Here is a 113,835-nt window from a genome sequence, read left to right as displayed (position 1 = left end):
ACCTGGAATGAAGTTACGCCACTGATATTGTGTGTAATAATCCCAGCATATACAGGACCAGCAATTACAATAAGTCATTAGCTGCGGCAGGAGGTCCATCTTGCCTGAGCTGAATGTATTTATTTTAGATGTGGGCACCATTCCAGGGCATGGGAGCAAGTCCGGGAGTCTGGGAGCAGCAGAATAACCCAGCACTGCCCTGGACATATATGTACATATTGAGCTCTATAGCAGTGCATCTCTAACAGTGCATGTTTTCCACATCTCCTAGTTGGTGCACAGGTTATTTATTACTGGCTGACACATGTTAAAAGATCCACAGGTGGCGCTAATTATTTCATTTGTGATACTGAGAAGAACATGCAGCACTAGTAACATTCTATTATATTACTATTTTTATTGTGGTCATGGTGTGGGCTGGGGAGGGGGGATTCCAGGCAGACGGAAACCCCCCCTGCGTTTGCCTATGAACTGGGGTATAGAATAAAATATAATGATTTAATGCATAGCAGCCGCACATTTCCTATACTTTTGTAGTGAAAGGATTTTGATTGGTTACAGGGAGGTAGAATCAGGAGGTCACGTGATCCTCCCTGCAAAGTGTCCTGGTTTTACACCAGTATCTGATGGTCTGTCCAGTGGCATTCACGCAGATGCCTACTTACCGACGGTCACCACTGCCGCTGACACTAGTAAGAAGTGCATCTCTGTGGCGTGGAAGTGACCTCAAACACCTTTATCTCATTTCAATCATTTTCCTCTGCAAACTGAAAGCTCGTCTCTGCACAGCGCAGCAAAATGAGGCGCACTGCGCTGCACCTGCTCCGTACTACGCTAGGAGTACCTCCATTCCTCCTGCTGTGCAACGCACATCACCACATTAGGAAATTAAAGAGCATGGCGGGTTGAAAGCTTGTTTTGCGCAGATGTTTCCCAACAGCAGAAATTACCCGTCATGGGTTTCAGCCCTTTTACCTGTGCAGCATAATTAAGAAATATTAAGAATAATAAATGTCCCTGTCAGAAATACCTGGACAAACAGGATGTAGTCGAAAGGTCATGGGAGGAGGTTAGGGTTAGGCTGTGTGAGGAGGTTAGGGTTAGGCTGTGTGAGGAGGTTAGGGTTAGGCTGTGTGAGGAGGTTAAGGTTAGGATGTGTGAGGAGGTTAGGGTTAGGCTGCAGGGTGGAGATTAAGGTTAGGCTGTGTGAGGAGGTTAGGGTTAGGCTGTGTGAGGAGGTTAGGGTTAGTCTGTGTGAGGAGGTTAGGGTTAGGCTGCATGGTGGAGATTAGGGTTAGGCTGTGTGAGGAGATTAGGGTTAGGCTGCATGGGGGAGATTAGGGTTAGGATGCAGGGGGGAGATTAGGGTTAGGATGTGTGAGGAGGTTAGGGTTAGGCTGCAGGGGAAGATTAGAGTTAGTCTGTGTGAGGAGGTTAGGGTTAGGCTGTGTGAGGAGATTAGGGTTTGGCTGCAGGGGGGAGATTAGGGTTAGGCTGCAGGGGGAGGTTAGGGTTAGGCTGTGTGAGGAGGTTAGGGTTAGGCTTCCGAGTGGAGATTAGGGTTAGGCTGTGTGAGGAGTTTAGGGTTAGGCTGTGTTAGGAGGTTAGGGTTAGGTTGTGTGAGGAGGTTAGGGTTAGGCTACAGGGGGGAGATTAGGGTTAGGCTGTGTGAGGAGGTTAGGGTTAGGCTACAGGGGGGAGATTAGGGTTAGGCTGTGTGAGGAGATTAGGGTTAGGCTACAGGGGGGAGATTAGGGTTAGGCTGTGTGAGGAGATTAGGGTTAGGCTGTGTGAGGAGGTTAGGGTTAGGCTACAGGGGGGAGATTAGGTTTAGGCTGTGTGAGGAGGTTAGGGTTAGGCTACAGGGGGGAAATTAAGGTTAGGATGTGTGAGGAGGTTAGGGTTAGGCTGCAGGGTGGAGATTAGGGTTAGGCTGTGTGAGGAGGTTAGGGTTAGGCTGTGTAAGGAGGTTAGGGTAGGCTGTGTGAGGAGGTTAGGGTTAGTCTGTGTGAGGAGGTTAAGGTTAGGGTGCAGGGTGGAGATTAGGGATAGGCTGTGTGAGGAGATTAGGGTTAGGCTACAGGGGGGATATTAGGTTTAGGTTGTCTGAGGAGGTTAGGGTTAGGCTGTGTGAGGAGGTTTGGGTTAGGCTGCAGGGGGGAGATTAGGGTTAGGCTGTGTGAGGAGGTTAGGGTTAGGCTGTGGGGGGAGATTAGGTTTAGGCTGCAGGGGGGAGATTAAGGTTAGGCTGTGTGAGGAGGTTAGGGTTAGGCTGTGTAAGGAGGTTAGGGTTAGGCTGTGTGAGGAGGTTAGGGTTAGGCTATGTGAGGAGGTTAGGGTTAGGCTGTGGGGGGAGATTAGGTTTAGGTTGTCTGAGGAGGTTAGGGTTAGGCTGTGTGAGGAGGTTAGGGGTAGGCTGCAGGGGGGAGATTAGGGTTAGGCTGTGTGAGGAGGTTAGGGTTAGGATGTGTGAGGAGGTTAGGTTTAGGCTGTAGGGTGGAGATTAAGGTTAGGCTGTGTGAGGAGGTTAGGGTTAGGCTGTGTGAGGAGGTTAGGGTTAGGCTGTGTGAGGAGATTAGGGTTAGGCTGTGTGAGGATGTTAGGGTTAGGCTGCAGGGTGGAGATTAAGGTTAGGCTGTGTGAGGAGGTTAGGGTTAGGCTGTGTGAGGAGATTATGGTTAGGCTGCAGGGGGGAGATTAGTGTTAGGCTGCAGGGGGAGATTAGGGTTAGACTGTGTGAGAAGGTTAGGGTTAGGCTGTCAGGGATATTAGGGTTAGTCTGTGTGAGGAGGTTAGGGTTAGTCTGTGTGAGGAGGTTACGGTTAGGCTGCAGGGTGGAGATTAGGGTTAGGCTGTGTGAGGAGATTAGGGTTAGGCTACAGGGGGGAGATTAGGGTTAGGCTGTGTGAGGAGGTTAGGGTTAGGCTGTCGGGGGATTTTAGGGTTAGTCTGTGTGAGGAGGTTAGGGTTAGTCTGTGTGAGGAGGTTAGGGTTAGGCTGCAGGGTGGAGATTAGGGTTAGACTGTGTGAGGAGATTAAGGTTAGGCTGCATGGGGGAGATTAGGGTTAGGATGCAGGGGGGAGATTAGGGTTAGGATGTGTGAGGAGGTTAGGGTTAGGCTGCAGGGGGAGATTAGAGTTAGTCTGTGTGAGGAGGTTAGGGTTAGGCTGTGTGAGGAGATTAGAGTTAGGCTGCAGGGGGGAGATTAGGGTTAGGCTGCAGGGGGAGATTAGGGTTAGACTGTGTGAGGAGGTTAGGGTTAGGCTGTCGGGGAGATTAAGGTTAGTCTGTGTGAGGAGGTTAGGGTTAGGCTGTGTGAGGAGGTTACGGTTAGGCTGCAGGGGGAGGTTAGGGTTAGGCTGTGTGAGGAGGTTAGGGTTAGGCTGCCGGGTGGAGATTAGGGTTAGGCTTTGTGAGGAGTTTAGGGTTAGGCTGTGTTAGGAGGTTAGGGTTAGTCTGTGTGAGGAGGTTAGGGTTAGGCTGCAGGGTGGAGATTAGGGTTAGGCTGTGTGAGGAGATTAAGGCTTGGCTGCATGGGGGAGATTAGGTTTAGGATGCAGGGGGAGATTAGGGTTAGGATGTGTGAGGAGGTTAGGGTTAGGCTGTGTGAGGAGGTTAAGGTTAGGATGTGTGAGGAGGTTAGGGTTAGGCTGCAGGGTGGAGATTAAGGTTAGGCTGTGTGAGGAGGTTAGGGTTAGGCTGTGTGAGGAGGTTAGGGTTAGTCTGTGTGAGGAGGTTAGGGTTAGGCTGCATGGTGGAGATTAGGGTTAGGCTGTGTGAGGAGATTAGGGTTAGGCTGCATGGGGGAGATTAGGGTTAGGATGCAGGGGGGAGATTAGGGTTAGGATGTGTGAGGAGGTTAGGGTTAGGCTGCAGGGGAAGATTAGAGTTAGTCTGTGTGAGGAGGTTAGGGTTAGGCTGTGTGAGGAGATTAGGGTTTGGCTGCAGGGGGGAGATTAGGGTTAGGCTGCAGGGGGAGGTTAGGGTTAGGCTGTGTGAGGAGGTTAGGGTTAGGCTGCCGAGTGGAGATTAGGGTTAGGCTGTGTGAGGAGTTTAGGGTTAGGCTGTGTTAGGAGGTTAGGGTTAGGTTGTGTGAGGAGGTTAGGGTTAGGCTACAGGGGGGAGATTAGGGTTAGGCTGTGTGAGGAGGTTAGGGTTAGGCTGCAGGGGGAGATTAGAGTTAGTCTGTGTGAGGAGGTTAGGGTTAGGCTGTGTGAGGAGATTAGAGTTAGGCTGCAGGGGGGAGATTAGGGTTAGGCTGCAGGGGGAGATTAGGGTTAGACTGTGTGAGGAGGTTAGGGTTAGGCTGTCGGGGAGATTAGGGTTAGTCTGTGTGAGGAGGTTAGGGTTAGGCTGTGTGAGGAGGTTACGGTTAGGCTGCAGGGGGAGGTTAGGGTTTGGCTGTGTGAGGAGGTTAGGGTTAGGCTGCCGGGTGGAGATTAGGGTTAGGCTGTGTGAGGAGTTTAGGGTTAGGCTGTGTTAGGAGGTTAGGGTTAGGCTGTGTGAGGAGGTTAGGGTTAGGCTACTTCGGGGAGATTAGGGTTAGGCTGTGTGAGGAGGTTGGGGTTAGGCTACAGGGGGGAGATTAGGGTTAGGCTTTGTGAGGAGATTAGGGTTAGGCTACAGGGGGGAGATTAGGGTTAGGCTGTGTGAGGAGATTAGGGTTAGGCTGTGTGAGGAGGTTAGGGTTAGGCTACAGGGGGGAGATTAGGTTTAGGCTGTGTGAGGAGGTTAGGGTTAGGCTACAGGGGGGAGATTAAGGTTAGGATGTGTGAGGAGGTTAGGGTTAGGCTGCAGGGTGGAGATTAGGGTTAGGCTGTGTGAGGAGGTTAGGGTTAGGCTGTGTAAGGAGGTTAGGGTAGGCTGTGTGAGGAGGTTAGGGTTAGTCTGTGTGAGGAGGTTAGGGTTAGGGTGCAGGGTGGAGATTAGGGATAGGCTGTGTGAGGAGATTAGGGTTAGGCTACAGGGGGGAGATTAGGTTTTGGTTGTCTGAGGAGGTTAGGGTTAGGCTGTGTGAGGAGGTTAGGGTTAGGCTGCAGGGGGGAGATTAGGGTGAGACTGTGTGAGGAGGTTAGGGTTAGGCTGTGGGGGGAGATTAGGTTTAGGCTGCATGGGGGAGATTAGGGTTAAACTGTGTGAGGAGGTTAGGGTTAGGCTGTGGGGGGAGATTAGGTTTATGCTGCAAGGGGGAGATTAGGGTTAACTGCAGGGGGAGATTAGGGTTAGACTATGTGAGGAGGTTAAGGTTAGCCTGCAGGGGGGAGATTAGGGTTAGGCTGTGTGAGGAGGTTAGGGTTAGGCTGTGTGAGGAGGTTAGGGTTAGGCTGTGTGAGGACATTAGGGTTAGACTGCAGGGGGGAGATTAGGGTTAGGATGCAGGGGAGGAGGTTAGATTTAAGTTGTGGGTGGGGGTTAGGGTTAGGCTGCAGGGGGGAAGTTAGGGTCGCGGCGGAGGTTAGTCACATGACCGTGGGACTCGGAAGACGCATCTGGAGTCACTGTATCTGCCAGCAGAAGATAAGGCATCGTGGGGCTACCAGGACGTAATGACGACATTCTATCATGTCAACATTTCATCACTATCTACATGGTCAATGTTGACATTATGACCATGTAACTTTATTTATTATGGACTTTGTGACTGTCAACATTTTGTACCCAACCCTGGACAAACATATAGTGGCGACCGATTTACATCATTAAGTGGTATAAACATTACAGAGGTATAAAAGATCGAACGTTAAAAGGTCGGCAATTCATAGGTCGACACCAAATGGTCGACATGCAATAGGTCAACAGAGGAAAAGGTCGAAAGAGACAAAAGGTTGACTGAAAAAAATGTCGGCAATTCATAGGTCGACACCAAATGGTCGACATGCAAAAGGTCCACATGTACAAAAAGGTCGACAGGGACAAATGGTCGACAGGGACAAATTGTTGACACATATTTGGTCGACACAAAAATGGTTGACACTTTTTTTTGTATTTTAACTCTAATACTAACCCTAAGACCTCCCCTTTGTGCCTAAACCTAACCACAGCTTAACCCTAACTCAAGACAGGACGGACAGGAAACAGAACGACAACTTACAATGCCGTAACAGCTACATAAACCTGCGCTGTAAGCACACGCCGGCAAGGTGCAGAGAGACAACATTTTATATATTATTGTATTTATTTCTTATCACTCTTTATGTACATGATCTGTTAATAATACATACAGTATGTTGATTATTTCTGTCGTCATTGGATACTATTGTTATATTTAATAAACCTACCTTTCATTTAAAATATAATCTGCGCCCAGGTTCATGCTCACAATATATTACATGCACCTTATAGTAAATAGCTATCCTCATTCACCCATCCGTTTTGTGATATATGGCGCAATTTAGATGCTCCGCCTTGGGTAACGATTCTCGGATTTTCCTACTCTTAATTCAGTGTGTGTTTCGCATTGTAGCTGCATCCAAAGTCGCTTATAGTGTACTGGGCGCTGCGGATGAGTATTTTTGGCGCAATTGATTTGGTATAATGTTGCAGATTAAGCACAACGCTGCGTGGCGCGACTCACTCATATCGGTCCACAGTCTTATGTCTTTTTTCCCAGTTTAGGGTCACAGCGGCTGTTTGAATCCCAGCGTCAGAGTCCATCGTACTCATGCATTCTCCTCTTGTCTCAGTAGTGATGCGACTAAGGGCCTGATTCAGAGGCGCTCGCTATTTGCGAGCGCCGCTCGCATAGCTGTGACCACCCACAGCTTTTGCGAGCGCCGCTCGCACAGCTGTGGATGACAACCCACAGCTTTTGCGAGCGGCCTGGCAATGGTCGCGATTATCGCGACCATTGGGCTTGCGACGACACCCAAGTGGTAGGGTCTTGGTTCCCGCAAGCCCGAGTGAACTTCTTGCTCTAATAGAGCAGGAAGTTCACTACTGACATCACGAATGATGTCAGTAGGGCCGCCCACAAACGGCAGGCGTTCCTTCGGGGACGCCTCCATTTGTCCAGCCACCACCCCCGCCTACAAACCGGGGCGAGCTGTCGATCAACATTAACAGCCGCCCCGTTTTGTAGCGAGCCCCAGAGCAAGTAAAGTTCTCACTCGCTCCGGGGCACGCGCAAGTGCATTGCTCACGCCACGTGTGCACACTGGCTGACCATCGACCCGCTTGCAAGCCCTATGCGCTTGCTAGCAGGTCTGAATCAGGCCCTAAGACCCATATTCAAAACTGCGTGGTGGAACGCATGGCAAGGCTCAGGGCAAAGTCTGTGCTAAAAGGGAATATTTGGTGCAGTTTGGAAATAGGCGCATGTATGTGGACACATCTGTACACGCTGGTAGCCTCTCTTTTTAGACTTTGCGCCTAGTTGGAGAAAAGCAGCATCTTCACTGTCTACCTATAGCAGCTCATCTGCAAAAAATAGCTGTCACTTCCTGAGGTCACCCAATCATTAGGAGCTTCAGCCTCGTTGAGACACCCAATGGCTACTGTGACTGTCTTTATCCCCGCAGACGCAGGTTCTTTAATGGTTGTTTTGTACCAAGTGTTCCAGGGACAGGAACTAACACAACTCATCCCCTGAACTGTAAGTCGCACCGTATCATTTTACCATAAACCCATAAAGAACGGTTTAAATTTTGTGCTGATCTAACTCTCATATTACTGTTTACAATCTGAAGACAGGAATTCTAACAGAGCACATATAAAGGCGTATTACAGAGCACATATAAAGGCGTATTACAGAGCACATATAAAGGCGTATTACAGAGTACATATAACAGCGTATTACAGAGCACATATAAAGGCGTATTACAAAGCACATATAACAGCGTATTACAGAGCACATATAAAGACGTATTACAGAGCACATATAAAGGCGTACTACAGAGCACATATAAAGGCGTATTACAGAGCAAATATAACAGCGTATTACAGAGCACATATAAAGACGTATTACAGAGCACATATAAAGACGTATTACAGAGCACATATAAAGGCGTATTACAGAGCACATATACAGGCGTATTACAGAGCACATATAAAGGCGTATTACAGAGCACATACAACAGCGTATTACAGAGCACATATAAAGGAGTATTACAGAGCACATATAACAGCGTATTACAGAGCACATATAAAGGCGTATTACAGAGCACATATAACAGCGTATTACAGAGCACATATAAAGGCGTATTACAGAGCACATATAAAGGCGTATTACAGAGCACATACAACAGCGTATTACAGAGCACATATAAAGGCGTATTACAGAGCACATATAACAGCGTATTACAGAGCACATATAAAGACGTATTACAGAGCACATATAAAGGCGTACTACAGAGCACATATAAAGGCGTATTACAGAGCACATATAACAGCGTATTACAGAGCACATATAAAGACGTATTACAGAGCACATATAAAGACGTATTACAGAGCACATATAAAGGCGTATTACAGAGCACATATACAGGCATATTACAGAGCACATATAAAGGCATATTACAGAGCACATACAACAGCGTATTACAGAGCACATATAACAGCGTATTACAGAGCACATATAACAGCGTATTACAGAGCACATATAACAGCGTATTACAGAGCACATATAAAGGCGAATTACAGAGCACATATAAAGGAGTATTACAGAGCACATATAACAGCGTATTACAGAGCACATATAACAGCGTATTACAGAGCACATATAACAGCGTATTACAGAGCACATATAAAGGCGAATTACAGAGGACATATAAAGGCGTATTACAGAGCACATACAACAGCGTATTACAGAGCACATATAAAGGCGTATTACAGAGCAAATATAACAGCGTATTACAGAGCACATATAAAGGCGTATTACAGAGGACATATAAAGGCGTATTACAGAGCACATACAACAGCGTATTACAAATCACATATAAAGGAGTATTACAGAGCACATATAACAGCGTATTACAGAGCACATATAAAGGCGTATTACAGAGGACATATAAAGGCTTATTACAGAGCACATATAAAGGCTTATTACAGAGCACATAGAACGGCGTATTACAGAGCACATATAAAGGCTTATTACAGAGGACATATAAAGGCGTATTACAGAGCACATATAAAGGCGTATTACAGAGCACATATAACAGCGTATTACAGAGCACATATAACAGCGTATTACAGAGCACATATAAAGGCGTAATACAGAGCACATATAACAGCGTATTACAGAGCACATATAAAGGCGTGTTACAGAGGACATATAAAGGCATATTACCGAGCACATATAAAGGCGTATTACAGAGCACATATAACAGCATATTACAGAGCACATATAACAGCGTATTACAGAGCACATATAACAGCGTATTACAAAGCACATATAAAGGCGTATTACAGAGCACATATAGCAGCATATTACAGAGCACATATAAAGGCGTGATACAGAGGACATATAAAGGCGTATTATAGAGCACATATAACAGCGTATTACAGAGCACATATAAAGGCGTATTACAGAGCACATATAGCAGCATATTACAGAGCACATATAAAGGCGTATTACAGAGCACATATAACAGCGTATTACAGAGCACATATAAAGGAGTATTACAGAGCACAAATAACAGCGTATTACAGAGCACATATAAAGGCGTATTACAGAGCACATATAAAGGCGTGTTACAGAGGACATATAACAGCGTATTACAGAGCACATATAACAGCGTATTACAGAGCACATATAACAGCGTATTACAGAGCACATATAAAGGAGTATTACAGAGCACACATAACAGCGTATTACAGAGCACATATAAAGGCGTATTACAGAGCACATATAAAGGCATGTTACAGAGGACATATAAAGGCGTATTACAGAGCACATATAACGGCGTATTACAGAGCACATAAAACGGCGTATTACAGAGCACATATAAAGGTGTATTACAGAGCACATATAACGGCATATTACAGAGCACATATAAAGGCGTATTACAGAGCACACATAAAGGCGTATTACAGAGCACATATAACGGCGTATTACAGAGCACATATACAGCCGTATTACAGAGCACATAAAAAGGCGTATTACAGAGCACATATAACGGCGTATTACAGAGCACATATAATGGTGTACTACAGAACACATATAAAGGCGTATTACAGAGCACATATAAAGGCGTATTACAGAGCACGTAAAAAGGCGTACTACAGAGCACATATAACGTTGTATTACAGAGCACATATAAAGGCGTACTACAGAGCACATACAACGGCGTATTACAGAGCACATATAAAGGCGTACTACAGAGCACATATAACGTTGTATTACAGAGCACATATAAAGGCGTATTACAGAGCACATATAAAGGCTTATTACAGAGCACGTATAAAGGCGTATTACAGAGCACATATAAAGGCGGACTACAGAGCACATATAAAGGCGTATTACAGAGCACATATAAATGCGTATTACAGAGCACATATAAAGGCGTATTACAGAGCACGTATAAAGTCGTATTACAGAGCACGTATCAAGGCGTATTACAGAGCACGTATAAAGGCTTATTACAGAGCTCGTAGAAAGGCGTATTACAGAGCACGTATAAAGGCGTATTAAAAAGCACGTATAAAGGCGTATTACAGAGCACGTATAAAGGCGTATTACAGAGCACGTATAAAGGCTTATTACAGAGCACGTATAACTATAAAGTCGTATTACAGAGCACGTATAAAGGCGTATTACAGAGCACGTATAAAGGCTTATTACAGAGCTCGTATAAAGGCGTATTACAGAGCACGTATAAAGGCGTATTACAGAGCACGTATATAGGCTTATTACAGAGCACGTATAAAGTCGTATTACAGAGCACGTATAAAGTCGTATTACAGAGCACGTATAAAGGCGTATTACAGAGCACGTATAAAGGCTTATTACAGAGCACGTATAAAGTCGTATTACAGAACACGTATAAAGTCGTACTACAGAGCACGTATAAAGGCGTATTACAGAGCACGTATAAAGGCTTATTACAGAGGACGTATAAAGGCGTATTACAGAGCACGTATAAAGGCGTATTACAGAGCACGTATATAGGCTTATTACAGAGCACGTATAAAGGCTTGTTACAGAGCACATATAAAGGCGTGTTACAGAGCACATATAAAGGCGTGTTACAGAGCACATATAAAGGCATATTGCAGAGCACATATAAAGGCGTATTACAGAGCACATATAAAGGCGTATTAGAGAGCACATATAAAGGCGTGTTACAGAGCACATATAAAGGCGTGTTACAGACCACATATAAAGGCGTGTTACAGAGCACATATAAAGGCGTATTACAGAGCACATATAAAGGCGTATTACAGAGCACATATAACGGCGTATTACAGAGCACATATAAAGGCGTATTACAGAGCACATGTAAAGACGTATTACAGAGCACATATAAAGGCCTATTACAGAGCACATATAACGGCGTATTACAGAGCACATATAAAGGCGTATTACAGAGCACATATAACGGCGTATTACAGAGCACATATAAAGGCGTATTACAGAGCACATATAAAGACGTATTACAGAGCACATATAAAGGCGTATTACAGAGCACATATAACGGCGTATTACAGAGCACATATAAAGGCGTATTACAGAGCACATGTAAAGGCTTATTACAGAGCACATGTAAAGGCTTATTACAGAGCATATATAAAGGCCTATTACAGAGCACATATAGGGGTAGATGTATTATAGCAACACTTTACCGAAGCAAGGCAGGAAGCACTACCGATGAGATGTATAAACATCTAATCGGCCGGAGAGGGGAAGCATTAACTCCCCCCTCCGGCGCACCCGCTAGAGACAGCAGCGCATCAGCCTAGTGCTGATGCGCTGTGTCTCTTTCCCGGCCGGCTCAACTAAGCATGTGCGGGATGACGCAAGTATTGCGATATCCCCGCGTGGAGCCCTGGAGCCGGCATATTACAGAGCACATATAAAGGCGTATTTCAGAGCACATATAAAGGCGTACTACAGAGCACATATAAAGGCGTATTACAGAGCACATATAAAGCAGAGCACATATAAAGGCGTATTAGAGAGCACATATAAAGGCTTATACAGAGCACATATAATGCAGAGAACATATAAAGGCGTATTACAGAGCACATATAAAGGCGCATTACAGAGCACATATAAAGGAGTATTACAGAGCACATATAAAGGCGTATTAGAGAGCACATATAAAGGCGTATTACAGAGCACATATAAAGGCGTATTACAGAGCACATACAACAGCGTATTACAGATCACATATAACATCGTATTACAGAGCACATATAAAGGCGTATTACAGAGCACATATAAAGGAGTATTACAGAGCACATATAAAGGCGTATTAGAGAGCACATATAAAGGCGTACTACCGAGCACATATAAAGGCGTACTACAGAGCACATATAAAGGCGTACTACAGAGCACATATAAAGGCGTATTACAGAGCACATATAAAGCAGAGCACATATAAAGGCGTATTAGAGAGCACATATAAAGGCTTATACAGAGCACATATAATGCAGAGCACATATAAAGGCGTATTACAGAGCACATATAAAGGCGTATTACAGAGCACATATAAATGTGTATTACAGAGCACATATAAAGGCTTATTACAGAGCACGTATAAAGGCATATTACAGAGCACGTATAAAGGCTTATTACAGAGCACGTATAAAGGCGTATTACAGAGCACGTATAAAGGCTTATTACAGAGCACGTATAAAGGCGTATTACAGAGCACGTATAAAGTCGTATTACAGAGCACGTATAAAGGCGTATTACAGATCACGTATAAAGGCTTATTACAGAGCTCGTATAAAGGCGTATTACAGAGCACGTATAAAGGCGTATTACAGAGTACGTATATAGGCTTATTACAGAGCACGTATAAAGTCGTATTACAGAGCACGTATAAAGTCGTATTACAGAGCACGTATAAAGGCGTATTACAGAGCACGTATAAAGGCTTATTACAGAGCACGTATAAAGTCGTATTACAGAGCACGTATAAAGGCGTATTACAGAGCACGTATAAAGGCTTATTACAGAGGACGTATAAAGGCGTATTACAGAGCACGTATAAAGGCGTATTACAGAGCACGTATATAGGCTTATTACAGAGCACGTATAAAGGCTTGTTACAGAGCACATATAAAGGCGTGTTACAGAGCACATATAAAGGCGTGTTACAGAGCACATATAAAGGCATATTGCAGAGCACATATAAAGGCGTATTACAGAGCACATATAAAGGCGTATTAGAGAGCACATATAAAGGCGTGTTACAGAGCACATATAAAGGCGTGTTACAGACCACATATAAAGGCGTGTTACAGAGCACATATAAAGGCGTATTACAGAGCACATATAAAGGCGTATTACAGAGCACATATAACGGCGTATTACAGAGCACATATAAAGGCGTATTACAGAGCACATGTAAAGACGTATTACAGAGCACATATAAAGGCCTATTACAGAGCACATATAACGGCGTATTACAGAGCACATATAAAGGCGTATTACAGAGCACATATAACGGCGTATTACAGAGCACATATAAAGGCGTATTACAGAGCACATATAAAGACGTATTACAGAGCACATATAAAGGCGTATTACAGAGCACATATAACGGCGTATTACAGAGCACATATAACGGCGTATTACAGAGCACATGTAAAGGCTTATTACAGAGCACATGTAAAGGCTTATTACAGAGCATATATAAAGGCCTATTACAGAGCACATATAGGGGTAGATGTATTATAGCAACACTTTACCGAAGCAAGGCAGGAAGCACTACCGATGAGATGTATAAACATCTAATCGGCCGGAGAGGGGAAGCATTAACTCCCCCCTCTGGCGCACCCGCTAGAGACAGCAGCGCATCAGCCTAGTGCTGATGCGCTGTGTCTCTTTCCCGGCCGGCTCAACTAAGCATGTGCGGGATGACGCAAGTATTGCGATATCCCCGCGTGGAGCCCTGGAGCCGGCATATTACAGAGCACATATAAAGGCGTATTTCAGAGCACATATAAAGGCGTACTACAGAGCACATATAAAGCAGAGCACATATAAAGGCGTATTAGAGAGCACATATAAAGGCTTATACAGAGCACATATAATGCAGAGCACATATAAAGGCGTATTACAGAGCACATATAAAGGCGTACTACAGAGCACATATAAAGGCGTATTACAGAGCACATATAAAGGCTTGTTACAGAGCACATATAAAGGCGTATTACAGAGCACATATAAAGGCGTATTACAGAGCACATATAACAGTGTATTACAGAGCACGTATAAAGGCTTGTAACAGAGCACATATAAAGGCGTATTACAGAGCACATATAAAGGCTTGTAACAGAGCACATATAAAGTAGTATTACAGAGCACATATAAAGCAGAGCACATATATGTGCTCTGTAATACGCTGTTATATGTGCTCTGCTTTATATGTGCTCTGTAATACGCTGTTATAACAGCGTATTACAGAGCACATGTAAAGGCGTATTTCAGAGCACATATAAACTAAAGGCGTATTACAGAGCACATATAAAGGCGTATTACAGAGCACATATAAAGGCGTATTACAGAGCACATATAAAGGCGTATTACAGAGCACATATAAAGGCGTATTAGAGAGCACATATAAAGGCTTATTACAGAGCACATATAAATATAACGGAGGTTAGGAATAGAGCCGACGGCACATAAACTTCTAGTCAGGGATAGAGGGGTTAATAAAGTTAAAAATGTTTGTTTACAGTTATAGGCAGATGCGATAGGACGTTGGGTTAGGGGCGGAGTTAGTGAGAGGGTGTAGTGATAGGACGTTGGGTTAGGGGCGGAGTTAGTGAGAGGGTGTAGTGATAGGACGTTAGGTTAGGGGCGGAGTTAGTGAGAGGGTGTAGTGATAGGACGTTAGGTTAGGGGCGGAGTTAGTGAGAGGGTGTAGTGATAGGACGTTAGGTTAGGGGCGGTGTTAGTGAGAGGGTGTAGTGATAGGACGTTAGGTTAGGGGCGGTGTTAGTGAGAGGGTGTAGTGATAGGACGTTGGGTTAGGGGCGGTGTTAGTGAGAGGGTGTAGAGAATCTACTGTGGTAAAATCTGCCTCTTTTGAATTGATCTGCGACCAGGGAAGTGCAGTTCCTTTATTAGCAGATCTGTCTGTTGGGATAATCGTTTTTATTCATCCCTACTTTCTCTTTCCCTACTCTATTCTCTATACTTTCCCTATATATACACTCTTTTTTCTTATCTAACTTTTCTTTCTCTTTCTCTACCTACCTATCTTGCTTCCCTGCACTATGAGCCGCCCCCAGCGCGTGCGCTCGGTACCCGCCCGTCTGTCAGACGGTGGCGGGCCCGGCGCACTTTATTTCCCTCAGGTACTGCCCTCCCGGCGTTCGGGAGGGTCAGGTACAGCGGGCCCCTTAGCGGACAACACTGCGGTCACGTGCACGCGGCCGCGGCGGTCCCGCGAGACGCCACAGGTGCTGCCTCCGCCTGCACCTGGTTCCCCGCGGGTCGCCAGTACTAGTGCGACTGGGGACCAGGGCGGGCGGGGATCGGGGGCGGCCAGGCATACTATAGTGCCTGCGCGAGTCGCGGGTGCGCGCTCCGGCCGCTCTCGCGGCCAGCAGCGGGCAGTCACATTGCCCGTCCCTTCTTCCCCGGTGGCCGCTCAGAGGGAGCCGGCTGAAGTCCGGGGGGAAGGGCGGCGGAAGCGGCCACATAAGCGTGCAGGCCGGATGCCTGTCATGGCGCCGGCTTGCACGCAGGCCCACATTAATACAGGCGGGGGGCGGAGACGAAGGGGGCGGAGCCAACGCCTGCATAGTGACAGGCAGGTTAATCCGCCCCCTCTTCTGCTGCCCTCTGTTCATAATGATGCAGACATGGGGTCCCCCATGTCTGCAGTAGCCAGCTCCTCCAGGCCTGCGGGGGTGGCAGCTGCTCCGGCGTCTGCTATGCCTGCAGGGCCTGCGGCACCAGGGAGTGCTCCGTTGCTGGATGCTGGTGCCATAGCCGGACCGCTGGTGTCTGTGGTGGGTGCACTGACACCGCTTTTGACCCAGCAGCCTGGAAACGCTGACACTGGAGGCCCTTCTGCGTCAGTGGCGTCCGCCGTGCAGACGCAGCTTGGCCCTCTGGTGCAGCAATTAGGCAGGATTTGCGGTCTTTCCCTCGCTCCCATGCCCGCAGCTCCTTCCGTTTCTTTCTCTCCCTCTGCCATCTCCCTTCCTCAGCCCAATCAGGCTACGGACACAGACAATGCGCACAATGCCGCCTCAGTCTCTTCTTTTACAGACGACAGTCTGGAGGAGTTAACAGTGGTCGCAGCCCCGACCAGAAGTGCGACGGTGGAAGTCGGAGCTAACGCGGGCGCTGGAGTTTCCAATGCCCTCGCCAGTGCTTCTGGTGAGTGTGACAGTACGTCTGACTGCGGGTCTACTTCCATTTCCTCTTCCTCTTCAAGCGATAGTTCGCGGAAGGCTAGGCGTAAAAGGGCAAGGAGGTCTCGCAGACGTCGCTCACGTCGTCACAGGCATTCTAGCGAACGGTCCTCTGGCAGTAGTACCAGTGTAGATCGCGGAGTGGGTCCGGAGGATGTTGTACACTGCGCTAATACAGCTGTCACTCGAGGTATGCGTACCAGGGTTAAGCAGCGGATCAAAAAAGGGCGCTACGTAGATATGTTCACCCTTACAGCTACGGCGAAGAAAGCTGCTGCGACCGCAAAGGCAAAAGGGGGTATTGGTCTGGAGGCCTTTAAGTCTTACACGAATTGGATATCTGGGTTCTGCGTGTTTTCAACTTGCTATCTCAAAACCAGGCCTTCCGAGTACCTTAACGTAATACGATACTTACACCTGATACATGGCCTATTCAAGGCCTCACGCAGTACGGCTTGGCGTCAATACGACGAAGAGTTTCGTCGAAAACAAGATCGGGTTAAGGTCATGGAATTGGGTTGTAAAGATGTTGAAGTGTGGATGGAGGTGACCCAGCCTACACGCGTCCTTGTCGATCAGTCCCCTGGGTGGCCAGTTCAACCCTCGTCCCCCTCGGCACCAAGGACAGCCAATGGAGGGCAAAACAAGCGGAAGTGTTACGCATACAACAATGGGAATTGTACCCTTGGTAACAGGTGTCGCTTTCGACACCAGTGCCTTCGCTGCGGCGCGGCACACCCCAGTAAGGACTGCTCCCGCGGTCCAGGAGGAGCTCAGGCCTCCTCTGCAGTACCCTCTGCCAAACGGTCAGGGGCCGGAACTTCAAAGTAAAGCGTTGACCCCCATTCATCTGGATGCCATGGCAAAATGGTTAGACGGGTATCCTGTGCGGGACGCCGCCGCCTTTTTGCGTAAGGGTTTTGCAGAAGGATTTTCGCTTCCAATAATACGGCCTGTCAGTTCCGGGTCCCCTAGGAATTTACGCTCGGCCTGCGATTTACCTCACGTACTAAAGGATAAGGTTATGAAGGAGGTAGGGCTGGGTCGCATGATTGGACCTTTCCCGCAGCCTCCGATACCCGATCTGGTCCTTTCCCCTGTGGGTGTTGTCCCCAAGAAGGCCCCCGGGAGTTACCGTTTAATTCAGCACCTGTCACATCCGTCAGGCACGTCGGTTAACGACGCCATAGATGTTGAGGTCTGCCGCGTACAGTACCAGTCATTCGAATCTGCGTTAGCCTTGGTTCGCGCAGCGGGTCCGGGTTCTTTCATGGCAAAAGTGGACATTGAGTCCGCCTTCAGATTGTTGCCCCTGCATCCTGAATCATTTCGTTTCATGGGGTTTCGGTTGACGGATGGCTATTACCTGGACAAATGTCTTCCGATGGGTTGTTCTATTTCCTGCGCGTTCTTCGAGCGTTTCAGTTCCTTTCTCCATTGGTGTGTCGCGGTGGGGTCTGGGGAGACGAGCATAGCCCATTACTTGGATGACTTCTTGTGCGTAGGTCCAGCTGGCTCGCGTCGCTGCAATCGTCTCCTTTTTTCATTGCAAGCACTCTTCTCGGAATTTGGAGTACCTATTGCGCAAGATAAAACTGAGGGCCCAGCCACTAAGCTGGTTTTCTTGGGTATTGAAATTGATACCTTGGAGGGTCTTTGCCGGCTGCCGCCGGACAAGATTCGTCGCTTGCAGGATACTATCCTCCTAGCGTTGGCAGGAGGAAAGGTAACTCTTCGTCAAGGTCAATCCCTGCTCGGGCTGTTTAACTTCGCGTGTCGAGTTATCCCGATGGGGAAGATTTTCTGTCGGAAGCTACAGAGGGCTTTGGTAGGGCTGCGTCACCCGCACCATTTTCTGCGACTGTCGTCTGAGCTAAAGCTGGACCTGGCGGTTTGGGACGTTTTTTTTTTTTTTTTTGGTCGATTTTAATGGAGTGCGCGTCTGGCCTGCGGATCCTCAGCCTAATGCTTGCCTGCAGCTCTTCACGGATGCTGCTGGATCATCAGGTTTCGGATCTTTTTTGGGAGGAGATTGGTGTTTTTCAGTTTGGCCGGCGGAATGGGTGCAGGCAGGATTGACCAAGAACTTGCTCCTACTGGAGCTGTTTCCCATAGTGGTGGCATTAGAGCTATGGTGTCAGCGGTTGCGCGACCGTTCCATAGTTTTTTGGTGCGATAACCTGGGGGTAGTACATGCGATCAATAACCAAAGATCGTCGTCGCTGCCAGTGTTGCGGCTTCTTGCTTGGCTGGTTCTGCGCGCTTTGCAGTTTAACATATTGTTCACAGCTCGTCATGTGCCGGGTACTGATAATTCCATTGCTGATGCGCTCTCCAGACAGGATTGGCGACGGTTCCGCGAATTGGCCCCGTACGCGGCATTAAAAGGTGAGCTTTGTCCATTTCATTGTTGGCAGATCATCAAACCAGAATGGAAGATCTCGCACGTCGGTCCGTGGCCCCACGGACGTTGACGGCCTACCAGACATCTTGGCAACAGTGGGAGAAGTTTTTGCAAGGGCGGAGTTCGTCAGGTAAATCTCGTGATACTAATATGGTTGCTTTTGTTTGTTTCTTGTTCGATTCCGGCAGGTCGCGGGCTTATGTTGCCCAGAGGCTTGCTGGGATTTCGTTCTTTTTGCGCCTAGCGGGGCGGAGGGACATAACTAAGGGTTTTTTAATACAAAGGGCCCTTAGGGGTTGGTCTCGCGTCAGGCCTGCCGCGGATGACCGACGTCGTCCTATTGGTCCTGATTTGTTAGCGCGTCTAGGTGAAAGTTTGACGGGCATTTGTTCTTCGCAATTCGAGGTTCTGTTATTCCGACTCGCTTTTGCGATGGCCTTTCATGGGGCGTTTCGCATCAGCGAGCTGGTAGCGTCTTCGCGCCGCGCTCAGCCCCCTCTGCTTCGTTGTCACATTTTGCTGCGTGATACGCTGCTGTGCCATATTCGGCGTTCCAAGACCGATCAGATGGGTAGAGGTCGCTGGGTGTCCCTGAAGTCCTGTCCTGATGACGGGATTTGTCCGGTTCACTTAGCCTCCCAATATACTCTTTGCAGGCCAATGCGGCCGGGGGCTTGGCTTATGCACGAGGACGGAAGTCCTTTGACTAAATTCCAATTTAGATCGGTCTTCCATCGCTGCATACGGCACCTCGGGCTTTCCCCTTCGGATTACGGCACCCATTCTTTTAGAATAGGTGCCGCCACTTTTGCGGCCTCCTCGGGTCTTTCTTCACAGGAGATCCAGGCTCTCGGAAGATGGAAGTCCAATGCTTACAGAAGTTATGTTCGTCTGGAATCATAAATTGTTATACTTTATTCGTTTGGACTTGAGTGCCTTGGCCAACTCGCTGCCTTTCCGGTGGGGGTCCCGAGAGATTTTGCCCTGTTTTTTTCCCTGCTTTGGACATTGATCGTTTAGCTTAAAATAATATTAATGTGAACGAATGAAATATAGAAAAGATCCAGCAGGTTTTTTGTAGGTTTTCACCTCGGGTCAAGTCTTCCTCCCCCCCTCCCACCCTCCCACTCCTCCTTCGTGATTTACATGTTGCATATATACTTATCTATTATATTTCTGTATATTTGCAGGTTTCCAGGACGCTAGGCCCATTTGGTTGATTGGTCACTCTTTTATTTTTTGGGCCGGGCAGTCGCGCTTTGCTGAAGATGCCTCCGTGTTCCCACGTTGGGAGAGCGTTAGGTGGTTGGGGCAGAGGGGCATGCTGTGGGAAGCTTTGTTGCGCAACTTGCACAGGGCAGTAGCTGAATTTGGTCCCCCTTTAGTGTTAATTATCCATCTCGGGGGCAACGATTTGGGTCAGCAAACGTCCTTAGAGTTGCGCCATGCGATTGTTCGTGACTTGAGAGAGGTGGTTCGGTTATTGCCTAACTGCCTTTTGGTGTGGTCCCCTATCATCGCCAGGCTTTCCTGGCGCTATTGCTATAATAGTGTGGCTTTGGACAGGTCCAGGAGGAAGGTTAACAAATGGGTGGCTAGGCACGTGCTGGAAATGGGAGGGCTAGTGGTGCACCATCCTTTAATTCGGATTCAGGATGCCCACCTTTTCCGCAGGGATGGAGTTCATCTTACTGAGGAGGGTAATTTTTTGTTTCTAGAAGATATTTTTGCAGTTTTTAAGGGTTTGGTTGGTTAGCATGGTGGCGGGCTGCTTCTCTCCTGAGAGCCGCTGTGGCGGGAAAGACCGGCAATATTGAAGTGTCCATCTTGCAGCAGTAATAGCGGTGCGCACCCCTTCAATGCACTGATAGGCTGATTTCACCCTATTGGGGTCAGCGGCACCTCTCGACCGAGCAGGATGAATGGTGCATTGGCATGGGTGTTGGGGCCGCATCACTTGCTCTGAAAGGGATAGTTGGCCCTTTGCAAGTTTTTATGATCACCCTACCCTTGTCTGGGATAGTTGGCCCTCACAAGTTGTGATTTACTTCCGGCCTAAGACAAGCGGACGCGGGTTAGTTGCCGTTCTTTCTCCTGCCACCATGTCTACCTTTGTAACCAAATAAAGCTGACCAATTAATTTAAACGGCATAACTTGGTCTCCTGTGTTTATTTTAGTTAAGTTTAGTTTAAGTTTATGGGTCACATCTATCATCTGACGATAGAAAGTTTAATATAACGGAGGTTAGGAATAGAGCCGACGGCACATAAACTTCTAGTCAGGGATAGAGGGGTTAATAAAGTTAAAAATGTTTGTTTACAGTTATAGGCAGATGCGATAGGACGTTGGGTTAGGGGCGGAGTTAGTGAGAGGGTGTAGAGAATCTACTGTGGTAAAATCTGCCTCTTTTGAATTGATCTCCCACCCTCCCTACCCTCTTGTGTCTTGTGTCGGCTTTATTTCATTGGCAGGGAAAGACCGGCAATATTGAAGTGTCCATCTTGCAGCAGTAATAGCGGTGCGCACCCCTTCAATGCACTGATAGGCTGATTTCACCCTATTGGGGTCAGCGGCACCTCTCGACCGAGCAGGATGAATGGTGCATTGGCATGGGTGTTGGGGCCGCATCACTTGCTCTGAAAGGGATAGTTGGCCCTTTGCAAGTTTTTAAGATCACCCTACCCTTGTCTGGGATAGTTGGCCCTCACAAGTTGTGATCTACTTCCGGCCTAAGACAAGCGGACGCGGGTTAGTTGCCGTTCTTTCTCCTGCCACCATGTCTACCTTTGTAACCAAATAAAGCTGACCAATTAATTTAAACGGCATAACTTGGTCTCCTGTGTTTATTTTAGTTAAGTTTAGTTTAAGTTTATGGGTCACATCTATCATCTGACGATAGAAAGTTTAAAGCTGTGTCAGTTATCACAAGAACACTTTCCGCAGTCGTGCTATTTGCATACAGTATATGACTGCGAATGTTTTATTTCTACTAGTCTGACAAGAGGTAACTACAGCCCTATAGAGGTAATTACAGCCCTATAGCATTATACAGAGGTAATTACAACCCTATAGCATTATACAGAGGCAATTACAACCCTTTAGCATTATACAGAGGCAATTACAGCCCTAAAGCATTTTACAGAGGTAATTACAGCCCTATAGCATTATACAGAGGCAATTACAGCCCTATAGAGGTAATTACAGCCCTATAGCATTATACAGAGGCAATTACAGCCCTATAGCATTAAACAGAGATAATTACAGTCCTATAGCATTATACAGAGATAATTACAGTCCTATAGCCTTATACAGGGGTAATTGCAGCCCTATTGCATTATACATAAGTAGTGACAGTCCTATAGCTGTATAAACAGGCAATGACAACCCTATAGCCTATAACGTGGTAATTACAGCCCTATATCCTAATACAGAGGTAATTACAGACCTATAGCTTTATGCAGAGGTAATTACAACCCTATATCCTTATACAGAAGCAATCACAGCGCAATACCTGTAATAACAGGCAATGACAGCAGTGTAGCCTATAAAGTGGTAATTACAGCCCTATATCCTAATACAGAGGTAATTAAAGTCCTATATATTTATACAGAGGTAATTGCAGTCCTATATCCTAATACAGAGGTAATTACAGCCCTATATCCTAATACAGAGGTAATTACAGTCCTATAGCTTTATACAGTTGTAATTACAGCCTTTACCTCTGTATAAGATTATAGGTCCTATAGTATTATACAGAGGCAACTACAGCCCTATACCTTTATAAAGAGGCAAATACTGTACAGTGCTATAGGGTGCTATATTCATCAACACTAAAATAACGTTTTTAAGGAAATTTTTCTTAATTAATGTTATTTTAGTATTCATGAACACACTAAGCACAGGATATATCACTGATATCCCCTTGCTAAGTCCCCCTGCGTTAATTTCCACACTCCCCATACATTAGTACATTAGTACATTAGTATGGGGATATTAGTGTAGGTACATTAGTACATTAGTACATTAGTATGGGTACATTAGTACATTAGTGTGGGTACATTAGTACATTAGTATGGGTACATTAGTACATTAGTATGGGTACATTAGTACATTAGTATGGGGATATTAGTGTGGGTACATTAGTACATTAGTATGGGGATATGGAAATTATGCTATTCATCAAATTCCGAAAATTATGTATTTTCGGAAATTGATGGAGTTACTATTCGCCACTGTGAGGTGGTGAATAGCAGGTGACACTTACCTGCTTCCAGCTGGTGAGGTCCCCCGACGTCTTCCTCCGGCGCTCTGGTCTCTCCTCTGGCTCCTGGGGCTGTGCAGACACGTGTTCTCCCAGCAGAACACAATAAAGTTTAGAAAATAAATATATATATATTTTTTTTCCTAAACTGTACTGTGGGCTGCTGGGAGAACACGTGTCTGCACAGCCCCAGGAGCCAGAGGCACTGCAGCGGGCAGGTAGGTGGGGGACGGGGGGGAGGTGAGTGGAGGGGGGGGGATTTGGGGGGGACAGAAACTTACTGCCGCTGTAGGCAGTGCTGCACATGCGCTGGCTTTACAAATGTAACAGCCCATGCGCAGAACAGATTCCAGCTGCGGTAAGTTAGTGTAGACAGAGATAACTATCTATTTCCCGAAAAGCTGTTTAAAAAAATATCAGACATCTATGAAACTTTACCACACAGCAGTGGCAGACAGGATGGCAGCTAATAAACTATAATAATGTCAGTCAGCAATGCCCCAAATTGTGCCAAATGTAAAGGAAAGAGGTACAAGATGGAATTGTCCCTCCCACCCACTCTTATGTGGGATATTAACAGTTTAACAAACCAAGCACTTTAGCCACTAGGACTGACACTTTCGTGGCTGAACTCCTTGGTTTGTTTGGGCCCCCACAAAACATTTTTTGGAAGGACTACCTTCAATTATTAAGGAGGAGGTTGATGATGAGGGTGTTGGTGGTGGAGATTGCATGTTATGGTCCAAACTGCTGGTATCTGATACTGGATTGCTTGTTATTAATTTACAAATTATAATTTTGTTAAACAAATTACATGAACTCGCTGCAAATGACGTAACAGGGAGGAGGTGCCTAGATGGTTAACGTCCCTTCCTCTGCTAACTTTGGCTTTACAAATGGAACAGATGCCTTCACAACTAAATTTAGATTCAAATAATTTCACACCCAAGACGTGGCTTTTCTGGCTTTCTTTTTATCATTAGCAAGAACTGCTGCCACTGGTGGCTGCTTTACGCAAACCACATCCTTATCATCAACATCCACATTAGCGTCAGATAGGACACAAATTTCCCCCTCATCCTCCTTTTGCACTTCTTCCACACTATCATCCTCATTTTTTTATTATTTCACCATCTAATACTAGCACAGCCGTCATGGTGTCAGTGATCCGCTGTGAAACTGGGTGACAGCTGTTATACTTACTTCCTCTATCAAAGGACTGTTTAATAGTCAAGCCACATATGGCTTGACAACTGTTGTCCGGATCGGGATGGAAATAATTCCACACATGAGAAGTGGATTTTTTTGTCTTTTGTCCCAGGATGACAACAATGGGCTTTGCCTTTTTCAAACCATGGGCAACAGCTGTTGCCTTACTTACACAAAGGACATTCTCATCACCAACATCCTCATCACCAACATCTTCATCATCAACATCCTCATCATCCTTAGCGCCTTCAACTGCTAAAATATCCTCCTCCTCCATGTGCAATTCCCCAGAAGCATCCTCAATGATTACGTGTGCAAGATGTTGACTGCCCTTCCCCACATTTACAGAGGGCACACAAATGTTGGAACTTGGAGGATCCTCCAGTACACTAGTATTTAGGTCCGGCTCACACATGGCAACCGCGGACACACTTGCACTCTCCTCGGGGAATTGTGATTTCGATTTCTCAGGGCACACAGTTGGTTTTTCCGGAGCTGTCTTAACAACTTTCACATTTTTAATTGGACCACCACCACTACTACTACAAGCAGAAGGGCTATCAGAATCAGCAGTCTTCATAAAGAAAGGCCAAGGCCTTATCCTTTCCTTGCCACTTCGTGTAGTGAATGGCATATTGCCAATTTTTTGTTTATCTAAAGGCAAATATCCTTTCAATTTTTTTTTTCTTCATTTCAGTAAAACTTTCTTTACCATATCGATGGCGTGACTTAAGCCCTGGGGCATGGGCCTTCCTAGAGGTCGAGGAAGTTGACGGCCTTGCACTGCTGGCGGCAGCTACAACATGTGGTTCTTGGCCTTGCTCTCCTGTCATGTGACAGCCCTCCATATTTTTTCTGCAATCTAGAAGCAGCGTCACAATCACCGATAGTGTAGCCAAGGTGTGGTTACAAAATTCACACATGTACAGTCGTGCGCACACACAAAAATATTAGAAAAAAAGACAAATGATGATTTTTATTTTTTGTCAGCTCCAGAAGAATTTGGCCCCAGAGTTTTTTTTGGAGCACGATTGTAGTTGGGCAGCACAAGGTTGCAACGTGCGTTACTGGTTGGATGTTGTGCAACTACTGCGGTCAAGCCGAAAACCCACCCACACAAACAAGAAAAAAATATGACACTTTTATTGTTTTTTTTTTTTAGAACGACTGGAGTCGGGCAGCACAAGGTTGCAACGTGCATTGCTGGCTGGCTCTTGTGTGCTACTGTGGTTAGGCCTAACACACACGCACACACAGAAAAATATAAAAAGACACTTTTTTTTTTGGAGTCCAGAACTTGGGCCCAGAGATGGACACAGCACACAGCCCAGATGGATCACCAGACAGCACCGTGACAGTGACAGCACCGTGACCAGAGACCAGAATGGATCACCAGACAGCACAGTGATAGTGACAGCACCGTGACCAGAATGGATCAGCACAGACAGCACAATGATAGTGACAGCACCGTGACCAGAGACCAGAATGGATCAGCACAGACAGCACAGTGATAGTGACAGCACCGTGACCAGAGCCCAGATGGATCACCAGACAGCACCGTGACAGTGACAGCACCGTGACCAGAGACCAGAATGGATCAGCACAGACAGCACAGTGATAGTGACAGCACCGTGACCAGAGACCAGAATGGATCACCAGACAGCACAGTGATAGTGACAGCACCGTGACCAGAGACCAGAATGGATCAGCACAGACAGCACAGTGACAGTGACAGCACCGTGACCAGAGACCAGAATGGATCACCAGACAGCACAGTGATAGTGACAGCACCGTGACCAGAGCCCAGATGGATCACCAGACAGCACCGTGACCAGAGACCAGAATGGATCAGCACAGACAGCTCAGTGACAGTGACAGCACCGTGACCAGAGACCAGAATGGATCACCAGACAGCACAGTGATAGTGACAGCACCAGGACCAGAGACCAGAATGAATCAGCACAGACAGCACAGTGACAGTGACAGCACCGTGACCAGAGACCAGAATGGATCAGCACAGACAGCACAGTGATAGTGACAGCACCGTGACCAGAGACCAGAATGGATCAGCACAGACAGCACAGAGACAGTGACAGCACCATGACCAGAGACCAGAATGGATCAGCACAGACAGCACAGTGATAGTGACAGCACCGTGACCAGAGACCAGAATGAATCAGCACAGACAGCACAGTGATAGTGACAGCACCATGACCAGAGACCAGAATGGATCAGCAGACAGCACAGTGATAGTGACAGCACCGTGACCAGAGACCAGAATGAATCAGCACAGACAGCACAGTGATAGTGACAGCACCATGACCAGAGACCAGAATGGATCAGCAGACAGCACAGTGATAGTGACAGCACCGTGACCAGAGACCAGAATTGATCAGCAGACAGCACAGTGATAGTGACAGCACCATGACCAGAGACCAGAATGGATCACCAGACAGCACAGTGACAGCACCGTGACCAGAGACCAGAATGGATCACCAGACAGCACAGTGACAGCACCGTGACCAGAGACCAGAATGGATCAGCACAGACAGCACAGTGACAGTGACAGCACCGTGACCAGAGACCAGAATGAATCAGCACAGACAGCACAGTGACAGTGACAGCACCGTGACCAGAGACCAGATTGGATCAGCACAGACAGCACAGTGATAGTGACAGCACCGTGACAAGAGACCAGAATGGATCAGTACAGACAGCACAGTGATAGTGACAGCACCGTGACCAGAGACCAGAATGGATCAGCACAGACAGCACAGTGACAGTGACAGCACCATGACCAGAGACCAGAATGGATCAGCACAGACAGCACAGTGACAGTGACAGCACCGTGACCAGAGACCAGAATGGATCACCAGACAGCACAGTGACAGCACCGTGACCAGAGACCAGAATGGATCACCAGACAGCACAGTGACAGCACCGTGACCAGAGACTAGAAGGGATCAGCACAGACAGCACAGTGACAGTGACAGCACCGTGACCAGAGACCAGAATGGATCAGCACAGACAGCACAGTGATAGTGACAGCACCGTGACCAGAGACCAGAATGGATCAGTACAGACAGCACAGTGACAGTGACAGCACCGTGACCAGAGACCAGAATGGATCAGCACAGACAGCACAGTGATAGTGACAGCACCATGACCAGAATGGATCAGCACAGACAGCACAGTGACAGTGACAGCACCGTGACCAGAGACCAGAATGGATCAGCACAGACAGCACAGTGATAGTGACAGCACCGGTAGAAGAGACCAGAATGGATCAGCACTGACAGCACAGTGATAGTGACAGCACCGTGACCAGAGACCAGAATGGATCAGCACAGACAGCACAGTGATAGTGACAGCACCGTGACCAGAGACCAGAATGGATCAGCACAGACAGCACAGAGACAGTGACAGCACCATGACCAGAGAGCAGAATGGATCAGCACAGACAGCACAGTGACAGCACCGTAACCAGAGACCAGAATGGATCAGCACAGACAGCACAGTGACAGTGACAGCACCGTGACCAGAGACCAGAATGGATCAGCACAGACAGCACAGTGATAGTGACAGCACCGTGACCAGAGACCAGAATGGATCAGCACAGACAGCACAGTGACAGTGACAGCACCGTGACCAGAGACCAGAATGGATCAGCACAGACAGCACAGTGACAGCACCGTGACCAGAGACCAGAATGGATCAGCACAGACAGCACAGTGATAGTGACAGCACCGTGACCAGAGACCAGAATGGATCAGCATAAACAGCACAGTGATTAGACAGCACCGTGACCAGAGACCAAAATGGATCAGCACAGACAGCACAGTGATAGTGACAGCACCGTGACCAGAGACCAGAATGGATCAGCACAGACAGCACCGTGACAGTGACAGCACCGTGACCAGAGACCAGAATGGATCAGCAGACAGCACAGTGATAGTGACAGCACCGTGACCAGAGACCAGAATGGATCAGCATAAACAGCACAGTGATAGTGACAGCACCGTGACCAGAGACCAGAATGGATCAGCAGTCACCAGCCCAGGACACAGCAGATAGCACCAGCACCTCTCCCAGCCCTACACTACCCACCCTCCCTGTTCAGTCTCCACAGCTGGAGTGGAAATGGCGTCTGTCGCGTGGTCCCTATATACTACATTGATCATAGAGACGAGAGCTCGCAAACCAGGAGATTTCTGTCTCTATGGTGTCTGCCTGGATCCGACTCGGACATGCTAAATTCGGGTGGGTTCGGTTCTCTGAGAATCAAACCCGCTCATTTCTAGTTAAGACTCAGAAAGCCAAAACTGGTTTAGTCATAGACATGTGAAAGGACGAATGCAATAGGAATTTGCATTATATTTACCTTATCAGAAACAGTATATGGTAACTTAGTTTGTGCTTAGGAAACCAAATGTTTTTGGGTGGTATCGACGAAATTGATTTAATTTCTGTGAAATGTGAGACATATTTATTTATGTTTTTGGGCTCTATTTATTAACATTATTTTTACTAAAATAAAGTGAACAAGGCTGTTTTGTGTTGTCACACCCTTTTCACATTATTTTAGTTTCACCTGTAGTTATTACAGGGCAATTGGAGTAGAATTAGTAAAATTCTACTCCAAGCCCTAGTATCACTTATTTTTAGTAAAGCAGATCGCATTTCCCATAATTGTAATGGGAAATGTGATCCGACCTAAGTTACTAAAAATAAATTGTAAAAAAATACCGGGGGAAGCCCTGTGATAATAACGCCACCTGGAGGTGGCGTTATCCAGGGTCTCCCCCGGTTACCGGGCTCCCACTCTGCTCTAACGGGGAGAGCAGAGGCGGGAGCCGGTACCAGTAATCAGCTATGTGGTCTAAGCAGACCGCAAGCTGATTGCTGTACAAAAAAGAAAAAAAAAATTAAACATTTTTTTTTTCCTTACCTGAATCCAGGGACCGGTGATCGGGCCTCCGGTGATGGCTCCTCTCCGGTCAGCTGGTCTCCCATAGTACACCTGGGCCCGGTCATCAGGTGATCGGGCCCCAGTGCAGTATGGCAGATCACCTGATCGGGAAGCCCGGAGAAGATCACCGGAGGCCAAGTGGATGCAGGTAAGTGTAATGAAGGGAGGGGGGGGTCGCGGGGGGGAGGGGGGGTCGCGGGGGTCTGCGATCGCGGGGGCGGGGCTTAGCGCTGGGGGGGGCTTAGCGTCGGTGGGGGGGTAGTAGCGGTGGTCGGTCGGCGCATGCGCGGGCTCTTAGTCGCGGTGTTTTTTCAGAAAATACCGCTACTAGAGTGCGGATGGGATCCGCTGGGACAGAGCTTTATCGCAAGCAAATCCCTGTGATATTGCCTGAATTCGCAATGCGAATTCACTCGGTAATATCACACTACAATCCGCATTCAATATGCGGATTGTAGTAAATAGAGCCTTTTGTGAGAGAGCCTGATTGGTTAAGAGGAACCCAGGGTGGACTTACCCCCTGTGGGAATATGTATTGGAGTAGCATTAAAGGAGGCTTCGTGCCTGGTAATATTGTACATCTTTGAAAATCCTTTGTGGAGAAGAACTGCTGTTTGATTTCTGTAACCTCTTGTATGCTGATTATTCCCCTTCAATCCGAAGGGACGAGTCTTCTTTAAGACTTTGAGCAATAAACACCTTGCCTGACTTCAATTGCCTCAATCCTGAAATCAACAGAATTACGCCAAACGCTATTCCGTTCTCCGGCTGTTCTGGGTAAGAGCTCTGTGTCTCCAAGTTCAAGCCCTCTGCCAACTACCGTGCAGACCTGGTCCATTGCGAAGGATCAGGTGGGAACAGCCAACACCAATCAGGAGGTGTGTCCGCAGCTAATCAAACACATACGCAGCAGAAGTAGTTCCAGGTGCTGAGGTAGGAGCCTGAGTGTAACTAAAAGCGGTTCCAAACGCCGATGAAAGGAGCTTGGTGGTGGCAGCTTCAGTAAACGCCCACAGAGCAGTGGGCAGAGTCAGTGACAGGTGGTCACTGATGGTGAGTGGGAGTCCGAAAGCGCTAAGCCGTGACCAGGGCTGGCCTAGACGAAAAGGCGCCTGGTCACAAGAGGTAATTATAAAGAGGCAAATACTGTACAGTGCTATAACACTAAAATAACGTTTTTAAGGACATTTTCCTTAATTAACGTTATTTTAGTAGTCATGAAGCCACTTAGCACAGGAGATATCACTGATATCTATAGGCCTATGGGGCCTATTTATCATACCTTAAAACTCTCTGGCGGTAATTAGGTTTAGAACTGGCATGGAGTTCTACCTACTTACCAGAGGATTCATCATTCCTCCTCCCCATACCTATCTATTTTGAAAAGCTGTCATTTTTGTGATGACAGCTTTTCGGGAAATAGATAGTTATCTCTGTCTACACTAACTTACCGCAGCTGGAATCCGTTCTGCGCATGGGCTGTTACATTCGTAAAGCCAGCGCATGCGCAGCACTGCCTACAGTGGCGGTAAGTTTGTGTCCCCCCCAACCCCCCATCCCTCCCCGCTCACCTCCCCCCGTCCTCGCACTTATCTGCCCGCTGCAGCGCCTCCGGCTCCAGGGGCAGTGCTGTCACGTGTTCTCCCAGCAGCCCACGGTACAGTTTACAAAAAAAAATTATATATATATATTTTTTTTCTAAACTTTAATGTGTTCTGCCCTATATCCTATTCAGAGATGGTCACAGATCTATAGTGGTATAACGAGGTGAATGGTACCAGGAAAGCGTTATGTTATGTACATGCTCTCTGGCTGTTAGTACTGCAGCATAAACTACAGAACTTTGTATTCCCTGTGGGGGAGATGTATCAAGCCTCAGAGAGAGATAGACTGGAAAAGTGGCCCAAAGCAACCAATCGAAGTAACAGATGCTGCTTAGGTTTGATACATCTCCCCTTGTATGTGCACCATAAACAGCTCTGCATTACCCTCAGGCACTCCTGTTTTATCTACTTATTCCCTATAACCCTAGTATTTATATGTGTCATTAGCGACATTACCTATCATGGTGTACTAGAAATACAGGGACAATTCATAGTGGTATCAGTGTGGCCCTTCCTATATGTAAGAGCCTGCGAGTGGCAGGAACTGCCGCGATTCCTGCGATGTAACCTGTAGATTTACAGTGGCAACAAGTTAAAAGGTGAAACCAGGTTCCAGACAGCTGAGCTTCTCCAACTGTTGTCACCAGGGGGTGCGGAGATTCCCTGCAAATCAGGAATTTACACCTTACTTTGGGGATCATTACAGTTTGTTTGTTCCTTCCATCACGACTTTGACTAAAGCAGGGGACACACTATATGATACATCATTCGATATTCTGTTTTATCGTCTGCGACGAATCGGAACAACCAGGGCCGTAACTAGGCATTTGAAGGCCCCATAGCAAAAGTTTGTAAGGGGCACTATGTACCGCTCAATGGTAAAAAAATATATATTTTGCATGTAACTTTGACGAGGAAGATGGGTCCCCCTCAGCTCTGGGCCCCATAGCGGCTGCACCCCTTGCACCTATGGTAGTTACGCCCATGGGAACAACCATCGTATAGTGTGTACCCTGAAAAACACCGAATACACCATATGAAGAATTGGGTGGTCGCCTCCTGCGATGGGATGTGCTGCGCATCAGATGGGACGATAACACGGACAATGCGGTGTAGTTAGATTAGACGTGTAACGATATTTCTCACTATCGTACAGGGGATCGTGCAGTGTGTACGGTGATGTGATCTTTCGTTACAACGCATCGGCGTGTCGCTGGGTCGCCTGGTCAAACAGGTGGGCACCCAACCACAGAACAATGGCTCCTATGTATAAGAGCTGGCAGTCAGCGTCCATAGGGACAGCAGCATTAGTTACAGCCCTGTGTGAGCTTGTTGAGCAAAGTTGGAAATGTGGTTTCACAAGTCAGTCTTTCCTCTTCTGGCCCGGCCGGCTGCTCTGACCACGGAGCTCTGCACCTACTGCACTCACTTCCTCATCACACAGGGACAGGGACTCAACACTCTCAGCTGGTTTCAACATGAAATATCTATATTAAAAAAAATCTAAAAAAAGGGATACTGGCCAGCCCCACAAATGAGCGATTAGACGGGGAAGCATAACAGGAGGTAGGGCGCCTACACTGCAAACATTAGCTATCAACCTCACGGGCAGCATATTACTCTGCACTCAGAAAGATGATCCAGGGTCTTCCAATCTCCGTCTTGTTCCTGGGCCTCACTATAATAGGTAAGTAATCTACCCCCACCCAATATTCACAGCAATCTGCAACCATCACCGAGTACATTACTAGCACATTTTACTCTCTCTATCTATCTATCTATCTATCTATCTATCTATCTATCTATCTATCTATCTATCTATCTATCTATCTATCTATCTATCTATCTATCATATCTATCTAATTATCTATCTCATAATTATCTATTTATCTATCTATCTATCTATCTATCTATCTATCTATCTATCTATCTATCTATCTATCTATCTAATTGTCTATCTATCTATCTATCTATCTATCTATCTCATATCCATCTCTCTCATATCTATCTATCTATCTATCTATCTATCTATCTATCTAGCTCATATCTATCTATCTATCTATCTATCTATCTCATATCTCTCTATCAATCTATCTATCTATCTATCTATCTATCTATCTATCTCATATTTATCTATCTATCTATCTATCTATCTATCTATCTATCTATCTATCTATCTATCTATCTACAAAGACCATGGCTAAGCCATCTTATATTTTTATGCTTTGTGCTCTAAAACAATAGACGTTGTTAACTCTCCCTGATGGAATCCACTTAAGATATTCTTTTTCTGTTTATTTATTTTAAAGCTGGGGACACACTATTCGAGATATTGTTCGGACATTTCACATAGGCCCCATGCCGCTATATCAGTATACCTGCCTGTGTGTACTGGTGACCCGCCGCACAACCCATACACTGGCGGCAGGAATCACCGAAAATGACATCACTACCGGTTCCTAAGGCCAATCATGTTGGCTGGCGGATTGGTAAGTGTGTATGTACAATTGATTGTGCAGAACACTTACCAAATCATTAGATCGGTTGGCTCGTCGGGCGGGACGTCTGATCCATCGTTCAGGCATGTACCCAGTATAAGGTGATTATTCATGCTCAGGTATAGGTGATAATTATAGCCGTGTGCTACCTTTGTGCAACGTTTTGTTTAGCTTTTAGCGATTTTTTTGTTTTGTTTTAGAGCAAATATTTTTGGCATGATATAAGATATAATAAAAAGGTGATTAGTGAAGATGATTTATTTATTCAAAATTAGCATCTAAGTAGCACTATCAGCCAAATTGCTGTTAATACCACTTTAATTAACCATCTAGCCCTGGTGATCTCTGTATTAGTTTCCTGAATAATTTTAGATATTTCACTGACAAATAGTAGTGGAAAGTAGATTATATTAGAATATATAACCAAGTGATAGCTATATTATTATTAATGTTTTAATATTTATTTTAATTATTTTTGTTACTCATTTAGTTAACCGTGAAGATAAACTGAATGGGCAAATTTGTTCAGGGTGGTAACATTGTAATTAATACCCCTTTTCCACCTAAATTCCGGGTCTGACCCTGAGTTGGAACAAAGTTCCTATCCGGATCAGACCTGGAATTTTGCCGGCGCCGACTCGGGATATTCCCGAGTCAGCGCCGCTCACACCGCAGTCGGGTCTGCATAGACCCGGCTTTTGCGGAGTGAAAGTGGTCGCTTGGAGATGATGTCATCTCCAAGCGCCACTGAAGCCGGACCAATCGGCCGGCTAGCAGCGCACTCCAGGTCATCGTGACCCGGGTTTTAGCTCCGGTGTAAAAGGGGTATTAGAGATTTTTCCTTAGATATTTTAAACAAAATGCAACAGGTGTCAGTTTATACTCCTGCATTGTGGAAACCTTTTTATTTATTTTAAAAGATTAAGAATTATTTTTTCACACTTAAAAATAAAGACCCCCCATGTCTATCTACAGCTAGAAACTATTAAGAAATCTGCTGCAGGTTTGGGGGCAGGTGGTGCGTCAGGACATGGGGTGCGGCTGGTACATCTCTACTACTTAAACTTATATTCATTTCCAAAGTCCCAGCCAAAACTACAATGGGTGCTTACATATTATTGTGCAAAGTCAGTGCTCAGACCCCAACACTACAAATAAAATAGATAATGAAATATTGCAGATGATAGAGAATTGTACTGTCTTATGGTGTAAGTCTCAGAGATTGCTCAGTACACACTGCCATATCTTTGAGAGGTCTTCAAACACACCAAGTCAATCATTTTGTTTTGTAGTCGCTGTCATGTGCTTTATCTGCACATAACTGTATAATACGGGTGGCAGGGTGATTACCATTGCAGGGTTCCAGGTAATATTAGTGTGAAGTTTGTATGTTCTCCCCATGTTTGCGTGTGCTTCCACTGGGTGCTGTGGTGTCCTCCCATATTCTGAAGGCTTATGCATACACACAATGATTTTTTGAACGATTATCGTTAACGATATAATTTATCGTTCAATCGTTGAAAAAATCATTCACTTTCTAAGTTAAAATGATGAACGATTATTGTTCATGCGCGTTCACGTTTGTAGTTTGTATTTCAGTCAGACTGACCAACTCAACGATTTTCATTAAGGGAATATGCAAAAATCGTTTGTTGTTCAAAAAAATCATTCATTACATTTAGTAAATGAACGTTGTTAGCAAACGATTTTCGTTCATATTTCCCTTTACAAAATCGTTGTGTGTGTGTGTATGCAGCTTTACTGTTACATTGATAGTCTTTCAAGCAACTGAATACATTATAGTGAGTGCCTTACGGAACTATAGATTGTAAGAGCCGCTGTGGCAGTGTGTGAACGATATAAACATTCTCTGTCTGTATTTTGATGCCTATCTTAAGTCCTGAGTCGGACGTTTAGTCCCTGAATTCAGACCGGTGACATTCCGCGGCAAGCGACGGAAATTTCGGAACACCCTATCCTGTAAACGGGACCTGGGTCAGACGTCGCGGGTTACCCTTACACTGCAGGGTTAAACAGGTGGTTCCTGTGATAAACCCTGCAACCTACCCGGGTTTAAACCTAGCAGCAACCCAGGTTTTAGCTATGGTGTAAAAGGGGTATTAGATTATGATATAGTTAGGCTTGCCATAATATCCCTTTAATCCGGGTCAACTATAAATTATACCCCTTTTCCACCTAAATTCCGGGTCTGACCCGGAGTTGGAACAAAGTTCCTATCCGGATCAAACCCGGAATTTAGCCAGCGCTGACTTGGGATATTCCCGAGTCAGTGCCGTTCACACCGCAGTCGGGTCTGCATAGACCCGGCTTTTGCGGAGTGAAAGTGGACGCTTGGAGATGACGTCATCTCCAAGCACCACTGAAGCCGGACCAATCGGCCGGCTAGCAGCGCACTCCAGGTCATCGTGACCCGGAGTGCGCTGTTCCCATAGCAGGGTTTCACGGGCTACGCCTGTGTTAAACCCTGCTAGTTACCTGTGTTGGATTGCCGGGTCACTCGACCCGGCGATCCAACCCTCTGCCCTTTTACACCAGGGAGCTGCCCGGGTTAACCCTTCAAAAACCCGGGTTTAACTCCGGTGTAAAAGGGGTATAACACAGGTTCTATGGCTGACTACATTTTACCTGGTTTTAATCAGTCACAGAACCTATGTACAGCATAGGTGCACCAGATTACAGGAATATTATAGCAAGCCTACATATAGAAGACATAGGAGACATATAGGAGACATATAGGAGACATAGGAGACATATAGGAGACATATAGGAGACATATGAGACATATAGAAGACATATAGGAGACATAGGAGACATATAGGAGACATAGGAGACATATAGGAGACATATAGGAGACATATAGGAGACATAGGAGACATATAGGAGACATATAGGAGATATAGGAGACATATAGGAGACATATGAGACATATAGAAGACATATAGGAGACATAGGAGACATATAGGAGACATAGGAGACATATAGGAGACATATAGGAGACATAGGAGACATATAGGAGACATATAGGAGACAAGCGTTAGACTGACTCAGATTTGCCTGCAGGAAAAAATAACAGCAAACCACCAATTAATGAGAACTCTGTTGATTAGGATAATAGATGAGACAGCCACGTGGGGACAGGGAGAGAAGAGACACCAAGGGCAGCAGTAATATGACATTACTATAGTTTAATCGATATAAAAAAGCAAAATAATATAACTAATAATAATGCAGAATTGATGTGGTTAATTATTAGACGAGTATCTGACAAGAGAAAGAGGGGGAGAACGAGGAGCGAGGAGGCAGCTAATTACTTTAATCATCATTAAATTGAATTGACGAATTGATGTGAACTGGTGATGGATGATATTAATTATAGGCTTGTACTAGATAATAGATGGAGGCGTATAGGGAAAGCGCAGACAAGGAGAGAAGTAACATACTGAAAACAATCGTCTGCCAGTGGCCGAGAATATAAAGCAAAGATTTCCGTGTTCTCTAACAAAATATATTCTCCTTACATAACGTTTTTTAATTTGCATTATTAAATAATGTATCATGAACAGTAACAAGTATACAGTATGTGGTACAGTCTGGGGCTTATGCTGAGTACGGATTACGCCAGGATTGCATGAAATCACACTGCGCATACCCAGAAACGCAGCTGCATTTCTGTGTGAGTATGATGTCAGCACTTTTGCAGACTTGCGCCTGGAGATGAGAGAAGGGGCGTTATAACGTGGGCAGAAATCAGAGACGGTGGACTGGGATATACCACTGAGAAATCCATATTATTATTTCTGGGTGGTCAAATGCAGATTACAGATGATGGTGACACTAGTGAATCGCTTGTGATCGGATGATTATGCCTGTTGGAGTTGGAGAGTGCTAATGCACATTCTCCATACTAGGGTTCCAACAGGGAGGCTTCAAATCCATAACCAAGATGGCCACTGACCCTATTACTGCGCATGCGCGGTCCCACCTTGTCACTGTATTAGAGCTCCGCAGTGGAAGAAGGACGCTGGTGTGTACCCCACTCTGCCATGCTACCGCTACCTCAGGGGCGTCTCTATAATGGGTGCAGTGTGTGCGGTGCACACGGGACCATATTATGTAAAACGTCGGGTCTCCCAGTTCTACTCAAACACCGAAAAATGGCCAGCGTGGATATTTTCCTACGTTTTGCACATGCGCTGTTAGGAAACCGCTGGGAAAATGGCACCGCGCACATGTGCAATAGACTTCCGGCACACTCTAGCGCCCAGAGTTCATTGATTCTGTGGTGGCCGGCCAGCCACCTCAGTCGGCAGCTGGCCGCCGGAGTGAGAGGAGGGGGCCCATGACGGGGGGATGCACACGGGCCCCCTCCTCTCTAAAGATGCACCTGCGCTACCTGTACGCAAATATTCCAACAGCGCTTGCTACACTGACGCAGATGGGAGCCGGTTTTGCTGCCTCTGTATACAATATACTGTAACTTTATATATGCCTAATAGGGAATGATCTATTCACAACAAAACAAATGTTTAAAAATATGGGTGCAATATACTGTACATACCAAGTGTACTGTATGCGTGGTGCAATCCAGGCGCAGATGCTAATACGGCTGATCTACGTGCATATTGCGTTAGTTGCAGCATCACAAGTGGACGCCGTTGCAGCTTTTTTCTATGAAGATTTGGGGGCGCAATTGATAAGCCCCTACGTGCCTTTGCAGGTTTGATAAAGCAACATTAAGCAATGCCTTGGAGTTTACTGACACCTGTAACAGGGACACAACTGAGGCAAAAAAGTGGCATCTGGGGTATATTTACAACCACAAAAATTCTGCATCCTCACACAATGATTATAGTAGGTCTATCTCTAGCGTATTTAGTTGATGAAACAGTTATTATTTCAATCGATCATGAAATTTAAATTTAAATGAATAATATATCAGAATTTATGCAGAAATATTTCTCAAATTCCGCTTTAGACTGGTTTTCCAGAGCCCCTACATGTAAGTAAAGTGTACAGTATGTTTGTGCTGCTCTCTCATCCTATACTCCTGCTGTAACAGCTGCATGTACCAAGGGCCTGATTCAGAGCCGGACGCTCTGACCATAGCGCTCGCTCTGAATCACTGCCCTCCTACCTAAAATTGGAGCGGCCTCCTGGCCGCTCGCATAGCTGTGGGTGACCACTCACAGCTTATGCGAGCGGCCAAAAAGATGGTCGCGATGGTCAAGACCATCGCGACCAACGTGCTTGCGACGAGACCCTGCGGTAGGGTCTCGCTGCCGCAAGCCCAGGAGTGCTTTTGGCTCTATCAGAGCCAAAATCACTCCCACTGACATCACTAGTGATGTCAGTGGGGCCGGCCCCAGATGGTAGGCGTTCCCATGGGAACGCCTCCGTCTGGGCAGCAACGCCCCCCGGCACACCCACCAAAGGGGGTGTGCTGTCCTCACCATCGACAGCACGCCCCCTTTGGTGCCAGACCCATAGCGACAACTTGGCTGTCGCTATGCGGGTCTCACGCACAGGGCCGCCAAGAGCCAAGGCGGGCCTTGGTAATAGGGGGCGTGGCCTAATCTCGGGAGGCGTGGCCACGCCCCCTTGCCAAAAAAATAAAAATAAAATAGATTTGCAGCGCACGCGCCGAGGAGGGGGGGGGGGGGCGCTCTGAGCCCCCTCAGCCCGGCGCAAAGCCAGGGGGGGCGCGATCAGTGTGATCGCTCCCCCCCGCAGGCATAGGAGACTGCTGTGGCTGCTGCTAATGCAGCCACGAGCAGTCTCCAACTGCAGCTCAGCACACGCCGTGTGCTGGGCTGCTGTGAGGGAGGGGGGGCGTCTGACCCGGACCCCCGCTGGGCCCCTCAGGAAGCCCGGGCCCGGGTAATCTGTACCCGCTCCCCCCCCCTCTCGGCGCCCCTGCTCGCGCATGCGCACGACGGAGCTCCCTCCGTCATGCGCATGCGCACTAGGCACCATCGACCTACTTGCGAGCACTCAGTGCTCGCGAGCGGGTCTGAATTAGGCCCACAATCCCTCTGCACCCCAGGAGCCCCATAAAGCTAATTCCACCCTGCCAGCTAAACACCCTTCTTATACAATTTAATTTAATTTTCTATAGTAAATCCAAAGCAAATGGCTCATGCGGCCTCCATTAGAATTCTTCACTATTGAAATATGCAACTATCTAATCCCCATGTGGTCACCTGTTGTGGTGTCAGCTAAAAGAAAGTATCGGAATTTGCATTCACGCTGCAGTAAATGTTATTGTCATAGATTAGATGATTAAACATCTCAGATCCCACTACTACTATTACCGGCATTAGTACTACTACCAGTATGAAACCCGTGTTACTCTCTGACAAACACCAGCTTTTTTAAGTGTTAACGCAAAACAGAACAGGACCTGAAAAAAAAAACAGTGAAATAAGCCAATATTACGTACGGTACGTACACCACAAACAGCGGCAACAAAAGAATCAGACTGTGGCCACTTTTTAATAGTACTAGAACTGCTAGTGCCAAAGCAGCCGGAGTATATCAACAGCTACAGGCTAAGTTTATTGTAGAAACTACACTGGAGGGACAGCAGGTGGTGCTGTCTTTTAAGTTGTCATTGTTGTAGTAATTCTTTGTGGTGACAGTATACTATCTTTCAAAGTCTTGTTTGTTAGTCCTCCATGTGAGGTTAATTTGTTATGATATATTAGGGATGGCCATCAGTATGGTTACCATCGATGGCAAAATAGAAAGTGGCCATCGATGGTAACCAATTATGCAATGGAAGACTATCAATGGCTTCAACAACCGATGGTCATCCCTGTTCTATGACTGATTGGCTTTGCAGGTGTCGGGGAGCGGAGCTATACTCCCTGGCTCGGCACTTTAAAAATAAAAACACAACTACTACATGGTCATGTTCTTCCATCGATGGGGGGAAACCATCTGGTTTCCACCCGTCAATGGGAAAACAATCAATATCGCCCATAAACCATCGATGATTACGAATCATCAATGGACGATGGCCATCCTATGATATATATAGTTTTACCTGTTCATGCATCACCTTTCATTTATATTTCTATTACTGCAACTAGCTGGTGCTGCTCTTACTGGTATGGGAAATGGGGTAGAAGAATTACTGAACACAACACTCATTTCTCTGGTACCGGAAGTATTGGAAAATAATCTAATTAGCGCAGATGTCAGTGTCAGCATTTTGTTATAAGCAGAAATATTGCTGTAGTGCTGTAACCAATAAGTGCATTTCGCAGGGAGTCCGATCTTATCCTGCTCATGTCTGTTTCTTATACTGCATCTTGCTACCTATTCCGTGCAGATCCTCCAGTCTGTTTCATGTATGTCCAATACCATCACTTACAGGGTTGGACTGGCCCACAGGGGTACAGTGGAAATCCCTGGGCCCCACTGACTGTGGGCCCACCCCCTCATTTAGGTGTCAGGTTCCAGACCTCAAATTACATATTGTTACTCTATTAGATGGTCAGATACCTGGGGGCTAGGTTCCCTTCTATAGATACTACACCAAGATTTTTCTAATGGTTAGCCAAGCATCTGGTGGCTGGCCACACCCCCTCTGGTGGATGACCACACTGCTTAAGTATGGGCCCCTACCACTGCATTCCCCCGGTGGGCCCTTCACACCCCAGTCCGACACTGATCACTTAGTACTGTCACTGATTACGCTGCTTTATCTTCCTGTTTTTACGTCACAGAATTATTCGCATTATGTGGATATTTTATGTGTTGGGCAAAACCATTTGTAGATCTTTTCTCTTTGGTGTAAAAATACATTTAGAGAAAATAAGAAGCAAATCTGTTCAATTTGTAATGTCCAGATCCTACCAGAACTTCCCGTTTCAATTCCTTGATTTATTTAAAGCCCTAAAACTGTTAAAATACAAAGAAATATAAAACGTTGACCTTTTATAGATTAATCTTCTCCTACAGTGCACCCAACGCCCACAACGGAGTATACTTTTCATTGCAAGCTGTGTCAGATTGTCATACTGAAGCTGATTGGATGATTGACTTGGACTCAGCAAAATCTGGGAGGCTTCTCTGAAGCCAGAAAGACTCTGCTGGTCCCCACTGCCAGCAATGGGGACTGTACCGCTAGGGCCACCTATAAATGGCGTGAGCTAAATGCCACTTATAAACAGGAGTGAGCTAAGCTTACCGCTGCTTGCTAAATACTGGATGGATTTCATAACCACTTTAGTGAGTGCTGACCCCTAGTTGCCCTGAGTGGGACCCTTCATCAGAATGACGTTTTCTGTGAAAAGATTTGGTTTCCAACAGAATGTGATGCATTTTTGACATAGGTCTCCAACATGGATACCTGGGCCCAATTAATGCCCAACCAACAAACAACGCAATTATAACTTGCACAAGCGCAGAGTGGCTAGATCATTGCCTTACACAACATCAGCAAATCTGCTGAAACATTTTCTGCTGCTGTAAAACCATCCTTAGCTTTGGGGATGCCCAAGATGGAGTCCCCAACCGCAGACATGGCACCTCCCTCCTATTAGACATTGATCACCACTAATGTTTCCTTAGGAGGCAGGTGGTAGGGGTTGCATCCTTTGAATGCTCCTTGGTGGGAGTTTAGTGCTTGGCTGCAGCATCACAACCAAGTGCCACACTCACAACCCATCACAGATAAAAAGCTGCCGGTTGCTTTTCCTCTGTGTAAGCAGATGGTGCTCCAAGTGGGGGTACCAAAGGGGCATTCAAAAATTATAACATTATGTCACTCACACAAGGAGAGATGTATCAAACCTTCAAGAGAGATAAAGTGGAGAAATTTCCCATAGCAGCCAATCAACTTCTAACCGTAATTTATCTAGTACAGTCTATAAATTGACAGTTAGAAGCAGATTGGTTGTAATAATCAACTTCTCTACTTTATCTATCTTGAAGGTGTAATACCTTTCCCCATAGTTGTCTCAGATGCCCCTATACCTTTCGGGTCCTAGGCAACCACTTATACTTATCTACTGGTAGTGCCATCCTTGACTAGATATTCTGCTGATCTGGCTAAAAGTTGTTCTCTTGTGATGATCTGGCCAGAGGTTGTTCTCTTGTGATGATCTGGCCAGAGGTTGTTCTATTCTGATGATCCAACTACAGGAATGTTCTATTCTGGTGATCCAGCTACAGATTGTTCTAATCTGATGATCCAGTTACTGGTTGTTCTACTCTGGTGATCAGGCTACATGTTGTTCTACTCTGGTGATCCAGCTACAGGTTGTTCTATTCTGATGATCTAGCTACAGGATGTTCTACTCTGGTGATCTTGCTCCAGGTTGTTCTACTGTGGTTATCTGTTTACAGGTTGTTGTGTTCTGGTGATACGGCTACAGGTTGTTCTGCTCTGATGATCCAGCTACAGATTTTTCCTTCCCTGCCCACATCATTAGAGGATATACTCAGACAAGCAGGATATTTAGAGAGCTAACAGCACAATGAATCATAATATAACAGTCCTTGTTGTGGGATTGATTCCACATGCTGCTGTAACTGCTTTAGGAGCTCATTCAGAGCTGCTTGCTGCTGGCATCCGCTCACTCTGAATGTGGTTGTTTTTTTTTGGTCTCTGGCTGCTCGCAAAGCTGTGGGAGACCACTCACAGCTTGTGCGAGCGGCCTGGAGACCGTCGCAATAATCACGACCATCGGCCTTGTGACGAGACCCTGGGATATGGTCTAGCTTCTGCAAGGCCGAGTGGTCCAACTGACATCAATAGTGATGTCAGTTGGACCGCCCAACAAACGCCAGGTGTTCCTAAGGTAACACCTGCATTTGTGCAGCCACCCCCCCCTACCAGCCCACAAAACGGAGCGAGCTGTCAACCAACATTGACAGCCGCCCCGTCTTGTTGTGAGCCCCGTGGCAACTGGACTTCAGTCACTCAGCAGGGCTCTCGCACACCGGACCTGGTGCATGCGCAGTTCGCAAACATCGGGCCGCTTAGTGTTTTCGCCTTAGACCACCTGTGATCTAGTATAATCCCTTCCCCTGGCTTACAAGCATTCGTCTGACTATAAAAGGCCTAAAATGCCCACTTTGTGCACCTGCTGTTGCAACTTTCGGAAGCACCCTTGGGACTTGCGCCAGCCCGATGCTAGGTGCAGAGTCTCCATTCGCGTATGGCTTCCACTGTACACGATTAAATGTCTGAGTCTACAACCACTGCTGTGACGCGCCGGCGACACTTCCATAACATGTCCATTAGATACTCCTTGTATGTTTGTTTATCAACATTCCAGTCACCGCCCAGGAGGCCCAATATAATTCAGAGTCAGTGCTTGCGCCCTGCAACTTTTTAGAGATTTAGATGCATGCACAGTCACAAAACAATTTACTTGTGTACGTGAGTATCGGCATTGCGTGTGACTCTGATAAGTCCCTATGAGAAGGCTACAAAGGATAACATGTAAACATTCATTGTGGAAAACCCCCTTTATCCTCTAGTTCTGCTAATGCAGATATCAAGAACTTGGACTGTCCTCAGAGAACCAGGAGCCAGTTGGACGCCTAAGGCGTGAACCTTATAACTGATCACTAAATCTTTGTATTGTAACTGTTTGTGTTCAGTGAGGCTTAGCATGACCATTTTCCTAAAAGGGAAAGCTGCTGCAGGATTGTGCAGTGAATAATGAGCTCATATTGTTAAATTACTAACAGGAACAGGAAAACCTGTCCCTTATGGTGACACTTCTTATAGCAGCTTGATTTACCATACAGTTAGGGTCTAGGGTCACCAACCAGTCTCTTATTACAGGACATATCCTCCTTGTTTAATTGAAATCTATCCTCCAGGTACTGTATGTAATATGTTTCTGTCCTCCCAGATATACTGTACACGGGTGTAATATGTTGGATGCTGAAGCTTAGGTATTTGATGATATTCACAATCCTATACAATTTATCGTGTTACTTTCTGAGGGTTGGGCACGGGATGCCAGAGCTCAGGATCCCGCGGTCAGAATCCCGATGCCTGCATCCCGACTGGGTTAGGATACTGACACCTGTCGGTAAGTATCCTAACCCTAGCCCTAAACCTAACCCTCCCTACTCACGGCCTAAACCGAACCCTCGGCACACGGGCCGCTGGGTCCAGGGAGGACCTCACCGCAAACCCGGCACCAATGTTTTTAATACTTACCACTCCACTGTCGTAGTCCCACAGCGCCAGTATAAGCGCTGTCAAAATCACCTGGAAAATGGCCGTCGTGGCCATATTCCTGGCATTTTTGCGCAGCAGGGAAAACACTGGGAAAATGGCCGCGGCACCATTTTCCCAGTGACTTGCGCATGCGCTGTAGACTCTGGGAACACTCTAGTGCCCAGAGTTTACCGGTGTGGCACTGCGCTCAGTGCACTGCCAGCCACCGGAGAGAGAGGAGGCGGCCCCGGACAGAGATTGCACGCAGGCCCCCTCCTCTCTTGAAACACCCCTAGTTCTACCACACCCTGGCCCTCATTCAGAGGCAGTCGCAAGAAGCGACCGCTCGTTCTGAATTAGAGCGGCCGCTTGTCAAGACCATCGTGACCATCGTGGCTTGTGACGAGACCCTAAGGTTGGGTCTTGGCAACCGCAAGCCCCAGGGAGCTTCCTGCTCTGATCGAGCAGGAAGCTCCCCGCTGACATCACTGCTGATGTCAGTGCGGCCGCCCACAAAACGGCAGGCGTTCCTGCCACGCCTACAAAACGTGTCGAGCTGTTGCTCGTGAGCTCCGGAGCGAGAGAATTTCTCTCTCGCTCTGGGGCTTGCGCGCGTGCAGGGCCTTAACATCGACCCGGTTGCGAGCGCTCTGCGCTTGCGACCGGGTCTGAATGAGGTCCCCTGTCCCTTCCTTTATAAAGAAGACCTGTTCTTTGCATGTCCTCTCTAAAGGATTGGCCAAGTCACTCTGTGGTAGTTGGCCACACCCCTTTTGGTGGCTGGCCACACCCCTTATGCTTGGGCCACAAACACTGCATTCCCTGGTGGGCCCTTCATGCTCCAGTACAACACTGATGAGAACCCACCTATATCGTCTAGCGATGGCATCATTGATGGACTTATTAGTGGAGAAGAGCCACTTTTTAAAAAATTTATTATTTTGTTATTATTTATTGTTTACTGGCAGAGCTTCTCACATTCATTTCAATGATCCATTCATTTCAATGGCGTTTATACATGCTGCAAACCCCAGTTAAATGAATATATTATTATTTAAGGTTACTACAGTACATACATTTGTAAACCTGAGCGAACACCTGCAGCACATGTAAACCACATAGGAACCACCTAAGCACTAAGATACATTTTCACATGTGGTTTTCATGAGCGTTGTTTTCAGTAATGGGTTAAAAGAACTGCACTGAAATTATTTTTATTTTAAATCAATACACTTTTTTGGTGGTGTCCTAAAATGTCACTAATATAGTAGGTTTCAATGGTGATACTTTAACCTGATGGCAATAGCGGCAGCGGGCATTCGCAGTAACGAGCAGTTGCAACGCCAGATGAAGGTATTTTTTATTTCAATAAAAGTGTTTTTGTTTTATTTATTTTTGAAATAAAATATACATTATTATAGATTGCAGTGAAATTCAAGCACATTTATAGCTCACTGTTCCCGAATATAATATAGGGTGCCCAGATTACGGCGACAATTTATTTCGCAGGAAACAATGCGGAAACAGAAGTAATTTTTGTGCCCACTCTACACTTTCTATGAGGAAATAACATAGGTTCAAACAATTTTTTTTATTTTTTGGTCGCAATAACGTGATAATAGGAAGAATCAAAAGAAATGGATCTAAAAATATATTTTTATTTTATGTATGAAGCATTATCTTGCCCACAAATGGGGAACTGATCTTGCCCCATAGAGATAAAGCTGAAATCAGACGATATTAGGCTGTGGAGCAGACTTGTGGCTAGTGTTACATAAACAATCTGTGCAAAGCCAATTTCAGTGTGTCTAGTCTGTCCTGTATTCCTTCTGATACATCAACATTGATTAGATCATTTATCATTTGCAATTAAACACTAGCGGACCGTGCATGCAATAAGGGCGTTGTTGTTATGACTTTTTACTCAGTGGAGGAACTTTAGGAAATGTGGGCCTGATTCAGAGCTGCTCGTAAGCGGCCGCTCGTTCGCTCCGAGCGATGTTCGCACAACTGCGCATGCGTATGGGTTGTAATACGCATGCGCCAACCAGTCATTGCGGTCGGAAATCGAGCGCTCACAAAATAGCGAGTGCCTGCTAATTTGAGTGACAGGATGAGGCGTTTGTGGGTGGTAACAGGGGAAGGTGCTTGAAAACGGGGAGTGGAGATCCGAACGCAGGCGTGCCAAACGGTCAAAATGGGTGTTTTAAGGATGTGCATAATTAACAAAGCAGCGTCATCGACCACGTCACTTGGTTGTTTCTTAGCCTGAACTGTTCGCATGATTGCGGTAGGAAAATCCAACCACAAGCACTGCGAGCAGTTCAGACGCCTTTCGATGTACTCGATTAATCTAATAAATAGCGGAGATGACGTAAGATGCGAGCGGCCAGGGGGCGTCTTTACAAAATAGCGAGCGCATGTTTTTCGTTCGCTTGCTCAGACATAGAGGCGTCAACAGACCGCAAAGAGCGAGCGCACAATTTAAATAGCCGGCCCCTTTTTCTGAACGAGCGAGCGCAAATAGCATCCGGCTCTGAATCAGGCCCTGAGCTCCCTCCTCTGCAGCTCTGTAGGGAAAGGGCTCTATGCAGAGCTCTGGTGACTCTGGCTGATGAAGCCCCCCACCACGTTACATCCCCAGACCCCCTATGCGCCTGTATATTTGGTGGCTGCAGCATGTGGCCTATTTGACTCATTCAGCCTGTGTACACTGCAATCCTGCACCCATGGTCAATCTGTCACTGTTACTAGGTCAGTTGGTCACAAGGTTCCGGATTATTACCAAACTGAAAAGAGCGCTGCCTGGTTACATTTCCTGTTCTGCTTTTCACATTGCTTAAGAATTTCCTCTGAAATGGTCAGGAGACTGATTGCAAATCCGATACAGGAGATACCACTACCTGCCCCCCTGGTAAAAGTAACAGAAGTAATTTAAACAGTTAAAGTTTTATGTGGGTAACTGGACAACAATTAAGAAATATGGGAAAAGTTTAAAAACACGAATAGCCTGATTTAAAAACAAGTGATATTCTTATTATCCCTCGTTACTAATCTTAAATGGTGCTCCAACCAATCAGCTCCTGCCATGTCTTTAAAAGATGACAGTTAGGAGCTGATTGGTCAGAGCACCATTTAATATTAGTAAAGAGTGATAAAAAGAATATAACTTGTTGTTAAATCAGCCCCTTAATATACACGATCGCTTTTGTGAAACATTGATACACTAACCAAATTGGTTTTATCGTCTATATTCCCAAATACTAAAAACATCTTGCTGCTAATCTGTGAGGCTTGCTGCTAATCTGTGAGGCTTGTTGCTAATCTGTGACACTTGTTGCTAACATCTGAACATGGCTGCCAGGGTCAGTGTAACTGCATTTTAAAATGCAGATGTGTCTAGGTGGAGTCTTGTTAGTGACTGGCTAGTCACTCCCCTGAGTCTTGCTGCTAATCTGTGAGTCTTGTTGCTAATCTGTGAGGCTTGCTGCTAATCTGTGAGTCTTGCTGCTAATCGGTGAGGCTTGTTGCTAATCTTTGACACTTGTTGCTAATCTGTGAGTCTTGTTGCTAATCTGTGACACTTGTTGCTAATCTGTGAGTCTTGCTGCTAATCGGTGAGGCTTGTTGCTAATCTGTGAGTCTTGTTGCTAATCTGTGACACTTGCTGCTAATCTGTGAGGCTTGCTGCTAATCTGTGAGTCTTGCTGCTAATCGGTGAGGCTTGTTGCTAATCTTTGACACTTGTTGCTAATCTGTGAGTCTTGTTGCTAATCTGTGAGTCTTGTTGCTAATCTGTGAGTCTTGCTGCTAATCTGTGAGTCTTGTTGCTAATCTGTGACACTTGTTGCTAATCTGTGAGTCTTGTTGCTAATCTGTGACACTTGTTGCTAATCTGTGAGTCTTGCTGCTAAACTGTGAGTCTTGCTGCTAATCGGTGAGGCTTGTTGCTAATCTTTGACACTTGTTGCTAATCTGTGAGTCTTGTTGCTAATCTGTGACACTTGTTGCTAATCTGTGAGTCTTGCTGCTAATCTGTGAGTCTTGTTGCTAATCTGTGACACTTGTTGCTAATCTGTGAGTCTTGTTGCTAATCTGTGACACTTGTTGCTAATCTGTGAGTCTTGTTGCTAAACTGTGACACTTGTTGCTAATTTGTGAGTCTTGCTGCTAAACTGTGACACTTGTTGCTAATCTGTGAGTCTTGCTGCTAAACTGTGACACTTGTTGCTAATCTGTGACACTTGTTGCTAATCTGTGACACTTGTTGCTAATCTGTGAGTCTTGCTGCTAAACTGTGACACTTGTTGCTAATCTGTGACACTTGCTGCTAAACTGTGACACTTGTTGCTAATCTGTGAGTCTGGCTGCTAAACTGTGACACTTGTTGCTAATCTGTGAGTCTTGCTGGTAATCTGTGAGGTTTGTTGCTATAATAATTTCTAACTATGTTCAAATACAAGAGGTAGGCAGTGTACAGGATGGATAGAATTAGAGAGATCAGGTGTAGATAAATATACCCGCTATATCAGATTGACAAATAAATAGTGACAAAGCTAAGGAAATAGAAACACAGCAGCTCAATCCCCAGCAACGTGGACATGTGCAGACCATATCTGGCTGCCATGTGAACAGCGCGCGGAGACAATGTAAAGATGAGAATTTCGAGTACAGTGAGAATCTAACCTCTGACCATAGACTACATCACGCCCCCATCTCCCACAATCAAAATCCTGAATAGGAAATGAAAGAATCAATTTGGAAACTAGACGATACAGAGAACACAACCATCACGTACAAGGAATGGGGGCTGGAGGCAGCAGCTATAGGCCATGATTGCAGTTAATGTATGGAAAAGAACCCAAAACAGAAACTCCCCATTTGGAACCTGGTAACATTATATGCAGGTGGTACCAAACAACTCCACACTGGCAAAGCCATGGGGGCACATCGGCAAAGCCATGGGGGGATCCCACCCATGATCTCAGCATTTTGAAGTAGCAATGCTAACCATCACACCACCCATGCTACAGCTGTACACAGTGATGCAGAGCGCCGCACTGATCACTAACAAGTAGAGATGTGCGCTGACCCCCGTGTTTTGGTTTTGGATCTGCATTGATCTGTGAGTTTTGGTTTTAGTTTTGGATCTGTTTTTTTTTTTAAATGATAAAACGTTTTTTAAAACATCTAAAATGAAGTAATTCTGCAATCCAAATCCCGAAACTTTTCCCAAGGACATCTTTTCTGCCCATGCGCGAGGCACCAGGAAAATGGCCGCCGGCGCTGCAAAGCAGGATACTGAAATCTATGGAAAGGGTGTGCAGTGTGGGTAACCCATCACCCAGCACCCATTATAAATACGCCCCTGGCTATCGGAGATTGCACCAGCCCTATCACAGATTCTCCGGCTGAACATGGCTGCCAGGGTCAGTGTAACTGCATCTTAAGACGCAGATGTGTCTGGGTGGAGTCTTGTTAGTGACTGGCTAGTCACTCCCCTGTTACCAACCAGAAACATTCACTGATATTGGTTCCCTCTCTCTGCTTCCAAATTCATTCTGCGGCTCCCGGCAGTAACGTGCAAAAGCAAAAAAACACCAACTTAAAAAAAAAACTCTGATGCTTGTGAAACAAGTGATCCAACATAAACAAAAATAAAAACTAATATATATATATATATATATATATATATAATAAAAAATGTAAATATTAATGACAGCTGCTAGTTCCAAAGAAGGACCAGTGAAAATCTACCCTAATACACAATCCAAAAGGAAAACAAAAACTGTGGAGCAGTACTAATAAAGTACACATACACGTTCTACATTTCCAACTCCAGCTTTTCTTTAATTGGTGCTGTCTCTTGGAATATAACATCTCTTGACTTGACAAGCTTTATAGTATTTGAATTGTAGAGTATATACCCTTTACTCTCTTGGCAATATCCAAGCATGATTCACTTCATGGACTTTGAATTCAAAAGCTCTGAGATGTTTAATAGTTAGTTTTCTTTCTGACTATGCTTCTATTGGTGTTTTGTTTTTTAAGGCAACTGTGGGAGCATGAATTTTCAAATAAACTGCTGTAAACACTGCCTTCATCCAAAAATCACTCTTCACCCGGCTCTCAGGTCAGAATGGGAAGAAGACTGCCAGAGAGGGGCTGCATGCTTCTGCTGCAGCTCCCCCTACAGGCAGCCCAGCCAGCACCAGCAGGCACACTTGCCTGCATGCTACATACAGGGACAGTTGGTCAGGAGTCAGGATGCAATGATGGTGGGAGGCGGGTGGTGCAGGTATGATGACCTGGCTGGTGGTGTCCCCTTCTGCTTGGCCTGCCATGGCACACAGGGCACGTGCCCCACTCAATCCTCCCTAGTTATGCCACTGTTCTTATGAAAACATCGATAAACATTATGAAGTACTGTATCTGTATCCACTAATTGATTTAATTTCCATCGTACCACACATATCTGTATGCACCAATTCCAGAGGTGCTTCAGCTCTGCTTGCTGATTTTGGAAATAGCTTTGTTTTCCTGTTATGCAGCTTTCACACATGGGTCTTTCTGTATCAGTCACTGATATTCCTGTAACCATCTCATTCAGAAGTTTCTGGACATTGTCATAATGTGACCTAAACATCTGTGCCAGAGTTCCATAGACTGTCAGTCAAATGTCATTATCGCATAACACTGTTATATGTAAAGCACATACAATTGATGGCATCGGGTACCTGTTGCTATTATAGTCCCTTTTTTGTTCAGTACAATGCACTTTTCTTTCATGAACTTGACTCTTTTGCTCTAAGACACTGATGGCTATTAGGTTTGTCCACCTATATGGTACATAAAGCACATCTTGGATTTCTCTGACTTCTTTTTTAGTCCCTATTTTCAAGCGGGTAGTGACGGTCCCAAATGTTGTAGCTGTAAGCACTTCATTTCCAATTCCTTTAAATGTTATGGGATCATACAGGTTCAATGTAGTGAACTACTCCTCATTGCAGCTAAAATGTCTAGTAGCATTTGAGTCAATATACCAACAAACTTTTATGAGGCTGTGGTACTCAGAGCTGACTATTCTTTACCACTGTATTTCCTACTTTGCATAGCATTTACATTTTTCAATTTACTTTCAGTTTCTTTGTGTCCTATTTAGTAACTTATATAACAATTGTATTTAGCATTTCCAGGCTTCGCACTTTTAGTGTGTAATGCACTAATCTCAGCATATAACTCAACTGACAAACATTCTTGGAACTGTAGCTACTTAGTCCAGACAATTTCTGTATTTTGCTTGGCTATTTTTGCTTCTAACGCTACTACTACAAAGTCAAATTCAGGCATTAAGTTGTGTAGCATTGTCATTGCAGTCTCATCATTTACTTGGACTACTGGGATATGGACATCATTTTGTCAATGTAGTCACTCATACTTGTCCTTTCACTCATTTTGGAATTATAAAATACATGCTTTAGATTAATTCTTCTCATCAGACCCCCAACTCATATGCTGCTTGTAGTGCTGTCCACATGTCTTTAGCTGTCATTTTCCCATGTATGATAGTGTACACAACATAGTGCTGTTCAACACTAAAGCCTATTGTTTCCATGGCTCTTTCTATATTATCTGGGCTTGAACGGTCACCTGAGTCAACTGTAATTTTTTACAACCTTTCAATCTTTAATGGCATTTAATGAAAATCATCATGGATGTAGCTCCTACATATTTGTTGTATACGGACATAGTTATGCAGCTTCTCTGATTAGCTTTTTTGATACTCTGCACTGAACTTGCTGTTCTTAACACTCCATGTTAATCCTTTTGCACTGGCATATGTCTATGGCATCCAGGTACTTGGGACCTTATTCAGAGTTGGTCGCGAGCGCCGATGCGCTCGTAACCGACTCGATGGTAAGGCCTGCGCAAGCGCAGTGGCCTCACTGCATGTGCGCAAGCCCCAGAGCGACAGATAACCTCTGTCGCTCCGGAGCTCGCTACCAAAGGGGCGGCTGTCGATGTTGATTGACAGCTCGCCCCGTTTGGTAGGCGAGCCGGGGTGGTGGTTTCCAAAATGGAGGCGTTCCTTAAGGAACGCCTACCGTTTTGTGGGCTTACGAGTGCCCAGACCCAACCTTAGGGTCTGGTCGTAAGCTCCAATGGTCGCGATGGTGAGCACCATTGTGACCATAAACCTGGTCGGTCATTAAGCTGTGGGTGGTAATCCACAGCTTAATGATCGACAAGGAGGTGGCCGTTCAGGATGCAAGCAGCCACCCTGATTCTGTGCGACCGCTTGCATCTAACGACAGCCTCTGAGTGAGGTCCTTGGTGCTTGTGTGTCTGGTATTTAGGTATCCGAAGAGTATCACATCTATATTATTATAGAATTGTTGCCTATGTAGTAAGAGAACCCCAGCTGCAGTGTGCACACACACCTAACCTCCAGTGTATTGTGCATATGTCCATCGCGGTGACAGGAAAGAAGTTGACTGGAATTGGAAAGTGTGTGTGTGGGGGGGTAAGTATAAGACTCTTATCTAGAGAAGGCGCCTCGGGTGTACAGAAAGAGGTTTGGGCAGCAGACATTGTGCTCGTTGTATAAATGGAATGTCCTCAACCTGACAATTCTTCCCATGTCTCTTTTCATGATGCAATTTCCTTTCAATTTCAGACGCTGCCTCAGGACAGGATGGTAAGACTGCTTTATCTGTGTGCGTCTTGTATGGCATGTTATTGTAACACAATTCTGTATATAAAAATGCTGGGACGCACTAGGGCAGAGGTTCCCAAACTGTTGGGGAGCCTTGAGGGCCACGTTTGGGAACCTCTGCACTAGGTTTAATCTAAGGCGAGTAAGGCTGAAAAACTATTTAATATATCACAGTGTACAATATAACAAGTATAATACAATGTATCAATTCAATACATATATCGGATTTAACAAAAGGTGAGATCGCTTACCTACGGGGACTTGTCCTTATTTCCATATACCATCTGGAAAGACTCATCCCAGAGGGACACTTATGACGCACTGGGGAGTTATTTTTGTCCAATCAGAGCAGCAGCCTATTTTATTATTGTCATACCATTCTTATCTATTGAATTGATACATTGTTTATACTTGTTATATTGTACACTGTGATATATTACATTGTTTATATTTATCTATCAGCACTATCTTTTTCCTTTTTATTTGCTTTTGTCGTAGTGGGTTGCAGCCCACTTAGGAGCTGATTCAGACCCGCTCGCTAGATGTGGCCACTCGCTCCCAGCGTATGGAAATTCAGCTAAGTGACGTCAAGGCAGCCGCTCACACGGCAAGGCATAAGCACGCTCACTATGTCTTGGTGAGCGATTGCTTTGTGTTTACAGATGCCCACCAGCCTGTCTTTAGCCGTCCACTAGCGGACGTCATCTCCAGGAAGTATTTACAACCATCGGTACATCGGGTACAATCGGATCTGACCGCAGCGCTTGCAGTTGACTGTACCCTACCGCAAGCACTGCGAGCCCTTCAGTGTATTATTCAACCAGGCTGCCTGTTAATTATGCACGCCCCAGAAACGACGTGAAAACACTCTGGAACGCCTGCGTCCACAACTCCACTCCCCCCGTTACTACTGGCCTGCCCCTGTTACCACCCACAAACGGCCTCTCCTGTCACTCATTGCCCTGGGCTGTCTTTGCAGGGCGAGCGAGCACATTCCAATCGCTTGTACTAGTTTGCGCACTGCGAACTACACGCATGCGCACATTAGCGAACATCGTCTGCAACGAGCGGCCACTTGCTAGCGAGTGGGTCTGAATCAGGTCCTTAGTGTACTGTAGCAGATCTTTAGACAGATGTAGTTCTCCTATTGACTATTCTGCGCAACTGTTTTTTACTATTTCCTGTGAGGCTGAAAGAACCTGCATCTAGTGCATTGCAAACCGGATTCTCAGTAGACCGGACGCCTCTGTGCGCAGTATATCTCGCTGTGCATATCATTTACACAAGTGATGCATATTGTGTATAAGCCAGCGTCAGGCCCTGCTTGGATGCAAATAACCATCCAGGGATTTTCCTGCAGTCATCATGGGGATCAGTCATCCCTGACATAATTGCTGCCATATATAGAGTTTTGGTCACCTGACTATTTAGACTTTGCTGGTAATGGTCTGAGGGCCTGATTCAGAGCCGGACGCTATTTGCGCTCGCTCGTTCAGAAAAAGGGTCCGGCTATTTAAATTGAGCGCTCGCTCTTTGCGGTTTGTTGACGCCTCTATGTCAGAGCGAGTGAACGAAACATGCGCTCGCTATTTGTAAAGGCGCCCCCTGGCCGCTCACATCATACGTCATCTCCGCTATTTATTAGATTAATCGAGTACATCGAAAGGCGTCTGAACTGCTCGCAGTGCTTGTGGTTGGATTTTCCTACCGCAATCATGCGAACAGTTCAGGCTAAGAAACAACCAAGTGACGTGGCTGATGACGCTGCTTTGTTAATTACGCACATCCTTAAAATGCCCGTTTTAACCGTTTGGCACGCCTACGTTCGGATCTCCACGCCCCGTTTTCAAGCACCTTCCCCTGTTACCACCCACAAACGCCTCATCCTGTCACTCAAATTAGCAGGCACTTGCTATTTGGCGAGCGCTCGATTTCCGATCGCACTGACTGGTTGGCGCATGCGCATTACGACCCATACGCATGCGCTGTTGTGCGAACATCGCTCGGAGCAAACGAGCGGCTCTGAATCAGGCCCAGAGTGTACAGGGGCTGTGTTATATGCCAGTCAGGCCTGGACCCAAAAGGTGATTCAGCTTGTCCACATTCACGGAAATCAGACTAATTTAAATTTCGGGCGAGTCTTTTCATTCATCTCTGGTATCGATGTGCGCAGTTCTCAATCTATGAAGATTTTCACTGAAATCCTAAAATGAGGAGTCTATTTAATAAATTGACACTCATCACAATAATTACGTTCAGTAAAGTCTGCCACCGCCAGTGAGCCAGTTACAGTCCGTGACTACACTGGCTTCATTGGCAGTGACTTCCCATTGGATGCGCTATCTGCCAATCACACACAGGAAAGGCAGTCCGGGCCATGATTAACAGATAACGTGCTTCCAGTTGGAAATCTCTCTCCTGGCTTCTCGTCAGCCATATCAAGCTTCTATGGGCTGCAGCTGAAGCAGTGCCTAGAAGCTGATCTCATGTACATGCGGCAGTCTGCCAGTGTTTGTGTGCAGGTCGCAGCACCTGCCAGAATTAATGCACATGTGCAGTGGACCTAGCTGGTTGCAAGAGATGGGCACTGCAAGCGGCAGTGCCCACTGCAGTCCGGGACCAGAAAGCAGCACGGTCGGCAGCCCCTTCCTCAAGAAAGGCTAGATACTCAGCTCTCCAAAGCAAAGAACAGTGCCTGATGGACAACAGGGCAACCGTGGCTATTGCTGTGGGCCCCCCACATACTGAGGGGCTCCCGCACATAGCTACATCACTGCTAAGGGGAGCACTGCGACACATCTGAACTGGGGTTTCTGTTTGGAATAATGGGAACTGGGGGCACTACAGTGTGTTTTACACATTTGTGGTGCTGAGAGTATGTACACATTATGGCCCTGATTCAGAGCCGGACGCTCTGACCAGAGCGCTCGCTCTGAATCAGGGCCCACCTCCATTAATATGGAGCGTCCTCCTGGACGCTCGTATAGCTGTGGGTCACCACCCACAGCATATACGAGCGTGCAAAATGATGGTTGCAATGGTCTTGACCATCGCGACCATCGGAACTGCAAGTAAAAGCCTGCAGTTGGGTTTTTCAACCACAAGGCCAGGATTGATTTTGGCTCTATCAGAGCCAAAATCACTCCCACTGACATCACTAGTGATGTCAGTGGGGCTGGCTTCAGACGGTAAGCGTTCCCTTGGGAACGCCTCCATCTGGCAGGCATGCCCCCGGCATGCCCACCAAAGGGGGCGTGCTGTCAGTCACCATCGACAGCACGCCCCCTTTGATGAGACACTCCGAGCGAAGGAAAGTCCTTCGCTCATCGGGTCTCGCGCATGCGCACGACGGAGCTCCCTCCGTCGTACGCATGCACAGTGGGGACCATCGACCCACTTGCGAGCGGACAGCCGCTCGCGAGTGGGTCTGAATGACCCCCTATACTTTTTAATAACATCCCCAGTGTATCATATTGAAATTGTATTGGTAGGAGCCCCCACAATCTAGTTGCCCTGGGGTCCCCACACACCTTAATTCGACCCTTGCAAGGAAAGTTCATTTTCACTCTGGTGGGCCCCCGTTTTGCCCTAATGGGCATGCATCTTACCATACTTACCACTCTTCCGGAAGATTTGGGAGACTCCTTATTTTTCGGTTAGTCCCTCGGAACTCCGGAAGAGTGTGTGGCTTTCCTGCACCCTGCCCAATATCAGGTGAATTGGGCTGGATGGGGGGCTAATACAGGGAACTGCGGGTCCGTAGGGTGGGAGTGAGACCAACATGATTTATTTTGCATCATTTTCATAATGACGTTAAGAGCCTGTCCCCGACCCCAGAATGGCCATCGACATCTCTTCTCCGGGCTTCTCCTGCTGGAGAGTAGTAATGCTAGGTAGGCAAGTATGATAGGGACCCGACGCTTCATGTCCAGTAACATGTATTTCCTGGCGGGGTATTAGCCCTATTCATTTATAAGAGAATTGCACTGAGAAAAAATCCTTTTGTTTTATCAATATATTATTCAAGTGTTTTCTTCTGCACCACACAGAGGACCTGATTCAGTAAGGATCACTATTGCGACCGCAGCGATGATTACGCACGCATTCTCACTGCGAAGATATGCTAATGATTGCAATACCATACGCAGCCTAACACAAGGACACCCACCTTACCTTTCACACATCCGTAATACTTAGCAAGACTGCAAAACCATCGGTAACATCGGTACCATCGCAGCCGCACACTTGCACAAGATCCGATCTTACTCAGCAATGCTAACCTCATCACATGCAGTGAAAGCCCAAGCTGTGTATGGCATCGCAGTGCCTAATTTATGCACGCCCCTGCAACACACTGGCACATCTGTGTTTCGTCAACCATGCCCCCATCAATACCCTCAAACAGCACTTCCTGTCAATCACTCTGCGATGGGTCTGCGTGGCCACTGTGATCACAGGGCCTGATTCACACCCACTCGCGAGCGCATCGCGCTCACAAGCTGGGTCGATGGCGGGCCAATGCGCATACATGGCATGCGCAACGCGGGTGTGCAAGCCCCGTAGCAAGTGAGAAATCACTCGCTCCGGGGCTTGCAACAAAACGGGCGGTTGTCGATGTTGAATGACAGCTAGCCCCGTTTTGTAGGCGGGGAGGGGAGGTGGCTGTACAAACGGAAGCGTTCCTGAAGGAACGCCTGCCATTCGTGATGTCAGTAGTGGACTTCCTGCTGTATTAGAGCAGGATGTCGACTTGGCATTGCGAGTCTTGAGACCCTACCACAAGGGTATCCTCACAATGCTGATGTTCGCGATAATCGCGACCATCGCCAGGCCGCACGCAAGCGTGCGAGCGGCCTGGAGGCTGGAATTTTTTTAAAAAGGGACGCCCTGATTCAGAGCGAGCGCACGCAAATAGCGTGCGCCTCTGAATCAGGCCCACAGTCCTGATAGCAGTGGAGTGTTCGCGCGCTGCATACGCAAAATTCAACAATCTGACGATTACGTGAGTAATCGCAATAGCGATCCTTGCTGAATCAGGCTCAGAGATACTTAATAAATAGTCCCCTCCTCATTGCAAATACAATGCCAGCAATAAGGGTTCATACTGTATATCGGGTACAGCAAAGATGAACCCGTTACTGATGATTGGGTCACACGTGTCCCATGTCTTGTCTCTGTCACTATAATAACATGTGATCTCCATGTAGGATGTGGGAATTGTCTGAATCTGAACTCTGGCGCCCTCATCGGAATCATCATCTGTGACATCATCTTTACCGTCCTGATCGCCACTATGGCTTATTGTGTATCAAACAAAATACAGGCGAAGAAGTACCAGGGTGAGTAAGAGATGAATGGTCTCAGGGATTCGTGCACCAATCATTCATCTGCGTGTTAGGATAACTCAACCCCTTTAGTACACTAAGGAATCATGTAATACAGATCAGTCTTGTTTGGGATCAAAGTAATGCAGATTGGGCTGATGAAAAAGAAATGTATAGATATTATTGAATGGGAAACTCAACCATAACATAAATTGTTAGCTCTCAATTCTAAAAATACTGTTAGGGGTATATTTACCAAGGTGCGGGTTTACAAAAGTGGAGATGTTGCCCATAGCAACCAATCAGATTCTATTTATCATTTATCTAGCACCTTCTTGAAAATAATAGCTAGAATCTGACTGGTTGCTATGGGCAACATCTCCACTTTTGTAAACCTGCACTTTAGTAAATATACCCCTTAGAGTGTGGAAACAGCATCACAGAGGATGTCAGTAACCTCTCTATGAAGAAGATACTGAAGAACTTGTATAAATCTTTTCTAACTATCCCTAAAAAGTCCAGCCCGGGCCACTCATAGCCAGCAGCCACTGGGAGGGAATGATGTTTCTGCTGAGGGGGATAAACGTCCCCCTTTACAATGCTGCATGGCACCGCACTTAGGCCCTCATTCAGAGCCGCTTGCTAGCGGCAGTACGCTTGTTCTGAGCGATGTTCGCACATCTGCGCATGCGTACGGTTTTTAGTACGCATGCGCGAACCAGTCAGTGCGGCCGAAAATCGTTTGTACGCTATATAGCGAGTGCCTGCTATTTTGAGTGACAGAATGAGGCATATGTGGGTGGTAACAGGGGAAGGTGCTTGAAAACGGGGGAGTGGAATTCGAACGCAGGCGTGCTTAAAGGTCAAAACGGGCGTTTTAAGGGTGTGCAGCGTCATTGACCACGTCACTTGGTTTTTTTTAACTCAGAACTGCTCGCAAAATAGCGGTTGAAAAAACCAACCACAAGAATAGCGAGCAGTTCATACGCTGTACGATGTACTCGATTAATCTAATAAATAGCGGACATGACGTATGGTGCGAGCGGCCAGGGGGCGTTTTTATCAAATAAACGAGTGTATGTTTTGCGCGCTCGTTCAGACTTAGAGGTGGGAACAGACCGCAATTTGCGAACGGATCATTTGAATAGCCACCCCTTGTTTTTGAACGAACGACCGCAAATAGCGAACGGCTCTGAATCAGGCCCTTAGTATTTCCTTGTTTTGTTTTTTTTAAGCCTCCCGGATTTTTCCACACCCTCCCAGCACCCGGGCCCCAATCAGCTCTCGGCAACCCTGCTAAACATATTGCTAAGGCCATATAACTGACTATGGGGTCGAATTACTAAGCTGTGTTAGGAGATAAAGTGAATGGTGATAAGGTACCAGCCAATCAGCTCCTAACTGCCATGTCACAGGCTGTGTTTTAAAAATGGCAGTTAGGAGCTGATTGGCTGGTACCTTATTACCATTCACTTTATCTCCTAAAACAAATAGACCCCTATATACCTATGACAGCAGGGGAAAATCGCTGTCTGCTGGGCAGCAGTAAGATGAAAGTTACACTTTAGGCTGAAAATGTCACAGTACAAGACTTTGCAATATTGTAACAACTATAACAAGACATTTTAATAACAGTCTGAGTGACCTGCTTTGGATTAGACATCAGTAAATTACCTTAGAGTGACTAGACAGCTGCTGGTAGTATTTACTGTTCCCTACGGCTGTTTATGTGTCGTCTGCGCTGTATTTGAGATTTTTATCTGCTTTTTATGATTATTTAAAAATGATTTATCTACAGCTCTGAGGATCATAGCACTGATTATATCAGGGAACACGGGACCCAGGACCTAGCATAGCAGGGTTACATCACTCCAGGGTTTAGCAGCTTTGAAAAAGAATGGCTCAGTGGGTAAGGGTGCTGATTTGCTTTGAAGAATGTTCAGGGTTTATGTAATAGAGAGCGAGCTGTGTGAAGAATCGACATTTCTGCCACCACGGGTGCAAATTTAAGGGGTGATTCTGCGAAGTCATTGGGCACAAGTTCCCATTTGTTTTCCTCTGTGCATGGTTACCACACTGAGACGCAGATCAAAATTACATGGAAATCTATGTAATTACATTCCCCGTTTCTGGGTGGCAGCTGGGGGAGAGCATGCATTTGTGCGCGCGCGTTCTGCAGAGCATGCGTTTGTATACGTGCATTCTGCAGAGTATGCGTTTGTGTGCGCGTGTTCTGCAGAGCATGCTTTTGTGTGCGCGCGTTCTGCAGAGCATGCGTTTGTCTGTGCGTGTTCTGCAGAGCATGCGTTTGTGTGCGTGCGTTCTGCAGAGCATGCGTTTCTGCAAGTGCATTCTGCAGAGCATGCGTTTGTGTGCGTGCATTCTGCAGAGCATGCTTTTGTGTGCGCGCATTCTGCAGAGCATGCGTTTGTGTGCGCATGTTCTGCAGAGCATGCGTTTGTGTGTGCGTGTTCTGCAGAGCATGCGTTTGTGTGTGTGTGTTCTGCAGAGCATGCGTTTGTGTGCGCGCATTCTGCAGAGCATGCTTTTGTGTGCGCGCATTCTGCAGAGCATGCGTTTGTGTGTGCGTGTTCTGCAGAGCATGCGTTTGTGTGCGCGCATTCTGCAGAGCATGCTTTTGTGTGCGCGCATTCTGCAGAGCATGCTTTTGTTTGCGCGCGTTCTGCAGAGCATGCGTTTGTCTGTGCGTGTTCTGCAGAGCATGCGTTTGTGTGCGTGCATTCTGCAGAGCATGCGTTTCTGCAAGTGCATTCTGCAGAGCATGCGTTTGTGTGCGCGCATTCTGCAGAGCATGCTTTTGTGTGCGCGCATTCTGCAGAGCATGCGTTTGTGTGCGCATGTTCTGCAGAGCATGCGTTTGTGTGTGCGTGTTCTGCAGAGCATGCGTTTGTGTGTGCGTGTTCTGCAGAGCATGCGTTTGTGTGCGCGCATTCTGCAGAGCATGCGTTTGTGTGCGTGCATTCTGCAGAGCATGCCTTTGTGTGTGCGTGTTCTGCAGAGCATGCGTTTGTGTGCGTGCATTCTGCAGAGCATGCGTTTCTGCAAGTGCATTCTGCAGAGCATGCGTTTGTGTGCGCGCATTCTGCAGAGCATGCTTTTGTGTGCGCGCATTCTGCAGAGCATGCGTTTGTGTGCGCATGTTCTGCAGAGCATGCGTTTGTGTGTGCGTGTTCTGCAGAGCATGCGTTTGTGTGTGCGTGTTCTGCAGAGCATGCGTTTGTGTGCGCGCATTCTGCAGAGCATGCGTTTGTGTGCGTGCATTCTGCAGAGCATGCGTTTGTGTGTGCGTGTTCTGCAGAGCATGCGTTTGTGTGCGCGCGTTCTGCAGAGCATGCGTTTGTGTGTGCGCATTCTCACGGAACTTTGCTTATGTGAAAACGCCCCATTACACCCCATTTCAGTTTCTTTGGTTACGACTGTAGCTGTGACTGAAATACTTAGGGGGAGATTTAATAAAGCTTAGAGAGAGATCAGATTGGAGATAAATAGCACCAACCAATCAGCTCCTAACTGTCATTTTTCAAACACAGCCTGTACCGTGACAGTTAGGAGCTGATTGGTTGGTGCTATTTATCTCCAATTTTATCTCTCTCCAAGCTTTATTATATCTCCCCCTTAGGACTCTGCATTGTCCGCCATTGTATGTAGCCTTTTTTCGAGCACGCACAGTGTGAATTCACGTACATATATATTTATCAATAACATTAAGAAAACAGGGGGACCTTTCGTTGTGCATCTATGTGTCTCTCACTGATGAATGCTCAGGTGCCCCCGTTACTCATCAGTACTCACCTGACCAGCACTGGAGAGCAGCGTGCGGCTGTCCCTCCCTCCTCATTGGCGCATGTTTGGGATCCAGCGGAGTCAGAGAGGCTTTGCTGGTCCACATTTATGGCTATAAGCAAGTACATCTCAAAAGAAGGGCTTCTCGTGGCTTGGTAAAATATCCTTCTATACCTAAAACTGTACAGAGCAGTGTAATACTGTATACGCTATAATAAGCTAAATAACATAACAAAGATGTAGAGCTGAATCTAGTACATTGCGGAAGGTTCAGGACTAAATGGTTCAGGTTCATCAAAGCATTCAATACATTTGCCGGACACTTGAAGTTACTGTCACTATTACCGTTTACTAGGTGTAACTAATGTATCATTAAAGAAGAAAGTTGGAATGAGAGGTTCCATTACTGTTTTCATATAGGCAGTGTGATAGCAGGTTCCCCTAATCTATACCCTCTTTATCCTTCAGAAAAACTAGATAAGCAGAAAAAGAATGCAGCTGAGAATGAGAATACGTACGAGGTGAGTCACATGACATGAGCCTACGTGCGAGGTGAGTCTCATGACACGCCCCTCGCTCTGCGCTCCCGGCTTTATGCTGTGAATGAACAAATAAGATCTGGCAGGTTTATAGGAATGGGAGTGAAAGAAAAAGAGACTCTATGTGGGGGCACACTATAGGTATTAGAGATATGAAAATTAACTTTTAATGAATAAATATTAAAATTATTATAGCAATTAATAAACAAACAAGTAATACATATATAAATCTTAATCAGGGGAGATATTATCCTTGCTGTGGGTGATAGATAGCCAGGCAAGATAATGTTACATTGATATGAATATTTATATGTGCCTTTAGCCACAATAAAATATTTTATCAATTAACTCACAGTCTAGGCATATTACTCCACCTAACATGCTCATATCTATAATAGGAAGTGATTATCATTGATAGGAGAGTAAAGTAAATGTATGTATACAAATATCAATGCCTACATGCATTAATAGGAATGTCAGAGTTTAGCTGTCTGAAAATATGAAGCCAGTAAGAAAAGCCAATCAGACTGCAGGGATTCATCACATGGAATTAAAATGTGGGCACCATTGCTATATGTGTCTCCTGTAGGCACCATTGCTATATGTATGTCCTGTAGGCACCATTGCTATGTGTATGTCCTGTAGGCACCATTGCTATATGTGTCTCCTGTAGGCACCATTGCTATATCTCTAGATTGGACTATTGTAACCTCCTCCTATCTGGCCTCCCCAAATCCCATCTCTCTCCTCTCCAGTCTGTCCTCAATGCTGCTGCACAGCTTATCTTCCTCTCCAAACATTCTGTATCTGCCTCCCCTCTCCTACAAGCCCTACACTGGCTCCCCTTCCCTTTCAGAGTCCAATTTAAGGTTCTCACGCTCGCTCACAAAGCCCTCACCCAATCTTCTCCCATATACATCTCTGATCTCATCTCCCTTCACGCTCCACTCCGCCCTCTTCGCTCAACTAATGCACGCCGCCTTTCATGCCAGCTGATTACTTCCTCCCACTCCCGCCTCCAAGATTTTGCCCGCACTGCTCCCCACCTCTGGAACTCTCTCCCACTCCGCATCAGACTCTCCACCTGTTTGCAATCCTTCAAACGGGCTCTCAAGACCCACTACTTCATCAAAGCCTTCCAGCTATCATTCTAACTCCTTGCTACATGCTCATTCGTCCCCATCTACCCCATCTGTGTCAACCCAGTTTGTCTTCCCCCACCTTTTTAGAATGTAAGCTCTCACGAGCAGGGCCATCTACCCTCTTGTGCTTCTCCTTACTATAGTGTCATTTACTTCTTACTCACCACTAGGGCACCTAACACTTGGTTGCTTATGCTCTGTTGCTTATCTGGGTGATATGGTCACTAATGTAGCAATATATATTATCCATGTCCTGTATTGCTTTGTTCTGTAAGTCACTTGTCTACAATTTGTTTTTGTACTTTGTAAGGCGCTGCGGAACACTTGTGGCGCCATATAAATAAATGCTAATTATAATGATAATATATGTATGTCCTGTAGGCACCATTGCTATGTGTATATCCTGTAGGCACCATTGCTATATGTATGTCCTGTAGGCACCATTGCTATGTGTATGTCCTGTAGGCACCATTGCTATATGTATGTCCTGTAGGCACCATTGTTATGTGTATATCCTGTAGGCACCATTGCTATATGTATGTCCTGTAGGCACCATTGTTATGTGTATATCCTGTAGGCACCATTGCTATATGTATGTCCTGTAGGCACCATTGCTATGTGTATGTCCTGTAGGCACCATTGCTATATGTATGTCCTGTAGGCACCATTGTTATGTGTATATCCTGTAGGCACCACTGCTATATGTATATCCTGTACGCACCATTGCTATGTGTATGTCCTGTACGCACCATTGCTATGTGTATATCCTGTACGCACCATTGCTATGTGTATATCCTGTAAGCACCATTGCTATGTGTATGTCCAGTAGGCACCACTGCTATATGTATGTCCTGTAGGCACCATTGTTATATGTATATCCTGTAGGCACCATTGCTACGTGTATGTCCTATAGGCACCATTGCTATGTGTATATCCTGTAGGCACCATTGCTATGTATATGTCCTGTAGGCACCATTGCTATGTGTATGTCCTGTAGGCACCATTGCTAGGTGTATATCCTGTAGACACCATTGCTATGTGTATATCCTGTAGGCACCATTGCTATGTGTATATCCTGTACGTACCATTGCTATGTGTATGTCCTGTAGGCACCACTGCTATATGTATGTCCTGTAGGCACCATTGTTATATGTATATCCTGTAGGCACCATTGCTATGTGTATATTCTGTAGGCACCATTGCTATATGTATGTCCTGTAGGGACCACTGCTATATGTATGTCCTGTAAGCACCATTGCTATGTGTATATCCTGTAGGCACCATTGCTATGTGAATATCCTGTAAGCACCATTGCTATGTGTATGTCCTGTAGGCACCACTGCTATATGTATGTCCTGTCTGCACCATTTTTATATGTATATCCTGTAGGCACCATTGCTACATGTATGTCCTATAGGCACCATTGCTATGTGTACATCCTGTAGGCACCATTGCTATGTGTATGTCCTGTAGGCACCATTGCTATATGTATGTCCTGTAGGCACCATTGCTATGTGTATGTCCTGTAGGCACCATTGCTATGTGTATGTCCTGTAGGCACCATTGCTATATGTATGTCCTGTAGGCACCATTACTATGTGTATGTCCTGTAGGCACCATGGCTATGTGTATGTCCTGTGGGCATCTTTGCTATGTGTATATCCTGTAGGCTCCATAGCTATATGTATGTCCGGTAGGCACCATTGCTATGTGTATGTCCTGTAGGCACCATTTCTATATGTATGTCCTGTAGGCACCATTGCTATGTGTATGTCCTGTAGGCACCACTGCTATGTGTATGTCCTGTAGGCATCATTGCTATGTGTATATCCTGTAGGCACCATTGCTATTAGGGATGTGCGCCGACCCCCGTGTTTTGCTTTTGTTTTCGGTTTTGGATCTGTATCTCCTTCGTGTTTCGGATCTGGATCTGGTTTTGTAAAACCTCCCTTGCATGTTTTGGTTTTGGTTTTAGATCTGGATCTTTTTTCAAAAAATTATAAAAATAAGTAAAACCACATAATTTGGGCCTGTTTTTGTTCCTACAGTATTATTAACCTTAATAACATTTATTCCCAGTCATTTGCAGTCAATTTTGACCACCTCTCAGCTCACAATATTGATTTTTTTTCATCTAGGTTAGGCCTAGGGCCTAAATGTTGCATCCAGCTAGCTGGCTGACTAAACTAAGCGACAGCAGTGGGCGGCACTAACATGTGGCCATTTTTAAAAAAAATGAAAGGGACATACAGGTGATGCTGAGTGTGGCCCATACAATTTCTGGACATTCATAAACAATCAAATTGAAAATACCAGGCAGCAATGCCCCAAACAGCACATAATGCAGAGAAAAGAGGTACAAGATGGAATAGTCCTTGGGCCCTCCCACCCACCCTTATGTTGTATATGAAACAGGACATTCACAGTTTAACAAACCAATCATTTCAGAGACAGGTACTGCCAATTGTGGCTGAAATTACTGGTTTGTTTGGACCCCCATAAAACAAGCTGCCAATGTGTATTGGACATGGAAACGAAAATGATCCCATACACAAACTACCTTTACATTACAACATCAGATGTCATCGTTGGTGTCCTCGTCATCCCCGTCAGTGTGTACATCCTCTTCTTCACACAATATTAATTTGTCCTTGCTGGAATCCACCATAGGCGCCTCTGTATTTTTTTATGTAATTGTTGGTTGGAATTTGTAATTCATTTTAATGAACATCATCTTTTCCACATTTTGGGGAAGTTACCTCCTACGCAGATCACTGACAAGGTTGCCAGCTGCACTGACAACTCTTTCGGAGTACACACTGGAGGGTGGTCAACTTAAGTAATGCAAAGCCAGTTTGTGTATGGGACTCCAAATTGCCTCTTTTTCCTGCCAGTACTGAAAGGGACTGTCTGACATGCCTATTAGGATGTTATCCCTAAAATAGTCATCCACCATTCTGTGAATGGAGACCGTATCACACATAATCATGGTAGAAGACATGTCACTAGTAGGCAGTTTTCTCAGGACCGACCAGATGTCATTTTGTGGTGACTGATCTGCATGACCAGCAGGCATTTTGTAGGGAAAATTTATTTTTTTCCTGGCAGCCGCAGAAACTGAAGGATGAGATGATGGCATGTCAGGTGCCACTTCAGCTGACAATTTTTTTACCAACAGCTCTTTGCATCTTTTCAGATTTATGTCCGTTGGAAAAAAAGACACAAGGTATGACTTAAACCTAGGATCAAGTATGGTCGCCAAAATATATTGATCTGATTTCAAGAGATTGACGACCCTTTGATCCTTGCGAAGCGAATCAAGGGCTTGATCCACCAGTCCGACATACCTTGCGCAATCGCTTCATTTCAGCTCCTCCTTCAGTTTATCCAGCTGTGTTTACAAAAGTCTGATGAGGGAACTCAAGCTGGCAATGTCTGAACTAACTTCACGTGTGGCAAGTTCAAAGGGTTTGAGAACCTTGCACAACACAGAAATGATTCTCCACTGCGCTTGAGTAAGGTGCATTCCTGCTCCACGGCCTATGTCATAGGCTGTTGTGTAGCCCTGGATGGACTTTTGCTGCTCCTCCATTCGCTGAAGCATATAAAGAGTAGAATTCCACCTACCTGTAGTTACTACCCCTTGCTTCAGCTGATGGCAGGGCAAATTCAACAGTGTCTACTGGTCATGCAAACTTCGACAAGCAGTTGCTGAATGTCTAAAATGTCCCAAAATTTTCCGGGCCACCGAGAGCATCTCCTGCATGCCCCTGTCATTTTTAAAAAAATGTTGCACCACCAAACTAATTGTGTGAGCAAAACATGGGACTTGTTGGAATTCGCCCAGATGTAATGCTCCAACAATATTGCAGGCATTGTCAGAAATCACAAATCCCGAAGGAGAGTCCAAGTGGGGTAAGCCATTTAGCAATGATTTCCCTGAGTTTCTCTAAGAGGTTCTCAGCGGTATGCCTCTTAGTGAAGCTGATGATACACAGAGAAGCCTACCTCTGAATGGGCTGACATTTGGTAGATGCTGCTGCTGTTGTAGGCAATACACTTACCCAGTGCCCTGTCACAGTCATGTAATCTTTAATTTGCCCTGTCCCACTTGTCCACATATCAGTGGTCAAGTGGACAGTGGGTACAACGGCATTTCTGAGGACATTAATAAGGTTTTTTTTAATGTCCTTGTACAGACTGGGAATTGCTATTCTAGAGAAGTAGAATCTAGAAGGCACATTGTAGCAGGGACACAGGACCTTCATTAACTGGTAAAACCCACTGCATTAATGGCGGACACTGGATGTACATCTAATACCAGCATAGCTGTTATAGTGTCAGTAATCCGCTGTGCAACTGGGTGACTGCTGTCATACTTGTTCACCCTTGCCAAGGATTGTTTGATAGTTAACTGTTTGGTTACAGTACTACAAGTAGTCTTCCTCCTGGTCCCCTTCTGGGATGAAGATCCACTCACAGCAACAGCAGCAGCAACAGGTGTAGTCATCAAGGATCCTTCTGAGGAATCACGGATAGGAGAGGAGTCAATCATGCTTATAACATTGGATGCAGCAGGACTACTTCCGATGATGAATGAGGATGTTGATGATGCAGGTGTTGGTGGTGGAGATCGAAGGCGCTTGGATCCCACAGAGAGGGAGCAGGTAGGTGACACTGGACTGATTGTTACGTTTTTAGTTTTGGAACTTGGCGGCATACACTTTGGAATTTGATCCTCCATGTGCAATTCCACAGAAGCATCCTCGATGACTACGTCAGCAATATGTTGACTGCCCTTCCCCACATTTACAGAGGGCACACAAATGTTGGAAGGAGGATCCTCAAGTACACTATTTGAAAGGTCTGGCTCACACATCAGGCAGATGAGGGGAGGTGGGGTCCCACATAGATAATAGTGTAATGGGCCCCAGGATTTCTGTTGCCAACCCTGGTTATAAATAAAGGCCAAGGCCTTATCCTTTCCTTGCCACTTCGTGTAGTGAATGGCGTATTGCCAATTTTTTGTTTATCTAAAGTCAACTTGGCTTTAGATTTTTTTTCTTTAATAAGTAAAAGAAGTTGCTTTTCCATGTCCATGGCCTGACTTAAGCCCTGGAGCATTGGCCTTCATAGAGGATGAGGACGTTGACGGCCTTGCATCCTCATGACTGCTGCCGGCAGCTACAACATGTGGTTCTTGCTCTCCTGTCATGTGACTGCCCTCCATGTTCACTGCGGTCTTGCAGCAGAGTCACCAAGCAAGCAGCAATAGTGTTGCCAAGTTGCGGCTAACGCACACGCTCACACACAAAAAAAAAACACTTTTTATTACATAGATTTTTATTTTTTTAGCCCACAACTTGGGGCCCGGAGCACCCCTGACCGAGGCAGCAGCGATTGACGACACAGGCAGCATGCTACCAGCCCAGATGGACACAGCAGACAGCACCTGCCCAGATGGACATAGCAGACAGCACCTGCCCAGATGGACACAGCAGACAGCACAGCAGCCCAGATGGACACAGCAGACAGCACCAGCCCAGATGGACACAGCAGACAGCACCAGCCCAGATGGACACAGCAGACAGCACCAGCGCAGATGGACACAGCAGACAGCACCAGCCCAGATGGACACAGCAGACAGCACCAGCGCAGATGGACACAGCAGACAGCACCAGCCCAGATGGACACAGCAGACAGCACCAGCCCAGATGGACACAGCAGGCAGCACCAGCCCAGATGGACACAGCAGACAGCACCAGCCCAGATGGACACAGCAGACAGCACCAGCCCTACACTACCCACCCTCCCTGTTCACTCTACACAGCCGGAGTGATGTGGCGCCGATGCGGGCTCCTCCTCATAAAGCAGAGACGAAAACTTGCGAGCCGTGAGATTTCATCTCTGAGGGTTTGCGTCGGTTTGAGATCTGGGGCTGGCGGGGGAACCGTTCTCTCCTCGGATCCCGCTCATCTCTAATTGCTATGTGTATGTCATGTAGGCACCATTGCTATGTGTATGTCCTGTAAGCACCATTGCTATATGTATGTCCTGTAGACACCATTGCTATATGTATGTCCTGTAGGCACCATTGCTATATGTATGTCCTGTAGACACCATTGCTATGTGTATGTCCTGTAGGCAACAATGCTATTTGTATATCCTGTAGGCACCATTGCTATGTGTATGTCCTGTAGGCACCATTGCTATGTGTATGTCCTGTAGGCACCATTGCTATGTGTATATCCTGTAGGCACTATTGTTATGTGTATGTCCTGTAGGCACTATTGCTATGTGTATGTCCTGTAGGCACTATTGCTATGTGTATGTCCTGTAGGCACCATTGCTACTCTATGTGTATGTCTTGTAGGCACCATTGCTATGTGTATTTCCTGTAGGCACCATTGCTAGGTGTATATCCTGTAGGCACCATTGCTATGTTTATGTCCTGTAGGCACCATTGCTATGTGTATGTCCTTTAGGCACCATTGCTATGTGTATTTCCTGTAGGCACCATTGCTATGTGTATGTCCTGTAGGCACCATTGCTATGTGTATGTCCTGTAGGCACCATTGCTATGTGTATGTGCTGTAGGCACCATTGCTATGTGTATGTGCTGTAGGCACTATTGTTATGTATATATCCTGTTGGTACTATTGTTATGTATATAGGAGTAGTATACAACACCTACAGTAGGAAGCTCTGGTATTTATTGCCTGTGGTAGGAAGCTTATATAAGAGTATTATACATCGCCTACAGTAGACAGCTGGTATACAATTATAGAAGGTATTCTCAGTAGATCAGAAATAGCCAATATGTGATTCTCAAGATGTCTCACAGCATACCTTGCTAAGTATCAGCTGTCAGTTTGCACAGCATGCTAGGAGTATTAGTTTCGCAACAGCCAGAGAGCCACAGGTTGTCCATGCCTGTAGTATATGCAGGGCTGGATTATAGGCAAGGCGGTCATCCAGGGGCCCCCACACATTGCCCCTACCCTGCCACCTCTCTGGCTTGGCTGGCTCCTGTCAGCTTCACTGATTCTATTACAACTGCAGAGCCCTCACCCTTACTCACCTTCCCTCTGCCGGGGTGGATGTGCTCGGCGCTCTGCTCGCCCCTCTGGCTTCCTGATTCCAGCCCATGCTGCTGCTGCTGCTCCTCAGTGAACAGCCACAGACAGCTGCTCCGGCAGGAGGTAGATAGTGACCGAGGGCAGGTCACTTACCAGTCACGGCTTCTGGGGTCTGGACAGGTAACGCATCAGTGCCCGGTTCCTGGCCCTCTCCTGTGTGTATGCAAAACTCTGCCCTCTCCCTGCCCATTGCAAAGTCAGTGGCTGGCTGCCCAGAGACCGCCCTCCCTGCTGGCCGCACTGCCCCCCAGTGTATGCCTCATGTGTCCTATCATGCAGGCGCATAGTAGTGGCGGAGAAGTTACTGTAACTTTATTGGTTGGGGCCCCCACAACTTAGTTGCCCCGGGGCCCCCACAAGTCTTGATACAGTCCTGAGTACAAGTCATATTAACTGCTGTCCTTCTTTTTTCCCCAGCGCCTACAAGGACAGAGGATGGATATTTATAATGACCTGAACACAATGCAACATTCCTAATTTCACTTTATTCTACTTTGAGACCTAACCCCGCTGTGATGTTATTGTAGATCACATTCACTTCATCCCCCCTGTCTATATACTTTACTTTCTATGGCCAGGCTCACACCGGTTGTACCAGCTGAACGAAATGCATTGCACGAAAGATGAGGCCTAACCATTAAAAGTAATAAAGCGGCCAGAACTTAGTCAGAGGAAGGAGAAAGACAACTATAACCAATCGCCTGTGTCTGTCACCTCATCTTTTCTGCTTCATTTGCTATAATACTGGTTGTATATTATAAATGATCAATTGGTTCCAAGCCTTGATATTGTTGAATTAAGAGGAGTACATTATCTTGTATAATACTCAATGTTATAATCAACCTTTCATGGAACCGGCCCTCGTGGAGAACGTCAATCGGAACTCAGGATTGACCTTTGGCTTGGCCACGGTGGTGAGCATTTTGGAACTGCTAAGCTGTCAACTCAAATGAACTTCATAGTCCTAGGAAAGTCAATACATTTCAGTGTACCAGATGCAAGACACTGATCATACAGTATATGACATTTTTCATTCTTGTGGAGCTCATAGCTGCGCGTTCTATAAGATTTTGCGACAGCCATGGACAAGCTGGCACTTGTAGTTGTATGTATACCAGCATGTCCAGAAAGACCATCGCTGACAAGGATTGCTTAGACTTATAGTTCCACAACAGTATTTAACCTTCTTCTTTGTTAGGAAGAGCCCAGCGCTAAGCAGCCTAGCACATAACTTGCTTGAGCAAATAGTGGAAGGGAGATGCAACTCATTTTGAGACATAGTTTGCCTAGTAAAATACTTCATCCAGACTGGGCTGGGGCTGGTCTGACACTATGACAGGACCAGGGGAGTAGCGAGGGTGTTTCCAGTGGACCATGAGTTCCGGGCACCAAAATTGACAGAGGGTGCCATCCAGGGTTCCCAAATTCATGGGGTACTGCACAGTATGACGGCCACCTGTTAGTTTATCTCGGTTTGTTTTTCTCTTTATCGTAAATAAGTTTCCGATCTGAGATCAGTTTCTACATTTCATGCTCCCTCAAGCTGCCCAGATTGTCTCCCCTCCGGCCCCCCCTCCTCTGTGATCATCTTCTGTCACCACCCCGCCACTCTCTTTTCTTCTTGGCTTCTGTCACTGCCCCTCTCTAATTGGCTTTGCCCCTCCCCTCTTCTTTCTTAAGCCTCTGTCACCTCCCCTCTATGATCAGCACATTCCTCTCCCCTCTCCTATTTGATCCCCTCCCTCCTTCTCTCCTCTTGCAATCATTGTGCTTCAGTGGACTTAAAAGTGAAACATCTGAGGTAAAATCCTAAACGTCAATTATAAAGTATGAGTCTTCAAAAAGTCACTGCTTTGCTATTTAAAGCAATAGAGGTGTTCCCAGGCATGACCACACAGTGTTATTCGAAAGGTCTTAAAAAATATTAGGCAACCTGGAATAATAATAATGGTGGCAGACAGAACATGATTAGTAGTACTCACATCAATATAGGTGCAATGTATATTTGTGATGTAGGAGCATAGCTGAGAGAGGAGCTTCCCATAGGTGTCCCTACACCAGTGACAGCTGCTTGGGCAGTAATTACAGTAATAAGCTGGGCACCCTGTGTAATCTCACTCTAGCACATGTATTCTGTCACTTTAAGTAAAATGATTAGAATATATAATACAATCTCCTATATTGACTAATAACAATGATTCAAAGGAGATAAATTCAGATCCAAAGATTCAGATTCAAAGAGTCAGATCCTAGGTGCTATACATAAATAAAGCATCACAAAGCATTATATTCCCCCAATAGAACCTCAATGCCCAACGTGATGCTGCCACTGTTTGCTGTTTTTCTCTTTACTTCAGTATTCCCCCCGCAGGCTGGCCATACCCCACTGGCGCAGTTCAGTACAAGGATGGGGGGCGCTATGACATGCACTTTCTCCAGGCACCATGGTTCCACGCTACTCCTCAGGACAGGGGGAATCTGGAGCTTCTTGTCCCCTTACCTTAGAGTGTACTATCCCAGGTTACAGCAGATTCTGTATAATTGAACATTGAACGTCATCATGCGCTTGCAATCTCCCAGTTCACCGCCCCACACATGCAAGACAGCGAGCGCAAGTAACGTTTTACTTCAAATCTTGCTGCATTTTGCTTCCCCTTTATCAAATGCATATCAGACCTTTATTTATAAATTAACAGTCTATCTTCTATCTAAAACCTATCAAATCCATGGCCGGCTTCTGAAAAGCATCACGTATGGAATAAAAATGCCATTTACAAACTGTCTACTATCAGTATATTGTTTTGAATCCTATGGTCACATTAGATGCAAAAATCTTCCTGCTGCCTGAGCAAAGGGGTTCAGCTGCCGCCCTCAGTACTCCGCGCCACAGTCACTGGCTGTGATCGGCGATCCTACCCAGCCGCGCCTACACCAGGCAGCAGTGATGGGCAATCCCCAGGAATGCCACCACCTGCATCTGGCTTCTATCCTCCCAGGACAGATGAAGAGTTATGTGAGCAGCCGGCTTTGTACAATAAAATACATTTACATCTGTTTTCCCAAAAAGTGTCCCCATAAAGTGTTTTTTCTTTTCAAATTAAGTAAATAGTAGCTATTTAAACCTGTTTCAGTATTATTTCATTCACAAATCTGCTTTGGAGTTAATAATACATGCCCACTCCTTTAATCATATTTGGAGCAATTGAGCATTTTAAATTGTTTGCAAACACTCTAATCATCATCCTCTCTGCAGCAATAAGAGATACAGCGCCTGATTCAGATCCGCACGCAAACCCCATCGCAGCAGCGATCTCCCACAGATCGCAATTGGGAAAATATGCTAATAACTGACATGCCGTCCAGCGCTTACAGACGCCCATGGAAAGCATCTCACATCCGCCGCTCACGCTCAAAACCGGAAACATGAAACGCAGATCAGGCGGCCATCAGCCTTCTGAGTAAGTCTATGCTGTCGCAGACATGGCGGGTCGCCAGATACTCAGCACGCTCTCCTGGCTAATTTATGCACGCACAGAAAATAAGAGTATAAACGGTCTGACACGTCTGCTTTTCTCTAAGCACCCCCCATTGACAAACCCAAATGCTGACTACCTGTCACTCGGTTTGCAAGTGAATCCTCTGTGCGAGCGCAATCACAATTCAATCACGGCGCTGTACAGTGTGGGTTTCACGCACGTGCAATGGCTAACAGTCGCTCAATCTGCGTAAAGATCGGCATTTGCATGTGGATCTAAATTAGGCCGACAGTCACAGTTTTGCAGAGCACAACAACATTATTTAACTAAATAAAAACATGTACAGTTATGCTGGGTACACACTATGCGATATGTCGTTCAATCAGTTGACGAACTACCCATCGCATAGTACATCGGCTGGTGTAAACATTAGATATGTCTGTAAACAACGTCATTTGTGAACATATCAAATCAGCCCTGCAGCGCAATTGATGATGATACATCTACAGATACAGTATATAGGTACATTTGGCTGTGTGTATGGACGACCGGACGATCGGCCATACACTTGCTGCAGGGACCCACCGACACTGACATCTCAACTGGGCGGGCAAATTTAAATGCTCAAGTTCTGGGGAGCCGGGGGTGGGGGTGAGGTGAGGGGTTGTGAGTTGGGAGCAGATGGGGTGAGCTCAGACTACTGTTATTTTTCTACTTCAGGGTCTGTAGAAGGTCCACAGGAAACCTTGAGGAATAGGTGATGATGTTGTCATTCCGGCACCATGCAGTTAATTTTTTTCTCCCAGGATGCAACAGGATCTCCCTCTATACCCCGCCCCCGGGCCAGAGGCTCCTCAGTTTTGTTTGGTGCCCGGCCAGAGTTGGGTCACTGTATTGCAGTGGGGCTGTTACTAACAGTGCTGAGACACTGGTTCTGATCCGTGCCTCTCAGTGGGCCTCAGGGGTCTTGGCTAGCAGGGACCCTGGAGGATTCCTTGACTGCGGCTGGACGCTACGGGGTGCAGGTAAGCGACACGCACCGCGGTGGTGTGTGCCGAGATGCAGTCTTTGTCCTCCAGGGTTGGGGGACATCCTGCATCCACACTAAGCCATCTGAGACTTGGGACTGGAGTTCTGTGGAACACTCCAGCACCCCAAAGGTTAAACAGCCGGCTCCTCCCCACTGCTGGACACGCCTTTCCACTGTGGTCTGGCTTGATCTGTGACAGCTTCCTGTTTCCGGCTCCGCCTCCCCATGAGTTCTTTGATGGTCATTCTCCTGGCTGTGTGTCGCTGATCTCCACAGGCAGTGTGTAGTAAAGGTCCCCCAACATACTTCTCCTCTGGTTGGTCAGTGTATGTAGCACTTTTGTCCTAATAGACGCTAAGTCTCTCTAGTTGACTTAAGGAAGTGCCATTAAGTGCAGTGCGACTGTATGCCAGCACTGTCTGTCTGTTTTCTTTGCTAAAAACTATCATTCTTTTGTTGCTATCCCTGTACCTATTCTGTTATTCTGGGCCATAAGCACTGGTGTGGTGCGGGTGTGGCACAAGTTGCAGCTGAGACTCTGGACCTCATTCAGAGTTGGTCGAAGCCACCGATGTTCGCTATACTGCGCATGCGCAAAGTTTGCAGGTCGGTAGTTTGAGTGACAGAATGAGGCGTTTGTGGGTGGTAACAGGGGAAGGTGCTTGAAAACGGGGGAGTGGAGATCTGAACGCAGGCGTGCCTAATTATGCGAACAGCGTTTTATAGGAGTGCATACGGTTTATGGGAGTGCATAATTAACAAAGTAGCGTCATGGCACATGTGACATGGGAGGTTTATACACTGACATGATCGTAGAGCTTAAGAGAGGGTATGGTCAACCCTAAGCTATACGACCAGTTCCGATGGTTCCCGTTGGTCTCGATTAATCCTTATATGCCCGGAGATGATGTGTAATGCGTACGAGAAGGGGACATATTTTTTTGTCTTCCGACCGCTTCCTCCCTTTGGTCGGCCAGCTACCGATCCGAACTTAGGGACGCAACTTGCGAGGGAATCATTTGCATATCCGGCCCCTTCTCCCGTATGACCGTGCGGCCCCTTCGACCTACTCTGAATGAGGTCCTCAGTCTCTGATTAAATGATCCGCTTTACTATGTCTGGCAGTGAGAGTGATATGACTAAGTTAACCCCTATTAAACTGCTCTGTAAAAAATGTACAGCTGTGTTAGAGGCAGGGGACATAGCCTCTGAGGAGTTATGTTTCCTGTGTTACACTGCCTCGGGTCCTTCTGAGGCTTCTGCCATTCAGCAGGAGCTACCATGGGAGTGCTTTGCAAAAGCACTAACAACCATTGCAGGGCATTTAGCAGGCCCTCCTATGGGTCCACAGTTAAGTTTTCAACAACAGCACCTTTTACCAGCGTAAAACCTGCTGCAACCTCCTCCACCTTCACAAGTGTTGCCCCCTCAGTGGGTTAATACAGTTCCTGCCATATTGCATTGTGTGACTGAGGTATATCAGCAGGACGCACCTATCAGCAGACCAGCTAAAAGGGTCTTACTATCATCGCAATCTACTGTATGGGATAATGATGATGTGTCATCTGATGATGGACTGCTTCTGGGTGAGTCTGACTCTGAGCTACCTCCTCTGGAGGCAGGGGTCAAGTCTAAAATATCCAGGGCTAATACAAGCTGTTAAAGCAGCCCTGATCATTGAGGAGGATGAGCCTCCTGCGCCTAAATCTAGGCATCCATATTTCATGGAAGAAAAGGTGACTGATGCTACATTCCCATTGTCTGACCAATTTGTGAATCACTTGGAGGTAGCTTGGAAAATGCCTGGAAAGCAGTAGCAACCGTAGAAGCGTCTAATCTATGCTTACCCTTTACTGAGAACTATTTTTCCAAATGGGAGACTCATCCAATGGTGGATTCCCATGTCACGCGCTTGGTAAGAAGCGCAAAGCTTCCTATGCCTTCCATGTACGTCCCAGATAGGAAGGTAGAGACATTCCTTAAATCTGCTTTTTCCCTTTCGGGGGCTGCATGCAGACCAGCTATGGCCATTTGCTGGGTGGCTCGGGCCATGGAATGTTGGGCTAATAGCCTTGAAACATCCTTAGCCTCTAATGCTAGCAGGGAACAGCTGAATCTGGTGGGAAATCTGAGATTCGGCTACCTGTATAAATGAGGCAGCTATGGATATTGGCTTGCAAAATGCCAGGGATTCTTTGGAGGCCATTGCAGCTCACTGTTCTCTGTGGCTCCATTCTTGGAGAGCTGATGCAGAATCCGAAAAGGGGTTGGAATGTTTGCCTTATGACGGTAAAGTCTTGTTTGGCCCTGATCTGGACAAGATTGTGAATACCTTAGCAGCAGCTAAGTCGGCTTGTCTGCCTTCTGCTCCAGCCTCTTCGGGAGTTCAGACTCCTCCTTTCAGACCTATTGGGCCTCAGGTAAGGCTAGAACACAGTACTTTCCAAGGCCATCCACCACCAAGAAATCTGCCAGGCCTAAGAAGCAAGCCTGGAGTACCAGACGTCCGGCTGCCAAGATGACAAGCCTTCCGCTTGACAGGACAGGCCTCCTCCCGGGGGACCCCAGTGTGGGAGGCCGACTTCTGGTGTCAAACTACCACAGATTCCTGGGTGAAGGAAGTGGTCTCTCTGGGGTATGCCCTCTTTTTTCACAGAAGGCCTCAATTATTTTGCACAGGACTTCTGAAAAAATTCAGACAAGGCTGTGGCTATTCAAGAGGTGGTACAATCCATGCTGCAGGCAGGTGTCATTGTATCTATTATTCCAGTCTTTTTCTAGTCCTGAAACCAAACGGTTCTTACCGTCCTATTCGCAATCTCAGGTCCCTGAACAAATTCCTCAGGGTACCCAGGTTCAGAATGGAGACTCTATGCTCAGTTATACTGGCTTTGGAACCTGTGGATTTTATGGCATCCCTTGATATTCAGCATGCATAAATGCGTACTCCGATTGTTTCAGCTCACCAATGTTTTCTCAGGTTCGCTGTGTCACAAAAAAAATTAAAGTTTCAGGCTCTGCCGTTTGGCCTTGCAACTGCACCTCAAGTGTTTACAAAGGTCATGGCAGTAATGACAGCCCATTTGCGGCTGCAGGGGATCTGCCTGTTACAATACCTGGATGACCTCTTGCTACTAGCAGAGTCCTCAGAGGTACATCACCACCACCTGCAGCTAATGATATTTGTGCTCCAGGTACACGGGTGGTTGATAAATTGGAAAAAGTCCTCACTGATTCCATCTCAAAGGATGCGCCATCTGGGAGCCCTGTTGGATTCATAACAGCAAAGGATATTTCTGACAGCAGAAAAAGATCTCCACTTTGCAGACGCGTGTACACAGATGCCTTCACAATCACCTAGTGTCAGTCCACTCAGCGATGCAGTTACTGGAATCCATGTTATCGACATTCAACATGGTTGAGTATGCACAGTTTCATTCCTGGCCTCTGCAGCTATTGATCCTCTCCAAGTGGGTCGGATTTCCCCATCATATACAGACTGAAATTATGGTGCTCTCTCCAGAGGTATGCCTGTTGCTGACCAGAGGCTACAGATGGCGGACCTCACCAAGGGGCATCCCTTTTGGATCTTGGACTGGGCCCTTCTGGTGATGGATGTCAGTCTTCGGGGCTGGGGCACAGTGACGGGTCCACACTCCTTTCAGGGAAGGTTTACCGCAGAGGACTTCCAATCAGGCTGTTGCTTCATGAAAAAACCCATGCAAGTACAGTAAGACAATGCCACGACAGTGCCTATCTAAACTGTCAAGGATGAACTCGAAGTCAGGCGGCAATGACAGAGGTGTCACGCATTCTGACATGGGTGGAAGGCCATCTACCAGCCATATCGGTGGTGTTCATTCCTGGAGTGCTGAATTTGGAAGTGGACTTCCTCAGCCATCACAACATGCATCCAGGGGAATGGTCTCTTCACCAAGAAGTGTTTCAACTCCTAGTAAACAGGTGGGGCCTTCCAGACGTGGACTTCATGGCCTCTTGACTAAATCCCAAGCTGCTTCTGTACAGGTCCAGGACAAGAGATGCCAGTGCTCTCTTGGGGGATGCTCTGTCAGTCAAGTGGACTTTCCAGTTGGTGTACCTGTTTCCTCCAATCTCCCTCCTTCCTCAAGTAATTCAGAAGTTCAAACAAGAGGGAGGCATTGATCTGCTGGTGGCTCCAGCATGGCCCCGACGTCCATGGTACTCAGATCTTCGGAGTCTCTCCATCGACACTCCATGGCTGTTGCCTCAATGTCTAGACCTGTTGTCTCAGGGTCCTTGCCTCTACCCAGATCTGGGTCATCTGTCTTTGATGGCATGTCTCTTGAGACATCCTTCTTAAGGTCCAAGGGTTTTTCCGGCTCTGTGGTTAACACCATGCTCAGAGCATGTAAACCTGCTTCTGCTAGAATTTACCACAGGGTATGGCATACCTATTTTGAATGGTACCCAGAGTGTTGGTTTTCCTGCAAGCGGGTTTAGACCTTCGTCTCTGCCTTGCTACACTGAAGGTCAATATCTCAGCCCTTTTGGTGTGGTTCCGGTAAAAAATTGCTCCTCTTCCTGACATACGCACTTTTCTGCAGGGGATCCTTCATATCCAGGCTCCCTTTGTCCCTCCTGTAGTGCCCTGGGATTTGGCTGTTGTCTTTAAGGCTCTCCAGAGCCCTCCATTTGAAACCCCTCTGGACTCAGTAGTTCTCAGATGGCTTACTGCCAAGACTGTTTTTGTTCTGCCAGAAGAGTTTCTAATTTAGGGGCTCTCTCTTGTCGATCTCCATTTCTAGTTTTTCATAGGGATAGAGCAGTGCCTAAGGTGGTTTCTAGTTTCCACATTAATGAGGAAATTAATGTGCCGGCCTTTATTCCTCAGACCTCTCGGCAGGGGAGGCCTCTTTGGATTGGTAGGATTTATGTGCATCGTACCAGTTCTCTACTGAAATCGGACTCCTTGTTTGTTCTTTATGGTTTCCATAAGAGAGGATGGCCAGCCAATAAACAAACTTTGGCTAGATGGCTTCGCATGACTATCTCTGAGGCTTACATTTATGAGGGCCTTCCCGTTTCACCCTCTGTTACTGCTCATTCTACTCAGTCTGTAGGCCCTTCGTGGGCAGCTAGTTGTGGTGCCTCGGCTGCACAGCTTTGTAAGGTGGCCACGTAGTCTTCCCTCCAGACTTTTTAGAGGTATTATTCTTTTGATACCTTTGTCACTCAGGATGGATTCTCTTTTCGTCCCCCTGCCCTTGAGGGTGTTTGGGAATCCAAGGTTTCCTGTGGACCTTCTATGGACCCTGAAGTAGAAAAGTAGAGATATGGTAAGAACTTACCATTGTTATCTCTTTTTCTATGAGGTCCATAGGGTCCACAGGGCACCAGCCCTGATACACCTGTGCTTCAGATGGGCTTTGCTCTGATCACCGGTTTTCTGTCTCCTTCTGTGTGAGAAAGTGATTCTTGAGTGTTCCAGAATTTCTTCTCTCTTCTATCCTCCGGCGTCTGAGGAGCCTCCGGCCCGGGGGCGGGGTATAAAGGGAGGCCCCGTTGCATCTTGGGAGAAAAAAATTAACTGCATGGTGCCCGGATGTCTACGTCATCACCTATACCCCAAGGTTTCCTGTGGACCCTATGGACCTCGTAGAAAAAGAGATAACAAAGGTAAGTTCTTACCATATCTCTACTTTTTTCCTGAATTAATACATCTCAGCTGATCCCCCCCGACCAACAATTAGATAACTTTAGTAAGTGTGTATTTTTGTCTACCACAACACAGCAGAAGAGCAATTTAATTGTTGCTCCGTTCGGATGCCTAAAGCTGCGAGGGAACACATTACTTCTAACAGCCTCCTGAGGTGCAAGAAATGTCTGCAAAGTCCAGTTTTTTGGGTTCCATAGCTACTTCTTTTAGCTACATTAAGTACTAGTGGGCACCCGAATGGAGAAACAATTCAATTGCTCCGTCGGGCGCCTATTTGTATAGACACCCAGCAGGCGCGCAAAACAATTTGGAGTCAGTGGGGTATATAGATGTGTCTGCTACATTTTTACTAAAGTGAGAGTTTTTAGAAGTGTAGATGTTGCCCATAGCAACCAATCAGATTCTAAGTATTATCTTCTAGAATCTGCTAGTTAACTGTTGGGTAGAATCTGATTGGTTGCTATAGGCAACATCTTCACTTCTAAAAACTCTCACTTCAGTATATATCTCAGGGTCTTGGATTAAAAATCAGTGAAGTGTGTGGCTTTGTGTGTTACAAAGTGCTTTGGAAGCCATTTATTGGCCTTTTAGAAAGGACTTACATGAAATATTTATCATTGTTGTTTCCTATTTGAATTATAACATCAATAAAATCACAGACCCTGGTGATGTCACAAATCAGAGAAAGACACTTGTGTGACACCTGCTGGCAGAAGATACTAAGTGCATTTTTCACGGCACAGGAATGATTCATTATTGTATTAAATAAATCAAGAATATATAGTAAATAAATAAGCAAATGTTGGAAATACAAAGTTATTTACAGTTTATCTGTTTACATTTTTTATTCAATTGTGGCTTATGTGCATTAACCATTTCATATTTACTGATGTCTCGATGCAATAATGTGCCCTGACACGGTGGCTTACTGATTACTGATAAACAAAAGTGCACTCACCCTATAGTCATCATGTCACATGGACCATATTACAGATTCTGTGAGTGGAACATGAAACATTTCCCAGCCAAATGCAGAATGCAGCGAAAATTTCACAGATACAGTTTTTCAAATGTTGCTCAATGTTACTAATACCCCTTTTCCACCTAAATTCCGGGTCTGACCCAGAGTTGGAACAAAGTTCCTATCCGGATCAGACCCGGAATTTTGCCGGCGCTGACTCGGGATATTCCCGAGTCAGCGCCGCTCACACCGCAGTCGGGTCTGCATAGACCCGGCTTTTGCGGAGTGAGAGTGGTCGCTTGGAGATGACGTCATCTCCAAGCGCCACTGAAGCCGGACCAATCGGCCCGCTAGCAGCGCACTCCAGGTCTTCGTGACCCGGAGTGCGCTGTTCCCATAGCAGGGTTTCACGGGCTACGCCCGTGTTAAACCCTGCTAGTTACCTGGGTTGGATTGCCGGGTCACTCGACCCGGCGATCCAACCCTCTGCCCTTTTACACCAGGGAACTGCCCGGGTTAACCCTGCAATAACCCGGGCTTTAGCTCCGGTGTAAAAGGGGTATTATTTGTCCCTTGCGTCTCATTAATTTGCTAAGTACAATAAAAATAAAGTAAAAAGGTAATATCAATATATTTAATTTCTATGGATACCACCTAGAAGAAGGACTGACCTTGCACTGCCCCTCATTTCATCATTCTGTAACCCTCTGTTATTAGGGAATGTCATTATTAAAGCTGCATACACACGTTAAGAATTTCTGTCCAACCAGCCAACTATTTGATTGGTTGGAATGAAAATCTGGTAACGTATGGGAGTAACTGATGATCTGCAATTTGCTCCTAAATGCCAGAAAACAGATGAAAATGACGTCAGACATGTTTGTAAAATGTTTAATCTAAGCAATTTGTTCAAACAACAGTTTTTGACCATTTTCCGGCGTCTGGGAGCAAATTGCTGATTGTCATTTGCTTTCATACGTTACCAGATTTTCATTCCAACCAATCACCTAGTTGGATGGTAGGACAGAAAATCTTTACGTGTGTATGCAGCTTAAGACATTCATCTAAATACATATATGAATGTTATTGTTATTATAACCCTTTCACCTTGAGGGATTACTTTTAAAATATGTTAATTTGTTCAAATGTTTAATAAAAAAAGTTTTTGTTTGAACCAGAAATAAAAGTTTTGGGAATATTTTAGGCACAATAGAAACATTTTCGCCCTTTATCACAGATATTTAGGTGAACTGAATAGTGACCCTCAGCTTTACCAATCACCTATTATGTGGAAGTGAGGTTACTGCATTGTCTTTAGACTCGCTCAGATGCTCAGATGGCGCTTAGATGGCGCATACCAGTTCATAAACATCTCTATATCTCCCAGCTGACGCCTACTGTGTTCTGACTTTCTCACCTTTCCTCAGCAGCTTCCTCCCTGTGACATTTTCTTTATGTTATGAAACTGGAACTGGCATAATAGCCTCCACTATCCGGTGGTTTTCTCTTAGAGCTGCATCTCTGTGTTTTCCTACTGTGGGTGTTTATGTTGTAAACGTGAGACATAATCAGCTTATTCCCTTAAACAGTTTGGTGTGCTGTAATGTGACTCTGTTTTATTAAGACAATATAAAGGGTTTACTGGTGATGTCTTTTGTGCACATAAGAGTAGGCAGTGAAATCAGAAGGTAATTTTAGGTGCTTCTCACCGAGGTGTCTACTCATCATCATACTCATGTTTGGGATACTTATCACTTGAGCAATTTATCATTGCTCCGGTGCAGGGACAGCTCCTCTGAAAAGCAGCTGTCCCTGCTATTAGTAATACCCCTTTTACACCAAAATCCCCGGATCAGACCCGGAACAACCCCCTTTTACAATGCGGTGCCGACCCGGGCTATGCCCGAGTCGGCACCATTCACACCTGACCCGAGTCAGCACTGACCCGGCTGCCCGGCGAAGGTGACCAGCGCTTTTTCCCCTCCCTCCCCCCTCATAATAAAACCAGTGTCTAAAAAACAAATAAACCAGTGTCTAAAACCGAATAAAATGAATAAAATAACCAAATTGGAATAAAATAAAACAATTAGAATAAAAGATGTGAGTGACACCTGAAGAAATAAATAATTGGTTATTAATAATGCTTAATTGCAAATGTTAAGGGGGGTTCCGATAATGTACACAGTCCTGGAGCTATGCTGACACTGGCTTACCCTTACTCTATCCTCCTAGTAGCTGTGGAGGTGGTTAGGGAAGGTGCTGCTCAGCTCCTGTTGTCTGTTCTCCTGGTGCGCCTGGGCCCCAGTGGGCTGCAATCAATGACATCACTCTGGTGGTTAGGCGGGTAAAGGAATGGAGGTAGTGGCTGTGTGCTTGGTTCCCCCCAAAGTTCCCAACGCATTTCATGCATTCCTGTCACTTTTTCAAGAGCATGGGCCACAGATCATGGAAATGAACATTATGACCAATATCTATGGTCCCTCTGCAGTAGGTGAGCCATGAGCAGCAGATCAGCTTGTATAGATGGTGGCCAAGGAACTATTGAGTGTACCCCTCCGGCCCCTAGTCCCACAATGGCAAACTCCAGAGACTTCCAATAAGTCTGTTTGAGGGGAAAAGGTGCTGGGCAGTGGAATAAACTTTAATGTTCAGAGAATGTCGGCTTAGAACCTGGAGATTTGTCCATCTCATATAAGATTAGATAAAAATAGGATCATATGCAGGGTCCAACTGGTCCACAGGGGTACAGGAGAAATCCCCAGTGTGCCCCACTGACTAAAGGCCCCCTCCCCTCCTTCCATTCTCTTGGGGTCAGGTTCTAGTTTGTGCACTTAAATTATATGTCAGAAACTGGGTGCTGGGTTCATTTCCATGGAAACTACACAAAATTGGCCCTCCTGTCAATCAAAGTGGGCATTCCTGAAACATCCTTGTCCCCTTCTTTATAAAGGGGCCCTGTGTTTTGCAGACTCACTATATCCTCTCTAATGGCTGGCCAAGTCCCTCTGTAGTGGCTGGCTATACCGCTCTGAAGACTGGCCACACCTCTTGAGCATGGGCCCACTGCATTCTCTGGTGGGCCCTTCATGACCCAGTCTGACACTGATCAGAAGTTTTAGATGTGGTGGCTTGGGCCATGTTGTGGCTAATTGTCCACTTACATATGCATTGTTTTACTGCTTATGTAAATCGCAGAGTGTCTTTCTTTGCCCGGCTAGCCTGCACTGCAGACCAACAGGTCACTTTAACAAATAAGCAGGTTGCTCTTGTAAAAGCTGAGTTGGTGAACCCCTCAAAATGTTAGGGGATAACTGTTGGTATAGCCTGTATATGTATACTCAGCATTGTGATGCTACTGAAGTGAACATAGAAACACAGTGTGGTCCCAGATAGTCACTCTTTGATTAGTTCCTTATTTAATGCTATATTAAGGAGAGATTTCTCCCACTTCAGGAAGTGTTATAAGTGTGATAAGTTACTGATACAGTGACAGTGGAAGTGCTCCCTGAGTCTGAAGTGTTCCCTTTAGCATGTTTGGGGAGTCAGATAGTGATGAGAGCAGCAGTTGGGCACATAATAATGGAATAACGGAATATGCTGCGCTATATAAGAAACTGTTATGTTGAAGTGAGAAAATATGTCTTTGCCTTAGAACAGTTAAAAGACCCTACTTTGGTAAAGGATAGAGAGAATGTAAAAGTGGTTGATGGAAAACCAGTAGAGCCTGATAGTGGGCTGTCATACCCTCACATGGCAGTACATCAGGATTTGTTGTGCCAAGTGTCCCAGAAAGGAGAAGATATCATGGAACAATTGATAGCTCCTGAGGCATATAGAAGAATGGTTTTAAGACCTGGCTCATGGTCACATAACTGCAGGACATCAAGGGGTAAAGCAAACCTGTTTGAGAATGTTACAATGGCTTTTCTGGCCAGGGGTTCATAAAGATGTATATGAATACTGTGCACCCTGCCCTAAATGTCAGTACCATGCTTCCAGGCCACATTATAGAAGTCTGCTTGTCTCATTATCCTTTATTGAGGTCCCGTTTGAGAGAATACAGTAACTATGGATTTGGTTGAACCTTTAATAAAGTCTGGCAACAAAGACAATTGGTTGGGAACTAGTACATGTCTTTAGCAGAGTGGGAATACCTTGGAAATCCTAACTGATCAGTGTACCCAATTTATGCCAAGAATCATGAAAGAGTTGTGGCAGCTGTTTAAGGTTACTCATCTAAGGACCTCCATGTATCATCCACAGGCTGATGGTTTAGTTGAGATGTTAAACAAAACTCTACAGAATATGCTAAAGAAAGTGGTGGATAGAGATGGAAAATATTGGTATTATCGCTCCTCTATTTATTGCTGGTCATTAGAGAGGTCCTACAATATTCCATAGGGTGTACAATTGTGATGTCCAATTATGCACCTTTGCTCCTAGGGACAGAGTGATTGTTTTGGTTCCCACTGTAGAAAGTAAGTTTTTGGCCTGGTGGCAAGGGCCATTTGAAATTATAGTACAAGTGGGTGAGGGTAATTATAAATTGTACTAGCCTGGGAAAAGAGAACATAGAGTAGCTATTTCAGCCCCCCCTGGTCCCTCCAGCAGTCACAATACATTTGGTACCTGAAGTAACAATAGCCAAAACCCTCTCAACTATTCAACAGCAAGAGGTTAAGATTTGTTTTCTTATCTGGTAAAACAACAGTCATTACTCATGACATAATCACTTAACCAGGGTTTGAGGTTACCCTAAAGCCCTATAGAATACCAAAAGCCCAAATGGAATCGGTGTCTAAAGAAATACATTTTTTTAAAACTTAGATGGCATTAGATATAATTGAAGAGTCACATAGTGTGTGGTCTAGTCCCATCATACCCGTTCCAAAACCCAATGGGAGTTTACCCTTCTGGAATGATTTCCATAAATTGAATAGTGTGTCTAGTTTGATGCCTTTTCAATGCTCCATGTGGGTGAAGGCTAGGAACAGCATAGTACTTAACCATTCTAGACTTATCCAAAGGGTACTGACAAGTGCTGCTGCAAACATAAAGACAGCTCTTCGTGCTGGAGGTTCTGTTTCAATATAAGATGTTGCCATTTGAGTTACATGGGGCACCTGCAACTTTCAGAGGATGATAGAAAAAATTCTAAGGCCCCATAGAAAGTATGCTGCTTCTTACAGTATTTTGATGATCTATAGTCCTGATTGACAGTCTTACTTACCCAGGTTAGAAGCAGTGTTGAACTCCATCCATGAGCCAGGATTAACAGCCAACCCAAAACTATGTTGCTTAGGGATAGAAGAGCTTAAGTATTTGGGATACACTATAGGAGGATATTTCTACAAGAATTTGCAGATATTGTTGCTGGACTAGTTCTGGAGCATCAAAGATGGCTGATCCTTGGGGATTTCAATGCATGGGTTGATGATGAGCTCTCACACCTTGGCCAAGATCTCCTGTTCACAATGAATGCTCTGGGCCTCACACAAGTCATTCCTTCGGCTACTCATATAAGTGGTCACACTCTTGATCTTGTCTTCCAGATTGGATTAGATGTCTTAGACCTAAATATAAACCCAGTCACGTGGTCAGACCACCACTCAATTCACTTCTCAGTTGCAACCCCTCAAAATAGAACTTTACCCATTGAGTTGACAAGGTATCATCCAAGGAGGGGCATGACTCCCCAGGCTCTTGCAGCAAACCTGGATCTTTCTGCGGTAATGGGGACCTGTGAAGATCCTTGTTCCCTTGTCCATTACTATAAAGGGGTGTGACAGCTGCAATGGATATTATTGCCCCTGTGCGTATACGACCCCTCATGCCACACTGTCAAGCCCCTTGGTTTGATAATAGTGTTAGTGAACTCAAGAAAAGGGGGCGTACACTTGAAAGACGATGGAGGAAGACGAACCTGGTAGAGGATAAGTTAACACTAATCAAACATATAAGAGAATATCAATCAACAATACCCGTAAGAAAACAGAGGCCCTGATTCAGAGCCGGACACTCTGACAGAGCTCTTGCTCTGAATCATGGCCGTCCCGCCTTCATTTTGGAGCGGCCTCCTGGCCGCTCGCATAGCTGTGGGTGACCACCCACAGCTATAGCGAGTGGCCAAAATGATGGTCGCGATGGTCAAGACCATTGCAACCATCATGCTTGCAATGAGACCCTGCGGTAGGGTCTCGCTGCCGCAAGCCCAGGAGTGCTTTTGGCTCTATCAGAGCCAAAAGCACTCCCACTGACATCACTAGTGATGTCAGTGGGGCCGGCCCCAGACGGTAGGCATTCCCATGGGAACGCCTCCATCTGGGCAGCCACGCCCTTGGCACGCCCACCAAAGGGGGCGTGCTGTCGATCACCATCGACAGCACGCCCCCTTTGCTGCGAGACCCATAATGATGGCTTGGCTATCGTTATTCGGGTCTCGCGCATGCGCACGATGGAGCTGGCTCCCTCGTGCGCATGTGCACTTAGGCAACATCGACCCGCTTGCGAGCTCTCAGCGCTCGCGAGCGGGTCTGAATCAGGCCCAGAGTTCCTTTCAAATGAGATCAAGGCAGCAAACAATAGGCCGGCTCAGCTTTTCTGTACAGTGGAGATGCTTTGCAAACCAGCATGCATACAGCATGATGAAACCCTCTCCCAGTCAAGATGCAATGAGTTTGCAAAATTCTTTGCAGATGACGTATCCGGGCTGGAATCCCCACAGTGCCATCAAAGGAGTGCCAAACTACCAAGCCTGCCAAGGTAAGCCACCTGTCTGCCTGGAACAGCTTTGACATAATAGATGTAAAAGACATTGCTAAAATTATCAGAATGTTGCGACCCACCACCTGTGATCTGGACCCTGCCTCAACCAAGCTTCTCATAGGGTGTATAGACATTATTGGCCATGTAATTGCAAAAATAGTTGAATGCTCTTTGCAAACAGCCATTTTTCCAGAACCACTAAAGGAAGCAATTGTTAGACCACTTCTTAAAAAACCTAATTTAGAACCCAACTGCATGACCAACTATAGACCAGTATCAAACCTTCCTTTTCTAGGAAAGGTCATTGAGAAAGTGGGACCAATGCAACTGGAAACCCACCTGTCTACCCATGATATTTAGGATCCATTCCAGTCAGGATTCAGGAGAAGACATAGCACTGAAACAGCCCTGGTATGTGTGCTTAATGATCTTCTGATGGCAAGAGACAGAGGTGATTGCTCAATCTTAATCCTTCTGGATCTCTCAGCAGCATTTGATACTGTGGACCATGGGATTCTAATTGAGCGCCTGAAAAATTTCTGTGGACTGGATGGCACAGTCCTTAGATGGTTCAAATCATTTCTCACTGGCAGGTCACAGAGAGTTTCTTCTGGAGTAAACTCTTCATCACCAGTGTCACTTCCATGCGGTGTCCCACAGGGGTCTATACTATCTCCCATGCTTTTTGCAGTATACATGCTACCATGGGGTGAAATAATCAGATGTCATGGCCTGGTCTACCACTGCTATGCAGATGATACACAATTGTACCTGTCCTTTGCTCCAGGTACAAAGGACCCAATAACAACCCTAAATGGCTGCCTAGCTGAGCCTTCAGGAGTGGATGATGCCAGTTGGCTGCGACTGAACCCTGATAAAACAGAGGTTCTTATGATAGGTCACAGGATAGGGCTACAGCATAGCCAACCAACAGGACTTACGCTTGGGGGTTCAGAATTACAAAAGACTAAACATGTGCGGAATCTCGGTGTTGTCCTGGATAGTGACTTGACACTTAAACATCAGGTATCAGCCACAATCAAATCCTCATTCTTTCATCTGAGGAACATAGCCAGAATCAAGCACTTAATTCCCTCAGAAGATCTACCTAAAGTCATACATGCATTTACATCATCACGCCTAGACTACTGCAATGCCCTCTACCTCGGTCTCCCAGCAAAAGAATTACACCGCTTGCAGATGGTACAAAACGCAGCTGCCAGGCTATTAACCAACCAGCCCCATTCCAGCCACATAACACCCATTCTCTACTCCCTTCACTGGCTGCCTGTCAGATGGCGAATTGCTTTCAAGATTGGATTAATAATTTACAAAGCCCTTCATGACCATGGCCCAGGCTACCTGAAGCAGCTTCTGATTCCTTACCATCCCACTCGATTACTGTGATCCGTTGACGAAGGATTATTAACAGTACCTAGAATCTCACGGAATTCGACTGGGGGTCAAGCTTTCAGTTTTGTGGCTCCAATCTTTTGGAACTCACTTCCCCGCACAGTTTGAGAGGCCTCCACTCCAGAATCCTTCAAAAATAGACTCAAGACCTATTCACCCAAGCATTTCACTAATGTCCCTTGTTTAAGCTTATTTTGTATTTTGTACTGTAAATGTAAAGCACTTTGAGTCCTTTAGGAGAAAAGCACTATATAAATAAAATATTTATAATTATTAGGCAGAGGTTTGATAAAACCTCAACTTAATAAAATTGAGGCAATACCAAATTGGTTACAGCCTAAATAAGAAGCAGGTAAGGGCTTCCTTAGGATTCACAGGGTATTATAGATAATTTATTCCCAATTTTGCCACCATTGCTGTCCCTCTGACTAACCTTACCAAGGGTTAACAGTCATTTATGGTTAAGTGGAATCCTGAGATTTAAAAGGCTTTTCAGGAGTTGAAGGAAGCCTTGTGCACTCAACCAGTTTTGATGACACGACTTTAAAAATAAATTTACAGTACAGGTAGATGCATCAGATGTAAGTATAGGTGCTGTGTTGTCTCAAAAACAAATATGGTGAAGAACATCCTCTTATGTATTTAAGTATTAAATATACATGAGATAATGATGTCACTGTGGAGGTGTATAGAAGATCGACAGTATGGCCGACAGGCAATAGGTTGACAGGGTTAAAAGATACAAAAGGTTGACTGACAAATTGTCGACAGTGTAAAAGGTTGACATGGACAGATGGTCAACACATTTTTTTCATGAATTTTAAGATTAGTGTTAGGGGTTAGGGTAACTGTTAGGCACTTGGCGGAGGGTTAGGGTTAGGCTGCTAGGGGAAAGTTAGACACCACTGGGAGTGTTATGCACTAGAGGGTTAGGGTAAGGATTAGGCTTACATTTTTAAAAAAACATTTTTGTGTCGACCATTTGTCCTTGTCAACCTTTTATACTGTTTACCATTTATCAATCAACCTTTAGTACCTGTGACCTTTCGGCCCTGTCAACCTATTGCGTGTCTATCTAGACAGTATCGATCTTCTATACCACATCTGCAGTGCAGAGTGCATTGGATCAATGTACAAGTATATATATATATATATATATATATATTCAGGATATATAAAAATATATACCAGGAGCATTTTAACAGATGAGGGAGCCCACTATGCCAGCATCCGTTCGTAAGAACCCCCTGTAAATGATCCCGGTGCCGTCATATTTCTGTCGATAAAAAATCAGCATAAGCAGTATGGAGCAAAGTCTCTGGCACAATGCGCATTTTTTTGAGTACATTATGGAAAGATGCGTCACTGGGAGCATATATAGGAGGTTCTACCATGGGTCAAGGTGTACCTTGCACACGGCTATATCTATAAATCCAAAGTGAGGCCACACTCACAACTTCAATAGATTAAGCAGTCACTGGGGTGTCTTCCCAAATCCATTTACGTAGATAAAACAATAGAAACAAAACAATGGGGCACTCACCAGGTTTCTTCATGCATATAAAAGTTGCTGTTTATTACTAACATATTGTTAAAGGTGCTATAATGCTCAAACGTTTTCGGACTCAACAGAGCCCTTCATCAGGAAGCACAACCAACACAACGCAGCATGTTCAGATGCCCAAATCACCTACAACAAGGGAAATCCAACCCCCCTAGTCATATAAGTACCCACATCACACCTGAGAGATAAACATGTTAATGAGGTAATTAACTAACGACACAGCCCAATCTATCACTGCCGACAAATAAACACTATAGAGATGTACTGAACACACTGGGGAGCGCAAACTCACCTCTGGAGACTCAGATCACATCACCTATAGAGACGGCGTGCGCTCCAGCAAAAACACTGGATTACGCTAATGCCACTAAGAAGCCAACCACTTCCGCGTTCCACTGGACTGGAAATAACGGGTGTAATCAGCTAAAAGGTCTGACAGGAAACACATGCAGTGTGCAGGCATGTGTTCCAGCAAAAATACTGGAATATACTAATGCCACAAAGATCACAACAGCTTCCGCGTTCTAACGAACCGGAAGTGACAAGAGTAACTATCAAAATCGGCAGCCCTAGATTGATTAGACTGTGTTCCACATCAAAACAAGGTTCAATCCCATTGATGGGGGCATAAAAAAGTAAACGTTAATCACAGCACAAGGGTGCTATGGGTAGGGGTTACAGGTGAATAGAGACACTACTATATACAAAATAAAATCATATTAAAATATAACTATATAAACCCATATGCTGTACAAATCACCCAAAAGATAACCGAGGTTCGGATAGAACAGAGGGCACATAAACCCCTAGGCAGGGATGCGTGGGGTTAATAAAGTTACAGTAGGTAGGGGAGTGTTAGTTTTTATGGTCAGATTGACATTAGGTTAGGATTGGTGGAGTGTTGTGTAAGGGGTGTGGTTAGTAGGAGTGTTGTGTAAGGGGTGTGGTTATTAGGAGTGTGGGTAGGTCAGCACTGTTACTCTGCCTCTTGGGAATCTGATCTGCAAGCTGCACAGTCACAAGGGTGTAATACTCTGGTCTTTGTTTTTGGTATTTTTTCCCCTTTTTCTTCTCATACATTTCTTTCCTGCCGTCATCTTTATCTCTTATTCTTCTTATTCTGATCTATTCTTTCCTGCTTTGCTGTTTCTTTATCCTATCCATTCCTCTCTACAGTATACCTTGCCCCTGGCACGCCCGTTTTTTCTCCCTGGATGATGCTGCAGATCTGGGTTTCATAGTCCTCCCCCCTTCCCTCCTCTCTGTGTGAGCTATTACTGAATGGGCTATCTCAGCTTGAGCTATCTCTGTGTGAGCTATGTTTATGTGAGCTATTACAGCCCTGTACCCCTCACAGCACAGCAAGGCATGCTTGCTGCCATGGGTTTCCCATTGCCTTCAATTGTAATATAGTTCCAGCTGGTCGCGCTGGTGCTGCCGCACTGGATTCTGGGTCTATTGCCGGACAGTTGGTGGCAGTGGGGGTGCCCTGACACCCCTACGGTCTCCGCAGTCTGGGGGTGTGGGGGTAAGACTTAGCACCTCGGCTGCACCTGCGCCATACGTCACACGGGCTCAGCAGTTAAAAAAAAAATGTGTGCGGCCTCTCCCTCCTTTTCTTTTATACAAAGCAAAAACTATTAGCAGTGCATGCATATTCAGTAATAACAGGCTGAATGATACGCACAGTGTAAGGACGCTATTAAGTTGGTCCTTTCGGGCATTAGGTATATGGTTATGAATGTGGTAAGTTATGTATCGATAAGCCAACAGTTTAATATATTAAAAAATGACTGTAGGTAGGCAGCTGTATTCATATCTGGTTGCGGGCAAAAAGCAGTTCTCCAGCGCTCATGTCAGCCGCAGCTCCTGGGCTAGGCTGTGGGAATATGTAATGTACAGGACTGGGAGGTTCCCTCGCTGCTCCGCGGCAGGAGACGGCGGTCTTATGCTCGCTTGTTGTTTGTGTTATTGTGAGGGCTCTTTTCATACATAACCCACGACTACAAGGCCGTGGCGTATCTCGTTTCTCGGCCATATGCCGTTTCCTCAGAAGCTTACCAGCCCACCTCTGCACATCTTTTTATTTGGTCTATTCACAGCGGCTGGTCATTGTCAACAAACCAGTTTTTATTCATCTAGTCATACAAAACAGTTTTATGAATCAATACTATTGGTAGAGCACTTATTTCATACATAAATGCAGTGCATTTTTTATACATGTTAAATGCGTTACAGCACATGTTATCATTATTACCAGTTATTATTATTACCAGTTATTTATATAGCGCACACATATTCCGCAGCGCTTTACAGAGAATATTTGGCCATTCACATCAGTCCCTGCCCCAGTGGAGCTGACAATCTATGATCCCTACCACAGGCTCACACACATACACACTAGGGTTAATTTATGTTTGGAGCCAATTAACCTACCAGTATGTTTTTAGAGTGTGGGAGGAAACCGGAGTATCCGGAGGAAACCCACGCAAGCACAGGGAGAACATACAAACTCCACACATGTAGGGCCGTAAGCCAGCATGTCAGAAACCACAGTGCCTTTGGCCCTTTGTTCTTCGGTTCTTCTGCATGGTTCCTTATTAGATTATTGCATTAAGTTTTTGTCATATGACCTACATTTATTACAGCAAACATTCATGTTATAGTCATGCACATGGTTGACATTCGAAAATTATAAATCAGTACGCACAATGAAGTTATATAAAACATTCATGTTTAGTCATGCACATAGATAAGAAAATAAGTGCGGCAGAGAAGTGTGGATAAGGAAAATATGTATCATGGAGTATTCATCAGTTAATCGCTCACAAATGTGTTCTTGCACACTATTACTAATATCACACTATTACATACTTTCTATTTCATAAATGTACTAAATTACATTACATGGGTATCCCTAAGTTTCATAGAGTTTGGGAGTGTCTTGGGACCCTATGACCACGTAGGGACTTGAAGCGTGTGCCGCTCCCCCTCCCACCATGCTCTCAAGTTGGAGTCAGCTTGTGAATGGTATCTTGGGCTCATAGTCTAAAATCAAGTATTAGGAGCCTATCATCTCCTATTCTGTTATTCTTCACTTGTTTACTCTCTTTCTCTGTTATAAAATGTTTGGACCACCCTTTTGGTCATAAGTGTGCATGCATAGGAACACCACGTGTCAGTGCGGCATTTTTCTTTTGCCCATATGATTTACCCTTATACTTTCTGTAGTTGAATTGTATTAATCCATGTACAGTAATTTATGCTCTTTACATGTAGCCGGTGCTCGTGCATGCATAGGACCACTTCGTTCTGGGATAATTTTTCTTTTGTCCGTATAATTTTCCCTTATACTTTCGGTAGTTTATTGCATTTTATTCACGTAGGGTTTTCTGGCCCTTTCCCTATAGCCAGCGTCTGCGGTTAGTTTTTCTTACCCATGAGTGGGTGCTTTTCCATACCGTTTTAATTTGAGAGCTTTGTCTAATACATTGTGAAGTCATACATAAGGTACATTTATGCGATAACTGCTGGTGTGATTTCAATTATCCCCTCAGTGGTCCAGTTCCTCCTCAGACTCAGTATCTGGCCTTTGGGAATATTTGTTTTATACTTTACTTTTTGGTGTTGAAAATGTTTTATATGCCAGCCAAATATGGTTCATATGATTTTGGCGAGCTACACATTTTTGCATGGTAGTCTCATCCCTATTCCAATTGAGACCTATACATATATATTTATTTTATATACAGATACAGGTTCGAACCGAGTCCACCCCCACATGCAACGCTCTTCAAAATACACCATATCTTATACACGCACACCCCCCCCACTTTTTATTTTACAAATACATGTTCATAGGATTTAGGTGAGCTACACAGCTTACATTGCATCTGATCCCCATTCATATATACCTAATCGTATATTTTTATATATAAATCTTACATAGGGAAACAGGTTTGACCCGAGTCCACCACCCCCACATACAACGTTCTTCTAAGCACACCATATCTTATACACAGCCCTATGTAATAACAGGACACGCCCCTGGCTTGGGTTTCCCCGGGCTGTGGGTTGTGGTCTCCTAATGGCTTAGAGAAGCTCAGTCAGTGTTTATGTGGGGTTGTCTATATCGGGGAATACTACATCCCTGGATTCAGGAGCCATCGCTGTGTTGCTTGTGTCAGTGGGGGTGTTTTTGAGGCCCCTGTTGTCATAACAGTCGGGGGCTCTGTTTACAACAAGGGTTTGCATTGTTTGCTCCCCCAGCATCCGATATGTCGGCGTGCTGAGTCCACTAATTAAGCAGCAAGGTATGATTTGAGGCTGTTGTTCCTTGTGCTCGTTTGCTCTTTACACTGCTGCGCCTGCGCATACGGTTCATTGCCTAATGCAAAGGACCCTGAATTTCGATACTGCCCATGTTTTTCTTTTGTTTCAGACATCGATGTGGCTGGATCCCCTCCTACCACCACCCCAGGGATCGATATTGTCGCTTCTGTGGTTGCCAGGAATGGAGTCATCAGTGCAGATGATACCCTGTTCAATTCTCAAGCCGCCATGGAGAGTTTTTGCATGTCGGTCCTTGGCTCCTCAGTCCTATGATTGCCTATCAGACTTTGTGGCAGCATTGAGAGTCTTTCTGGCAGTCTCAGCTCGGCAGGAGATACAGGCTCTATGATGATGGAAGTCCTATGCCTATATTCATGTGGACTAATGATGTGTAATGTTTGTTGTGGACTTGAGTGTTCCGGCCAACTTGCCACCTTTCCGGTGGGGGTCTCGAGGGATTTTGCCCTATTTTTTGCCCTGCTTAGGACAACGTTTGGCTAATGCTATAGTTTAACTTCGTGTAAACAAATAACAAAAATATGAGAATGACATTACTAAGCAATATAAAAATATCCAGCAGGTTTTTTGTAGGTTTTTACCTCGGGTCAAGTCCTCCTTCCCCCCCTTTCCCTCCCCCCCATCACCTCCCTCTGCAATATGTCATTATCACCATACTCATGTATGTTTCATGTATTGCAGGTGGTTTACAGGATTACAGCTCATTTTGTTTATCGGACACTTGTATATATTTTGGGTGGGTCAATCCCGCTTGGCTAGTATGGGTTGGGAGGCATTAGTGCCCTGTATATGGATGTCAGCGGAGGACTTTGGTTCTCCTTTGGTCTTGGCAATTCACCTGGGAGGGAATGATTTGTGCCGGCAGATGTCACTTTACTTGCGGCACACTATTTGTCATGATTTGGGTGGGTTGCTTGGCTTTGGCCAGATGTCGTGATAATTTTGTCCGATATTGTGCTAGTCTTTGATGTAGGTGCATGGTTGGGGGGGGGTAGATTTGTGGAGCATCACCCTTTAATGGGGTACAAGATGCCTAGCAGGGACAAATTTCATTTATAGAGTGTTTTTTGTTCGGTGTGGGGAGGTTTTAGAGGGTAGGTTGTATGGTGGCGGGCACGTTCCATCATTGGGAACTTGCGTGGCGGGAAAGAACGGTAGTATCTATAAAGCGTCCACCTTGCTGCAGTATGAGCGGTGCGCCCCCTTCTATGCACTGGTTAGGCTGATTTTATCCTACTGGGGTCAGAGACACCTCTCGTCGGAGAGGGCTAAAATAGTGCATTGGGATGGGGCTGGATACCGTCTCACTTGCCAGAGAGGGATATCGGCCCTTGCAAGTTTTATATCACTATTACACTTGAATTGGGATTTGGCCCGTTCAGTGAGTGTTTTACATCCTTGCATAAGTCAAGAGTGGGGCATCAGATTACTGGCCGTTCTTTCTTATGCCACCATACTCTGATTGTAAAATAAATAAAGCTGACCATATATTTTTGATCGCATATATACTTGGTCTGTCTCTTTATTTTATTTAAGCTTGGTTTAATAACTTTGTGGTTGCACGCATTATCTGCCGATAGGGAGTTTAAGATAACCGAGGTTCGGATAGAACAGAGGGCACATAAACCCCTAGGCAGGGATGCGTGGGGTTAATAAAGTTACAGGAGGTAGGGGAGTGTTAGTGTTTTATGGTCAGATTGACATTAGGTTAGGATTGGTGGAGTGTTGTGTAAGGGGTGTGGTTAATAGGAGTGTGGGTAGGTCAGCAATGTAATACTGCCTCTTTGAAATCTGATCTCCCACCCTCCCTCCCACTTTTTTTCCTCTTGTGTCTTGTGTCGGCTTTATTTCAAGGGCGGGAAAGAACGGCAGTATCTATAAAGCGTCCACCTTGCTGCAGTATGAGCGGTGCGCCCCCTTCTATGCACTGGTTAGGCTGATTTTACCCTACTGGGGTCAGAGACACCTCTCGTCGGAGAGGGATAAAATAGTGCATTGGGATGGGGTTGGATACCGTCTCACTTGCCAGAGAGGGATATCGGCCCTTGCAAGTTTTATATCACTATTACACTTGAATTGGGATTTGGCCCGTTCAGTGAGTGTTTTACATCCTTGCATAAGTCAAGTGTGGGGCGTCAGATTACTGGCCGTTCTTTCTTATGCCACCATACTCTGATTGTAAAATAAATAAAGCTGACCATATATTTTTGATCGCATATATACTTGGTCTGTCTCTTTATTTTATTTAAGCTTGGTTTAATAACTTTGTGGTTGCACGCATTATCTGCCGATAGGGAGTTTAAGCAAATAACTAGAAATAATAACATAAACAAGATACACCACAAAACAAATACTCATACCTAAATCAAAATTGAGTAAATTTACCTACAAGACATGTCACAAGACGAACACACACACATACATTAAATACACATTATAGGTTGAGAGTGCATAAAGGCATCAAACTTGCGATGCCAAAAAATTAATGAAAATCAACGCAGAAATACATTTAAAGAGTTGTACTCATTCAGACCGTTGGGTTCCAAGTCCAAGCCACGATTCCAAGTCTAAATATCCACTTTTCTTCCAACTTCTTCAGTAGCAATCCATGATCACCTCCACGATACTGCTTAAGTATCCAATCAATGATTCTATATTTAAGCATAGCAACCTGGTGGCCTGCATCCAAAAAATGTTTTGCAACTGGTTTATCAGAGCCATCCATTAGTAGTGCTTGATGGATAGAGCTATGGTGGTTAGCCATACACTCATGAAAGGTACAGGTGGTCATCCCCACATATGATAGGCTACATGGACACGTTAATAGATAGATGATATGGTCCATACATCAATGTAGCTTATAGCGTATGCGTATGGGTATACCACTCCGGGTGTGTGAGAAGGTGCTTCCTGGGATCAAGAAACGGCAAGTAACGCAGCCAGTACATTTAATGCATCCTGGTTTCCTTTCCTAGTACTTAGCCAGGTAGTGTTATCAACAGGTGTTTGGTGTGTTGGGTGCATAAGCAACTATTTGAGGCTCTTGTCCCTTCTGAAAGCCATCATAGGAGGTTCCTTTAGAATTGGATCTCAATAAAATGTTTTGAAGTATCGATTGGAAAAGTCTACTGAGTGCCGCCCGGTTTGGGGTAACTATATGGAGTGTATACACACTTGGGGAAGGCACCTTATCAAGGTACATGGGCTAACATTTACATTTAAGTATAGAGTGTCGGGTGTATTGCGGATGTATATATATATATAGAGTAGGTAGGCCGGCAGTGTAGTAAATTACTTGCCTTGGTGCCCTTCTAGATGTTCACTCGGAGCAACCAAACATGTAGCACAGAAAAAGAGGGGCGCCACTCCCAGGTCTTGTAGAAGAAAGAATCAGTCTGACAACTTTGTCTGCCTTGTTCAACGTTTCAGTCGGAAATTACTTTTATCCAGAATGCAACAAGAAATACAATTGTACATAGCTATATACAGGCATGTCTAATGTGATAGATGCAGCGTTATGCTCCATGCCATCCGAGAGCCCAGAGTGTGACATCATCCTCGTGCGCGCTCAGAGTCCCAATGTGAACGCGATGACATCACCAATGTAATGACGCATTGCGCTGCCTCGGACCCACAGGCACAGCACAGGGCTAAAGAGAGAACATATAACTCTGCACCCAAGTGTTCAAAGAGAGTGAAAAAAAGTACATATATGAATAACATAATAAAGAGGAAATATATTCTAACAAACATATAAAAATACAAGAAAACATACAAAACTATGTAAAGAATGTACATACACAAGAGATCCATATTAAAATATATATAATATGTGAATGAAAAAGCCAAAATGTTTACTGTATGTAAGTCATTGTTCTATGAAAAGATATATATTAAAGATAAATAATAAAAAATAAAAAAGGTACACCAAAAAGTGGTGGCAAAATTTAATTATATGCCTTTCTAGGAATACAAAAAGAGCTCAAACGGATGTAAGAGACATGTTGTGAGGGCACTGGGTCCAAAGAATGTTTAGTTAAATCATGAACTGAAATGTTAGATGTAGGGCTGAAACCTCATTGGCTGTGACAAATCATGTCTGAGATAATAACATATATAAATATGACCACCATACAGGAAAAAAGGAGATGCCTGTTGGCAAAGAAGAGGGCGATCATGTGTAACATATCTTCCCACTCACTACCTGTGGTTCTGAGTATATATGTTTTTAAATTTTTTTACAGCACCCAATCTTCCTAGGTGGTCTCCCATCCTAGTACTAATCAGGCCCATCACTGCTTGGCTTCCAAGATCGGCTGAGATTGGACAGAGACAGTATGGTATGGCTGTAACTAATTCAGGGGCCTATTCATCAACACTAAATTAACGTTTTTAAGGACATTTTCCTTAAATAACGTTATTTTAGTATTCATGAAGCCACTTAGCACAGGAGATATCACTGATATCTTCTTGCTAAGTCCCCCTGCATTAATTTCCACACTCCCCATATATTAGTATGGGGATGTGGAAATTATGGTGTTCATCAAATTCCGAAAATTATGAATTTTCGGAATTTGATGGAGGTACTAACCGCTACTGTGAGGTGGTGAATAGCAGGTGAAACTTACCTGCTTCCAGCTGGACTGGTCCCCGGCGTCTTCCGCCAGCGGTGGGTGGCGTCCTCTGGCTCCGGAGGCTGGTCGGACACTGTGTTCTCCCAGCAGAACACAATAAAGATTAGAATAAAAAAAACAACTTTTTTTTTTCTAATCTGTACTGTGTGCTGTTGGGAGACCATGTCACAGACCAGCAGGACGGAGCCGGAGGCTGCTGCGCGGACAGGTAAGTGCTGAAGGGGGGAGAGGCGAGTGGGAGGGAGGGGGGCAGGTGAGCGGAGGGGGGGAACACAAACTGATTGCATGTGTAGACAGTGCTACACATGCGCTGGGTTAACAAATTTAACAGCGCATGCGCAGCATGTTTCCAGCTGCGGTAAGTTAGTGTAGTGAGGGATAACTATCTATTTCCTGAAAAGCTGTCATCGCAAAAATGACAGCTTTTCGGAATAGATAGTTATAGGGAGGAGGAATGATGAATTCCTCTGGTAATTAGGTAGAACTCCATGCGAGTTCTACCTAATTACCTCCAGGGAAAGTTTAATAATGATGAATAGGCCCCTCAGACATCTATAGGAAATACACTGGTCTGGATAAGAGAGTTAAATATGTCATATGCTTGTCCCCTCAAATATGTGAGAATATTGTAATTACCAACGAAAAAATTGTAAGATGTAAAAAAATGTGAGAAGGAGGCTGTCAGAAATGACAAAAACGAAATGAAGAAAAAAATAATTTTTTTTTTAAAAAGAAAGAAAAAAAGAAAGAATGAAATGAAGGAAAACGAGGGATGTGTATCTATAAAAAAAGTCACAAGAAGGCCAGTATATGAACAAATCCATCTCAAGATTCTTCAGCCTGATAATAAAAAGCAAGAAAAAAATAAAGTTTCATTAAGTCCGAAAGGAGTAACAGTGTTCAGTTTATGAATCTACTGGGTCTCTAATTGTAGTAGGCGCTTCTCGCGATCTCCTCCTCTCCTGTCCAATGGAACAAAGTAAATGATCTTGTAGGGTAAGGGGAGTGTCGGTTCTCCTTGAAGTGGCGGGCAACAGGTTGGTCGATCTCTTTTCTAGACAGGGCTTGTCGAATGGCTGTGCGGTGTTGTGCCATTCTCTCCTTGAATAACCTGATGGTCTTGCCAATATACACCAAGCTACATGGGCATTTTATCATGTACACTACATATTTACTTTTACAAGTCAATACATGTTTTATCGGAAAATGTTTACCTGAATGGGGGTGTACTATATAGTTGCCCGGTTCCATATACCTGCAGGTTGTGCAGCCAGTACACCTGTAGCAACCTGGTTTTTTTAGACAAAAAATTAGTATCCTGAATGGAGGTTTGTTGCGAAACATCATTATGTACCAGCCAATCTTTAAGGTTCCTACGCCTCCTGTTGCACATCATAACGGATGATTGGTTCAAAGATTTAATGTTGGTATCAGTATTGAGATTCGGCCATAGTTCCTTGGTGGGATGATTAATAAATTCACTCATGGTATTACGGATGTTAGAGAAAAACATGGTTTTATTGGTTTCCTTTTATTTGTTTTTCTGGGTGCATAGTTGCTCCTGACACATTTTCATCACTTTGGTTTTGGTACCCTCCAATTCATTAATATATATCTTTTCATAGAACGATGACTTACATAAACATTTTTTGGATTTTTCATTAACATATTATATATTTTTTATTATGGATCGGTTGTGAATGTATATTCTAGGGGTGTGCACCGGCCACTTTTCGTGTTTTGTGTTTTGGTTTTGGATCTGGATCTTTCTTCGTGTTTTGGATCTGGATTGGTTTTGCCAAAACCACCCTTCCGTGTTTTGGGTTCTGGGTTTTGTGTTTTGGATCTGTATTTTTTTTAAAAAAAGCATAAAAACAGCTAAAATCACAGAATTTGTGGTTTTTTCTGCTCCTATGCTATTATTAACCTCAATAACCTTAATTTCCACTAATTTCCAGTCTATTCTGAACACCTCACACCTCACAATAGTGTTTTTATGTCCAAAAGGTTGCACCGAGGTAGCTGGATGACTATGCTAAGCGATACGAGTGGGCGGCACAAACACGTGGCCCATCTAGGAGTGGCACTGCAGTGACAGACAGGATGGCAGTTTGAAAAACTAGGTCCCAAACAGTACATAATGCAAAGAAAAAAAAGAGGTGCAAGATGGAATTGTCCTTGGGCCCTCCCTCCCACCCTTATGTTGTATAAACAGGACATGCACACTTTAACAAACCAATCATTTCAGCGCCAGGGTCTGCCACACAACTGTGGCTGAAATGATTGGTTCGTTTAGGCCCCCACAAAACAAGCTGGCAATTAATCTGTCCCTGCACAAACTGGCTTCACGGAGGCAAGATGTCATCCTCATCCTCCTCATCCACCGATTCCTCACCCTCTTCAGTGTTGTGTACATCCTCATCCTCACAGAGTATTAATTCATCCCCACTGGAATCCACCACCACAGGTCCCTCTGTACGTTCTGGGGGCTGGTCTCCCTGGAAGAGTTGATAATTCATTTTTATGAACATCATCTTCTCCACAGTTTGTGGAAGCAACCTCCTACGCCTTTCGCTGACAAGGTTCCCGGCTGCACTAAACACTCTTTCGGAGTACACACAGAGCCAGTTTGTACAGGGGCCTCCAAATTGCCTCTTTTTTTCTGCCAGTACAGGTACGGACTGTCTGACATGCCTACTTGGATGCTGTCACCGATGTAATCCTTTAACAGACAGACGCACGCTTGTCGTTGCTGCTTTGAGGATGCAGGTGCGGCTACAGCCCACACAATTCACAAAGACAGAAAAAAAAGAAGAATTTTTTTTTTGTGGAGCGCACTTTGAGGGTTACACCACCCTTTAACAGACAGACGCACGCTTGTCGCTGCTGCTTTGAGGATGCAGGTGCGGCTACTGCGCATACATTTCACACACAAACACAGAAAAAAAGAAGATTATTTTATTTTGGTTGGAGCGCACATTGGGGGTTACACCACCCTTTAACATACAGACGCACGCTTGTTGCTGCTGCTTTGAGGATGCAGGTGCGGCTACAGCCCACACAATTCACAAAGACAGAAAAAAAAGAAGAATTATTTATTTTTTGTTACAGCACCCTTTAATGGACAAGCCATCCGGCCCTTTACTTATGACACAGGCGCACACTTAGCGCTGCTCCTTTGTTGATGCACATGCAGCCACAGTGCACACAATTCACAAACACAGAAAATAATTCCTCCACCATTCTGTCAGTGGTGACATTATCATATGCAGTTACAGTAGACATGTCAGAAATTGACATTGTTGGCACGTCCTTCAGTCCGGACCAGATGTCCAAACTGACCCTTGACTAATGACACAGGTGCATGCTTGGAGCTGCTGCTCTGTTGATGCACGTGCGGCTACTGCACATACATTTCGCACACAAACACAGAAAAAAAAGAATTGTTTATTTTTTGTGGCATGCACTTTGGGGGTTACACCACCCTTTAACAGGCTTATGGGACACAGGCGCATGCTTGGCTCTGCTCCTTTGTTGATGCACGTGCAGCCACAGTGCACACAATTCACAAACACAGAAAATATTTTTTTATTTTGTTTGGAGTGTACTTTGGGGGTTACAGCACCCTTTAACAGACAAGCCAGCCGGCCCTTTACTTATGACAAAGGCGCACGCTTGACGCTACTTTGTTGATGCACGTGCGGCTACTGTGCACACAATTCACAAACAGAAAAAAATATATATTTTATTTTTTTAGGAGTGCACTTTGGGGGTTACAGCACCTTTTAACGGTCAAGGCAGCCGGTCCTTTACTTATGACACAGGCGCACGCTTGACGCTACTTTGTTGATGCACGTGCGGCTACTGTGCATACAATTCACAAACACAAAAAAATATATATTTTATTTTTTTAGGAGTGCACTTTGGGGGTTACAGCACCCTTTAACGGTCAAGCCAGCCAGCCCTTTACTTATGACACAGGTGCACGGTTGGCGTTACTTTGTTGATGCACGTGCGGCTACTGCGCACACAATTCACAAACACAGATAAAAAAAAATTTTTTTGGAGTGCACTTTGGGGGAGCACCCCTGATGCACAGATCACCCCCTGGACAACACTACAGCACCCCTCTAGGTCTACAGCCTTTACTTTATGGGACACTGCACAACACAGTCCAGCCAGCCCCTATAGACTTTGGAGTGGACACAGCCCCTATGATTGCTACTGACTGCACAACACAGCCCAGCCAGCCCCTATGGACAACAGCAGCACAACACAGCCCAGCCAGCCCCTATGGACAACAGTAGCACAACACAGCCCAGCCAACCCTAGCTCCCACCCTCCCTCTTCACTGTCCACAGCCAGAGTGAGAAATGGCGCCGAAGCGGGGACCTTTTATAGAATCCAAAACCCGCGAGATCCGGAAGGCGGGATGATGACGTTTTGCCTCGATTTCAGATCCAAGTCAGGCGGAAAAAGTCGAGCCTGACTCGGATACGACTCGGATTGGGGGGGCTCGGAGGGGTTCCGATTTCAGAAATCCGAACCCGCTCATCCCTAGTATATTCTATACATACTTTTGTATGTTTTCTTCTATTTTTTGTATAGATTTGTATATGTTTGTTAAGATATGTTTCCACTTTATTATGTTATTCATATATGTACTTCTTAATTTTTTTTCACTCTCTTTGAACACTTGGGTGTAGAGTTATATGTTCTCTCTTCTCATAGGGGGCAGTGTATGATAAGCCTTTTTTTTTGCTTCCTGTAGTTATATACACCTGAGGGTATATTCCCATTCTGGTCACATTACATCACTCTTCTCTTGAGTTTTTTCCTATATTTCACTTTATTTACATGGTTTCACTCACATAGGTGCTGGCTGCATATGCAGTTCATTGTCAGGTACCCGCACATTAGTGAAGTCTTCTCCTTCAAGCCTCACATCCCCTCCGATACCATTGGGGGTGCCAGACCTATCAGCCCTGTGCTGTGCCTGTGGGTCCGAGGCAGCGCAATGCGTCATCACTTTAGTGACGTCATCGCGATCATGTTGGGACTCTCTGAGTGCGCCCGAGGATGATGTCACACTCTGGGCTCCCGGGGGCATGGAGCATAACACTGCACCTTTCACATTAGACATGCCAGTATATAAGTATGTACAAATGTAATTCTTGTTGTGTTCTTGATAAAAGTAATTTCCGACTGAACAAGTGATAGACAAAGTTCTGTCTTCTACAAGAGCTGTGAGTGCCACTTCTCTTTTTGTGCTATATATATATATATATATATAATATATATATATATTGTATATACTAGAGATATGCACTGGATCATTTTCACTGGGTTTGGTTCTAAATCATTTGCCGGTTATGGTTTTGGATTTTCCAAACCGCCTTGGCTGGTTTTAATTTTGGTTTTGGATTTTTTCCCAAAAATTGGTAACAATTGGCAAAAAAAGCAAAAATCACATCATTTGCACCTTTTTTTGTTCCTAGAGTATTATGAACCTTAATAACACTGATTTCCACTAATTTCCAGTCAATTTTGACCACCTCACAGTTCACAATATTGTTTTCAATATTCAATTTTGTGACTGGGTGAGAGCTGTCTTACTTGCTTCTCCTTGCAAAAGATTGTTTCACAGTCAATAGTTTTTTTTAAAAATAGAAGTCTTTTTGGTCCCCTTCTGGGATGAAGATCCATCCCCAGCAGCAGCAGAAGGCCTAGCACTAAAGGATTCTTCTGAGGAATCCTGGATAGGGAAGGAGTCACCTAGCCGTAACAAATTGGATGCAGGACTACCGCTGATCATTACTGTGGATATTGAGGATGAAGCTGTCGGCGATAGAGATTGCAGGTGCTGGGATCTAGTTGAACTTGAGAGAAGGGAGCTAGCTGATGCACCAGTTTCTGATATTGTCGAAAACTTTTCATGAGTTTGCTGCAAATTATGTAACCGGGAGGACGTTCCTAGATGTTTTAAGTCCCTACCTCTACTTATTGTGGTTTTACGAATGTTACAAATGGCTTGAAAAATGTTGTCAGGAATTGACTAAAAATAATTCCACACATACAGTAAGAGGTGCATTCATTTGTCCTAATCCCAGGCATGACAATGGCCTTCCTCTTATCATGGCCAGGAGCTGCTTTCACTGGTGCCTGTCTTACACAAACAACATCCTCATCCTCAACAACCTCATTAGCGCCGGCATCAGCTACACAAATATCCCCCTCATCCTCTTGCACTTCCTCAGTGGCAACCTCAATTTCTATGTCATCAGCTTTATTTGTGCTGCTTATCCCCACATTTGCAGAGGGAGCAGAAATGGTGGAAGGCAGTTTATCTGTGAGTACAACAGTATCAGAAAGATCAGACTCACACATAAAACTCGTGGGCACACTTAGGGGTATATTTATTAAAGTAAGAGTTTTTAGAAGTGGAGATGTTGCATATAGCAACCAATCAGATTCTACTTAACATTCAACTAGCACCTTTTAGAAGATAATAGCTAGATCCTTGAGCATCGACTTTAGTAGATGATGTTGAAGGACTAGCATATTCATCATGACTGGTGGAAGCAGCTGCAGCTGGTTGCTCTTCTCTAAATAGAACATTTAAAATTTTTCAATTTGCAGATCACTGCATGGCTTATATATGCATGTGAACAAAGCACAGCAAACAGTACAAACAATACCATTATGTAATTTAATTTAGTGACGTTGCAGGTGCAGGTCTATTCAAACAGCGTGAAGTAGAGTCACAGGGCTTATATATGCACGTGAATGTCTTACTGATGAACACAGCACTGCCTATATAGCACAGCCACTTGTAACTTGACTAATGAGTCTGGACACAGCCTATACAGCAGAGTACAGCACAGCATACAGAAGCGTGCACCCCTATACACATTGACTAATCAGCACAACCACTTGTGGCTTGCGAGTCTGGACACAGCCTATACAGCAGAGTACAGCACAGCATACAGAAGTGTGCACCACTATACACAGTCATTGACTAAGCAGCTCAGCCACTTGTGACTTGTGAGTGGGGACACAGTCTATACAGCATAGTACAGCACAGCATACAGAAGTGTGCACCCCCTATACACATTCAGTAAGCAGCACAGCCTATGCAGCGGAGATAATCGCAATATACATCAGCGTGCCTGACAATGAAATGGTGCCGAGTCCCATCCACGGCGCCTTATATGGAATACAAAACCTGCAAGAATCCGACACTGCGAGGATGATGTTTTGCTTCCTAGTGGAATCTGAGTTAGACGGGAAGACACGAGCTGCCTCTTGTATTGGCTCGGATTTCCAATGTTCCGGCGGCTTCGGATTTCAAGGAATCTGAACAGCTCATCTCTATCTCAACTCTGTATATATATATATATATATATATATATATATATACTGTCTGTATATATGTGAGACACACGCAGCATACATAAACACACACACACGTATCATAAACACACAGCATTTAGTACATACACACATAGCATTCACACAGCATATGTACACATACTGTAGCATACACACAGCATACTTACTAACACACATACTGTACATACATATAATATACAACACACACACTCACACACACATACTGTACATACATATAATATACAACACACACATGCCCTGCGGACCACCTCCTAGGTGCCGGGCTGCTGGATGGCTATGATCCTTCGCCTCCCACACTCCCTATTGTGAGGACTGTGATTGCAGTACGCTGCCTGAACCCTGCTGGTTCAGCTGTAAGCGCTTCAGCGTCAGGTGGTATGAAACCCACCAGAAGCACTTACAGCTAAACAAGCAGTGGCCAGGCAATGCTGTCTCCGTCTCTGAAAAAAAATTTGGTCCATCAGGGGGGTTTCTGGATATTCTGGATATTCAGAACACCCCTCCTGTGTGTGCTACTGAAAATATATCTATAGTGGGATGTTGATAATAAATAATTGTGGACTCAGCGCAAACAATATATATATTATATGAAACAATATATTTTTTCACCACCCATTTATCTTGTTTTCAAATATATGGTTTCCAAATAAAATCGAGTGTTTGCCCTGCTCTGTGTACCTACTCTGAAACCTCACATCACTGTATATCTCCCCTCTGCCTTTCTGGAAACCAGTGTGCTAACATGGAAACTACAGTAGGTGCACTAACAGAACTTAAAGGGTCCTGTATCACATATTGCACATCGGAAATGACCTCAGTGTTGTCCTTGGTGGTACTATGATCAGTGTTTAAGAAGTTTATTACATTTAGCATTTGTATAACACGTAAACGTACATTGTTTAATGAGAACTAGTAACTCCTTATATGTGAATAATCTCCCAAAATCTTCTGTTCTGTATTCAATACTATGTCAGTGTAGTATTAAGGTTTATTGTTTTTTTTATCATATGATGTTGAAAGAGGAAGAACCTGTATGTGGGAAAGTAAAATATTGACAGCAATGCTGGGAAAATGTGTGAGAGTATACTAATTAGAATGATAAATTAATGTTTTTTATTTGCACTCCACAGTGAGGTGAGAAATACATGTATGTTTAAATATACACCGTAGGCAATTTATCAGAAATTCTGATCATTTATTCACGGGTGTACTGACCATTTATTCACAGGTGTACTGATCATTTATTCACAGGTGTACTGACCATTTATTCACAGGTGTACTGATCATTTATTCACAGCAGTACTGACCATATATTCACAGGTGTACTGATCATATATTCACAGGTGTACTGACCATTTATTCACAGGTGTACTGATCATTTATTCACAGGTGTACTGATCATTTATTCACAGGTGTACTGACCATTTATTCACAGGTATACTGATCATTTATTCACAGGTGTACTGATCATATATTCACAGGTGTACTGATCATTTATTCACAGGTGTACTGACCATTTATTCACAGGTGTACTGATCATTTATTCACAGCAGTACTGACCATTTATTCACAGGTGTACTGACCATATATTCACAGGTGTACTGATCATATATTCACAGGTGTACTGACCATTTATTCACAGGTGTACTGATCATTTATTCACTGGTGTACTGATCATTTATTCACAGGTGTACTGACCATTTATTCACAGGTGCACTGATCATTTATTCACAGGTGTACTGACCATTTATTCACAGGTATACTGATCATTTATTCACTGGTGTACTGACCATTTATTCACAAGTGTACTGATCATTTATTCACTGGTGTACTGATCATTTATTCACAGGTGTACTGACCATTTATTCACAAGTGTACTGATCATTTATTCACTGGTGTACTGATCATTTATTCACAGGTGTACTGACCATATATTCACAGGTGTACTGATCATATATTCACAGGTGTACTGATCATTTATTCACAGGTGTACTGATCATATATTCACAGGTGTACTAATCATTTATTCACAGGTGTACTGACCATTTATTCACAGGTGTACTGATCATATATTCACAGGTGTACTGATCATTTATTCACAGGTGTACTGACCATTTATTCACTGGTGTACTGACCATTTATTCACAAGTGTACTGATCATTTATTCACTGGTGTACTGATCATTTATTCACAGGTGTACTGACCATATATTCACAGGTGTACTGATCATATATTCACAGGTGTACTGATCATTTATTCACAGGTGTACTGATCATATATTCACAGGTGTACTGATCATTTATTCACAGGTGTACTGACCATTTATTCACAGGTGTACTGATCATTTATTCACAGGTGTACTGACCATTTATTCACAGGTATACTGATCATTTATTCACTGGTGTACTGATCATTTATTCACAGGTGTACTGACCATTTATTCACAGGTATACTGATCATTTATTCACTGGTGTACTGACCATTTATTCACAAGTGTACTGATCATTTATTCACTGGTGTACTGATCATTTATTCACAGGTGTACTGACCATTTATTCACAAGTGTACTGATCATATATTCACAGGTGTACTGATCATTTATTCACAGGTGTACTGACCATTTATTCACAAGTGTACTGATCATTTATTCACAGGTGTACTGATCATTTATTCACAGGTGTACTGACCATTTATTCACAGGTGTACTCACCATTTATTCACAGGTGTACTCACCATTTATTCACAGGTGTACTGACCATTTATTCACAGGTGTACTCACCATTTATTCACAGGTGTACTGACCATTTATTCACTGGTGTACGGACCATTTATGCACAGGTGTACTAACCATTTATGAACAGGTGTACTGACCATTTATGAGCAGGTGTATAGATAATTTAGTCAAAGGTGTACTGATCGTTTATTCACAGGTGTACTGACAATTTACTCACAGGTCTACTGACCATTTATGCACACGTGTACTGATCATTTATTCACAGGAGTACTAATCATTTATGCAGAGGTGTACTGATCATTTATTCACAAGTGTACAGACCATTTACTCGCAGGTGAACTGACGAATTATGCAAAGGTGTACTGACCATTTATTCACGGGTGTACTGATAATTTATTCACAGGTGTACTGACTATTTATTCACAGGTGTACTGATTATTTATTCACAGGTGTACTGACCATTTAGTCACAGGTCTACCGACCATTTATGCACAGGTGTACTGACCATTTATTCACAAGTGTACTGATCATTTATTCACAGGTGTACTGATCATATATTCACAGGTGTATTGATCATTTAGTCACAGGTGTACTGAGCATTTAGTCACAGGTGTACTGAGCATTTATTCACAGGTGTACTGATCATTTATTCACAAGTGTACTGAGCATTTATTCACAGGTGTACTGATGATTTATTCACAGGTGTACTGACCATTTATTCACAGGTGTACTGACCATTTATTCACAGGTGTACTGGTCATTTAGTCACAGGTGTACTGACCATTTATTCACAGGTGTACGGACCATTTATTCACAGGTGTACTAACCATTTATTCACAGGTGTACTAACCATTTATTCACAGGTGTTCCAAACATTAATTCACAGGTGAACGGACCATTTATGCACAGGTGTACTGACCATTTAGTCACAGGTGTACAGACCATTTATACACAGGTGTACTGTTCATTTGTTCACAGGTGTATTGATAATTTATTCACAGGTGTAGTGATAATTTATTCACAGGTGTAATGACCATTTATCCACAGGTGCATTGATAATTTATTCACAGGTGTACTGACCATTTATTCACAGGTGTACTGATCATTTAGTCACAGGTGTACTGATCATTTATTCACAGGTGTACTGACCATTTATGAACAGGTGTATAGATAATTTTTTCAAAGGTGTACTGATCGTTTATTCACAGGTGTACTGACAATTTACTCACAGGTGTGCTGACCATTTATGCAGAGGTGTACTGATCATTTATGCTCACGTGTACTGATCATTTATTCACAGGAGTACTAATCATTTATGCAGAGGTGTACTGATCATTTATTCACAAGTGTACTGACCATTTACTCGCAGGTGAACTGACGAATTATGCAAAGGTGTACTGACCATTTATTCACATGTGTACTGACCATTTATTCACTGGTGTACTGATCACTTATTCACAGGTGTACTGACCATTTATTCACAGGTATACTGATCATTTATTCACTGGTGTACTGATCATTTATTCACAGGTGTACTGACCATTTTTTCACAGGTGTACTGATCATTTATTCACAGGTGTACTGACCATTTATTCACAGGTATACTGATCATTTATTCACAAGTGTACTGATCATTTATTCACTGGTGTACTGATCATTTATTCACAGGTGTACTGACCATTTATTCACAAGTGTACTGATCATATATTCACTGGTGTACTGATCATTTATTCACAGGTGTACTGACCATTTATTCACAGGTATACTGATCATTTATTCACTGGTGTACTGATCATTTATTCACAGGTGTACTGACCATTTATTCACAGGTGTACTGATCATTTATTCACAGGTGTACTGACCATTTATTCACAGGTATACTGATCATTTATTCACTGGTGTACTGACCATTTATTCACAAGTGTACTGATCATTTATTCACTGGTGTACTGATCATTTATTCACAGGTGTACTGACCATTTATTCACTAGTGTACTGATCATATATTCACAGGTGTACTGATCATTTATTCACAGGTGTACTGACCATTTATTCACAAGTGTACTGATCATATATTCACAGGTGTACTGATCATTTATTCACAGGTGTACTGACCATTTATTCACCGATTTACTCACCATTTATTCACAGGTGTACTGACCATTTATTCACAGGTGTACTCACCATTTATTCACAGGTGTACTGACCATTTATTCACTGGTGTACGGACCATTTATGCACAGGTGTACTAACCATTTATGAACAGGTGTACTGACCATTTATGAACAGGTGTATAGATAATTTAGTCAAAGGTGTACTGATCGTTTATTCACAGGTGTACTGACAATTTACTCACAGGTCTACTGACCATTTATGCACACGTTTACTGATCATTTATTCACAGGAGTACTAATCATTTATGCAGAGGTGTACTGATCATT

At 45.1% G+C, this 113,835-nt stretch overlaps 1 protein-coding gene and 1 pseudogene across 1 annotated transcript; one reads left to right on the top strand and one right to left on the bottom strand.

Annotated features, from left to right (window-relative positions):
- Positions 1-32,403: 32,403 nt before the first annotated feature.
- Positions 32,404-74,462, top strand: TYROBP (transmembrane immune signaling adaptor TYROBP). Its single transcript, XM_088459356.1, has 5 exons — positions 32,404-32,672; positions 53,370-53,390; positions 58,616-58,747; positions 63,005-63,057; positions 71,774-74,462. Exons 1-5 carry the CDS (start codon positions 32,621-32,623, stop codon positions 71,831-71,833), a joined length of 318 nt encoding a protein of 105 aa, XP_088315482.1. The 5' UTR covers positions 32,404-32,620; the 3' UTR covers positions 71,834-74,462.
- Positions 74,463-100,848: 26,386 nt separating this feature from the next.
- Positions 100,849-100,967, bottom strand: LOC148473854 (5S ribosomal RNA; annotated as a pseudogene).
- Between the last annotated feature and the right edge of the window lie 12,868 nt (positions 100,968-113,835).

This window comes from Taudactylus pleione, unplaced genomic scaffold (genome assembly GCF_031769625.1).
Source record: "Taudactylus pleione unplaced genomic scaffold, aTauple2 ptg000906l, whole genome shotgun sequence".
Taxonomy (NCBI): Eukaryota; Metazoa; Chordata; class Amphibia; order Anura; family Myobatrachidae; genus Taudactylus; species Taudactylus pleione.
This window is presented reverse-complemented; position numbering and strand designations above follow the sequence as displayed.

What these genes read in the sequence shown, in the direction of transcription:
- TYROBP (XM_088459356.1), top strand. Translation starts at nt 32,621, where the DNA reads ATGATCCAGGGTCTTCCAATCTCCGTCTTGTTCCTGGGCCTCACTATA. An exon ending in CGCTGCCTCAGGACAGGATG is followed by an intron (nt 53,391 to 58,615) that starts GTAAGACTGCTT and finishes ATCTCCATGTAG; the next exon opens with GATGTGGGAATTGTCTGAAT. An exon ending in ACAGGCGAAGAAGTACCAGG is followed by an intron (nt 58,748 to 63,004) that starts GTGAGTAAGAGA and finishes TTTATCCTTCAG; the next exon opens with AAAAACTAGATAAGCAGAAA.